General features: G+C 37.2%; 11 protein-coding genes, 4 non-coding genes and 2 pseudogenes across 20 annotated transcripts in view; 9 read left to right on the top strand and 8 right to left on the bottom strand.

The window, feature by feature from the left end:
• The window catches only part of LOC149025871 (uncharacterized), an 11466-nt gene extending 2890 nt beyond the window's left edge, over nt 1-8576 (bottom strand). The window contains exons 1-6 of the mRNA XM_089146087.1: nt 8470-8576; nt 7292-8350; nt 5264-5393; nt 3766-4256; nt 3145-3225; nt 2879-2977 (exon numbers count right to left, since the gene is read on the bottom strand). Of these exons, the coding sequence (XP_089002213.1) occupies nt 2879-2977; nt 3145-3225; nt 3766-4256; nt 5264-5393; nt 7292-7615 (1125 nt within the window). The 5' untranslated portion in view covers nt 7616-8350; nt 8470-8576. The remainder of the gene's footprint in view (nt 1-2878; nt 2978-3144; nt 3226-3765; nt 4257-5263; nt 5394-7291; nt 8351-8469) is intronic.
• A 6048-nt stretch (nt 8577-14624) lies between these two features.
• Nucleotides 14625-16536, bottom strand: LOC149025872 (cinnamoyl-CoA reductase 1-like). The gene is made up of 5 exons (XM_089143209.1): nt 16324-16536; nt 16080-16234; nt 15785-15967; nt 15088-15440; nt 14625-14982 (listed from the first exon to the last, which is right to left on the bottom strand). The coding sequence occupies exons 1-5, from the start codon at nt 16454-16456 to the stop codon at nt 14829-14831; spliced, it is 978 nt and encodes a 325-aa protein (XP_088999335.1). The 5' UTR covers nt 16457-16536; the 3' UTR covers nt 14625-14828.
• A 2163-nt stretch (nt 16537-18699) lies between these two features.
• Nucleotides 18700-22261, bottom strand: LOC149025873 (8-hydroxygeraniol dehydrogenase-like; annotated as a pseudogene).
• A 5338-nt stretch (nt 22262-27599) lies between these two features.
• LOC149025874 (putative mannitol dehydrogenase) lies at nt 27600-29145 on the bottom strand. Its single transcript, XM_089143605.1, has 5 exons — nt 29048-29145; nt 28818-28931; nt 28174-28690; nt 27929-28082; nt 27600-27832 (listed from the first exon to the last, which is right to left on the bottom strand). Exons 1-5 carry the CDS (start codon nt 29143-29145, stop codon nt 27600-27602), a joined length of 1116 nt encoding a protein of 371 aa, XP_088999731.1.
• Nucleotides 29146-32236: 3091 nt separating this feature from the next.
• Nucleotides 32237-38978, top strand: LOC149025875 (RNA methyltransferase family protein). Its single transcript, XM_089146088.1, has 4 exons — nt 32237-32389; nt 35001-35797; nt 37341-37586; nt 38047-38978. The coding sequence occupies exons 2-4, from the start codon at nt 35057-35059 to the stop codon at nt 38176-38178; spliced, it is 1119 nt and encodes a 372-aa protein (XP_089002214.1). The 5' UTR covers nt 32237-32389; nt 35001-35056; the 3' UTR covers nt 38179-38978.
• On the top strand, nt 32551-32633 carry LOC149025876 (small nucleolar RNA R11/Z151). Its single transcript, XR_016171950.1, has one exon. It is a non-coding gene; the product is annotated as a small nucleolar RNA R11/Z151 (small nucleolar RNA).
• LOC149025877 (small nucleolar RNA Z152/R70/R12) lies at nt 32819-32929 on the top strand. The gene has a single exon (XR_016171948.1). It is a non-coding gene; the product is annotated as a small nucleolar RNA Z152/R70/R12 (small nucleolar RNA).
• Nucleotides 38979-42480: 3502 nt separating the features above from the next.
• LOC149025878 (small nucleolar RNA R11/Z151) lies at nt 42481-42563 on the top strand. The gene has a single exon (XR_016171951.1). It is a non-coding gene; the product is annotated as a small nucleolar RNA R11/Z151 (small nucleolar RNA).
• A 179-nt stretch (nt 42564-42742) lies between these two features.
• On the top strand, nt 42743-42855 carry LOC149025879 (small nucleolar RNA Z152/R70/R12). The gene has a single exon (XR_016171947.1). It is a non-coding gene; the product is annotated as a small nucleolar RNA Z152/R70/R12 (small nucleolar RNA).
• A 382-nt stretch (nt 42856-43237) lies between these two features.
• LOC149025880 (gallate 1-beta-glucosyltransferase 84A24 pseudogene) lies at nt 43238-44674 on the top strand (annotated as a pseudogene).
• A 6151-nt stretch (nt 44675-50825) lies between these two features.
• On the top strand, nt 50826-56339 carry RFNR2 (root FNR 2). Its single transcript, XM_089146089.1, has 5 exons — nt 50826-51019; nt 51170-51226; nt 53458-53790; nt 54084-54303; nt 54880-56339. Exons 1-5 carry the CDS (start codon nt 50996-50998, stop codon nt 55377-55379), a joined length of 1134 nt encoding a protein of 377 aa, XP_089002215.1. The 5' UTR covers nt 50826-50995; the 3' UTR covers nt 55380-56339.
• Nucleotides 56340-56726: 387 nt separating this feature from the next.
• LOC149025882 (ADP-ribosylation factor GTPase-activating protein AGD12-like) lies at nt 56727-64794 on the top strand. Its single transcript, XM_089146090.1, has 9 exons — nt 56727-57054; nt 57479-57540; nt 58309-58393; nt 58737-58812; nt 58969-59132; nt 59934-60069; nt 61633-61749; nt 62155-62250; nt 64348-64794. The coding sequence occupies exons 2-9, from the start codon at nt 57507-57509 to the stop codon at nt 64627-64629; spliced, it is 990 nt and encodes a 329-aa protein (XP_089002216.1). The 5' UTR covers nt 56727-57054; nt 57479-57506; the 3' UTR covers nt 64630-64794.
• Nucleotides 64795-65558: 764 nt separating this feature from the next.
• Nucleotides 65559-72885, top strand: LOC149025883 (S-adenosyl-L-methionine-dependent methyltransferases superfamily protein). Of its 4 annotated transcripts, none has more exons than XM_089146093.1 (6): nt 65559-65799; nt 65997-66060; nt 66818-67010; nt 68264-68337; nt 70060-70215; nt 72621-72885. In XM_089146093.1, exons 1-6 carry the CDS (start codon nt 65571-65573, stop codon nt 72742-72744), a joined length of 840 nt encoding a protein of 279 aa, XP_089002219.1. In that variant the 5' UTR covers nt 65559-65570; the 3' UTR covers nt 72745-72885. The 4 variants fall into 4 exon arrangements, with proteins under 4 accessions (XP_089002219.1, XP_089002217.1, XP_089002220.1 ...); XM_089146091.1 differs by having other exon boundaries at nt 65559-65856; nt 72621-72882; XM_089146094.1 differs by lacking the exon at nt 72621-72885 and adding an exon at nt 71866-72173 and having other exon boundaries at nt 65559-65856.
• Nucleotides 72886-73248: 363 nt separating this feature from the next.
• Nucleotides 73249-77717, bottom strand: LOC149025884 (kxDL motif-containing protein LO9-177-like). Its single transcript, XM_089146095.1, has 3 exons — nt 77553-77717; nt 76341-76493; nt 73249-73718 (listed from the first exon to the last, which is right to left on the bottom strand). The coding sequence occupies exons 1-3, from the start codon at nt 77684-77686 to the stop codon at nt 73616-73618; spliced, it is 390 nt and encodes a 129-aa protein (XP_089002221.1). The 5' UTR covers nt 77687-77717; the 3' UTR covers nt 73249-73615.
• Nucleotides 77718-82359: 4642 nt separating this feature from the next.
• LOC149025885 (homeobox-leucine zipper protein HOX32-like) lies at nt 82360-91597 on the bottom strand. Its single transcript, XM_089146096.1, has 18 exons — nt 90727-91597; nt 88855-89014; nt 88177-88292; nt 88005-88095; nt 87790-87885; nt 87602-87715; nt 87436-87519; nt 86787-86942; nt 86621-86695; nt 86355-86461; nt 86070-86262; nt 85657-85845; nt 85369-85449; nt 84921-85055; nt 84509-84834; nt 84003-84114; nt 83451-83600; nt 82360-83225 (listed from the first exon to the last, which is right to left on the bottom strand). Exons 1-18 carry the CDS (start codon nt 90927-90929, stop codon nt 83079-83081), a joined length of 2535 nt encoding a protein of 844 aa, XP_089002222.1. The 5' UTR covers nt 90930-91597; the 3' UTR covers nt 82360-83078.
• A 10067-nt stretch (nt 91598-101664) lies between these two features.
• Nucleotides 101665-113941, bottom strand: NF-YA7 (nuclear factor Y, subunit A7). The gene is made up of 7 exons (XM_089146097.1): nt 113834-113941; nt 111067-111117; nt 110871-110980; nt 106690-106835; nt 104233-104304; nt 103945-104106; nt 101665-102589 (listed from the first exon to the last, which is right to left on the bottom strand). The coding sequence occupies exons 3-7, from the start codon at nt 110908-110910 to the stop codon at nt 102407-102409; spliced, it is 603 nt and encodes a 200-aa protein (XP_089002223.1). The 5' UTR covers nt 110911-110980; nt 111067-111117; nt 113834-113941; the 3' UTR covers nt 101665-102406.
• Nucleotides 113942-115588: 1647 nt separating this feature from the next.
• Nucleotides 115589-123614, bottom strand: DRT111 (D111/G-patch domain-containing protein). Of its 3 annotated transcripts, XM_089146099.1 has the most exons (4): nt 123534-123612; nt 123344-123435; nt 122199-123152; nt 115590-116297 (listed from the first exon to the last, which is right to left on the bottom strand). In XM_089146099.1, the coding sequence occupies exons 3-4, from the start codon at nt 123072-123074 to the stop codon at nt 116001-116003; spliced, it is 1173 nt and encodes a 390-aa protein (XP_089002225.1). In that variant the 5' UTR covers nt 123075-123152; nt 123344-123435; nt 123534-123612; the 3' UTR covers nt 115590-116000. The 3 variants fall into 3 exon arrangements, with proteins under 3 accessions (XP_089002226.1, XP_089002225.1, XP_089002224.1); XM_089146100.1 differs by having other exon boundaries at nt 115589-116297; nt 122199-123121; nt 123344-123614; XM_089146098.1 differs by having other exon boundaries at nt 123344-123613.
• Nucleotides 123615-126644: the final 3030 nt, after the last annotated feature.

Genomic DNA, 126644 nt, shown 5'->3' on the forward strand with positions numbered 1-126644 from the left:
CTTGCAAATTGTCGGTACCCTTCATATCTTTTATTTTCATAAATTTGTAAAATCAAATAGGAAAAAGGCAATTACTACCCACCATCATATTAACGGTAGACGATATTTCGGGATCTTCCCTCAAAATCGAATGGTATTTCAAGAGATTTTTCAATCTTAAAATTGTTTTCCATGTTTTGTTTTCTAATTTTTACTAATAATTGTGGTATACTTTTTTTATTTTACATCTATACGAAACAATATTATAATTTTCTTTTTCTTTTTGTTTTTCTTAAATTTGTAAAATCAAATAAAGGAGAGGATTACTAAAAGGAAAAATAGGGGAGGGAATTTTTACCAACGATCATATTATTAATTTATTAATGGTAAAAGATATTTTAGGATTTTCTCTCTAGTTTTCTTTCAAGTAATTTTAAACTCTTTTCCATGTTTTATTTTCTAATCATGGTAATAATTGTAGTACGATATTGGGATTTTAAATGGAATATTTTTCTCATTCATTTCCATGTTTTGTTTTCTAATTTTTCTCTATTAAATATATATATATAAAAAAGAGTTTTCTAATTTTGCTGATAATTGTGATAAATATAATATTATAGGATTTTAAACTTTTTTCAAGTAATTTTTTTGCTCTTAAAATTCTTTTCCGCGTCTTGTTTTCTTTCCATGGTACATTGCTTGTCTATTTTCTATTTTTATTACATAAATTGTCATTTGTACGAGTAACAATGCCTTGATTTGAAGCATTTCTTTTCTCTCTAACCAAGACAAAGGAGAACAAAGGAAGGGACGTATCACAATCTTGATTATGTTTTTGTTTACGAGCTCCTCTTCATTACTCTTGTGTAATAAGTGCAAAGCTATTCTTTTCTCACAAGTCCCCCCTTCTTTTCTTCCAAGAATTAGGGTTTTGGCCTGACTAGCTTGTGTTTTCGATTGAAGTCCTTAGAATTGTTTTCCTTCATCAATTGCTAGCGCTCTGATGTCGACTTGACTGAATTTTTTACTGGTCATCTTCTATGGATGAAGTTTATGCTGCATATGCCTTGATGCTGGCTTCTTTCTAATTGTTGTATTTAACCCTTTGTGATTTCAAGGGATAGCGAAAAAAAATGACAATAGTAGCACAACCCACATGGACACCTGCCAAAAGTGGCCATGAACAAGGAGATACTTGAATTTTTGGTACCTCTCAAAAATATTCCTCAAGAAATATTGCATCTCACACAACTCTCAAGCCCAGGTCAGTGACACTTATATGCCTTCCTGTTGATTCCTATACTGTTAGATAATTCTATATCTAGTACTTTCTTGAAATGTCTTTTTTGACTACGTACTTCAGCACATTTCTCTCATTGGATACTTTCAATGTTTATGGTTTTGTGATCACTATTCATGTTTAGTTGAAGTAAACTACTTACAGGGGTAAATTTATTATGGTAGTTGATCATATATACATGATGTAGATAACATTTGATTTGATTTTAGTTGGTTACTTATGCAATTGAAGGCTCAAGGACAAAGGAATTACAAATTCATTCTGTTCATGGTATTAGATAAAAGTAATACACAGTTTGGATTTTTTTTTTCCTCTCACAAAAAAAAAAGTTTTCTAATTTTGGTAATAATTGTGATATATATGATATTACGGTATGATGTTATCACTAAATAAAGATAGAAAACTCAGTAAACCACTTTTTTTTTTTTAAAGTAAATCACATTAGATAACTAGAAGACTTTACTTAAGATCTGTCTATTCAAATTTAAACTAATATACCAAAGACGATTTCAAAGTCCTTTTCCTTTGTCAAATGTGCAAATGCACATGTAATTTTTTCCTAGTATATATAAACGCGTGACTGTCAACAAGGTATACTGTTGCCTTGGACCCAGGAAAGAGCTTGGACGCATAGGCAATGATGGTCTTTCCTCTGAAGAACTAGTTAGACCAATCTGGACTGGCATTTTGATAAATCTGGCAATGTTGATAATGTGGATGGTGCTTTTGTCTAGCACTGTAACACATTCCATACATAAATTGAGATCAACTTACCTATTCAGTCTACCTTAATGATCACACACTATCATGCTCCATAGCCTAACGAAAGACATTAGAAGTCTACAGGCAATCTGCTGGATACATATGAGGGGGGGGGGGGGACTGCATCTTTAGTAAATTACCATCCCCCTCCACTGGGGGAGATGTCTTTCTGACACACCACAAATTAGGTGATAGATATACAAGAAACACAAGACCAACTTCACTAGCTGAACTCCCCATACCTCAGCACTTTGGTTAGCCTCTCTAAGAAAGCAACAATCCTCCTTGAAAAAAACAAACAAATGGGAATATCAAAGTTAGCTAGTTGGAGTTCCCACTCCCCCGGAAAAGCACCACACATGCCATACGGAGGATTAATTGGCAGACAAAAGAAAGTCAGACGTGTCCACTCTCCCCACCTGTGCCAAGTTTCAGTCCAAAAGGACTTTACCTAATGGAGAAAGTATTTTTGTCTTACAGCCATCCTAAGGAAGAGCTAACAAAATCCATAAACAAATAAATAATAAAAGAAAACTCATTCAACCAAAAGGACCAAGTTGACCTAGCTGCAAGCCTGCAACTGATGACATTCACATTCAAATAACACTCTCGGGACAAACAAACAGTAAATATGAGTACATGCACTTCCAAAAGCTAACGCAGAGCACAATATGACTGTAGCAATTGAAAAGAAAAATGGTAAATTACTATTTCTACTCTCACTATGGTCACTTCCAAATTTCACTAATAGAACATACTAAAATTGCAAAATTCCAATAAAAGCCTAGAATCTGGCTAATGTCTTGTGACTTATAAACAAGAGCTTATTTACAATACCTGTTGTGTGGAGCTACTGGACTTCTGAAACAGCCTTTTTGAATCCTCCTTCCTTAGTTGATCATCATACTCTTTCTTCTTCATAGAATCTGCAAGAACCTGAAGATTCATCACTGTTACAAGTTGCCAAGGCCATTACACAATTTCCATTAATAGTAACAGTTAGCTAATACCAAGCTAGACAGAATAACTAGTATGGTGTCAGCATAGACATGATGTAAAAAGGAATTAAATTTAGATTGAAGTTCTAGTAGATATGAACTTGCCTCATATGCACATTGAAGTTTTTGGAATGATTCACTTGCAAGTTGACTTCCCATATTTTTATCAGGATGCACAAGAATGGCCTGTGCAGAAAATAGAAATCAAATGCATACACAATGAATAACCATCAGCAAAATGAATAACAGAACCAAATTACTCAATCATGGTCACAAGCCCAGAATCAATCAAGGTTAAAGGAGAGGGGAAAATCACACCAATGAGGTGCTTCAACCTCCTACAATAGGGTTGCTTGAACCTGTAGCATGCAGAGTATTAAAATTAATAGAGGCATGCACATGCAATACTGATAATGTTGAGATATCCTCTTGATTGAAAGAGAGATGATTGCATAATGGATAATGGAGAGGTGTCACTGTTTGTTAATCTCAAGTCGTTATCTCAAGGGAGATATTGTGATAAAATAACAGTGATGCCATTTAGTTCCAGTATAAGATCTCAATTGGTTCTTTAGGTTGAGCCTCTTTTCCACCTCAACCCAAATCTAGAGAAAACAGGAGGAAAACAGACTACACTGGCTCATGATAATAGACGTAAATAAGAAAAGGAAAGTAGAGAATTCTCAACTGCAGCATGACAATGTGACAAGCTTAGAATAACCATACCTTTTTCCGGTACTCTCGTTTCAATGCAATCGCATCAATGCTCTTGTAAGGAGGAAGTCCGAGTGTTTCATAATGATTCCCACTATTCTTTATCCTCTTCATCTCATCAATTGAACTTGTGTCTTCCTTGACCACTCGACTCACAGAGCATTCTGTCTGATTGTTCACAAAATTCAAAGTGGAAGATGGCTGGCTGGATGATTTGAATGAATGTAACTTCTCAGCATCGCTAGTGGGAGCAGAATATTCACACTCCCCTGAGAAATCATCTTCCACAACTGTTTCTGATTCTTTTTCCTCTTCACAGTGTGTGCCTTCAGTTGCACTGTCACACCCTTGGAGCAAGAAACTGAAGAGATCATTCGAGAGGAAGGCAAGGTTTATTGAGAGGAAAACCCCAAGCCATCCAACACGAACCTTAACACTATATAAGGCATATAGGGTTGCCACCAAGACAACGACCCGTGCATGATTTAGAGAGAACAGATAACCTGTTGGTAGAATATTCGAAGATTTCAGTACGCAAAGAAATTTGACTGGAAAATAGGGATCAAGTAACACATTAGTGCACTCTTCCAAAAGAATAGTGATCAAAACAGAGACCAGTTGGTTAACAAAAAAGTTAAATATCATCCCAAACTTTTGCTTGACGTCTGGTTTAGTCATTAAAAATGTCAGATTTGAGACCGCGCCAAAGGAAGCAAAAAGATCAAAATTCCATGACCTCTGCAGCCTGTGCTCTCACAGATATCACCAAAATTGATGAGAAAGTCGACACTTAAAGACAGTTAAACACACACACACACACACACAACAAAAAGAGAAAAGAAAAGAAGAGGACGATGGGAAACTGACTTTACCAACATGACATTTACACATATACCAGCAGAAGGATCTTCGTTGCATATTGGGCAACGGGCCTAGGACTCCCTATTTGATGAATGGTAAGAAGAATCTTTTAGAAAGAAGTACTAGAAAGATAAGGAACAATTTTCCAAAAGTCCAGAGAAGAAGCTGGAGAATTGCCATGAAGGCAAGATATGGCAAAGAGCCCACAAGAAAATAATCACAACCACCCAATCAGACAGGTTTATAATCCATAGGCATCACTCAAATGGGGAATACACCAAGAGGTGGGTAACACTGCACACACACACTGCAAAACCCTTTATGCTTTGTCATAGTTTAAAATATTTTGGTCAGATCACCCAATCTGGGTCAGTATCAGAAAAGACAAATCAAATCCATTATGCCAAGACTAGTGAATCCACGGTTTTATCAGGTCTTTAAACACCCAACAAACTTGAATGCCACACAATCGCAATCACCTTGATAACTATGATCTGCACTACAATATTAATATTTCAATCTTGGTTTCTCTAATCCCCTCCAGCTAGTCCACATCATATGCCAGAACCACAACAGGGAAAAAGGATTAACTATGAACAGAAGGGGCCAAAGGTCAAAGAAATCAGCAATTAAAAAAGTAACACCTCACCTCCAACAATAAACAACGTTCCTGCAATCCAAATATTACCATACATCCACAAACTCAAAATGCCAAACAGTCCAACAATAAAAAGTCCAGGGGTATATCCCAGGTATCTAACAGCAGCCCCAGCAGCACCCTGAAAGAATAAATTGATTGTCAGTCTATCGTAATTAAACTGTCTTCACAAAGCTAAACCAATGCATCACATCAAGGTGGTCAGGATCCGTCTTGACATATTTAATTGGAATACGCAAAGACCTTTCTTCAGAAAGAAATACATAAAGAGTTGGTTCCATGTTTAGTTTTGTCTAATGTTTAGTGCATCTCTCCTACAGTTGCCTTAAATAGCAAATAGAAATCCTGAAGTGCAGAGGAACCAATTAGTATTTAAAACAGAGAGGATGAAATAAAGACAGATAGGAGCTAGTATCACTTAAGTTTTATTGCTTTAAAACAACAAAGTGGACAGTAAGGTCATACGCATATGTACAAATATTACCATACAACATGCATCATCAATCTCAGGAATAAAACCTAAATAAATCTCCAAACATGTGTCACAGCATATTGAAGAATTCTTTGAGGGCTAAAAGCCATATAACAGCAGCATCATTACACTTTCACAGGCTTCATATTCCTCCTCCTGTAGAGTGAGTGTGTGTGTGTGTGTGTGTGTATACACTCACATACATATGTATGTATTTATGTATGCATATACACACACACATACATATGTATGTATTTATGTATGCATACACATTTCACTATCTACATGAGCACCAAGAACAAATGGAGCAACTTCCAAATACACTCTTGGACTCCATAGGTGATGCTAATGATTTCTTAAAAATCTGATTCATTTCACTTGGCATCTCCCAGATTCCTTAAGAGGGGGGGAAAAAGGATCCACCATTCCACCCAACCTGAACAATTTTGGGATTACCCCAACTGATTTTCAGTCTATACCTTGATTTTTCAGCCTCTGTAGTTGCATCATGTCACTCCTAAACAGTTTGCCCACAGGCCTCCCATTCAATGCCCATACCACATCAGACAAATCTTATTTGTCTCATCTTCTATCACAGACATAATCAGATTCATTTTTCATTCCTTGTTTTGTCCTTCATAATTTTTCGACTCATCCATTTAAAATCCATATCCCAAATGCATTAATTTTGCTTATGTGTTGTCTCTTTGACACCTAAACTTCAGCTACATATAACACTGCGGACCTCATTCTGTCCTTAGAATTTTGATTTGATTTTCAGAGGTTAAGGCTATCATGTAATACTCCAGAAGCAACTCTCGCTTCACCCAACCAGCTAAAACAAACTGTCAGTTTTATGTTATCCACCTACCATTCATTTTGGTTGTAGTTATTGATTGAAAACTTTTAACTTTGAGGTATCAAGCAAACAAAAGAAGCAACCAAAAAATGGCACTGGCTTCTGATTTCTGGAAGAACTCCTCCATTAATACAAAGCATAAGTTATTAATTGAATGAAGATCAAATTGAAACAGCCCTGAAGACAAGAAAACTCCATATACAGTTACATGATACATCCTTGCTTTTGGTCGCGAGACTTAGGTTTCTTCACTGTGAGCATCATCCAAGTGGAACAATAGTTGGCTATCAAACAATTTGCTAAAATCACCATCCAGTGGATCTACAAGCTCCGAGGGTCCATAAGAGTGGATAATCCTAACAACCCTGGAGATTGAACTCTTAATAGTTTCACAAGCAATTGTTGCCTTTTGGGAATACTAGAATTTAGACAGTTTATGCCATGCAATTTCATATGTGGGGTCAGTTCCATGTGCCGTGTGTTGACAGCGATCGATTATGAAAGGCACAAGCCGGGAGATAAACAGAGCTGGTATAGTGTAAATTCAGTCTTTCCAATTAGAATTCAGCCATAAGCCGGGAGATAAACAGAATATAAGTCGTGTGATGTTATATTGACCATTAAACTTTATCAGGAAACATCTAACAAAAAAAAGAAAAAATAAAATATTCAAAGAGTGTGGACTCACCAGACTCAGGAGTACATATGCCAGGCAAGAAATAGATGTCAAACTAAGAAAGCAACTCCACATTATAACAAGCAAAGCCGCAGAACCCAGGCTGAGCAGAGACCGAAAACCCACAACGAAGCAGTCCTTCCACTTTAAGAACAATGTCAATAGACAGTTCCACATCTTTACACACCCACTGCAAACCATCGGCCAATGGCGATCGATTAAAAAGACAACCTTGTCTCTGAAACAGCTCAGTGCAGTCCTCGACCTCGAGTACATGTGCCTCTGTGTCTGCAGCCATTTCCATACTTGCTCGAACAGCCCTATGTCCTCCATCATGCGAAACCTAAGACCCCATGAACCGTCTTCTACAAAAGTTTCTTTATTCTGTTAACTATCAAGCTCAAAACGTGGGATATTCCAATAGACTATCTGAATTCCAAATAAGTCCCCAAATTGATTATCAAAATTCGTCTTCTTAGCTTCCTGTGAGAAGCAAGATCAGGAACCGAATCCATAACAAAAGCTTGACCCTGCAACTCAACTAGCAGAACTCGAGCTCTCGCCAATCACTACTCACTTCACATTCACTTTACGAGTTCCACTCCAAACCAAGGAGTAAAACAAGATCCAGAAATTCCCATTTTTGCAAAAGCATCAGCAAATTGACATAAATGAACTTCACAAAAAGGAACTCCGCTCCTAACTAACTCTCCCACCTCACCCTCCCAGAGAAACACATGAAAGTAGTAAATCGCACCAGAATCACGCAGAAAGAAGCCAATTCCCGTCAAAAGATTCAGTTCGATGCCTTGATCAATAAGTTACTACAAAAGCAAACTCCATTAAATCCCTCCTTTTTCCTTCTTTGACAAGTACAAACTTTCAAAAACTCCCGAAAATCTCACAGTAAACAGAACTATTCCCGTCCAACAGATCAGCTTCTTGACAAATTAAATCTCAAAACTAGGCATAACTTAAGCGAGAAAATTAAGATCAGTTCATTTAAGCTTTGAAATTTCATCAGAGTCCGAAGAAATCAGAGCCACAGAAGGAAACTGCCCGACAGAATTTCTGCTCCATAAAAAGAAAAGGGGAAGGGGGAAAAAATAAAATTAAAATTAAAGAAGCGAATAAAAATGTGTTTAACAGAGATTCCTACAAGGAAGTGATGAATGCTATAAACATGTAACCTTTGAAACCCTAGAAATCTCTAATGACAGCGCGTGACGACGCCATGGCTTTTCTCTTCAGGCCTTGCTTGTGCTCATCACGGTGATCGATAGGAAAGAAAGAAAGAGTCTAGAATTTACTGAGGCAAGCAAATTATACTCTCATGCTCTGTGACGCGTTTTCACTGAAGAGTAAGCGGCGAATGATCGACTGTAGCGTCATGTGAACTATGGCCCACAAATGGGTGCTTTGTAATTGGTTCAATTTATGTGGAGTAATAGACGTGGCCCGTACCATATCATAGCCTTTCTGGATTACGTGGATTATGACAGAGGGTAAATTAGGTATTTAAAGCTCTTGTCTTATTTATTGATTGTTAAGATATTTGGATTATTCAAGTAAATCAGCGATCTAATCTAAGGACTCACTCAGTCATGACTCAGAAAGAGACCCATGAGGAATCGGGACAAACCAAAGGAGAAAAAGCTGAAAGCCTGAAACGGAGAAAAGTAACAAGTTCAAATAGGGTAATTAATTGTCACGTGCTTATTAGTCAAATATGAATCATGCCGCTCGGCTGCGGTTGTCTATGCGACACGCATGTCTCTTTAATAACCCCGGTTGTCAGGTGCTGTCGTGGCATGCCATCCACGGTTGATCCGTGCAAGGTTACCATTTTTGCTGTTTCTTCTAAAAATAATTTTAGCGTTGAAATAATTTTTTATTTTATATAAAATAAATTTAAACCAAAATAGAGGAGATAAACTTTTTTTTTTTTTTTTTTAAGTAAAAGAGAGGATGCAGTAGCGGTGACCTAGCCCCCCGCTACGCAATGTTTGGACTTTTTATCGAGTGCGACCTATGCAAGCATTATCCTGTGCAAACACTGGCCTCGTCAGAAGATCCCTACCGGAGACCTAGTATAGTCTACAGAAGCCGGCAGCACTCATGCCCAGGCCAAAGAGCACACAACTGTCCAATGCAAGAAACAGAGGAGCAGAGGAGATTTGAACCTGAAACATGAAGTTTACCAAACCACTTGGGAGTTGAGTTTGAGACCACTAGACCACCACCCCCGGTGGTCAAACTGTTTTTTTTTATAGTACAGAGGAGTGGATCAAGAGGTTTATGCATATTTGATTGCTCTACTTCTTGTGATTCCTATGAAATGAAAATTTCAACAAAAACAAACTTGTCATTTAATTTGTGTGAAAAAAATTAATTACCATCCCTCGAGGTATTAGGACTGTATTACTAACATTGTTAATCTCAGCTACTTTCTTATCCATTTGTAATATTATTCCAACATCTTAAGTTTAAAACTCAAAAAAAAAAAAAAAAAATTATGAAACATATATCTCAAGTTTTGTGATAATTTTACAACTGAGGGAGAAAAAGGTCGTAAACAACAGAGAATAAGAATGAACGGGTTAAGTTTAAGTTTTTTATTCAAAGCTGGATTTTAACCGTGTTGGATTCATTTTGAAAACCTATTTTGAGAGTAGTGCAAGTTAAGTAAATCTACGTAAAATACAACACAAATCAAATAAGACTCAATGTTTTTTTATTTATATTTTAAAACAATAAAAAACCCTCAATTCCTTGACTTGCTTCTCTTACTAATGGTATAAACTTTGGATGTATTCATATGATTCTCATGCTTTTAACTTTGCTGGTACTATGGGTTTGTATAATTGATTAGAGATAAAAATCTCTAAATCATTAAAGTTAGTTTATTTTAAATGCCCTGACTACTCAACATTAAACTACTAGTCAATTTTTTTATTTTTAATTTTTATTTTCAGGCAAACCAAAATTCTATCGAAAAACAAAAGAAAAAACACAAAACATCTAATAAGAAGAAATGGGCCTAAGTGTCTTTTTCTCCAAATCAAATAAGGACCACTAAAATAAGTATAAACATAAAGGAGAGCAATCAGTGCCGCATAATTGTTAATTTACGCTTTATAACATTTAATGCTTACTATTAATAGAACCTACTAAAAGCTTGAAATAATATTATGGTAGCAATTAGGGCAATATATTAGTGTAATGTCACTAAGTTTGTGGTTTATACTTTATTCAATAATTTGATTTCAGATGGGCCTTCTTGGACTTCGAATACGTTTATAGTGATGTCATTCACAGTTTTCCTATTGGGCCTTCCAATTTTTTTTTTTTTTTTTGGCCATTTGCATGGCTTGATTATTCCGATAATTTTGCAAAATTTTTGAAAAAATTCTTTTGTTGTGCACATCTCATTGCATAGCTCATTCTTTATACCAAATAAAATACTGAGATTAAAAGCTTAATTTTAATTTTTTTTTTTTTAAAGTCTTTAAAATAACTTTCTTTAATTTGATATATATATATATATATATATATATATATATATATATATATATATATGTGCATTGTTGTGTATAGCAAAGAATAGTGCATAACAAATGATGTTTATTTGAATTTTTATCTATTTCTCTTTGGACAATAAATATATGTCCACCGGTCACATTCAAAAGTTGAGGCAAGATTTAAAAGATAGATTTTTTTTGTTTAGTTTAATCTGAATATTTGGATATGATTAATGGACATGTGTTCTTCATCCAGAGAAAAATGGATGGTCCATTTATTTGTTAAAAATGAACCTGATAAAATCTTGACATTCTGCATAGTTAAGAGGATATTGGCATCATCAATCAACAAAATTGAGTGTTTCGTAAATTGTCACGTGTGTTTTCAAACATATTGTAATATGTAACAGGAGCATGTTGGTCTTTCTACATGTGTTAGGATAGACTGTGTCTTATGGTTTTGTTTGAGGGGTAAGCGGGTAATTGCACTTGTATTTATTTCATGGTATGTATTTGGGGTTTAGGGATTTTATCCTCATTCGAATAAATCTCTCTCTCTCTCCTCTCGATCTCTTCTCTGCTACTTCTTCTTATTATGAGAGTGAAGGATTCGGTTGGCTCTGGTGTGGATCTTGGTGATGTATCTTAGTTCTCATGGTAGTCTGTAACAACATCTACTGTTGATGCGTGGAAAGGCACTGGTGCTTTGGTGTAATTGGATTCACGCAGTAAGGGAGTTGAAGTTTTGGTTGTCTACTGAATCAGGTGTGGTCAATCCTTAGTCTTTGTTGTTTTCTCCCTAGTCCATGTATAGAGTTTGTCACTGATCTTAGGGCTGTAATCCTTCTCTATTATTCTAAGATTGCACGAGCTTGGTGAATGCTCAACTCATCCTTGGACGTAGGTCTCTAACCGAACCAATTAAAACCCAGTGTATTGTCTCTTGTTTATTTCTTTTAAATTGTTCTTGGTAATTATCCGCTGCGTAAGAATTAAATTACTTAACACATACTAGATGTTTTTATTATTAGACTCTTAGCACATCTAATCTATTAAGGATCGAAGACTATTTTATATATATATACCACTGAGAGTATCGAACGAGTGACCTCTTTATTAAAATGTGTCTATTATTACTGACTGAACAACCCATCGATAGTAAATTAGTTACAATAGCACTTAACCCCACTAAACATCATTAATAAAGAATGTAAAAGAAAAATGCCTTGTATTTATTAGTAATTTGATTGAAAACTTTATTTTTCTTACATATATATATGTATAATAAATTTATAAAAAATATAATATAATAGAATAACTGGACATTTAAGTTTTAACAAACCTTTGCCTAAAACGATTGTTGCTAGCCTAGGTAGAAGATGAACTCACACACAAGCAAAATACCATATTTATAAGTTAGATCATTTAACAATTCTCTTTAATAGTACATTTGTCTTTTTTTGGTATAATAATGGTATCACCTTAAACTTAAAGTATTTGTCTTTTTTTGGTAAATTAATAATATCACCTTAAAATTAACTAAAGTCTCAACTAACCTATTATATTAAATGAATACCAAAATTCATTAAGTTGGTCACATGGAATGACACCTAAACAAAGTGGTCCAACGGCAAAGTACCATCAACTTTATTGTTGCTTTATTAAATTGGGACAATTCGATGATTACCCTTTTTATCGTCTATGTATGATAATAACAAAAGCATAATGATTGCTTTGCGTCGGTGCTGTGCATCAAATCTTATTCTTCATGTCACACTAACAGGTATATATTGTGAATAAGTCATCCTGACTCTGGTTCATACTGGTCCGATCGTATTCAACTAATGATACGAATCAATTAATGGGTCCGCCCGAAGGCTTAACAAGGATCGTGGTCATCTGATCTATATCATCCATCCGACGGTCATCAATGATGAAAGACGACAGGAAAAACCTATAATTTGGGTTGAAACACTCACGAGAGGTAAGACATTCAAATTGTCATTGAAACTCACACTCTTTCTACCTATTTTTCATTGAAGCTCTTAAAGAGCTCTAAACCCTAATTCTTGACAATCACTAACTTGATCGTCGGAGACGGAACGCTGATTCAGCTGATTGACTCTATTTCTAACAGATTCTGTTTATCTTGCAGGGGAGAATGAATTCAAACCAGATCGAACAGATCTGAATAGTTTGGTGTTAGATTTCCGGTTCACAGGCCTCGGTAAAATCTGCACCAACAATATACATAAAATCGACTAATTTCGATCAATTCAAGGGTTATGGACCCGATTCAGATACCGATTCGGTAAAATCTGCACCAACAATATACATAAAATCGACTAATTTCGATCAATTTAAGGGTTATGGACCCGATTCAGATACCGATTCTTTATCTTAAAGTTCTGAGTTGCAATTTCAATTACTCTTACTGGGTCTTACCGATCTCAGGTAATTTATTCAATCCAACTCCCAATCTAGTATTGAATGTAGCTTGATTTCAGCCCAAAATTATAAAATATTTTTTCGCTAAAAAAGACAAAGCTATATGGCACCCATCCCTTTCTTTTTCTTTTCAAGCTTTCAAAAATGGAATGTTGATTTGACTTTTGTACAGAAACTTTATAAAAGTCTGATACATATTCTTTGTACAAAATATACAAGGTTGTTACCTTTCGGTAAAATTTTACTGTTTTATCATTCTCATGCATATGGGTTAGAAAGTAAGACGAGCGCATTACGGATATTCGATACAAGGCTTGATTGAGCCTAAGGCTACGTTTGTTTGTTGGAATAAAGGTGGGGTGGAAAAAAAGATGTGGAAAAATTATTGAAAAAAACAAACATTTGATACGTTTTTTAAAAATGTATATTGTTTGGTTGTTTGGGTGTGAGAAAGTAAGAGACAAGTTTTCTTGAATTAAGGAAATTTGTCTGGTGGGATGGCAGCTCAACTTTTCCACCCCAAGACTTTTTAAAACCCTATAAATTTGGTATGATTTTATGGTAAAGTTTGGAAAGTAAAAAGTGGGACTATCACTATCACTTTTCCACAAAACCCTTTCATTCTCTTTCATCCCACTACATATGGGACCTACATTTTTTTTTCCCACCCCACCTTTGCAAACAAACGCAACCTAAAGGTTTAAGTTTTGCTCTAACAAAATCAGCATTATTTTCAATAACATTTGAGTTGAAGGACCACATCAAGGTTGAGGTCTCAGGCTAAGTTCAATTAGGCTTGATTGTATTGTACTAATCATTCCCCCCCCCCCCCCACCCCACATTCTTTGTGCTTCATCTTTATTTTTGCTTTTTGTTTTTTGTTTTTTGCTTTGTTGGTTTTTTTTTTCTTTTCGTTTTGTTCCCAAGGTTTAAAGTATCGGTATCGAGTATCGTATTGGTGAGGTGATTTTTAGAGACGTGTATCGTCTTGTGTCAAGTATTGTATCACTCTTGCTAATGTATTTTAGTATATTCAATAGAGAGACGTATCAAGATGTATCGTATCAGTTTGATCAAATATAGATACGTATCGGCTAGTATTGTATAGTATCGTGGGATACTTTAAACCTTGCTTGTTCCATCTATGCATCTCCTTTCCCTTCCCTCGTAACTAGGGCCATCAAAGGTCAGCTCAAACCTACCCCAGGGCCATAATTTCTTGGCCCAAAACATGTTTGATCACAGAGTGGATTCAACATCAGTCGGCCCATAGGCTCTGATCATGTAGGCCCATGGCTAGAAAACCAGATTTCTTTTTCCTTTTCACCATAGCAAATAACTAAACGGTAAGACAAGAGTTTTAGAGAACGTTGCAATCTTCAAGATTTTTTTTTGGGAGAATGTTGAAATAATTCCTTGAAAATTTTCTCATACATAATACATTTATAGACCTAATTTGTCCAAACTTACTTGGATCTAGTCATACATTAAATCATCATTAAGCGTGAAGTCAACTGCATGGATCATCAATTTGTTCGTCTGAACATTGACAATTGATGGTGTAAGTGTCTTTCTTGTGGCTACTGAGAAAGAGAAAGGTAACCCATCTCCTGGAAGTTCTTGACCGTGTCATAAAGACACTGTTTCACAGGTGTGAAATTAAGGCCCAGGTCCTTAAGCCTTTGGTTTGAGAACTTGTAAGGTATGGCCTTTGGGTTTGCTTCATCTGAACACCTTCATTCAATGGAAAAGGAAAGGTGTTAGAAAAATAAAACACAGGCTAAGCAATCAAAGAAAATATGTATCATTGAGCCAAAACTACACCATAAGCATACGTACTTGGTTGGTATAGGGTAATCAGGGAATAACTCAGCAAGAGACTTGGCAATGTCGCCACGGTGAACTATATTCTCGGTGCAGAGGTATCGGCCTGCCGCCGCCGGAGTTTCGTACACAAGTATGTGAGCCAAGGCCACATCCTTCACATGCACATAACCTTGTACAGTGTTCAGATATGTTTTGTGTGTTCCATTAACCATTTTGAGTATGTGAATAGCACTGGCATTGATAGTGGGTTGAAGTGATGGGCCTAAAACCACAGAGGGCATCACAACCACCAGGTCCAGACCTTTCTCCATAGCCTCCTTCCAGGCAGCCTTTTCTCCTACCGTCTTTGCATAACAGTACCAATTCTGCACTCAGGTTTATTTGAATTTTCATCATTTTAGAGCTTTGCAGGTCAATTTACTCAAAGTAATGTTTCTAATGCATTTAATGCACAGCACTGAAACTCAACTGGTGTTTTTCTTGTTCGGTGAAATCTCAAAGTGGGCTTAAAATTTTGGCTTGCCAAAATAATGATTTGTTAAAAATGGAGAAAAAACAGACAAGAATCACATAGATGATTTGGACTGCTTCTGTTCCAAAAAATGTAAAAGAACACAAGAAAGAAAAACGTTGCCAAACAACCCCTCATTAACTTGGGTAGACTGAGTTGATCTGATACTGTTTTAGAACCATGTAAATAGAAACCAACCTGAGTGCTCTTGCAAAATTCCAGGTCACTCCAACATGTCTCGTCCACAACTTCTGAGTTTCTGTTGGGGTTCATGTGTACTGCTCCAATTGAAGATGTCAAAACCAGACGGCGAACCTTGGCATCTGCTGCAGCATTCACAACATTTATTGTTCCAGTCACTGCTGGTTCAAGCACTTGCTCCTTCAATACATCAAAACATAAACACCACACATCACTAAACTTATTAGACCATGGATGTAACAAACACAGAAGTAAACAAATCAATGCTTACAATAGGGTGGTAATAACCTACTACGTTGTTAGTTAGAGGACAAGCTGTGTGGAATACACCATCACATCCCTTCATGACATTGGGAAGGCTCTTGTAATCAAGAACATCTGCCTTGTAGAGAATCAGTCGTTCTTTAGCTCCACCAAGATCCTTTAAGTAAGAGTTCTTAGCGTCTTCTGCAAGAAGAAAATATATATTGAACAGAAAGAACTCATAACAATCCCGAAAAGCTGAGGAGGAAGAGCGTAAGAGAGTTAGAACTCACCTGGGTTTCTCATCGTTCCTCTAACCGTATAACCTTTCTCCAAGAGAAGCTTGACAAGCCATGAACCGATGAAGCCTCCTGCACCAATCACACATACAGTTTGGCAGGAAACTGGTAAAACTATCTCCTCCATTTCGTAGCAGTACTCTTGCACGAAAGTCTCTTCAATCTTGTTTTTGTGACACTGAATTCTACTGTATATAACACGTAGAAATCCAGCGCAGTTCAGGTGGTCAGAAGGTGGGTGAGAATGTTCTATTTATAGGTGACAATGGGAGAAGGATCACCAGGGTTGGGTGAAGATTATGACTCAGCTTCAGAAGCTTCGATTAAAAGCTGCTAACCACCCATTAAACCAAAAACTACATTTTGACTAAATTATAAATAGAAAAAAAAAGACTACGCGGATGCTTGAAAGGTGTAAGACCATTTGGAAATTTATCCAAATAAACAAGGAAATTGATGGTCCATTTGCTTGTATATATATATGATATTTGTTTCAACATCACATCAAATGGTTGAAATTCATTTATAAGTTATATCAAAGAGTTGTGATTAAATTTAAAAAAAAAGAATAATGTGATTCGTAAATGGGCTTCAACCTTTGGATGCGATGTTAGAACACATATCACACATCTACAAGGAAATGGATGGTCCATTTTCGTGTATGAAATGGATTGGATATTGTACCTAGGACCCTTATCCCTTTTTCTCACATCCGATGCAATCACAATTGGGTTAATCCCTTAATAAGAGTTGGTCACATAGATATTAACAGGGATGTTACATATGTGGTGCATATGATGTGGTGGTGTCCATCATTGGATGCATGACATGTGGATTTTGTTCAATTCCAACAGTTCAAAACATGGTTCTATTCGCATTAAAGAAAAATCGGTTTTGGTTCGCTTAAGTTGGTTAAATGTGAACATAGTGCTTTGAACGGCTGGGATTTAATGAAATACATGTGGCGTTCATCCGACAATTGGCACAACAGGCATCACCACATTAGATATACCACTCATGCAGATCCAACAATAGAGCATGTTTAATCAAAATACTCCTTTGGATTATTCATTTCTCCTTGTCACTGTCTTGTTTTGAGAAAAAAACATGCTCTATGGTTGGACCAGTTAGTATCCACACGATGAACTATCCTTAAGTGGGTAATGAATAATAGCTGATATATTCCCTCGTGGTTGCAAAGGATGTGAATTCAGTGGGTGAACGTTTAATTTCTTATAGATAGGCCATTGTGAATCTTGTGAGTCTTGCATCCAGATCCTCTCCACCCAAGTGCATGGAGCATCAAACTTTCCCTCTCACAGACCACCTAACACAAGGGTGGCCTATGGTAAATGGATTGTGAGAGGAAAAATTGGGTGAACCATGCACCCGGGTGGAGAAAATTCAAATATGAGTCTTCAATTTATCATGATACAGAGTGGTCTCTGGGGTATGTCGTGTATCTAGATGTGGTGTGGACCTATCTCTCCTTTTCACCTTTGGAAAGAGGCAGAAGCAATTGCATTTGGGTTTTCTTTATCTTTTACCTAGACCAGTTGATGGGTTGGTTGAATGATCTAATCTAGAAAACTCCTTTAAATTAGATATTTCTTTTGGTAATCATTTAAATGTGATATGAAGTTGAGTTTTTGACAAGTTAGGACTATACATGGAAATAGCTTGCAGGTTGAAAATTTTATCTAACATAGAGTTTTCCAATTGCCATTTTTGAAAGATGTGTAATTGAGCGAATGAGTTAAAAAAAAGAGAAAAAAATAGTTGGTGAATGAGTTCTTAATAATGGAAGTCAAAAATTTCAATTCATTAAATCATTGCAAAGATGAAGTAAGAAGAAGAAAAATGTACTCGATAGTAGAAGTAAGAAAGACGAAATGAAGGAGTGACCAAGTGAGAAAAGAAGTGCTTTTGATGAGTTTCAAATTAAAAAATTATTTATTATACTATTTTATTGGGTGCAATTTATTAATAGAACGTTCTTAATTGTCATTGTTGAACTACTTTAATCTCTTCTTTTTTGTAAATTATGTGTGTTGCTTATGTGGTATTTGATAATTAGCTTGTCTTCAATTTGAATTGATTTTCACTGTTACTCACTATTACCAACCACTTAATAGTTTAATGGATGTAAGTAGGATTTTGTTCTCAATGTCTTTCAAGCCAACACGTTAATGCGTTAGGTAAACAAAATTATAGCATGGATGTGCATCTCTCGGGCATAGTTGAGGTTCCACCATCTATGAGGAGAGAGTAGAGACACAAGAAGAATCCTTCCCCCACCTAAATTAGCGCACAGGTCTTCTGTGTTTGGACAGTGCATATATCCATGTGTCTGTTCACTGAACACATTGTTCATATTACTATGCACTGATGCACTGATGCACGGCCTATTGACAATCTGCATCCACCTAAACCATAAAAACCATAAAAGAAGTGGGAAAAGAAAAAATTGTAGTCATAAGAAAGAGGAAAATGGAATGGTATCAATGGATGCAGGGCTTAGTTTGTTGTAACTTGAAGTGGGTTGGTGCTTGTGTGAATGCATGGGCTTATGGAGTCAATAGAACTGGTGTGGCTATTAATTTGTTTGTGGTTGTTGGTTAAGTAGTAGAAAGACTAAATGACCTGTTATTTAACTAAGATCTTCTCTTCGATCTTGGTGGGTGTTTACAATTTGATTGGAAATGTTTGGTTTTCAAAATCATAAAAGTGCTAATAAAGGCAGCCATGTTCACCAACCATTAGTTGACAAGGAAGCTTCTAGTATCTGATGAGTCAAAAAACGCTGTCGTCAAACATTGTATGTAAATCAGAGTGATTACTGCATTCATAGGTCAATTGATAATACTGTTTAAATTGGAAAAATGGCTCTTTTTTCTTTTTTCCACATTCGTTGAGGAAAGTAAGAGCTTGTGGTTGGGAACATCTGACCAAATAAGATTTTCAAAGATTTGGTAACCAGCCTCATGAATCATGACTTTCGATTTCCTAATAAAAAGTTTGATTCTGTTCAAATTACATCATCAATGTAGTGGGTTTTATTAGTTATGTGTGGGATTTTCTTCCATAATTACATAGCTATTGGATTAGGAAGGATGGCTTTGAGTCTTGGTCGACCTTGAATGTTGTGCAATATGTGCTACCGATGGTCAAGATTAAAATCTCGACAGGACAATGCTGTACAGCATTGAAGCTCTTGAGTCCTAACCATTTCGGTTGAGTGGTAATTGACATTGCCAAATTCTGTTGAGGGTTTCAATATTGTATGTAAACCCACTATATCCATGCATTTAGCTTAGGTATTCGGATTTGGTTGCTTAGTACTATAGACATGGCATCCAATAGTCGGATGCATGGGCACACACACAAGAGCGGAACCCGGATTCAACATTGGAAAGCCATAATGACCTTTTTCCTCAGTGCCGTTATTCATAAATTTCTTTTTTTAATATAGAGAGGGGCCAAGTATTGATATCCCAATGGGAGAAGGTCAATAAAAAAACCCCAAATAGGCTTATTTTAAAAGAATTAAAATAGGGGGTGCTCCCCAGCCCAAGAATAGCTTCACTCATGCGCACACCTACCTGGGTGAAGAGGATGTAATCATTCTTTCTTATGCTAAATTTGGAGTGATTTTTATTTTAATTTTACATGGAATTAACCAAAAAAAATAAAAACAAAGTAATCAGTAAATAGAATTTTTTTTCTATTTTAAAATTTTGAAACCGTTTATGTCGTACCAAAAGTGAAACCCACCTTGACCGAAAAAGCTTGGGTTTGCGCATTAATTGCGCAGGATCATCAAGCCGAAATTTTGACTGAAATTTCAATCCCACCACATAAAATGAATGGTTTGATGGTCTGAGCATTTATTGTGTGGGACCCAAACAAGGTACCACCCTGACTATGTCGGCTAGAGCATTTAGACCAACGGGCCCACATGGCACCGTCACTTGTTTTTCACTGATATTTACATCCTCGGTAGGGAGTCCATCTCTGCTAAAACGTGCTAAGCTCGACGACCAACTCGATGAACTCCTTTTAATTATGTTGACCAAAAAAAAAAAACTCCTTTTAATTACGAGAGAGAAAAAAAAGCCCACGAAGGCCCAAGAAAATGAAGAGGGTTCATGCAGCAAAAGCCAGTCCCGTAGGGGGTTTTGGATCACCTATTAGGAGATATATTTTTTAGGTTAGATATTAGGAGAGATATCCGCACCCCTGATGCTTTGTCAACAGGCCGGGTTGGGTTGGGGCCGTTGGGCTTAGGGTAGATTTGGGCCGGACAAGGCTAGGTCAATAGGGTTTTATTGACACCTCTAATGCTTTTTCACTGCATTGAAGGGGTGTGTTCCTTAGATTGGTAGGATCCAATGGGGTCCTTCTTCTTATTCATTTTATCAGTACTAATAAATGAGTCTTACTCTTATCATGTGGTAGAAAAAGTGTCAGATGAACACATAACTCTCCCTTAATAGAGAGATGATTCAGAACCAACGGGGGTTGGTCCAAGTGATAAACAGCTTGGTTCGCTTAAGCAAGGTTTCGGTATCGAATTCTTGTCGATGCGCTAAAAATTCCGGCTGGGAGACTCACCCACCACAGCCAGGTGTGAGACGCGGGTCAACCCAACGGTTTATAAAACCGGGTTGGCAAACCAAAAAAGAAAAAGAAAAAAGAGAGAGATGATCCAGACACGAACGGCCTTTGTTCTATGAAAAAACAGAGCGTGGATTTGGTTGGCCATTAGATATTTAGGGTTTTTCCCGTTCGTTTCAGAAATTAAATGATCCTTCGGTTAGGCCGTTACATACATTCCAAATGAAGAGCACCCACCACCACTAGCTTCCCATGAGGCTTATCAGTGGCGCCACTGGGTGAGGTGCAGAAAAGATATCAATTATTCCATCCATTGTGCTCATAGCAGCCTACACCAGTTCAAACACATGCAGGGTTAAACTCAGACACATTTAAGATCATGTCATGAATAACTTAAAAAGTGAACAGTTGAAAGCTCACCTTCATTTGTTCTGGGTTCTTGCTTTCCAAAAACGAATTGGCTCCAAGGCTTTCAATTGCATCTTGCTTCTTGCTTGGTGATGAACTGATCACACTCACACTCATGCCAAAGGCCTTAGCGAACTTCACTGCCAGATGCCCAAGTCCACCAAGTCCTACCACACCCAAATGCAATCCTGACTTGTCCAGTCCATAGTATTTCATAGTACAACCTGCACATAGCAATGGAGCTGCGGCATCTAATGGCAGATTTTCAGGGAAACGAAGAGCTAAATGCTCATTAACAACAAAGATATCTGAATATCCACCCTAGTTTTTCTTTCCAGTGCCGTCATCAAACAGTGTATGTTGCATCTATTTTGGGGTAGTATCTCTCCAAATCCTGCTTGCAATTTTCACAAGCACGGCAAGAGCCAGCCAAGCCCCCCACACCTACTCTGTCTCCAATCTTGAATTTCTCTACTTCGCATCCAACTTGTGTTACTATCCCTGAGATTTCGTTTCTGTATGTGTTCAATAAATTGAATAATAAGACGAGATCGAATAGTTTAAAGTTCTGGGCTTGGATTGAATGGTAATATACCCACATACCCAGGAACAATAGGGTAAAAACCAGCTCCAAAATCATCCCTTGTAAGGTGAAGGTCTGAATGGCAGATTCCACAGCAAAGTATTTTCAAAGTGATATCGTTGTAATCATTAATCCTGTAAAGAACACCAAAAGTACTTATTAAATCACCAGTCAAACTTTTCAATTAAATAGTGAGGGCTAAATAATATATATTCAATATTCTTACCTCCTAGTGAAGTTAAATGGGGAGAGGACTCAAAAGGAGTTTCTTGCTGCCTAACCAAAGGCCTGCTGTGTCTGTTCTTCTCCTTGATTGCTCGACATGTCACAACCAGATAAGCAATCGAAATAGGGATCTCTGAGTATCCTTGATCTTGCTGGGTTTAATTTGTGAAGATGTTGTTGTAACTTCTATGTTTTTGATACAGTTCAGAGGAGAAAATTTGGTTATGTATAATCCTTTTTATTTTCATGATGTGAATTTGATGGCTATTTTATAAGATTTACATCCTCTATAATTTCCTATAATTCTTATATAGTATTGCGACACGTGGTAGTTAGTTATCCAATGATCACGATTAGAAATCAATTAAGAATTGAATTTTAACAAATTCAAAATTTTCTCTCAATTTCGTCTCTCTCCGTTTCTTGAGACTTAATTTTAAGGATTTATTAGATTCAATTCTTAATTGGGTTTTAATCCTGACCATTGGATAACTAACCACACATGTCACAATCCTATTTAGAAATTACAGAGAATTACGGAAGAGAGAATTGTAGAGGATGTTAACCAGTCTTAGATATGGTGAACTTAGAATATTATAAATTACTAACAGTAAACCCTTTTTTGCCATTTTATCCATGGGTGAAAAAAAAATATAAGTTTTTTTATTTTACAAAACTTTACCTAATTTTTCAAATTTACAAAATAAATCTCCCTGTGGGCCTTACTCCCATAATTCGTTGTGTGGTTCAATCCCATCTAGCTTTGGAAACATACTGGAAAAGGTTTACATGGATGTTTAAGTTCAGGGAAGTAGAGAGAAGAATTCAGTCGCTTTAAGCTCTGAGTCTTTCTTCTCTTTCAATCTCAAGCTCAAACTGAAACTTTCAGTCTCTTGATCTTCACTTGTTATTGTATGGCCGCCAATTCGCAGAGCCGAGGAATCTCAAGCATAGAGAAGCAATTCATAAGCCAGATCTCAGCCGGAAGTTTTGATTCCGCTCGCGTTTCTTCCCCTTTGGCTTTTGCGTGAGGTAATAATCATTTCATACGATTTCTTTGTTTTTCCTCCTCCACATTTGATTTGCAATTTCTATGAACGGTTTTTTTTGGAAATTTTTTCCAGGAACTTGCTGCTCTGTTTCTTCAGGTCATGGTTTTCTCTCTGTTGTGACTGTTCTGTTGTTAATTTGAGAAATTATTTGGCCAAGAATATCAAATTTATGTTCACTTCTGTGTTTTTGTTGAGGGAAATCTTGATATGGCTTTGTTTTGGTGTTATTTTGACAATTCGTTTATGCTAGGTTTTGCTTTCTGTAGTTTTTTTAAGTTGTTCTTTCTAGTTTCAAGTTTCCAAGAGTTTCGGTAGCCGACCGATCATAAACTGTAGATTTCTTGGAGTTTTACGATTGCGAAGAAACTAACATTTTAAGGATTTTGTGTTCTCATAGGCAGTTTTCTCCACCTCTCATGCTCGGCAGGAAGTTTGGATTTTATGCTCTTACACAATCGGTCTTTTTCTTCTTGCCGTTCGCCTGCACATTTGCTGTATTTTGTGAAAATCTTTGATTTCTTCATTTTTCTTTGATCTTTCCCCCAAAATCTAGTTTCATGGAAATCTGAAAATTCTTTATCAATATCTTTTTACGTCACGAATTCCACAATGAGTTATTTTGTGAATTTGAAAAATGAAGTGAGTTTCTGTAAAATAATAATAATAAAAAATCATATTTCCCTTCACCCATGGGCAAAATGGTTATTTCAATATTAAAGTTAAAGAGTAATTTGTAACATTCTAAATTCACCAGATTGGGCAACCTATGATATTGACTTCTTTAACACATGCACCAAATATCTTATTTCTAACCTTGTGTCATATCATTCCCTATCCCAAAATTCCAAGCTTTGGGAAAAAATAGAAGAAGGAAAAACTGTTTCTTTGCCCCTAGGAATGCGAGTTTTTGGGCGCAAATGGTTGTGTCTTGTTAAGCACATGGCACATGGGGCTGTTGAAAGATACAAGGCAAGGTTGGTGGCCAGGTGCTTCACTTGGACTTATGGGATCAACTACCTATAAACATTTTCCCAGGTTGCTAGGATGACACTGTTCAATCGTCCTTTGATGTGCAATAATATGGGGTGGTGCCTAGAGTAGTTTGATGTGAAGAATCCTTTTCACTCTAGAGAACTTCAAGCAGAGGTGTTTTTGGATGTGTCTGTTAGGTATGCTACCATTGAGGCTCGTGGGAAAGTGTGCAGGCTGAAGAGAGCTTTGTATAGGCTAAGCAGTCGCCTATGTCTTGGTTTGGGAGATTTCATAAGGCCATGATTTCTATTGGTTACAAGCAAAGTAATGCTGATTATACCCTATTCATCAAGAGAGAAAATTCCTGTACCACGATACTCTTAGTCTAAGTGGATGACATTGTACTCACAGGGAGCAGTGAGGAGGAGATTGCAGCTTTGAAGAAATTTTTAGGTACTGAATTTAAAATCAAGGACAGGGGAAAGCTTTGTTACTTCCTAGAGCTGGAGTTGGCATTTGTGGCAAATGGTATTTCTCTCTCTCAAAGAGAGTATACTATAGACCTACTTGAGGAAGACTAGAATGTTAGGATGTACGCCAGTAGAAACTCCTATTTGCCTAACCTACAGTTGTGGGCAAAAGAAGAAGATTCAGCCAATAGTATTTCCCTCTCTTAAAGAAAGTATACTCTAGACCTACTGGTAGAGACTAGAATGTTAGGATGTAAGCCAACATAAACTCCTATTGAGCCTAACCAACACTTGAAGGCAAAAGTAGGAGAAGCAGTACAAAACAAGTTATCAAAAGTTAGTAGGGAACTTCACCTATTTATCTCATACTAGATTTGACATCACATTTGCAGTCACTTTTGTTTGCTAGTATATGGATCTCTACTCACACTTGGATGCAGCAAATCGTATCTTGTGGTATTCGAATGCTACTCGAAGAAGGAAATCTAATTTCAGCTGATGAACACTTAAAAATTGAGGCTTACACATGCAGACTAGGCAGGGTGTCTAGATAATAGGAGATCTACCTTTGGATATTGTATGTCTTGTGAGAAGAAATCTATTTGGGTGGATTTGGTTTCCTATTCTGTTCTTTCCTTATTGAGGGTAGATTGCTAGGATGTCTCTAGATATTGTTTATGTTGTAAGATTTCCACATTGGGAAGATTTCATCTGTTGTGTATTTGATAAGTTTTATGTATAAGAAAAGCTCCTTCTGTGTCCTTTGGAGTTTCAGACACAAGTTAGGATTTTCTCAAACTCTTCCAACATGGTATTAGAATCAACTCCGATTCATGACTGCGCACCATCCTCTTTCTCATCTGTGTGTCTTCTTCCTTTTCTCTGCTTCATCATAGCCTTCTTCTCCGCCCATCTCAGCAACCATCGTTTTTTCACCCATCGTCTTCTTCGTCTGCCAGGCTTTGCTGCAACCACCAGAAGCAATCTCTGTTTTTTTTTCTTTTTTTTTCTCCCTTAAAAAAAGACCCCTCAATCGAATCCTCTATACAACCTTTTGTTCTGGTTTTTCCAGCTTGCAATTCACTTAAGGATGGAAAAGAAAAAACATTGCCTCCTCTTATTCCAGAACCCACCGTCACTTTTGGTTTTTCCTCACAGCTAGAACCATCAAACTTCCACCACCTGCAGAATCGCCTCTTTTCCAGAGCTATTGCTTTTGGTTCTTCTTTACAACCAGAACCATCTAACTTCCGCCACTGCAAAATTCACGTCCTTTTCTCTATCTTCTTTTTTTTTTTGTGGCCTCTCTAAGCTTTTTTTTGGTGAAGCCTCTCTAAGCCCTTTGACCATATTTTTCTAACCTTTTTATAAGGCAATAGTTGGTTATTTTTATTATTGAGGGTGGAATTGTCTTGATAGAATCTTTTATTATTCTCTTTATAATCTTCTTACTCTGCTAGTTTTGATTTCCCCTCTATGAATCAGAGAAACTCGTAAATGTAATTTTATTGCCTGTTTGAATGACGAATTCGATAACTGTATGGATATCTTTGTAGTCTAGTATGTTACCAAGATCAGGAGACCCATTGGGCTTCACATATAGCACCCACCAACTAACATTAATGCACATTCTTGGTATGTTGTCTACTCGCTTTCTGATTTTTAAATTGGCTTGGTGTAGGATATGGAATTCATGGAGACTGAGCATGAGTGCTGTGATAAGGCTTGTGTCTAAACAATTCCTGGCTGTCTTACTTTCAATTTTTCTGTCTAATACACTGTTTGACTCTTTTTGTTCTTTGGGTAGACCAGTGGATTCTTTTTTTCTGGCATGAAGTGTATTGATTGATTAGTTGTCATCTTTGCAGTTGTTTTTCTTCATCCATGAATCAATTGCACTTGTCATGGTATTAATGAAATCTGGTCCTTGGCTCATTGGATGAAAACCTTGTTTCAAATGAACACCCATTGCCAAGTTTGGGCGACTCTTATGAGGTTGGTATAGGTAGACTGAACTATTATTTGCTGTGTCAATTCGTTGATTTGGTTTCTCATTGACCTTTCCAAATTCCAACTAATATGTCATTCGGAGATAAAATGATTAAATGAATATTGTTTGGCTAAAATTCACAATAGCATTGTGTGAGATGCACCAGAAAACAATATTAGGAAGCTTACCGTGTAAGTTAAACCATTCACAAGAACTCTGATCGAACTTTGGTCAAGAAATGCTTGTATGTAGGGGAAGCACTTACTTATGGTTTGATTGATAGATATGGCATTAGTCACTACTTAGAAATTTATGTCCTACAGACCAAAATTTCAATCAGCAGGGCTTCAACGTGTGATCTAGTGCAGGCCTGATGATACTGAACTTAGGCTGCAATTATGATGGTCAAAGTATCAGCTGTGGTGGTGTTTCAGAGTCAGAGAGCAGTGTATGTTGGTGAAGCACTTGGATGAAGATGGGATAGAGAGGTGGATCTAATGCAAGAGGTATGGTGTAGAATTCTTGAGAACCCAGGATGGGCACCAGCGCAGTCCTCTCATCTTGATAATTTAGGACTCTCACAGGTTGGTGCACCAGTGATTATTAATCTTTCTTTGTGCAAACTCTTAGGCTGCTTATTAATTAATTTTGCAAGTAGGAATTGCATCAATATGATATATGATATGATCTACAAATGTTAGAAGGAAAGGAAAAAGATAATTCACCGACAAAAAGTAGGAGTGCAAGCACAAAGTTGGTCGTGCTCAACCCAGGGCTAAACTTACCCACCCACCCCTGTTGAAAGTTTATAATCTTCTTATCTGTTCAAAATCATTTGTGTACAAAATTTATTTCTTACCATTCCTCACCAACATGCCACCCCGCACCCCCCAAAGGGGGAAGAGAAAAAGATGAATGCCTTCTCAAATAAAGGTTAGTTAAATGTGTTTTCTTTATATCAATGACATGCCAATGGGTCCGTAGCAATGTTCACATAAGGTGTTAGCAATGTCGATGACAAATCGATATCTAACATCTCCTCTTGCAAGCCTGTCCATCGCAGTATTTAAGTAATCCATAGATATGACTTCTATATCTGCTACTATGTTGTGCTCCCCTGCAAAATCTATCATTTCTTGTGTTTCTTTCATCCCTCCTATTGCGCTTCCGCCAACAAGCTTCCTCCCTTTGATCCAAAGTGAAAGCAAGCATGAATTAGATTAGATTTATGATTTTTGACTGACACTTCTAATGAGCTAGGAAGAGGTTCCCATTTACTTACCCACAAGCAATGGAAATAGTGGCAGCTCTACAGTTTTTTCAGGCGCACCCACCACAACAAGCTTACCCTGAGGCTTCAATAGATCAATCAAAGGTCCAATGGGGTGAGGAGCAGAAGCCGTATCAATAATGCCATCCATTGTGCTGATAGCAGCCTGCAACAATTCAAGCACCTGGGATTAAAACAATACCTGGTAACATATTGAATGTATGCATTGTGTACAGGGAAAAGCATTATAGGTTCACCTTCATTTGATCTGCTTGTTTACTAACCAGGAATGAATCGGCCCCTAGTCGTTCAATGGCTTCCATTTTCTTTGTTGGTGATGTACTGATTACAGTAACCTTCATGCCAAAGGCTTTAGCAAACCTGACTGCTACATGCCCAAGTCCACCGAGCCCAACGACTCCCAAATGCATTCCTGACTTATCTAGTCCGTAGTATTTCATGGGGCTGTAAATAGTGATCCCTGCACATAGTAACGGTGCTCCGGCATCCAACGGCATGTTTTCTGGAAATCGAACAGCAAAATGCTCATTCACAACAAAGATATCGGAATATCCACCATATTGTTTCTTTCCTGTACCATCATCAAACATGGTGTATGTAGATTCAAGTCTTGGGCAATAGCTCTCCAATTCCTGCTTGCAGCTTTGACAAGCACCACAGGAGCCAACCATGCACCCTACACCGACTTTATCTCCTATCTTGAATTTCTCTACGTTACGTCCCACTTGGATGACTATTCCTGCGATCTCATGTCTGTGTATTCAAGAAATTAATTCATGAAACTCAGGGATACCCAGGAAGAACATGTAAGGATTACAGATTGTCCACCAAGGAAGTAAAAATTGAACTAGGAAATGAGAAAAGGCAGAAAAATACCTACCCAGGAACAACAGGGTAAAGACCCAATCCAAATTTATCCCTAGTGATTTGAAGGTCTGCATGGCAGATTCCACAGTAACATATCTTGATGGTAATATCATCATCTCCATTACCCCTGTGAAGAAAATTTCAAATGACAAAAAAGATAAAGAGTTAGCTTTGGATCGGTAGAAGACGACCCATAAGTCATCTTTGAATCATCACAGTGTGTGCGCAGAGTATGTTAATAACCTCCTGGTGAATTGAAATGGGGAGAGAACTCCTGAGTTGTCTTTTGCTGCCCAACCAAATGCCTTCTGTGTTTGCTCTTCTCCTCGACTGGTTAACATTTTACTTCCAGATGGGTTGATGGAGAGATTCAAAACGACTGATTGTAGATTGATTCAGGCCCAGTTTCAGTTTTGAAGAGCCAATTAAAAATGACTCATGTTTATAGGAGGGAGAGTTAGTTCTGGTGTCGCCATTGATGAAGAAGGCTTGCTCTCTCTTAGTGCTAGACAACCAGGCCATTGATGGACAACAGGACAAGGCAGCTGGTTTTGGATACTTCTGGGATTCCATTCGTGAAAAACGACTCTAATATAAGCTTAGAAAAATGCCTCTTGATTTCTCTCTTGGCTAAGACATCTGGGGAAATGAGGCAAGAAACATGTTGCCCAAGACTTTTTTTTGGTCATTGGAACTATTAAAGCCGCGGAAACAAGAACTACAACGTCACTGTCCTGCTTTTCACAAATGGTTATATGCAAACATCATTACATCAATTGCCACCGAGTGGTAAGTTTTATACATTCATTAATATTTATAAAAGAAATTGTAAATTTAAATTTTAAATAAATAAAATGCAACTTGAAGAGCTATCCATTTCTGATAAGGAAAGAATAAATAAACTTAAACCAGTCCGGTTTAAACCCAGTCCGACCAGATCGGAATCAAACCAGTTCGGTTTGAGCCTAGTCCGACCATCTCGGATCACGTTAGACCGACCAAGTCAAGGTCGGTCGAATAAGTACAAAGGCTGAATAACAAGGTAAATCTGAATAAGATTCTAGCCAAAAAAACAGTATTCAGTCATGACTCAACTACTCATGTTTGAGTAGGACTCAATGACTAAGAGTCAGATCACAACCTAACTAAGGTTTGAGTCTCACTCAAACTCATACATAGAAAATCTATAAAAAGGTAAGGGAGCACAAGAGAAAGGTACGCTGAATAGAACTATCACTATTCAAATTCTTATTGTTCATTACTTTCTTGTCTTCCTTAGTCGGATTCCTAACTAGATCGTCGGAGGTGAAAACTCGACCTCCATGGTCGAGCTCACATTATTGCAGGTTGAACCGGTTGAAGGGACGAACAGGATTGTGCAGCAATAATTTCAATCAAATGTCTTTTTCAATATCGTTGAATGATTCTTTAAACTTCTAATTTACTCATGTAAGAAATCCATAAACCACTATTCATGATATCATACAGTCAGAGATTGAAAGTATACTGAATGACCATGATTATAAAATAGTTTATGTATTTTAATGTAAACTTAGTACAAATACTAAAAACATGATTTGCTACGAATTTTGAATTAATTTAACCAACAATATTAGCTGTCAATCATTATTTATTTAGTAGTTAAAGGTGCTACCTTAGAGCATGCTGGATTATACATGAATTTTTTTTTTTTTGGTAGTCGGCGAGTTTGAGTTTATATTAGGGAGATATTACTAATATAGGTTTCGCCTGATGTGTACAAACCTAGGACCTCCCATGGGAGGTTGGGTTTTTAACCTCCCCATGAGAATTATTAATAAAGAAGCATGCTCCCTGATTGTCTCTGTTATAATTTGCAGATGACCCTTCCCCATCTGAGTGTTAGGGTCATTTGTTGGGCTACAGACCTTCCGATTGGTTTTTATCTTCCCTTTGAGGTTGTGAAAGCAATGAGGGCCAGATCTTGTTTCTTGAATCGTAGAATTGCAACCTCTTTCATTAGCATCCATAACTATTTCGAAAATATAATGGGAATATCTATACTTACACTCAATACATTACATTTTCATTTTCTTGAGGGCATTTTTGTCTTAAAATTTATTAAACTAACCATATCAGTTATTGAGTTAAAGGACCATTCTATACCTAGTTAATGCTGGATACCCCCGGGCGAGCAAGCGTCAATCCTTTTTTGGATTAAATTTAACTTATATCAAATGGCAATGGTCCAACTGAAAATTATCCTACATATAAATACACAAAAGTTAAACACCCTACTTTCTTAATTAGTAAAGACAGAAAAACATCCTCTACTGTGCACTAGTATCTGTTGTTATACCAAATGATTGGCTGAGAAAACAAAGTAAATATAAGACTATTGAAGATTTCAAAAAATTAAAATTAAGTTTTTAATATTTGCCAATCATTTGGTGTAAAAATGCACTACTGTGCACAACAAATGATTTTTTCCCCCATAAAAACGACAGAAATAACTGTTTTATCCTCTCTCTCTCCTTTTATTAGAAGTTCTTGTATTAATGTATAGATTAAAACTAGGGCTGAGCTTAATTATTTTAAGCTGAAAAACATTCAGCCCAAACACGGCCTGTTAGTAAAATAATGGTTACGGGCTAGTTTTAGTTTGATGCAGTTTAGGTTTGGTTGATTAACGGTGTTACGGGCTAGTTTTAGTTTGATGCAGTTTAGGTTTGGTTGATTAACGGTTTGGGCTAATAGTTTGGACTCAGGCTGATTAATGGTTTATGGTATGTAAGAAAATAAACAAAAATATATAGTTGTGCATTGTACAATGAAAAGGAAATTTCTGGGCATGCAAAATTGGTAAAAAATTAAAGGTCATTCCATGTTATAGAAAACTTACCCACTATAAAATGGATTCACATTCTCTGTAATTCATTTCCATTAGATAAAATTCAAATTTAAGTGTGGGTTTAAATAAAATTCAAATTTAGTTTGAATTGGGTGACCGTTGGATTACTTAATGCCACATGGCACAATCCTATGAATGAATTGTAGGGAAATGAATTACATAGAATGTGAATCCCTACGAAATCCGTCTCTTCTTTCGTTTGATATGCAAAAGAAATACATATAGATTGAATTAGTACTCAATTTAAAACAAATTTAATATTTTCACATTCATACTTATATTTCAACTAATGTAAAATAATATTTAATGTAAAACTATAAAATGGTTTGTAAAACAGGTTATAACGAACTGTTGGTTCGATTTTGGGTTGGTGCGGGCCATGCCCCCTTCACCTCAAACACTGCCCATTAAGGTTTGATTCGCACTATAATGAGCCGGGGGTCGGTTTGCCAATTTGACAAAGGGCATCTTTGGAATCCCGAAATTTTGATATTAGAAACTCGAAAGGCAAACCCTAATCAGCTAAACCTAATATTCGAACTTTTCCGTCGGCGGAAACCCTAGGTTTCTTCTTGTTTTCTTTGTTGTATATGTATATATAAATCCCACTAGGTAGTCATCGACAGAGAAGCCTTTCAGATAACAAGCGGATTACTTCGTTCCATCTTTATCTGCCGAAGCGGAACCAAGAACGGGTAGTAGTTTAATGAGATTTGTGTTATTTTTCTATCTTCGTTTTTTCGATTTGTGACCAGTGGTTGCTTTTCTCTAATATTTCAGTATTGTTTTCGTTTTTCTCCGTTCTATCTGTTATTGGCTTTTGTTGTTAATCTCATAGGTAGATCAAAGAAGAAACAGGCTAATGATGATAAATCTTATCTTAGCGGATTTCAATGAGGCATCTGTCAGTGATTTGATTTGTTACACACACTGAAGCCTATTCTTATTTGAATCTCTCCTGTGCTTTTTAATTTGTATTTCGAGTTTGACGATTTCCTTTTCCGAAGTCGAGGATCTCTATATGGTTGTTTCGGTTCCATCGGATCATATGTTTTTTTGGAAGAACTGATTGAATAGGGAATTTATTCAGATTGAAATTGTAGGACTGGTAACAGAGGGAATTTGATGCAATGATGAAATTATAAATTTGGCATGGGCAGTGGACGATGCTTCTTTCTTTAGAAGCTTCGCCGTGAGCCTTCACCAAAAAACGACTTCTTCTTCCTCTGAGCTCAATTCCCATCGTCACATCTGTTGTTAGGAGATGTCATTTACTTCAGTCTAAGATAGTCTTTCCTGATTCTTTGATTTGGGCAAGCTTTCTGAACATTTGATTTGATCGTTTGTGATTAAGATCGTGCTTTCATTTGGGTGTTATTTGCTTATAGCTGCATTCCTTGATTTGATTTGATTTGATTTCTTTTTCCTTCATTTTTGTTGTTGGTTCTGAATGGGATTGACAATTTTATGAAATTTTTTTCATAATAGTGAGACCCAATTGAGTGGGAAAATTGGGAGGAAGCTTGTTTGTTCATGTATCATTTCATTTCTTTCATCCAATTTATTGGTAGTAGAAAACAACTTTTTATTTTATTTTATTAGTTAGGGTTTTAGTGCTTTCAAATTTGTATAATCAATGCCCGTTATTTGGAAACCTCGTTTTGATTCTTTGAAGCTTTTAGACTCAAAATTTCGGACCCATTTATCAAATTAACTTCCTTGAAATGATCAATGAATTTTTTTTTTGGGATAACCATCAATGAATTTTTCATTTTTTACCGAGAAAGCGAATCAAAGCAGTCAAGACCAAGTACTTTGACGATGAATGTGAAATTAAGAGCAAGTAAACTTGGGTTTCTAAACTCTCAGGGAGACCTTTCTGTATACCTAGAAACTTATTCTAGCAGAGAACTATTCATCCATTACCTTCGCAAATTCATGCTTCTTAAAGGTTTTAATTTTAGATTGTGTGAAATTAGTAGATATTGAAATATGAAAAAGGAAGTGAGATTGTTATTGTTGCCAAATTGTGTGTTGTGAAGAGATAGAGAAAAGCTGTAGGATGAAAAGAGAAAAAAGAGACGAAGTAATCTGGAAATATTGTTTAATCTGATGGACGAAAGATACAAAAACCAGAGATAAAAGAGGGTAGATTTCTCTAGAAAGGTTTGTTGTACAGCGAAGAATACTAACAAAGCGTGAATTAAACATTTACATACAGCCATTGATGAATGTTGCCATGAAATAATATTTTCAGATGATTTCTATCAACAGATTACTTCATTTCTTTTCTATTTTCCTCTAATCTTCAAAATCCGGAGATCAAAATACAACATCTCCATAAACCGTAGTCATAGGAAATTGGGTTAAGATCTGGGATGAGCCAAAGGCTGAATTTACTAATTTAAAAATTACAAAACCCAACTATAAAAATGAAATAGAGGTTGGGGTCTATTGGCGAATTATGAGAATTTGAAACCTAGTAGGCCCCATCCCTATTTCTGTGACACTGGATCATCATCCATTTGTGTTCTTACACTCCTCAGTCACAAAATCAGATGGGGCTTTGAGGCGAATTTTTTTTAGAGGGGGCAGTACTCACTAGTATGTTATGGCCCAGAAGCTTCTGAGAGCGCCAAGTGCTCCAGCTCCTTAGATGTTTTACTTGTGTCTGATCTAAAATAATTATTTTTTGTTAAAGAAACAGATAATTTTTTATATAATAGGGATGAGAGTATAATATAATATACTATCAGACAAAATTGAATCTACGATATCTTCACTAAGAGGTATTGGTCTTACCAACTAAGTAACCCTTTGATAGTAAAATTCAAAGGTTTTTCAATTGGTAATGACCAACACCTCTTAGTGAAGAGGTCATGGGTTTGACTTTGCGACATGTGTAATATTCTCATCTCTTATATATATATTAAAAAATTATCTTTATATAAATTTTTTTTCTTTTTAAGAATATAGAAAGAAGAATTAAATTTACACAAATTATCTTTATATAAATTTTTTTTTAAAAATATAGAAAGAAAAATTAAATTTATACATTTTAGATTAGACATGTGTCAAACATCCAACCATGTAGATTGAAATTTTCTCTTTCCATTGAGTGGAGGATCTTGCGGGATAAAATGACGTATTATATAAATACAGGAAAGTGTTGGGCGATGGTTTTATTTATTTATTTATAGATCCAATGGTGGGGTTATATAATATATGTGTAAATATAAATATTCAATTTTATATTTTAGGCTTTTGTTTTCGAATTTACAATTTCACTTGTGGTTTTTTTCTTAGGTCTGCAAATATTGGTGAACATAGTAGACGAAACATGTAGCAGACGGACGAAAGGGATGAATTTACGCTTATCGCGTACTGTTCTTTCCACCGGTTACCCATTTTCCCTTGCCTTCAAAAGCCAAAAGCTTCGTGTCTCTACAAAACTCAGACGACCCGTATCGTTTACTTCCTTATTGTCATCCACAGCAACTTCCCAAAACCCTCAAATTCCTCTCTTTCTCAGGCCTGCATCCTATACTGCATCTCTGTCTGACCTCCAAAAATGGCATCAATGGGCTAAAAACCTTGTCTTTTCAGCTGGGTCTAAGTTCGTGGATTCTGATAATGGACCTGATACCGATATACTGTGTAGAGAAGTGAAATGGCTATTGGAAGATGCAGTTGAGGACAAATCCATTTTGTCCCAATTGGTTTCTGCTGAAAATGTTGAATTGGTGAGGTTAAGGGTAGATTTGAATGAGCTTTACATTCTCTGGAAGCAGAGGATTGAAGACAGAAGGCCATTCCAGTATATAGTGGGATGTGAGCACTGGAAGGACTTGGTGTTGAGTGTTCAAGAAGGGGTATTAATCCCCAGACCTGAGACTGAGCAGATTGTGGATTTAGTGAACGAGTGGGTTTCGAAGAAGGGAGAGTTGAGAGAGGGTATATGGGCAGATTTGGGAACCGGGAGTGGTGCAATTGCCATTGGACTTGCTAGGATCTTGGGAGATGGAGGAAGGGTCATTGCCACGGATCTGAGCCCGGTTGCAGTTTCAGTTGCTCAATTCAATGTCAGGAGATATGATTTGCAGGTTAGTAATACAAATAGAATCTGATGTTACAATTGTTGGCTTCTGCTTAAGTAGAAGAATTTGAATGTAATTTTTATTTTTTGTACATTCTCAATTTAGGAAGTCCCGAAGATATTTGATTATTTGGAAGAAAATTGTTTAGCTCGCTATTTCATTCCCTGGAATAATTTTTAAATTTTTTTCTTTTTTACCCTCTCTGTGAGTCTGTATATGAGATATTTTTATTAGTTAGAACTTAGAACACAGAAAACCTGCAACATCCCAAATGGGATTATGGGATTATTCCAATCTGACGATACCATACTCACATTTCAGCTGAGTTTTTTGTGCTGTGTTCAATTTTGTCATTTCTTGTTCAATACAAGCTGCAGTTGCAGTATGCCTATAAAGCTATTGTATTAATGATACATGTCACAACTCTCCTCATGGTTATGAGTCCTGCAAATCAATGCAAAGGCATTGTTTTGTTTTTGGTGCTGTCATGTCGGTGCAACAAACAATAATAACAACCATTATCCCAGCCACACTTCTTTAATTTTGTGTTGCAACTTGCTTATGCCATAAGATCTGTATAAAATATACTCCATACTAAAGTCCATTTGCACATATATCAGAACTGCCGAGGCTTCAGAAAGAATAACTGAGAGGATACTTTGTCCATGATTGCTTTTGGTCTTTGTTAGCAGGATGTGAGTGCAAATTCCCAAGTCATACAGGAACACAAACTGTTTTACTCTGCAAATTCCAGAAAATATGATTAGGTGATCAGTAATCTTTCAAGTGTTTTGGGTTCTGTTTTGAGTATCTCTTGTCTCTACGTACTGTTTATACTGCCAATGTTGATGTGGAAATGTTTGTTACTTGTAAGTTGTATCAGCAAAGATGTTCTCAGATTTTGAGTGGAGCTAATTATATCCTGAATGAGTTCATACAAACTTGTTGAAGGATAGCAGTGAGGAAGCTCAACTGAATTGTATCCAGCTAAGCCTCTGCCAACTGATTTGGGTTGGTACATGGATCATGTTTACCTACTTAACTCTGTTCAAGGTCAAGCAAGTTCCCAACCCATGGCCATTCATATCTCTTCTCACCACTTCTTCTGAGGGCACTTCTCATCTACTTTTTATTTCAACTCTGGTAATTTGCATCATGTTACCTCTTATCCATGGAAAATCTCTATGCCACTTCAAATAATTGCTTTCAACTTATCTTGTGTTGTGTCTGCTCGTAGTTCACTTCAAATCTTTTTACTCATTATTTTATCTTTGTAGTTTTACCACTTAGTCACCTCAACGCCCTCATGTCAGCTAGCTTGTTCTGTGCCTTAGTCACTTAATGTGTGTGGTCTGATAAGAAATAAGTTACGAGGACAACTGAAGTTACAGATGCTTGACATTATACGCATATCTTCTCTTATGCTAGGATTGATCCTCAATTTTTGAAGTTTTCTGTTTTTTTCAGTAGATAGTCTGCAGCCATCAGTGATGTTTTTCCTTTTTGCGGGTTGGGTCAAGCTTTTCCCTTTTTTCCCTTTTTTTTCCAGAATAAAGTTGAAATAAGGCAAGGATCATGGTTTGAGCCCCTGGAGGATGTTAAAGGTCAGCTTGCGGGAGTTGTGAGTAACCCGCCGTACATACCAAGTTCCCAGGTTGCCGGGTTGCAAGCTGAAGTTGGTAGACATGAACCAAGACTTGCTTTAGATGGAGGTGAGGATGGCATGGATGATCTCCTGCAGCTTTGTGAAGCAGCTGCTTTGATGTTGAAGCCAGGTGGCTTCTTTGCTTTTGAGGTGATCAATTCCTTCTCAATACTGAAATTACTTTGCCGCGAATGAATTCTTAATTGTCTTCCTGCTCTAAAGTTTTGCTATTTATTTTAATACTGGCCCCAAAATTTTTCTTTTCTCTTGATTATTAGAGTTCTAAACCAGGTCATGGCTCAATGATTAACTTTGTTGCAAATTGAGATGTTGAACCTGGTTACTAGTGATGACTAACACCACTAAATATCTTGCCAGTATCCTGACATTGATGGCATGGTCTATTGCATCTCCATTGTCTTAGTTTTTCCTATCCCAGAAATTGCCTGGTTAGTGAAAATAGCAAAAAGTACATGGTCATGCACACAGAGAAAAACACACATTATCATTTTGATGTGTTTTACTCTTATTTTTGTTTACACTCTTGTTAAATTCCATCTGTTTGGAGATCTCAAATTCATTATTTTCTTTATTTCTTGTTTCTCTGCAGACTAATGGTGATAAGCAGTGTGAATTTCTGGTGGATTTCCTGACAAACAAGTTGGTTAATGAAGTACAGAAAGTACATGTAGTATCAGACTGTTTTGGTGTCAAACGATTTGTAACTGGATTTCATCAATGACTATTAATATACTGTTGTTGTCATTATCATTACTCTCTGGCTATTGAATGTCGAATTAATGAGGAAAAACGATTGCAACTTCTTGGAGAAGGGAATTTGATAGCGGCAGTACTTCCTGGGTCCCTCCTAAAAAGGATTTTGTCATGTTGAATTACGACGGAGCTTGGTTGGAGGATGATAGCAGAGGCGGCATTGGGATGGTTATCAGAGATGAAAAAGGAATACTTTGGCAGCATTTTCTAATGGAGGTTATTGCAGTTCTTTTCTGGTGGCCGAGGCATAAGCTCTTAGATCTGGTCTGGAGTTGGTGAGGCAAAAAGGTTTTGGTAATGTGGATCTATTGAAAATACACTTGTCTAGATCTTTTGAAAATGGTTCTCAAAGAGCCCCCTCCCACAAAAGTGAGTCCGGATCATCTCCCCCCGAGAGTGCCCTCGACGGCTATTGACCACAAATTACAGGGGGCCCACAGGATGAGATTTTTATTTTTTATTTTTTACTTGTGGACCCAAATAGTTTGTGGGAAGCACATCTCTCTATCAGGGAGATGATTCAGAAGTGCTTGTTATTTTGGAGGATTTCATGGGTCACAAAGAGTCCTTCAATCATTGTCAGTTATCATTTGTTCCAAGATCTGTTAATTCAGTTTCACATTCCGTGTGTCAAGACTATCTCTTGGTGAGTCTCCCCAATGAGTGGCTGTTGTCCAATCTATGGCTTTTCCATATTTGTAATGCAGAAGCTAATGTGTGTTTGAGCTCTCCTTTGCAATGAATATTAAAAAAAAAAAAAAAAATACTAATTAGCCTTTTTATCTGCATTTGCATTCTTCATGTTTGACTTGTTTCTCTCCTTGTATTTTGTTTGCTTCCCATTAATGTCTATGAGTCAAGGTATGAATTTAATGAAGGACAAATCAACTGACAAACTTTGAATATAGAAATGGTCCCATTGTTGAGCGTTTCAACTCAATTTACACCTCGTTTAGCTTGAAGTCGGCTCTTGTCCTGTATCACTCTCAGTTGCATTAACACTTGGCATGGGTTGTGATTATTATAAACAGTTTTTACTCTCCCACTGTCCCTGTAAAGCCCTTGCCTTAAAACCCTGAAGCTTCTTTGGTCTGAGCTCTGAATCTCGTTGCACATTTGATAGAAGATAAAGAACTGGGTAGAGGGAGGCGAAAGCATGGGCACATCGCTTCGATCGATCATGGCCTCTGAAGACATGGTCTATATTTTTATGGTCACATTCCCTGCCCAAGGACACATCAACCCAATGCTAAGGTTAGCCAAGGCCTTCGCTTCCAAGGGTCTCCTGGTCACCTTCATCACCTCCGAATTCGCCGGCCGGAAAATCCAAACTGCCACTTCCCCCACCACGACCACCACCGCTTTAGGTTTGGGTCAGCTTCGTTTGAATTCTTGCTCAGATGGCTTAGACATGGACGAGAAGATTCGTGCTGGTACGGATATTAAAGACTTGATAGCTGCCCTCGACACTGTTGGCGGAGACTCCTTCACCGGTTCACCCAACTCATCCTCAACAATGCCAAAGCGGGTCGACCCGTTTCCTGCATTGTCAATAACCCGTTTCTTTCTTGGGCTTCAGATGTTGCTAAAGAGCTTGGCATCCCTTGTGCTCTACAATGGACCCATTCTTGTGCTGTTTACTCCATCTATCACCACTACATTAATGGCTTAGCTCCGTTTCCCACGTGTCTCAACCCGATCTTACTATTCGCATACCCGGATTGCCACTTCTAAGCCCGGACGAGATACCCACATTTCTGCACCCATTATTCAGAAACCTAGATTTGAAGAAAAGCCTGTTGACCCAGATGGAAACTGTCACCAATTACTTCGGCGTATTAGTTGACTCCTTTGAGGGGCTAGAATCCAACAAAATAAACTTCTAGTCTCACAAGATCCGATCGGTTGGATCTTTATGGGGAGACGCTATAAAATGATGTCTTTCACATGTAATTCATGGTGAAAAGAATCTTCCATCTTGTATATTTATTTATAGTAAAATTTTATTTCATTAAAGGTTTTCAATGTAAATTATTGTGTTATTATTTTCTCATGTTCTATTCAGTGAGTTTTTAATAACCCGGCATCTTATTCAAATATTCAAGTGTAGCTCAATATGCGGGAGGCCGTGAATTGAGCCACTTGAGGCAGTTTCCGCAACTTCCAGTAGATCACCAGGAATCATCGCTTGTAGTTAGAACGCTTGTATTTAGAAAACTAATACATAAAATATGATATTTGATAAAAAAAAAATAATAATAATAATAAAATAAATAAAGGATAGAATGGTCACGGAAAATATTTGCCAGAAAAGCAAGGGCGGACCCACTAAGGGGCCGAGGGGGGCCGTGCCCCTCGAATTTTTAGATTTTTTTCATAATTGTCTTAATTTTCTCATTTTTATATTAATTTCCTTTATTTTTTTCTGCTTTTTCACTTCTTACATGTGAAATTTCACTATTTGGCCCCCCATATTGAGAACAAATTTAAAAGGTAAAATAATGGGTAAAAATGTTCATTCCTATCTAAAAACTAACTCCTCAATCCCTATTTATTTTCCCCTCTTCTCTCTCATATGTTTTCTTCCTATTTATTCTCTCCTCTTTCTATAAACATGGGTTAAAGGAAATTTTTGAAAAAAACTCTTATTAGATATTTAAATTGTCATTTCTAATTAGAAACTCCTCATTCCCTATTTATTCTCTCATATCTCATCTCTCATCTCTCCTCCTCTTCTTTTCTTCCTATTTATTCTCTTATGTTTCTTTTTTTTTTTCATATTTATTCTTCCCTTTCTATATACGTGGGTTAAGGAAAATTTGGAAAAAAAAAATTCTCTACAATTAGATATTCTTTATATTTCTCAATTTATCTATTGTTTCTCTCTTTCTCATATTTTTAAATATTTTTTGATTTTATATTATTTGTTTCTTTATTTCTTCTGCAATTTTGTTATTTGATTTTATATTGTGAAATAAAATGTCTATAATTAGTAAAATAACTACGTTAATTTGAATCTCTTACTTAAAACAAAATTTGGTTTGCATATGAATTTTTAGGGTTGAAATCATGGGTAATTTTTTTTTGTGCTATTCTTTAATTTACTTATATTTTGTTGAAAAAAATATCATTATCAATCATTTACCTATTTTTATCAAATATGTGTGAACCCCACAAAATATATGCGGACCGAAACTAAGGTTGAGAAAGATTGAGTCGTTTAGGTTTCCATCTAAAAGAAGCAATAAAAAATATAAATATCAAAGACTAAGATTTTTTATCATATAAAAAAATAAATATCTTGGAATTTTTATCGAGATCATGGTTTTGATTTGATTTTACATATTTAAATTAGAAGAAAAATATAAAAGGTATTAAGAAAAAAATTAATAAAAAAATAAAATGACAGAAAAATTAATATAAAAAATAAGATATTTAAACAAAAATAAAAGATATAATATTCAAGGGAAAAATTTGCGTCAAAAGAGTAGTATATGTTTTTATAAACAATATGATATATATATAATAAGATGATGCGATTCGGTCTGCCGGCAAAAACCTACCTACTCACTCTGAAATTCGTCTCTTTTTTGAATTGATATTTAATTTAATAAACAAAAAAAATACATCTAGATTTGAATAAATATTTATTCAATTTAAATAAATTTAATACATTCACATTCAAACTTAATATTTCTAATTGTCCAAATAATATTTAATATAAAATTATAAAACACTGTTTGTAAAACATGTTATTCCGGATTGCAGTTTAGTTTTGAGCTGGTGGAGTTTGTACCGTCAGCCCAAACATCGCTCATTAAAGTTTGATTCACACTATAATAAGATGATGCGATTCGGTCTGCCGGCAAAGGGCATCTTTGAAATCCCGAAATTTTAATTTAGTTAATAGTCGAAACTTGTTTAATAGCTAAACCCTAATTAGCTAAACCTAATATTCCAACTTTTCCGTCGGCGGAGACCCTAGGTTTCTACTCGTTTTATTTTGTGTTTATGTATATATAAATCCCACTTAGATAGTCATCGACAGAGAAGCCTCGCAGATAAGAAGCAGATTCCTTCCTTCTCTGCCGAAGCGGAACCAAGAACGGGTAGTAGTTTAGTGAGATTTCTGTTGTATTTCTATCTTCTTCTTTTTTTTGGATATGTGAGTGGTTTGTTTTTTTCGTTATTTCAGTAATGTTTTCGTTTTTCTCCGTTATATCTGTTTCTGGTTTTTGTTGGTCATACATAGGTAGATCAAAGAAGAAACAGGCTAATGATGATAAATCTTATCTTAGCGGATTTCAATGAGGCATCTGTCAGTGATTTGATTTGTTACACACACTGAAGCAGTTTCTTATTTGAATCTCACCTGTGCTTTTTCCTTTTTAGAAGCTCTTTAATTTGGATTTCGAGTTCTTTCTCTTTTTGTGGATATTCTTTTTCGAAGTCGAGGATCTCTATATGGTTGTTTCAGTTTTATCATGGAATAGGGTATCTAAATTGTAGGATTGGTAACAGAGGGAATTTGATGTGCAATGATGAAATTATAAATATGGCATGGGCAGTGGACGATGCTTCTTTCTTTAGAAGTTTCGCCGTGAGCCTACACCAATAAAAACGACTTCTTCTTCCTCTGAGCTCAATTCCCATCGTCACATCTGTTGTTAGGAGTTGTCATTTACTTCAGTCTCAGATAGTCTTTCCTGATTCTTGGGTTTGAATATATAAAAGGTCCCATGGTTGAGTGGAAAGTGTTTCAACTCTATTCACACCTCGTTTAGCTTGGAGTCGCCTATTGTCCTGTATCACTTTCACTTGCATTAACACCTGGCATGCATGGGTTTTTACTCTCCCACTGTCCCTGTAAAGCCCTTGCGTGCCTCTGGCACTCAAATGTCACTCTTTAAAACCCTGAAGCTTCTTTGATCTGAAGCTCTGAAGCTCTGAAGCTCATTGCACATTTGGTAGAAGACAAAGAACTGGGGAGAGGGAGGCGAAAGCATAGGCACATCGTTTGATCGATCATGGCATCTGAAGACATGGTCCATATTGTTATGGTCACATTCCCTGCCCAAGGACACATCAACCCAATGCTTAGGTTAGCCAAGGCCTTTGCTTCCAAGGGTCTCCTGGTCACCTTCATCACCTCCGAATTTGCCGGCCGGAAAATCCAAATTGCCAATTCCACCACCATGACCACCACCACTATAGGTTTGGGTCAGCTTCGTTTTGAATTTTTCTCAGATGGCTTAGACATGGACGAGAAGATTCGTGCTGGTATAGATGTTAAAGACTTGATAGCTGCTCTCAACACTGTTGGCAGGGACTCCTTCACCCAACTCATCCTCAACAATGCCAAAGCTGGTCGACCCGTTTCCTGCATTGTCAATAACCCGTTTCTTTCCTGGGCTTCAGATGTTGCCAAAGAGCTTGGCATCCCTTGTGCTCTACAATGGGTCCATTCTTGTGCTGTTTATTCCATCTATCACCACTACATTCATGGCTTAGTTCCGTTCCCCACCGTGTCTCAACCCGATCTTACTATTCATATACCCAGATTGCCACCTCTAAGCCCGGACGAGATACCCACATTTCTGCACCCATTATTTAGAAACCTTGGTTTGAAGAAAAGCATGTTAGCCCAGATGGAAACTATCTCCAATTACTTCTGCGTATTCGTTGATTCCTTTGAGGAGCTAGAATCCAACAGTATAGAGCTCTTGTCTCACACTTTACCCAAGATCCGACCAGTCGGCCCCTTATTCAAATATCCAAGTGTAGCTCAATCTGCCATCCCTGGTGATCTACTAGAACCTGCCGGAAACTGCCTCGAGTGGCTCAATTCACGGCCTCCGGCATCGGTTGTATACATCTCCTTTGGAAGCGTTGTTGTGATGAAGAAGGAGCAGATGACGGAGCTGGCTTATGGGCTCTTAAATAGTGGACTCTATTTCTTATGGGTAGTTCGACCTTCTATACTGACCAATGAACTGCCAGATGGCTTCATCGAAGAAGCACAAGGAAAAGGTTTGGTGGTTCCATGGTGCCCACAAGAGCAAGTGTTGGCGCACCCATCAGTGGCTTGCTTTGTGAGTCAGTGTGGGTGGAATTCAAGCATGGAGTGCTTGAGCTCTGGAGTTCCGGTTGTGGCGTTAGCGATATTTAGTGATCAAGTGACGAATGCTAAGTTCTTGGTGGATGTTTATGGTGTTGGGTTGAGATTAGTTCCTGAGGTGAAGAATGAGGAGATAAAACTGACGAGAGAAGATGTGGTGAGAGCACTTAAGGAAGTTACTCGAGCTGAGAAGTTGGCGGAACTGAAGAAGAATGCAATGAAGTGGAAGAAGGCAGCAGAGGCGGCGGTGGCGGAAGGTGGTTCATCTGATCAGACACTTCAGGTTGCAGTTGATGAAATCAGGAAGATGGCTATCACTAAAAATAAGGGTGTCATGAGGTCCTAGGTGATTATATGATGAGCTGACTCAATGTCCCCACGTTCCGGGGGTGGTTCACTTTAATGAAAATTTCCTTTTTGTTTGTGCGAAACGAGGTTTGCTGGAACCAGTTTACGTTGAACTTTACTCCGTTTCAGAGTGATGCTTTCAACGTATCATACTACACTGAACATTTGCCACGGAAGCTTAAACTTTGACTTCTTCTCTGAATTAATGGACCCCAAGATAACTCCCCTCTCTCTAACTGAGGGGAAAAACCCTAGGCGTCGTTTCAGGAGGCGGAGAGCCTCACTCCATCCCGTTTTCGGTCTCAGCCTCTCTCTCCGCCTTACTTCTTTTCTCCCATGCCTCTTTCCGCCTCATTTTCATCTCTCCTTCTCTTTCTGCCTCTCTTCGCCTGAGGCTATCACCCTTTCTCCGTACATTTCCGCCTCTTCCATCTCTATTTTTCTTTCTACTTTTCACTATCCGTGTTCCTCTGCATCTTCCTCACTCTTCTCTTTTCCATCTTTTTTTTTTCTTCTTCTGTTTTTGTCTCTATTTCACTGCTTGAAGCTTCCAGTTATTAAAAAAGAAAAGGAAAAAGATGATGCAAAGCTTTGGTCGTGTATTATGCAAATCTGGTGTTTATGCTTGATTTTGTTCGTCTACTGCTGCTGGTGGTATCCATGTTTGCGGTTTCAAGATGGGAGTTCAGAACAAGATCAGGCGCTTTTTGCTTCAACAACTGAGTTGGCGCCCTTGTGGCGTGTTCTGTATCAACCCTTGTAGCGTGCTTTGCTTTTGCCCTTGAGGCGTGTGGTATGTAAGCCCTTGTGGCGTGTTCTATCTTCGCCCATGAGGCGTGTTCTCTATTTGCCCTTGTGGCGTGCTCTGTTTTGGCCCTTGATGCGTGTGGTATGTAAGCTCTTGTAGCATGTTTATGTCTATGTCGGTGTTAGCCTTTGTGGTGTGTTTCCAGGCGGTGGTGGTGGATATGTATATAATACCCATTATGCTTTTCTGTGGTTCCATCCCTTAGCTTTTGTTTGGTGTTTGTGTTTGTATTTTCTTCCTCCTATGATCTCTCCCGTTTCATTGGGTCACGGAGGCCTCCCCCCTTCAAGCTTCCTTCCCCCGCCGTATGTGTTCATTACCAAATAGCGAGGGTCGGACAATAAGTAGGCGCTAATTTTTCTCGGGTGGAACTTTCCGCACTCCGTCCTAGGGGAAGGAGCGGAAGTCGAAATCCAATCTACGGTTCAATCTCAAGTTTATGAATGAAGTGTTGTACTTTTGATCCCAAAAAAAAAACTATCATGCTACTATATAAAAGTCAAACATCAATTTAGTTATCTCTCCACCATGCAACGCACCCCTGCAACCTCGTAAAAACGAACAGAGTGGCATTACACCTTACAAAGCGCATGTTCTTAAATATATGGAAATTGCACTTTTCATGGATCTAGAAAGATTTTACCCTAATGGAAATAAAAATAGATAGATACCTCTCGAGAGAACGAAAATATAGCCTCTTCGGGATCCGCAAAATGCCCGTCTCTATAAGATATGGAAGAATTTAATTCGGAGATGGAGGCTGTTGCATTTGGTGGGATCCCTCGTGCACGGCTTTGGGTTTACTGTAAGTACCAGTTTCTCCAACATCCAATTTCTTAAGATTGTCCTTCGTTGTAGGTATTGAGATTCCACTCCACAAATCAGGGCTTTCTTACTTTTCCTTTCCTTGAATTGTTTGTACCTTATCAATTTATCGAGTATCTATAATTCTCTCTAGGCCTCTCAGTTGAGAAGAGTTGCGAAATAGTGCACCTCAAGTTATTACTTATAACGAAAACAAAGAAATCACATTGACTCAAAACATCGCTTAGAAGTAGATCGATAGGATTTTTATCTTCGATGAGGTATTCCTTCAATTTTTCCGGCTTCAACTTTGTTGTCCTTTATCTTCTCCCATCATCGACATTTAATCGTCATTCATCCATATTCAAATGTTGAACTTAAAGTCCTAAACTGCTGACCAAGATATGAGTAAATATTTTTGTTTGCTTTTGACTTACGCTCCATGGTGTTCATGTGTGAAGAAATGCTACAGCTTCATCACAAGCTTGTTCTACACCCAAAGCTGGAGGATGACCTATAGGAACAAGCGATTGCTCCCATATGAAAGAAGGTCTTATAAGGTTTCATTTGCACTAACTTTGCATATCTATTGGTGTTTTATGTATTAAATAATAATTATACCAGAAAAAAGATAATTGGATTGTGGCCTTTTTCTGCAAAGCATATTTCTTAGAAGTACTCAACATAACTATTGCATAAGCATGTAATCTTTCTTAGATTTCTAACCCTAAAAATCATTAACAATGTTTAGCTTGCTTTAACTATTTTGAAATTGGAAGGAATTTAGAAGTTGTTAGTACCGGTCCAGTGAAAGAGGATGGATGGAAAAGAGAAGGAAGCTTCTGGTGTTTGTCTTGGTCTGATGAACTATGTTCTTCTATAGCCTTCTGTTAAAGAGGATTTAATTAGCAAGGATAATGGATTATGTGTATCTGAGAGACAAGGATTTAGTTGATTTATTGAGAAACAAGGCATGGAACTCTACATCAAGGATTTCCCATGTCAATTTCTTTTGATGAGTAAGCACTGTCAAACATGGTTTCAAGTGGGTTTCATTGGAAACAAAGACACTATGTTGATTTTTGTTTCTAATGGACTTGATGAGTATACGGCATTGTTTTTTTTTTGGTTGCCAACCCCGGTTTCCAAGGCTTTGCCCTGACTAATCTGGTATTTGACCTGGATCGCACATCTAGTTGTGGTGGGTGAGTCTCTAAGCTATTTTTTGCATCCACAATGTTTTGATATCGGAACTTTGCTTAAGCGGACCAAGCTGCTTACCACTTGTTAAAAGATACAAAACTAATCTTTTGTAAGAGCACGTGCACATCCATGAAAACTTAGCAAACAAAAGTCACATTGAAGTACTAAGTCTGGACATTGTCTCCCTGCTTCATCAGGTATAAAGTGATAGCAATTCTGTGTTAACTCTATGATAGCAATTCTGTGATACTTCCAGATTCTGAGCTATCAGAGGTAAGGGTTTTTTTAGAGTTGTTCAAACTGTTTCTCTTTTAAAAGTTCTATGATGTGTTATTGCAACATAATCCCTTGCGGAAGGACTTGTTAATTTGGACTAAATGTTTTTTCTGATTTTCACTAACTTCCTACATCTATGCAGTTATTAATGCATTAAGCATCCTGTCTATGGCCAAGTTTCTGCCTGAAACAAAGGGAAGAACCTTATTCAAGCTGCCAGTAATAGCTAGGGAAATGGATTAAGCTCGAATGAAAAAGAGTATGGGTTATCTTTAGGAGCTACCATTGATTTTTATTTTTTTTTTCTTCCGTTCTTGGCTTTTCTGGAGTAAGTGGACTTAATTGGAAGAGGCCCTTCATGATTTGGTTTCCAAATTCAGCTTTGATCTTGATCCTTTTTTCCCTTCATTGAGATATTGAGTTCAGTCTCTTGCTGCTGTAATACTGTGTGTCTTTCTTTTCTGCACTCTCTGTATAGGTTCTAATACATAATCATGTTGCATTCAACTTATTCATACTTGCTCAATTTATTCCAAGTCACTTGTTTACCCCATGCTTTGTCCCTGTTACATGTTCATTCCTTCCAAGGAATCAAACAACATTCTTGCTCTTTTCATTATGAAGGAACATAGCTTATACGCATTCAGCGGAGACGATACTAAGGACAAATTACAATCACTAAAAACATAAAAATGAAGAATACAATACAAGATGCTAAAGGTACATGTGTTCCATAATATTTTGATTAGTTCTGGAATAGAAAAAGAAGACGAAAACACATAAAAAAAGATTCCTCCTATGAAGAGGCTATCTCTGATCGTGAGTGTTTACATGCATGTCAATACCAAAGGTATTCTACTTTGACATCAACTCATTTGTACCCATGTTGTGCTTTCGTTTATGTAAAAATTGATGCACATTCCTGACAAAGAAATTTTCTTATTTGATTTGCTTTTATTGAACAATGGCCTCGTTTGCTTTCCTACTGAGATGGTCTGTATATATTCATTTTGGTAGAGTAGAATTGAAAAATACAAATTGTATTCACCAATAATTCAATCTCTCTTTTCTGTCTCTTTGACTCTCTCATTGCTAATCAAAGTAGAGATGGTACTGTGTGCCTTTTTGTATCTCTCGATTGCCTGACTCTCATCTTTCAAATACTATCCAAGACTTTAACATTACTTCTTTAAAAAAAGAATTAGAATATAAGATTACTTGACAATATGCTAAACTAATGATACAATTTTACATGATATATTTTGCCCGTGAGGTTGTACTAGTAGAATTTAAATGTCAAATGAGACTTGCCCCTGGTTTCGAGGAAAGAGGAAATTAGAATTCTTGATCTTGTACTAGGTTTCAAGAAAACTAAAACTCTTGACCTTATACTGTGAGCTATTGGTTTTTACCACTGAACAACTTCTCGAGATACCCTTCAACGAAATTGGTTTTCTCTTAAAAAATAAAATACAAAAGAAGAAAAATGGAGCGGAAGAAGAAACAGAGTAAAATTGATGGAACCTTAAAATCGAGTAAAGCGAAACCAATGAACTGAGGGAGTTTTAAAATTTCTATTTAAGAAATGGTGGAATTGAATTGGTTCAAGGTTTTTGATTCAACAACTGATAGTATATCTTACCATTAGCATCATTCTGAACAATGTTGGACAAGGCTGAAGGAAGAGCATAAGGATTAAAATGAATTTACTGAGTAGATTGTAAAAATCCAGCCATGAAATCCGTATACTATTTAGTTCGCATAGATGATGAAATTGCTGGCCCAAGTAATACTGTAAATGTTGCGTTTGTTTGCAAAGGTGGGGTGAAAGGGGTGGAAAAAAAAAAGTGGGCCCCATGTGTATGGGGTGAGGGAGAAAGCAAGGAAAATAAAAGGTTTTGTGAAAAAATGATAGTGATGGGTCCTACTTTTTACTTTTTCAAAATTTTCCACAACATCCCACCAAATTTGTGAGTGTTTTAAAATGACTTGGGGTGGAAAAGTTGGGCTACCACATTATCAGACAAGTTTCCTTAATTCAATGAAACTTGTCTCTCACTTTTCCACCCAAACAACAAACAATCTACAATTTTGTGATTTAAGGAAAAAATAAGAAATTTACATTTTTTTAAAGAATTTTCCCACCCCCTTTTTTTCACTCCACTTTTATTTCAGCAAACAAATGCAGCCTAAGGCTCTTTTTAAGTAAAAAGTCTTTAATTCCTCTTCTGCCATAACTTGTAATGACCACCACACAATCACAAATATATGTTGTTGAGCCTTGGATGCCAGAGATTTATGATTGCAGTAAAGCTTGTTACAGAAATTTGCATGTAATTTTTTTGTTTGGTTTGTCAAAACATGAAAACAATTATATTAAATGAAGAAGTGAATCTTTGGAGATTATACAACAGGATTGAGTCCACACGAAACGAAATAGTGTACCCCACCGAGATTTGTCTAATGAGATACAACAAGTATTTTTAGCAAGAAAGTCAGCGAATTCATTTCCAACCCTAAAAATATAACTATAAGAAACCTTGTGAAACAATGAAGAAAGTCTTAAATTATTCAATACTAAACTAGAGCTCATCTAATCTAAAGATGATTGGAGCCCTTGAAGAGCTAAAATCACTGGTAAAATCCGAATGAATATGTAAATCAAATACTCCTAGAGAAGACTCAAGGAGAATACCATCCCTAATAGCTCTAAGTTCAACAAGATTTATTATTACAGGATTAAGAATATTCCACAAGAATTATTGGTCTTGATCTACAAAATCCGGTTCATCCCGACCCGGTCGGACCCTTCCAGAATTACCAACCTGCGTAGGAATTTGTCCAGTACTCCAGTTTGGTACATCTCCGGTCTCCCTCGACGGCGACTGGCGGAAGCGGAACTGATTTGGACTCAAACTTCGGGTCGTAGTCGTAGATGGTCAACCCAGTTGTTTTTTCAGGCCGACATCCAACCACCCAGATGCGCCCATATTTTAATCCAACGGGCAGCCCGAGCCGAGTCAGCTGATGTGTGTCCCAAAAGCCAGAGTGGGAAAAAAATTGGTAAACAAAGGGAAAACCGTCCTTTGGTTTCTCCAAAGGATCATACACACATCATCGGAGCAATACTAATCAGTTCCTAATTCTATAAAACCTTGCATTTCTTGCTATTACTCTTCGTTCTCACTCGTAAAACCCTAAAGATTCTTTGATCTGAACTCTAAGTTGATGGCGCATTTGGCTGTCTGTCAGGTTCGTTGGATCTCGACATAATCCCTCCTTGACTATTGTTTTCCCACGCTTGAATGGATTTTGGTTTGGCCTTGATCGATGAGGCTAATTCTTTCAATAGTGTGAATTTCTGTGTTACATGGATTTTGACGATTGAGGAATTTGTTACAGGCACCTATTACTGTTCCGGTCGGAAATGATGCATCATTTGTGAGACTGGGATTTAAGGTACTTTGTTCGTTGCTTTGGTATGATCGAAAATTTTGGATGTTTATTTATGGTTTGTTTTCATCTGAGGCAGTTTGTTGGTTTAATTATTGACTGTTGATGAGCATCACAAAGGTTTTTTTTTTGGAGTTATTAGCAATGATATCTTCCTGTGAATCGTACAGAATGCTTATCTGTTGGCTGTCCTCTTACATTACACTGTTATAAGCCATTTGAAATTTAGATTTTCTTGAAGGAGCTTCTACTGTTTTTGATATACTTTTCTCTTATGTGACTCATGTGATTGAAAGGCTGCCTTCAATTTTATAATCTATTTACTCATCTATGTTGTCTGATCATACTTTCCTATTTTCTTCAATATTCATTCTGTAATTATGTGCTTATATTAAGTTATGATTTGCAGCAACTCAATTTCTAGTCAGATAGCTGTCTGACATGTGTAGGCATAATTCAGTTTATTTTGACTTTTTTTTTTGGTGGGGGGAGGGGAGGGTATTTTTTGTTGGTTCCCCAAATTAGCTCAACTCTTGATTTTCTTTTGTTTTCGGTGTTATTAGGATCTGGTCTGTGTTCTTTATACTTAATTGCACTTTCTCTTTAGTTCTTCCTGCAATATCTCATCTGTGTAACTTTTCATTAATTTTGCCCAGTAACTTGGAATTTCTTTCGGTTGATTACCATTACATGCTTCACTGCATGTTTGCTATTTTAGCTGATATAAAAGTTTATCAAGTACAAGTTTTGTGTGAAATGCATTCTTGAAAATTGTATAGCACTGCAAATGTAGTTCGTTTGTGAGTGATCAAGTATGGAATTGGTGCATAAGCCATATAGTGACATGCATGATGGTTATGACACTGTTTTTGGTTCCTATTTATGTGCCTTTCCATAGAAAAATGATCAGACCTACGGAAGAGTTTCCGAGGCCACAGTCGTGACCATCCAACAGTGAGTCGTGACACACTTCCTGCTGAAGATGAATAGCTGCACTCTATGATAATGGATTGATTCCCTTTCAGAACTCCAATAGATCAATCAGATATGTTTAAAACACATTTTTGCATCTCCCATAAGGATTTGTTTAATCAGAATTGTACTTTAGAAAGGCAAAACAGAGGATTAAACTTGATCAATTAAAAATCACTTCTGTCCTCTTCAATCATCTTCAGAATTTTGTCCAAACCATCTGATGTCTCCCAGCCAGAATTTTCTTTTGGTTCTTTCCTTCTGGAACCTTTACTTGCATCAATTCACTTGTTGGCCATGCCACTGTGAATCTCATTTGTATGTGGTTGAACCATGTAGTAACTTATCTGTTTGTTATCCTCTTCTGAGCATTATGCTGAAGTCCCTTGGATGAATCCATCTTTAGTGCCTTATTTTATTGTTTTCCATGACAACATCTTCACTGTACCCATTTTTTTTTAACTCTATATGTATGCAAATATTTTCTTTTGAGAAGGTTGGTTGGCATGTCTTTGCCACAGATAACTCTGGAAGCATATTGACTCCACCCTCCTTATGCATATGATGCCAACAATTGCTTTTCATATCATAGTGCATGCTTGAATGCAATACCACTTCATGACCATGCTTTTGCTACTTTGGAGAACTTCATGCTCAAATCCTCACTCTTGGTTAATGTGACTAGGACACCAATTCTGATTCAGTGTTCAACAATTATATGGATTGTCTTGCTAGCACTGTTTAAATCATGCTACCGCTAACAGTATTGGTCACTGTAGATATGGATACCGATGCCAGTGCATATCGATTGAAATGGTCCATATTGACCTGATGCCATATTGGAGATCACTTTTTTGGTTTAAAAAACAATTATGCTAATCAACTTATATTCTGATACAATATAAATATTTTTAACCATGCTTCTATGTATTGTTCTGAAAATTAGAGTGTGTCAATACTGCAGATTCTGGAAATTAAACGTTGTTAGGTAGCTCTAAATTGATACTAAGTTTATCATAATCATTGATAATGCTCTGTTCAATTTTCTTCTTATGGCTTTGCTTCCTAGATAAAATTATTCCTCTTTTCTTTGAACTTTTTGTCTATACTTTTTTGGAGAGTTCACCTTACTTATGTGCAGCGACAAAGTCTCACTTTACTTGATCAGAGTTTTAAAATTTCAGATTTACCCATCACAAATACTTGCTGTATGATTTGATTGGATTGGATAATTCCAATGACCTTTGACTTTATTTTCTTTTCAGGGAAACAATTTGAGGTTTCAGGATAGATCAGGGGTGCTAGTTTCATCTTGGAGTCTAAAAACTAAGAACCCACAATCAAGAAACCAAAATGTTATGTGCATGTTGGTGCCGCAAATCAGCACAACTAAGGTTGCAGTTTCACCTTTAAAACTTGAGGATGCTAAAGAACCTCCTCTCCATATACACAAGCCAAAGGAACCTTACACAGCAACGATTGTTTCTGTTGAGAGGATTGTAGGCGCAAAAGCACCTGGTGAGACTTGCCATATTGTAATCGATCATGGTGGCAATGTTCCCTACTGGGAAGGACAAAGTTATGGAGTAATTCCTCCGGTAAGTCATTTTATTAATGTAAAAGGTAAAAGTATAGAATTTAGGTATGCATATAAAATAAAAGAAATATAGGTGATGATAGTCAACACATCAGGCACAGTTTATATGTAATATCGTATTCTTGCTGCACCATGAAGAATTGTGGATTCTATCTCCCTGCTTAAGAGCTACTTTTGCCAGTACTCATGGAAACATAATTTGCATGTTTGTGAATAGCTCATTATGATAAGGTTGTCCCGAATTTGTGTATTTCATTTTTATAGTTTTCTTGGTTGTTCTCTACTTCCTTGCAGGGTGAAAATCCAAAGAAACCAGGGGCTCCTCATAATGTTCGTCTCTACTCAATAGCATCAACTAGATATGGGGATTCTTTTGACGGCAGAACGGCCAGTTTATGTGTCCGACGTGCTGTTTATTATGATCCTGAAACTGGAAAGGAGGATCCTTCAAAGAAGGGTATCTGCAGCAATTTTCTTTGTGACTCTAAGCCAGGAGACACGGTGCGGATCACAGGTAAACTGCTCAAGAGTTTCTCCATGGAGAATCTTTTGCACGGTAAAATTGTATATTGCATTCTTTTCAAGGGTATGCGAAGAAGGCAAAAGGAAAAATGTTCAATAATCCGTTTGTGGGATTTTTATTGGTTTGGATGGTTCAACACATCATTTATAAATCCCAACTACTAGATATTTACATCCTTTTCTATTATGCCTTTGAAAGGTTCACTACTCTCTCAAGGTTGGTTACATGGGTTAGGTCCAATACTTTGGCTACCAGGCATGGGTAAAATGAACATATTTTCTCATTGCTTTCTTCTTCTGTCTTTACTCATGAATTACACCTCGCAACCCCTTCTAGGGAAATCATGTTGATTTTAAATGTCATGTAACAAATAACAAGGTATTATTGTTCGACAATGCTCTGGGCAACATGATTGTCCACTGCTTGACTAGCTTTATAACAAATACACGGGATCATCCTGTAGGTGATAATGGTTGGTGGATATTTTAGAGGGTATCAGTGATTGTTGAATGCAGAATTGCTTTATAGCATATGATCCCTGAACCATTCTCTTGTTTTTTTTGACAGGCCCTTCTGGCAAGGTTATGCTTTTGCCTGAGGATGACCCACGGGCCACCCACATAATGATTGCTACTGGTACTGGAGTGGCTCCATATAGAGGCTATCTCCGCCGTATGTTCATGGAGTCTGTGCCAACTTTCAAGTTTGGTGGCCTTGCATGGCTTTTCCTTGGTGTGGCCAATTCTGATAGCCTTCTCTACGATGATGAATTTACCAAGTACCTTCGTGACCACCCTGACCATTTCCGATATGATAAGGCCCTCAGCAGAGAAGAGAAGAACGTGAGGGGGGGCAAGATGTATGTTCAGGACAAGATTGAGGAGTACAGCAATGAAATATTCAAATTGTTGGATGGAGGAGCACACATATACTTCTGTGGGTTGAAGGGGATGATGCCTGGGATCCAAGATACCTTGAAGAGGGTTGCAGAGCAGAGAGGAGAGAACTGGGATGCAAAGCTTTCACAACTGAAAAAGAACAAGCAATGGCATGTTGAGGTGTATTAATATGATGGACAACATTCAGGTCTGTCTACATCCGGGAAGGCACCTCATTAGGTTGAGGGGATTGACTAATAAATCTATTATCTTCCCTCATTATTTTCGGCCTATTAAACTTGTGTGTGAGCTTTAGTTTGTGCAATGCTGTTCATCTATACTCTTAATAGTTGACTAGTGTGTTAGAATAATAGTCAGCAGCTCTAAACTATTGGTGCTTGCTTTCTGTAAGATTAGTGGAATTTTTCAGTGTACCATTTCATTGACAGCTCATCGACCCTCAGATCAACCAAAGGCTTTGCTTCTTGCAGGGGGAGTAAGTTGGATTTGTTGTAGGGAGTTATCTACTAGTGTTTGATATAATAAAGTAGGAGATAATAAATCAAGTTGAATTCCAATTATTCATTTCATGAGAAAGAGGACGGCATCCTCAGAATCAGCCGTATCACACTCACACTACAGCATTTCCTTTTATAATGATATTTGTGATGCAGCATTCATCAATGCTAAAAGAGACCTCGGAAGCCCGACACATCTTTTCAAAGCTGATCTTCCTTGACTGAAGAAGGAAGAAGTGAAGGTTGAAGTCAAGATTGAAGAGTAATTCAGATCAGAAAAGAGAGGAGCAAAGAGCAGGAAAAGAACGAGCGTAGCAGTTCGGGTTGCCGGGGTTGCCTGAGAACGTGAAGAACACCTGGATGAGGTGTAGTCTGCCATGGAGAATGGGAGTGCTTACTGTTACTGTTCCTAGAGAAGCCATTGAAAGCTACAGCTAGAAAAATCCGCGTAAAATTTTCTTGAAGGAAGCATTAACGATAATATCAACTGTTTCATTGTCTTGAATCAAGCAGCAGATGTTTGAGGTTCTAAATAAATTTTGCATTTTAGCCAATGAAATTGTTTTGACTTGAGAAGTAATACTAGTTTTGCTTTGAGAATTTGTGTAACCAAAATAATTTTTCTCTACGTTATACAATAATGATTTCACTTTGATTCATTTAGGGCATGTTTTGATTCATCTAGGGCATGTTTGGTATTATGAATCTATGAATTTGAAATGAAATGAGCTTTTAAATTTATGGATTTATGGTTTAAAAAATTAAATATTTGGTTAGGATAAAATTTATCGAAGTTCAGAAAGTTTTGTCAGGTTATTTTGCATGAATGTACAAATTTCATCGTAGATTTCACATATTCATGTTTTTTTATAAAATAATAAAATTCGTAAATTTCATGAATTCAATGATGGTTTACAGCTAACTATGCCTTAAAAAATGTGCGTGGGCACGTCTCCTCTAATGTTCTTTCCCAAGAAAATTAAATTTGTTTAGTGATCATTTGATGTCCATGTCTGAATGCATGGAGCATATGATATGACTGGATTTTAAACCGGGCCGCGGTTCCTTACTTGAAAAGCAAATAAATAACACCGTTCAATTTGGATTTTGGATTTGAAGTCAGTTCGATCAGATTTCAGCGGTTGGCGATAGGGGTTGACACCGGAATCTTGTGAAAAACATCGGAATCCACACTTATCTTTTTTATTTTTTGGGTACAGGAATCCACAATAATCAAGTATGTAAAACGCATTCTGTATGATGAGACGAAAGGCAGCCTTGTTTGTAAAATCTCCGTTGCTTTGGGTATCAGAGACGGGATTTTTTTGAGATTCTTCAAGTATTTGGTAAATTGGAACGACTCTCTTGTTTCATCGTAATAGGTTTCTAATCTTTTTTGCTCTTCTCCGGTAGAGGGATTGCGGATCTATGATTGTTTTCTTTCCAAGGAACCAAATGAATGTTATTTTGCAGATTTTTTTTTCCTCTTTCTTTCTGGGTAGAATGTTATTTCGGATTCAAAATTAGTTTTAAGTAAGATCTTTGGGTTATTAAGGTTGGCTAGAATTGTCCTTCTTAATTTTGGCGGGAATAATTCAGTCAGAAACATTTGTTATGGTCGATTTGGTTTTGAGGATGACTTGCCGTCCATATGATCTTCTGATATAATCTGTTGTAATTTGGAATCTCATTAGTTCCCGATTTCATTGAATTTATTAACATCAGTTTTGCTGATTCTTTTTTCTTTTTGTTGAACTTTGTTACATTCAGATATTGTTGGTTTATAAACAGCGAGAAAATGAGTCGTCCCGTCAATATCAGGGCTTCCAATGGTACGTAGTTATTATTTGGTAGAAATAGTTATCTATCAGGGCTTCCAACATTTTGTTTTTTCCCCCTTTTTGAGTGTTGCATCTCATAGCTATTGTCTGTTGAATTGTCGTGATTTGAATAATGAACTTTTGTTTAACACATATGAACGGTGATTGGTGTGGAAGACAATCCAGGATCTACTCAGGAAGGGAGAATGATAAGGGGAATAGCAGAACCGGTCAAGTAGTGAATAAATGGCTGTCAGTAATTATTCTTGTTTTGTTTGATATATGCTATATGGATTGCTTCTCTAGTTAGAAAGAAACAATGCTTGTTCTGGAGCACTGATTTATAATTTGATAACTACTTTGTGCGTCTACTTATTAGGCAGAATGCTGTCATGGATTGTGAGTAAGAAACTGAAAGAAACCTCAGAAACAGAAGAAAACATATGTTTGACTGTTAGAGAAGTAAAGATTTGGCTGGGGGATAGGGAGAAAAATTTAGCGAGTGAAGAGGTTAAGATTTGTAGACCACAAGAAGGAAATGGACTACTTGCTATACTATTGGTTAAGATTAGATTTCTACTCTCTAGGTTTATCACAGGCAAAAGATATGAAGAAAAGGAGTACAAATGATAATTTCAAGCTGTTTAACTCAGTTGTGTAATAGTTTGTCAATTTGTATTTGTACTTTGGATAACATTTTCAAATTTAACCTTTTTTGTGTTAAAGCGTGAAAAGTGTTGTGTTTTTTTCATAATTGACATTGGTCGTTCTCCCTTTCAGGTAATATGGGAAGGCTAAAAGAACTATTGCGTAAAAGTGACAACCGTGTTTGTGCAGATTGTGGTGCTCAAGATCCAAAATGGGCGTAAGTTTTCAAATTTTGAAGCTTAGATTTCCTGAAATTTTTACGAAACTTGGTTTAGTTGTTTGAACTTATGCTTTTCCTTCACACCTATGTACTGCATTCATGATTTCAAGCTAGAGACCTCTTGTGGGTTGATATGCTACGGTATGGATCTGTAGAATTCGTCAGTACTTGTTGTTTTGAGTTTATTCTCAGTTGCATAGTTTTGTGTTTGCGAGTATCTTCTTTGTGCTCTTATCTTCTTTTGATGGCATGCCATTTTACTAGAATATAATTTCATTTTTTTTTATACTTTTCTTAACAAGAATGTCTTTTAAGACTTCTTCTACTGGTTTGTTTGCAGGTCAGCAAATATTGGAGTATTTATATGCTTAAAATGTAGTGGTGTACATAGAAGTCTTGGAACACATATTTCAAAGGTGGGATTATAGGTTTTCTCCTAAAAGAACTTAAAAAACTAATTGTTTGAATCTTGGTTAGTGAAAATATAAGTAGTTGCTCAGAGGTTCCTCTTGTGAGGTTATAAATCATTCTATACTACTCTATGGATATCCTTATTTCTACTCATGTTACAGGTTCTGTCTGTGACACTGGATGAATGGACTGATGATGAAATTGATTCTATTATTGAGGTCGGAGGGAATTCTGCTGCTAACCAAATCTACGAGGCTTTTATTCCCAATGGATACTCGAAACCCAAACCAGATTCAAGTCATGAGGAACGTATGAGTTTCATCAGGTTTGTCAATTTTGACCTACGTGTATGGTTCTTGTATGTGTGTGATTGATGTTTCATTTAGGACATAGAAAAGAAGTCTAGTTGCCGTTTAGGGGATTGAAAGTGGTAATAATTGTCAGCCACTTCACTCTTTATCCATGGTGAGTTTCACTTGGTAACACTCTATCAGATGGAAAATAAGAGAAGAACCATTTAGACTTCAATAACAAGTCTTACAAAGGGAAAGACCTATGTATGGCATTATGGTGTTGGTGGACCACATTTCTAACATGGACTTTGGAACATGAAAAAACAACTTTGAGAGTCTTCTATCCAATTATGGATTGGATGGCTCACAGCGTCATGCTTCGAGGCTGGACCACTAAAACAGAAGTGATTACAAGATGACCAAGATAGCTTGACTACATGTGTACCTATTTAGGAAAAGTACAAACCATCTTATATAACCTGATTGTGTTTGTATTGTTTTAATTTCCTCATTTTTCATTGTGTGAAAATCTATCATGAATATTTTTTATGGGAAGAGATGAGAGTTTGTTTTTAATGGCGCTATAGAGTTCATGTATCCTTCTGCATTAAGCTGGATTATTAATTTAGTACATCATCACTGAAAGGTGTTGACTAGAAAATTTTGGTAACCAGACCATTTGAGTTGCCTCAAGTTTCTTTGGGCCTTAATCTAAGAGGTATCATTGTGGTAGGCCACATTACTAGTTCAGAACAATGCATGGTTAAGCAACATAAAGTGATTGTTTAGGTGATCAATGTGTTTGCTTACATATTCAATCTGCTTTTGTGAAGGTCTAAATACGAACTTCAGGAATTTCTGAAGCCTAGTCTTCGGATTGTCTCAAGTTTTGGAAGGAGTTCTCTCAAATCTAGTAATTCAAGCCAAATGTTGGATAGCTCTCAAAGCTCAAATTCGTCAAATAAATTGGTAATTTGTTGGGTAAACTTGTGATTTTGCCCTTGTAAATTACCCAATTTTTTAACTACTAAGGCATGAGCATCAAAGCAGGTGTTTGTTCACCCTTGTATTTCTCACTATATAATGGATGTCAAGTATATAATGGATAATATTATATGAAATCTTTTCTGAAAACATTGAATTTATATCTACCCACGAAGGACCTAAAAGATAGAAGTAGGATATTGATAAAATCCTAATTTACATAATGTTGTAATTTAGCATTGATAACAATACGTCTTCAAATATGAATTAATTCGTATACTGTTTTACTGGTTTTGGATTTTTTTGGATGAATTAAATAATAATTAACCAAAAGCCCTGAACCTGGGGGGGGGAGATGACAGAGAGGAAGGAAGGGGGGCATAGCCTACCAATTGACATGAAGGAAGATCCTAAACCCCAGGCAAAAACAATAGTCATGTTCGTTGGGGTATCCGCAATGGGGGGTGGGGTGGGGGAGAGACTAAAACCTAGTCGAGACATGTTTTCAAATAGACTATCAAAAAAGATGGGGCTTGGGTTTCAATTGAACTAAAAAACAAGGGCTTCTGTCATCTATGGCTGTCAATCGGGTTTAGGGTGAAATGTGGCAGCTGGTTGCTATGATTTTGATGAGATGTGATGGGACTGATGTATGGGTACTGGAAATGTTGGTTTCAATGAAGAGATCAAGGAATTTTGGGTTGGTTGATTGAGAAGTATGAGTTGACCTGACCTGATCAAATGAGGGAAAAATCAATAATCCTCCTCGAGAAGAAGATGCAGAGAGAGAGAGAGAGAGAGACAGAGACAGAGACAGAGACAGAGAGATTTTTTGTTAAATAGAGATCACTCCTTTCTGTGACTTGGGATGTTGGGCCTTAACTATAGGTTATAAATCGTGCTTGTTGTCCACCTATAAGCATGTGAACAGAACCTAGTTAAGTTCCCACTGCCTGAATTCATTCTTATCTTATCACTACCTTGGAAATGTACACTTGCCCTATTGGGAAATTAAATTAAATGCACCAATAACTGTGATGAGTTAACTAGACAATTCTGAGGAAGAACCGAAACCCAACCAATTGAAATTTCCACATGCCTAACCACCCCATAGCTTAGTGTTCTTTGTTCATATAGTATCCTTTAATAGTTTAATGGACATCAGGACTTTCACGTCATGGTCCCCCTAGTTCAATGGTCTCTAAAAACAATCACATTAGCTGTTCCCCTGCATAGTGCACTTTGCAGGTGGTTTCAAACTTTCTTTTAGAGTTTTATCAGGTCGGGCTTGGTCTGCAATGTGTGATGGACTCCTCACAATTCATGTTTATAAGGGTGTAAATGTTGTCCTCCGCAAAATATCCAGTTATCATGGAACAATTATTCACAGTTTTCTCTTTGTTTTGTTCCACTGAGTTGTCAACGTTGGATATTCCATCTTTTTGGATACTGCCCAACAAAATCAAGTAATGCAAACATCAGTCACACTGGCTATTAACTCTTAATATCAATATCGTTAATTTCTTTTTATTTTGATATTGATTGCAGGAGGGCATGGTGGAATTTATAGGAATCCTCAAGGTTAAAGTAAAAAGAGGCACAAATTTGGCTATCAGAGATCTACGAACAAGTGATCCTTATGTTGTCCTATCTCTTGGACAGCAGGTAAGTTGCTAACATTGTTTCATTTCATGTAACCTTCTAGCAACTTTGAAGGTGCCCCAGCAATTATGTTGTCTAAACATAGAATATATCTCCATTTGTTGTTGTTGTTGTGTGTTTTTTTATTATTTATTATTATTATTATTTTTTATTAAATGGGGTTATTGTATGTATTGTGTTTATGTAATGTTCAACTGGGTGCCACTTATATGCAATGTTATATGATTGTGTTGGATGGTTGCTTGACCCTTTCAAAGTCAAGCCTATGCTATTTGTTTTGTATTAGAAACAAAAACAAAAATATAGTTTTATAATGTACCAATAAATAGTTTATATCTCATCAATCTGTAATTGTTAGGTCCTTGGCTGGTCATAACTTATGTTTTGGTACTGAATGTCATTCTGCAGAGAGTCCAGACACAAGTTAAACAGAGTGATCTGAATCCAGTGTGGAATGAGGATCTCATGCTTTCAGTTCCTCAAAACTTTGGGGCCCTAAAGTTGGTAAGTCTGTTTCTTTGCCCATGCACCATTTCAATAGGTTTGACCGGCATGAATGACCACTTCAATGTTCTCCATCGTCTTGGCTTTTTTTTTTTTTTTTTTTTTTCCTTCTGTGTAATCCTACTTCCAGCTGTTCCAAAATTTTCATCTAGTTGTGACTTTATTCATGATAAATTTTTTATGCTGCCCTTTATGCCACAGTTGTTTCATCTTGTAATAAAAAGAAATCCATCAGGACATATCTTATAATGCTGGAGTTTTGTTGATCCTGTTTGTACAGTTAAAAATGTGCCTTACTTTGTCTGGAATCCTTCAAGAATTCTTTCTTTTGAGAGGAAAAATATATTTGTATTGGCCTCCAAGAAACATAGTCCTAGTTTCACATTACCAAGTTTTAAATATGATTTAGGTAACCAAATGACATATGTCAAGGTTGCAAGGATGCAACTTTCGATGCAGTTGGATAATGTTCCAACCGAGTGTAGTTTTACCTGCCAGTGCTTGATGGTGCCTAATTTAATGGACTTATTGTCCACATCATCTGTGGGTACATTTGCAAACTGAACTTATTTCTTGACTTACTGTTTTAATTATTCTGACATGTGGTCTATCCTGGTCAGGCTGCTGCTATCCAGTAGTTAAAATTAGTAGTCCACCTGGAAAAACAAGCTACTGTAATTTGGAAACCTTCTAACTACATTTGAAAAAAATAAATGCCTTCCCACTATGCTTGGTCAGTTAACATATTTTCAAATGTTAGTGTGAGTCCCCTTTATTTCATGTTATTGCTATTCAAAATCCAAAAATACCTATTAAGGGCATACAAATCACTGCTCAGAAGTTATGACTAATCCTATAATTTCTCCCTTTTCAAGTGTATAGGGTTGGTACATTCTTTAAGAAAACTATTTCAGTTAAATTTTGCTCCAAAGCTCAAAATTTTTATATTCACAATAATAATTCACTGCCTTGTGTTGAGTGGCTTCTCTCCATGTCTGAAGATATAAGCTGTGTGACAAATCCCTTGTGCATTCAAATTCTTTGAAGATGTTGAAATCATCATACAAACTTTGGTCTAGTTTAATTTTCCCACATGGAGACAGCAGGGGGAAGTTAGTCCAAAATTCAATTTTGGAGACTTTTCAGCAAATTTTAGTTCGTTCAACCAATGGAAACTGCAAGGATGAAAAAACCTAGCCAGATCCTAGGTGGCTGAAAAAGGCCAAGCTATGTAGAGAAGCCTCTCTACATGGGTTTTTTGGGAAAAGTATACCCAATTCTAGTCAAGCTTACCAAATCTCTATCATCAAGTGTATCACTTCTCCTTACATCCCAACTTTCTCCTAACTGTTCTAATATTTCTAAAATGTCTTCCCACTCTGTTCTTAACCTTCTAGTGATGAATTATCTCTTTTCTGTCTTTCTTCTTCAATTTGCAAATTTATTAGACTGCTATTGTCCTTGTATTTAATTGTGACTTAATTACATGGGCTTTTTGTCTATTGTACTGGAAGAATTTGAAGAACTTTTTATTGAATGGTGCATATTTACGAGGATTTTCTTGTGCAATGAAATTCATTGTTGAACTTTTCACACCTAAAATTGTCTTCAGTTCCCTTTCTCACTTTGCATGTACTTTTTGTCCTCATTGCTCTATTTGGAACCTAGCATCTTGTCGTCCCTTTTCCCCTCCTCCTACCACCTGTAATGAGTTATTTTATTTATTTTCACACCCTCAACCTTGTTTAAAAGACCTGTGGACTCTTTTCTCTATATTGCTTTGACTTGGTAATATTCATTTCATTTTTCTTTGTTGTTTCTCCTCAATGTGAACACTTGAACACTAATTAGACTTGTAGAAGGAAAGGGGAGTTGAACAGATTATGGACTTCGTTATCATATTACATTGCTCATTTATGCTGTGGAGAAAAGAATTTGAAGATTTTTCATGGGAAAATTATCCACAGGGCTCATAGTTATGAAGTTGTTAACATTCCCAATTTTCTTCTGTGGTGAAGATGAAAATTTTAAAGAGAAAATTAACCACAGTTCACATTTGTGAAATTATTAACATTCCCAATTTTCTTCTTGGTGCAGCAAATATATGATCACGATGTATTTTCAGCTGATGACATAATGGGGGAAGCTGAGGTTGATCTTCTGCCACTAATCACCTCTTCAATGGCATTTGGTGATCCAACTGAGTTGCCAAACATGCAGATCGGAAAGTGGCTGAAATCAAATGACAATGCTCTTATTGATGACAGCATCATTGACATTGTGGACGGGACAGTGAAACAAGAGATGCTGTTGAAACTCCAAAATGTTGAATCTGGAGACATAGAGCTAGAACTAGAATGGATGCCTCTAGACCAATAATTTTGTCATTGGTTGAATGTGTGCTATTTAACTAACCTGCTGCCGTATTGTATAGTTCTTTTTATGAAGTTTTTTTCTTGTATTATTCTTTTAGAAAGGTTTTTTCTTCCTTATTTTTTGTACTTCAAGATGTAAAATGCTTTTTGATATGATAATTTTTTCCAATGAAGGTACTAATGTCATTTCACTCGATGATTTTTTTTTTGGGTTGTCAAACACTTTATGATGATATAATGGTACTAATGTTACTTCCAACTTAATTTTAGAACCCAAAGGTATTGAACATCTATGCATTTATAATTTTTTATGCCTTTATTTATGGTGATAATTTAATTTTCATATTTTTTTTGGTTGGTTTGGTGATGCTTGAATTTCAGTCAGGGTAAAAATGCTTGAAGACTAGCTGTTGCAGTAACTCTCTTGAGTCTGTCTTTCCTTCCCATTTAAAAGACACCTCCGTCTTAGTATTCCTGTTGCACCTCCGTTAGCGTCGGAGGTTTCTTACACATTTGAAGAAATACCTCCACCCTAATTTTGAAGGGAGATAAACTTGAGAATTTAGTCACATTTTTGACAAGTTTCTACATTTTGGTTTTTTTCTACAGCTTAGTTCCACAAGTGGGGGTTCCATTTAATGAACTCAATAAGAAAAAAGAGGGATCAAGCAACAAAGAAGTTTCATTTATGATGTTTATTTTTAAATTTTTGTGAAGATTTTTGATTGAGAGAGGAAATAGTCACGGACAATGGAGATAGACGAAAAAATAATTCGAGCACGAATTTTTCATTTAAGGTTATTCTTAATTTTGTGAAATATTTAACGTGCTTATATTAATTCTATGATTTCCTAACGGTCAGGGTGTTTTTGATATATTTTTACCTTATATGGAGTCGATTGATAAATTGAATAACGCTAGGGAAAAGAAAAAAATACATGAAGAATGTCATCCTGCGCCCACAGCTGCGCTTTCGGTTTCAGAATTTACCCTCGAACGCGCGGGATGTTTGCGTCCCTGAGATGTCAAACACTTCCGTCTCCACTAAAGCAGAGTTTTGTTGCTGCTCGTACTTTCGTTTCTCAGCGACGGAGCTTCCTTTTCTTACAATCGCATAGAAAACCTAAGCATTTTTCGTTGTGTAACAAATGTATTCATCAAATCCACTCAGATGGTACGATATCTGATGGTCTCTCACAAAGTTCAGCTCATGAGGCATCCCCTCTTTCAGGTGATTCATCATATATTCGAATTAAATGCCAATGCTTTTAGTATCTTGTTCAGGTTGCGAATGCAACTTAGTTTTGGTCTTTCTTTCTGATATCTGAATTTCAGTCTAAAAAAATGCTTATTATTTATGCCACAATTCAGGGCTTGAGGATGCTTTAATGGGATATATTTCTGGCAAGAAGAAGGCAACTGAGGTTGCTCACTCGTGGGTGCTTTTAACTTAGATCACCGATTTCTTGAATTACTTTTATGCTGTGAACATGTAGAGATGTTATCTTCATCAAATATGTGTTTCGATTTTTTCTACGTTTACTTGCCACAAGTTATACGTATTTTCTGCTTTGTACCACATTTGGAAACAAAAAGCATCAATGTCTGTAGTTGGAAGTTTGATTTGTGTAGCATATGCCTCTCATATGAAGCGTCTACTAGAAGGAGGATCCTCACACCTCAAGGAAACTATAAATAAAGTAAGTTGAAACTAGAATGGAGTCCTTCTAGGGGATCCAGTATTTTTACATGCAAAACAGAAAGTAATAAAATTAGAAACTTTTATTTCATATCTATCTTAAACTCGATAAGTTACTATTTACATGGAATTAGGGCTGTTGTGGTGAAGTTTGGGATTTTTGTAAGTTTTTAATTTATTTTTTTTGGGTTGGGGGGGGGGGGGGGGGGAGGAAAGAGGAAGACTAAGACTGCCTTAAATGCCCCTATATAGAAAAGTGATTTAATCCAGATTGAATGCATTAGAAGAGCTAGGGGCACACCTAAGATAACCTTAAGAGAAGTGGTGAGAAGGATATGCATAGCTTAGGCCTTGTATCTAAGGCAGGATTTCATGTAGCCAACACCATTTAGTTCAGACAAGGCTTCTTATTGTTGTAATACTTGTTGCTTTTTTTATTTTAAGAGTTATTGTTTTTCTACTTGTTACTTTTCTGTTTCTTTTGGTTCATTAGGATGTGGAGACACATAGTCCAAAAAGGAGACACAGTAGTTGATGCTACTTGTGGCAATGGTCATGATACCTTGGCTATGGTCAAGTTGATAGCTGATGAGTCAGGCAAGGGCTGTGTTTATGGAATGGATATCCAAAACATAGCGCTGGAAAATGCTTCCTTACTGTTAAATGGATTTCTCAATGCACATGAGGTAATTATAATGCAAGATCATTTTTCGTTTTTTGTATCCTGCTCTGCTGGCAAGTCATCCAAAAAAATATAGAAATTCATGGGATATTCCAAGGTGGAGAAACTAGTTCCCTCACAGGGACTTAGTATCATATCCGTATTTTTCAGATCTAATAGCATTTCAACTTAAGTTCAGTGATTTCAGCAGAACATAAAATATGAATGCAAAGTGTATCAAGATTATGTTTGGGTCACAAGATCTCAGCCAAGTAGCTCAACATTTCTTGTCTGCCCATAATTTATTATTATTTTCTCTTCTGTTCTTTTCTTATTGAAAAGTAATAAATACATCTTCAACACAGCAGTTCTAGTGTGGTCTGCTCTTTGGTCCAGCAGCATCAGATGTTTCTGTAAAGTGTGGCTCTGCTGTGCTGTTCCTCTTCAGTTACCCATATCTTACTTTTTTATGGGTCCCACAAGCTGAGTCTTATTCATATTTATGTAAGTCCTATATTTTGTTAGAGAGTTTGGATTTTTGTATTTCTTGTTGGGTTCTTAATTCAAAATATGGAGTTCAATTAAGGTAAGTTAATACAGAGGTAGTTTTGTTTTTCCTTTTTTAAGAGAATTCTAGTGCAATCCTGGAATGTCTCTGTGCTTATGATGAAGTTGCACCAGTAGCACATGCTACATTGCTCCTAAATTTTCTGTGTAGGTGTATTACATGCAGAGGGATTGTGACCCATCAATAGTCCCTTTTTTTTTTCTTTTAAAAAAAATAAAATAATTCAAATGACCATTTTAACATTTAACATCAGCATTTACAACTTATCTTTCAAATTTAGAAAAGTTAGGCTATGGGGATGGTCTTTACTTTCAAATTTTGAGGTCCTTGACATAATAAAATGGTTATTCCAAATGGTCGATTGCATTCTTTGATTTCCCATATTTGATTTCCCCTGAAATCCTGAATACAGTAGATCTAGAGGGAAAGATGCATTTCAAGACCTAATTTTGACTTGTTTTATGATTACCTGATTCTTAGTAATTGACATAGAGCAGCACATGGAAGCGTGTAATTTGGCATAGTTGCTTTTAATTTCAATTTCGGTCCACTTTATATTTGAAGATTCTGATTACATTCTTTGTTGTTGATGAACAATTTGTAGTCAATAACAAAGCTGAAAATTCACACGTTTATTTTGATACCAACACTACTGATACAAAGTTGAATGCTTGGCATCTGGTTTCTTATGCTTTTGAGCTTCCATGCAGAGGAAGCTTGTTAAGTTATTTCATGCCTGTCACAGTAGAATGGAGGATATTATTCCAAAAGGTTCTTCAGTGAGGTAACATTTTCAACTTCTTCATGTTTGTTGCTCCTGCCAAGTGAATGGAAATGAAGAATCATATTGATATGCTTGCAGCATTCAATAATTGGAACTATCTTATCCTCTTGTTTCTGAAACATAATTAAAAATGAGATCATCTGAAAATGTCCAGGAAGACCTTCACCAATTGCTTAATTACTGCCAACCAATCTTGTAATTATTTTATACTACTCATACCCAATATTTTGGCTTACATGGTTTCCCTATAGTCCCTATAGGAACAAGACATAAAGGCTTAATTTCTCATAAAATTTACTACATCACTGTGATACAATTGTTTGCTGTACACCTTCAACCCTATTGCAATTTTTGCAATTTTAATTCAGATAAATCTCAACATTGTACAATTTGATTTGTTGTCTGTTGGCTGAACTTCCTGTACTGTGAACATTACTACATGCATAAATCAATGTGAGACCATAAACCAACTGGGATTGGATGGAGAAGAAATTTCAACCAAGGAAAAAAATTCAGTTGAAACAAGCATTTCGACCTTGAAAAAGGCCGAAATTTCCAAATTTCAGTCGGTCAAAATTTGTGGTTTTTTTGCTGATAATTTGAACTTCAATTTCGGGCCTCATATGGACTCAAAATGATTTGGATTCTTGCATACTACCTATTTCAAGCATAATAAACACTATGAAACTATTAGTTTACAAAAAAAGCCATTGAAAAGATAACATTCAAGTATATAGTATATAAGAAGAAGTGAGAATGTTACCAATTAAAAGTCTACTATATTCCATGTCTCCCTCTTCCATCTGCACCCCATACAAATGACAATACAAGTCCCATGATGTTTGCCCCATATAGTTGTTGACGTAGTGGGCAACTGCAACTCTGTACGTGGCCTCATCTACATGACTAAGATTTCCTGATTGTGAGAAGTTGTGAATCTCAGGATAAAGAACTGGCTCAACTGCATATGGAAAGGTTGGTGGTTATGGTATAGAGTGGAAGATCTGCTCAACAAATGAAGGACCACCTTAGTTGTCAGCAGGGACAGGGACACCATAAGGTCTATACTGATAATAAGGTTCTAGTGGCTGACTCTAATAGGTGGTAGTGGGAGGTACACCATGAGCTCTATAAGCTCCATAACCATAAGGCTCCACTAGTGGCTGACCTTGAGTTTGATAGCTAGAAGGGACATCATAAGGTCCATAACCATAAGCTCCATAAGTCGACCCAGTAGAACCAGCTCCTCTAGAGTTGGAGTCTCTGAAATCATTTATGCTCATCGATCTCATAGATCGCACCAATTTCTCTACATCAGTCGGACAGTAAGACCCATATGATGGCATGTCCTTTGTGCCATAGCCATGTTGTCTCCCCTTCCCCTTCCTCGAATATGTAGATGAAACATTTTTGCCTCAAGATGTAGCCCTAGTATGGTCTGAATCTTGTGTCGCATGGTGAACTGACTCTCGTCTATGAATCTCAATGGTCGTCCTCCCCCTTGAAATGGGTGGTATGCAAGAATCCATATCATTTTGAGTCCATATGAGTCCCGAAACTTCAGTAAAAAAAATCACAAGCTTCGACCGAAATTTCAGCCTTTTCTTGGGTAGAAATTCTAGTTTTGACCCGAAATTTCTTCCTTATTTGGACCATTAATAGAAATTATCATTTTTTGGAAAGAGAAACAAAACTGTGCTAAACTGATTCGCTTTTATTTAGGCTTGTGGCATTCAACTTGGGCTACCTTCCAGGAGGTGACAAGGTTGTAATGACTTCGTCAGAAACAACATTACCAGCGTTGGAGGCTGCAAGTAGGATATTGGCACCAAGAGGAATCATCAGCATAATTGCTTATGTGGGGCATCCTGGTGGCAGGTAGTACTCCCCTTTAAGTGGATTTTTTGCACTATTATTTGGCATATCTTTCTGCTTGAAATATTATTTCCAAAACCAGGATCACTGGAAGAGTTTGACCCTAAACTTCAGTTGGACCAAGTTATGCTCTGAAAACTGCTTCAGTATTAGGATGTTATTAGGATGTAATGCTTCAGTAGGTTTTGGATGTACTCCTCTATGCTTGGCATTTTTTTCCTTCTTCTGATTTCAGTTTTTGCACATGCCCGGTGTTATTTGGATTCTTCAATCCTTTATTTTCAATTATTGAAAGCCCACTACCTTCCATCCCTTACCCACCCCACCAATTAACAAGAGGAAAAAAAGGAGAATAAAAGAGAAACCTAAAAGGTCATTGCCATTTGGAGTAAATTTAGGAGAGTTAGCAGCAGCAGCCACTAATTAGCTTGGCTTACAGATTTATTTGAGTCATTGAATCAGAAAGAAAGTACCTAGTGAAGGTTTGAGAAACGATACAATACTATGGACAAAGATTAGGAAGGTATGCAAATTTAAATTGAGCTGTGGAATTTTAGAAAATGGGCATCCTCTTCATACATGTTTGAAACAAAGTGAAAATTTTCTTATTAACAGAAGGTTACCGATGTCTGAAGATTCTTGATAATGTAGTGGATTATTTTGCATGTGGAGGCCTGAATTTAAAACCCTTTAGTTTCATCTCAAGCGTATCATTTTTTGTTTGGTCATGACTAGGTAGAGTACTGGTTCAAATGCCTTTTTCTTGAACAAGATTAGTCAATGGCTGTAACATATACTGCCTTTTCAACGTGTTTACATTTTCCCAATTTCTAGGTCTGAGTAATGCCTCTCTACTTGAATTCTCTTTTTCTGAACTCAATATTTTGAGTATTGCTAGTAATGGTGGTTTGCTTAGAAACCCTGCTCTGGATAAAGCCATATATGCAAGATAGCATAGCTTAGCATCCATTATAGGTTGTATGGAATACATTTAGGCCAAGAATCACGAAAAGTAAAAAATTCAGAGCCACACTCTTTGATTATGATGTCACATATTGCTTTGCCTGATAATTTGCATTTACATGATATCATAACATAAAATCAAAGCAAACTGGTTATTACATATTTTCATTTTCCTTTACAAAACAAATTAATGTAACATGTTTGGTGACTTCTGAACTCTGTAGAGTTTACCAATTGCCATGCAACTGGAAATGGTCGATGTTTGCATGCCGCAGTGTCCATGCCAAAGAGTATTCTGCATCCATATCGGCAGTCAAAATTCTGTCCTGTTAAGCATTTAATAGGGGTAAAAGTCTGTTCGATGGCTATTCTGGATTGCAAGAATGCACTAAATTTCCATATCTAATAATAGTGCTCATTGCTTACAATGGTGTGTTTGGGTTGAGCTGGTGGCCTGACCAGAAACAAGCAGTGGTACTTGTTGGCATTTCTCTATATCTTTCTATCTCCCTCTTCCTGGTTTTGCCTGGATTACTCCTCTTAATAGTAGAAAGAAAAGGACACGCCCCGCCCGCCCCGGGGGGAGCGCAATCCAATTTCTTTCTCTGTTTTCCCTGCAGCCTCATTTTCTGGTGAAGGTTGATGGCATTTCAATAACTTTGGATTCCCATCCATTGTGTCCTTGTTTAGGTTGAAATTTGACCAATGAGATGGATGATGGATCCTTTAAAACTTGAAAGGACGTATCTCTGCATGGGGATCCCACCAATGCAGGGTCTGGGAAGGATTCTCCATACCCACAGAAAAATGTTTCCCTATTTTCTGTCAAGTGGCAACTCTTGAACTAACAGGATTGGCATATTTTTAAGATTCATTATTGCTACACATTATGCACATTTATAGAAATTCAGAATATGAAAAGTTATTCTTGCAAAAATTATATGTTGCTGTGGAAGGAAATATAGAATTAAGTTGACTATTAATTTAGATATTTGATTGACGACAATTCATTAAAGTATCATTGACATCATTTTTGCTGAGAGTTTTCCAACAATACTAGTTTTGCTTCAGACCAATACCTGGATCAATGGCTATAAACTCAGAAATTCCTAAACTGACGTACAGTTTAATCTAGAATCTATCACAGTTTTTCTATTTTCTCGTTGATTATGAACTTATGCTTGTGTCCAATACCATTGCCTGTTCTCTTAAGGACTATGGTTTTGTATTTAATCAGGAAGATCTTTTAGATGGTGTGGCATTATAATTGAGTAGGATGTCTACATCCTATTCCTCTATTCTGATATAAAAAACTCCCTTTTTAATTATTTGATGTTGCTAATCTGCAGACTAACTTTTTGCCTTTAATATTCTTGTGAACTTGAGGACAATTTTGATTTCTTCTATTCAGATCATTTAGACTGGAATTTGTTTTATGCCAGCAGGGAGGAGTATGAAATGGTCCAAGCTTTTGCCTCGGGATTACCAGTGGATGATTGGGTTTGTTCTAAATTTGAAATGGTAAACCGGCATATTTCCCCTGTTCTTCTTATCTTATTCAAGAAATGAATCACTGCCCCTATCACTTAAGACTTTTCTACTTCCGCAAATTGTTCTTTTGGTAAAATAGTTAATACACTTTTTTCCTGTGAGAGAGGTCTGAGGTTCATTTGGGCCAGTTTACGCACACCTCGACTATATCCTCATGGGAGTTTTATACAATTAATATAGGTGAGATTTTACCCCGACTCCAAGGGGATTTTGAATTTTGACCTCCTCTGTGAAAATGTTGGTCTTTTGCCAACTAAATCACTCATCCATGTTCTTTTTAGGTTGTTGGTACGTTGTTTTTTAAGAAGCAATTTATTGGTTAGGTTTAGTATGGTCTCTTGGGCTTTCTTATGTGTCCCTAGACATTAGGTCAAAGTATAGGAATGCGCCCGTGTTGTTCGGGATTAAAATAACATTTTCAACTCAATAAAGGATCAAATCTCTATGTTAAGGATTGCTAACAAAAAAAAAAGGGGGAAAAATCTTTATGTTAGGGATATTCTTTTTACTAACCATTGCAGGGTTAGCAGGGTTGGCAGGGTTGCTCTGTGAATAAGACAAACACTAAAGTGAAAATTGATTTCTATGTTTAATCGAGGGTTTAATTCAAATGGAAAGCACGAGATGCACAAGATATTGAAGGGGTTATCTTATAATCGGGGGGTATTCTCTGGATAAAGGTCGTCAAGAATACCTCACGAAATGGTTGACTTGGTTCCCCCTTCTATATATACAAGGTAGACATCAAACACATGTAATGTACAACCCATATTTGCAAATTTTTGTTTTGGGTAAAGACATCACAAGTATAAAAGGAAAACTACATATACAAAATCACTGAATTCTAACAGCCTGCATGCGTATCCTTCATTGAGATAAAGATGATTTTTTACTGAAGCCTTTCAAGGTCAGGTCTTTGGTCAAGCAGTTGCATTATTGAAGGATCAGGAAATGCATCTGGATATGTAGCCATAATCTTGGCCTTCATGCTTCTGCAAGAAAACAAATCATCATGCATCTATAAGATAAAATCAAAATTGAAGTAAATGCATTACCGTGAATGAAAAATAACAAGCACAACAGATCAAATAGAATAGAGTGTGGATCACCTCCCATGATGGGAAGCACCCGACAGCATTACAACCACAAATTATGTGGGGTCCATAAGTAAAAATTAATAAAACATTCATTAAAAAAAAAAATAAACCCCATCATTTTAACCCTATGGGCCCCTTATAATTTGTAGTCAACAGCCATCGGGGGAGACGATTTTGACTAGTAGAATATGGAGTGGCCAAAAAAACCAAAGAGAAAGTTTATAGGTGTTACACAATCTGGCGTTTTTTCACCCAAAAACACACTCTGGCATTTGACTAACTAATTGAAAATAACCAACCAATCAACCCTACGAACAATAATGGAATGAAAGCCAACCCCCCCCCCCCCCCTTTTTTTTTTCAAGGGGAATAGGGAAGGGATTTAGCTAGAGAGTTTAGATTAATGACTGAAACGGGGATTAAACTCTTCAGCTATATACAGAACCGAAGAACACACATAATGCTTTGTCCAAGATCCCATAATTCAATAGATGATGATCTTCAAGGAAGTCGTTTTTTCCTTTGTATAATGTGCATATATAAAAATCAGCTACAAGTCTAGTTATGGAGTAGAACTCCCATAAATAAATTAATAATAATAATCACTAACCCGAAATAGTTCAGGCACTAATAAATAAATGTAAATGAATTATCCTCCATTAGAAATATTTATATATGTTTTGATTATTTTCTCTTCTATAATACATGCAACACCATAACAAGACATAACAAATGTAGTACCAGGAAAAGGAATTATTTACAGAAACTGATACAGGTTCCAGAACCCTAGCATGTACAAGAGAAAAACTAGAGATAGGATAAGTAAAGAGTGAAGTTGGGCACTTCTAGGCATGTTACAAAGTTGCTTTGAGACATAATTCACCTCCACCACTGGATGCAACAGGTTTATGGCAAGCCATCTCCTAAGATATAAAGAAGAACTTAAGGCCTGCTACACACAGTTGTTCTGAGATATTTGGTAACCTATTATGGGAACAGGAGGTTATCATTCAACCAATGTTGAGACACTTGTAAAACTCAGTCATGACTCTGTACGTACAGGTTTGTAGAGGTAGCACTACCCACGATGCAAATGTGCAGAGTACTAAGTATGTGTGCTAAAAGCACTAAATAACCCACAACCCACACTGTGCATGCGTGTGCATACTCAAACAACAGACCATCCTCGCACATGCACCATGGTGTGTCCATTGATCACCTTTAATTTAAGACTTAATAAGAGGCACCTATTAATACACTTAAATTCCAACTCCTTGGTATCCAATGTGGGACTAAAGAGAATTTTCTTTCCAAAATAAAAATAAAGGAAAGACACTTCATTGATCCAAGAAAATATAAACCATCACTTCCGTTAAGATAATACAACAGACTGTAAGAAGATCAGGCCCTCAAAAGTGAATGTGAAAATGAAATTCGTGGAAACTTAAACTATCATGTCACAGTAATAGCTAGGTGCCCTCAATAATCTGACTTCTAGTATAAAAACTTAACTTAAACATGGTTGTCAATTCCTAGGAAGAAAGTTTCGTTACTCCTCTATGTCAACAGGTCACACAAGCAAGGAAAGCACTGATGATTGCCTTCTACTGATCTCCTGCTGAAAACCATATAATTGAAGGTAACCTTGGGAAGAATGATGATGTATTTTCCACAAACCTAATGAAGACCAGGCACATGCAATAATGAATCCGCAAGGATTATAAAGTTCAATTCCAGCAACAGCAAATACTTCAATAAGTACTTGGATTTGCAGGAGATTACAGAAAAATAAGACAAGATCAAGAAATCAGAGACTGTCACATACTCAGATCTCTCACCATATTTTGGTCCGTCACCAATTGCATCTCATTATACTCTTTTGCAGAGCAAAGCACAAAGCCCTTGATCTCATTAATCAAATTGGTATACAAAGCTAAAGCCCTTTAAAAACTTGTATAAAAGACATGTAGCATACTCAAAACACTAAAAAGGAAAGACCTAATTCAACTGTTGACTAATTTAATGAAAGAAACTATCTCAAAACCTGGCTCTATCTAAACTAATAAAGTAGATCACATTCCTCAAACTTCTACCCATATATTTTATTTTTCTATATGACCTCTGTATCTAGACTAATCCACAAATTAATCTTTGACAGTGCCACCAGTCCAAAGAGTACAGTGATTGGAAGACAAATCACTTATTTTCCCATACGGAAGACCTCAATAGAAGGGATCAGTAAGACTGATAAGAAAGAATGGTGAGAACATGACACTGTCTTATAAATATTTACTAATTTTTTTTTTTTTTCCTTTTTTTTGTTGTTTGCAAGTGAAATACATACACAGACGGATTAAAATTGAGGTAACCACATTCCCAACAGGAAAAAAAGATTCCTGGATCAAGTAACATTTGAAAAACAGGGTATGCATTAGTGTCCCTCAGGAACTCTACAAACATAATATTGTCATAGAATGAAAAGTAGACTGCTTAATCAGATGAAATCTCAGTACTTACCTCAGCTTCTGAAATATGTAATCAAGGTCTGTCTTCATGGACCTTAGGAGACGTGCGTTCTTATATAGCTCACCAGAAATCTCTTGAAAGCATTGCTCCGAAAAGTTGTTAAAATGGGATAAGACAGCATTGCTATCCTGTAACCTTCCCAAACTGCAACAAAGACGTTTACACCATATCAACATGGACAGAGTCCCAAATAACAAATTGTGGTTCGTAAACAAGAGTCAATGACAGTATGACACTACTACAAATAATCATTGTAAGCCGAGAATGCTTCTACAATCTACAGGAAGCCATCATGTTATTTGAAATAAAAAAACACAAATTTCATATTAACAACTCAGTAGGATTGAAGCAAGAATCACAAAATTATGCCAATTACAGAAATTTAAAAGAAAAGGAAAAACTGAAGAAAGCAATACATAAATTTAAATCCTTGGTGTAATCAATCCAGTCCTAAAAAGATGCCCATCCATCTTTCTTTTTTGTACTAAATGCATATAGCTATGCAAAAAAACAACAACTTGCAGTAACAATTAACAAGCAAATACTATCCAACTAAAGGGACCATCTATTTTCTGTGGATAAAGGCATAAACTTCCAGTCGTGTGCTTATAGTCAAAGAAGCATTAGAGGACTGTTTTCTTCGTTCCTCGGTGGGGATAGCTATCAGGTCCAGTTGTACAGAGAGGATGAAAGGCAGTTGCGCAATTATGCTTATCATTAATCATTCTGGATTTTTTTTATTATTTTTTTTTTCCTTTTTGTTTGTTAAAAGCACTTAATCAAAGTAATCAAATGCACTTGCAGTTCCTACTGAAAAGTTGAACAAACCAGTAAAACCAAATGAGCATATGTGCTTCAGATAATAGTAATCGAAACAGGAAATGTTACAGTTTCAAGTAAACCAACCAAACAAAACTCATTAACTCCATGAATGTAACGAAATTACACAAAAGGCTAGTCTCAAGTGCATCAAAAACAAGAAATTGAACACAACGTCACATATTGATTATCGTTCAGATATCCAAAACCTTACTGTGGCTAGTTTATCAACTCAAAATCCAGAGTCGCATCTACAATTCAATTATTGCCATAACACTGATATAAAAAATGGAGAAGAAACCCTAGTTGGAACCCGCAAAACGCAGTTTCAGTTTTGACATTTTTATCAAAACAGAGGTAAGAGAGGCGGAAATGATAGATTACATTAGGTGTTGAAATTGTTGGAGCGTTTCCAGATCGTTAGCATTAATCAGTGTCTTGAACTGCCGAGAAACCTCTTCAGAAGCATCTTTGATCCCTTCCCTCTCCGACTGCCCCATCTCCACGGCTGGCTCCATTCCGATGGTCTAACGAAAAACACAAATGCTGGAAGAAGCTTTCAGACATCAGACATTGAAGCCAATTTTATCTATCTAGTGATCTTCTGAGCTGGGCTGGGCTGGACAAAGCCCAACCAAGCCCAGTCTATGTATAATGTGGGCCTCAAACTTCAAGCCCAGTCCATCTATTTTTAAACGCGTCCTATGTGGTTGGTTGGGCTGACCCAGTTGCTATTCATGCATAGTTTGGATATGTCTTCTCCAACTGGGCCCCCATTCCTCAATTCCTCTTCTTCAAACAGTTTGCTTTCCTTTACTTTACCTTTCCAGCACATTGTAAAATATTCTATTGGTCATGTTGGATAAAGACTCAAAAATGTCAACAAAAACGACCAACACAAGGTAATGATAACAAATGATGTTTCTGCAAGACCTAAAGAAGGTTGATTTGAATCTGAGATCCTAAATTCCTAATGTTTCCACCTTTAAAGCGTGTTATAACACCAAAGTCAAAATTCTTTTGACTCAATACCTTCATGTATGGGATATGTGTGCCGCCCACAAAATCTAACACAAGGTCACAATCCACTTTACTTTGGACAATTTGGAATCTAGATCTCTTCCATCCGAGATCCAAGTTAGTCTACCTATCAAATACATGACGCGTGAACGGAGAGGACGGCAACCGTTGGATGTAAAGGTTGAAACAAAATAAGTCTATTTTTAAGATGTGTGATTCTTCGTTCATTTTACGGTTGCAATCCTTTTCGATCCTTGCATGGTCCATCTAACGATCTGATGGACTAGACGAATAAGAGGCTTGAAGGGCTGCAACTGGCTGGGCTTTTGCAATCTCAAGCCTAGCTCTATATATTCTAATCTAAGTCTATTTATGCTCTAATCCTAATTCAGGGCCAATAATTATTGTCATTAAACCTAAGCCCTATAGGGCGAAGTCAAGCATATTCCCACTTCGATTGGCCCTACCCTTAGCCTTGATTGGCCTTGTCCCTAACCGGCTTGTCAATGCCCTTGATTGGCCTTGTCCCTAGCCTGGTCGTAGCCTTGATTAACCCTATACTTGGCCCTGGCCCTAATTGATCATATCCTTGTCCCAGATTCTAATTTCATTGAGATCAAGCATCATGCTCTACCAAAAATAAAGAATCAGGGTTAAGGTTAGAGTCAGGGTCAAAAATCAAGAATGGGTCAGGACAAGCCCTACAAGTTAAAGAGTAATACTATGTCCACCATTGTCCCTAGTCAGGACCAGAATATTTTGACCTTAACCAATCCTCAAACCCAAAATCTTGGGCCTAAGCCCTATTCATGACTCAGAGCATATCAGGACCAAACTTGCACCCTAATATGAGTTTTAGAATTTGATGATTTGTAAGGTTGTTAGAAGTTGCAAGCGTATCCCCACAACAAAATTCAAATAATTTTTTTATATTTTAGTTAGAAATATTTGAGCATTGCATACTTGTTTGATCTGATCCAACTGCTTGGGTTGAACAAAGGCCCACACACATCCTGAATCCAATCTGTTTGTGCTGGCCTCAAACCCACCCAACCCAATAAAAGGCCCCACTTCTCCGGCTCACCTGGCCATGGATTTATAGTCATCAGTATTCATTGATTTCCATGGAAACAAACGGCTGATTTCTCGGTCCTCAATTTCTCATCATTGAACTAAACCCAAATTTCAACAAAACCCTAAACCCTGTACAGTCTTCTTCCCAGCAGTTTCCCTCTACAATGAATTCAACTCAGTTCAGCTCCATAGGGTATAAAATCATGATGTTCAAGCATAAAAAAATGGCTCACGTCTTTAATTCTTTCACCAAATGGGAAATACGATCATATGCCCATTGCCACTAAACATTTTAAAAAGGATACCCAGAAGAACGCTGCACCTTGTTCTCCAAGCACCACCAAAAAAACCATAATTAAGTTTCCGTATCTCTGTTAAGTCTAATCTACTCTTCCCAAACTCCAAGAACTATTTAAATTTCTCGAGTCCTTAAAAAAAAAAATCCTTTTCGATAGGGTTTCAAATCACGCGATTTTCTGAAATCTTGACCCTGATACTGGTTGGTAGAGAGGACACAGTGAGAGAGGAGACAGCAGGAGAGGGAGAAAAAGGAAAAAAGAAATCTTCTTTCCACAATTCCACTTCGTTTTGAGAAAGATTGATTAAATTTTTCTCAGGAAAAGTAGAAAGAAAAATCACCACGCGGAACAGTGAACAGATCCTACCCATTACGATCTCTGCAAGGCTCGAAGTCCAGCGCCTTTTCGTACTCAGCTTTAAATCGCCTCGTAAGTACAAACACAAATAAAGAAAAACCACAAACCCTAAGAACAACCCAGCAATGGGATGAACCCATTTTCTTTCTAATCTATATCTCTTGTCTTCTCCCCCGTCAAGTCGATGCTCGGCTAGCATGCATGGAGGAGCTCATATATCATCCATACATTACATATGCATATTCGCATCATCATCACATTGCATGCGGACATGACATGCCAACATTGTGTTAATATTACAAAAATGCCACACTGGCATTGCAGAGGCAGACACTGCCTTTGCTTTACGTGTCTGTTATTGGTCGGAAAGTGCCTCAGCTTTTCCGACAACAGTACCACCGAAATGACCCTTCCCCTTACCTCGAGACTGTGGGCCCCCACCAATCGACAGAATATACCCTAATTCTTTTCTGATTTTTGCATTTTTCAACGGCGGGTAATCATGCAAAGGGCGATTTCGTCTTTGTCTTTGACTTTTGTCCTACAAGCTACTGCCATGATAAGAAGGTTGTTTTGGTAATACTGAGAAAATTAAAGGAGGTTTCTGTAGTTTAGCGCAGTGATGAAGGATCAAGGACAACAGTGAATGATCTCATCCTAAAACCCTAGCCCTATAGGTTATAGGTCCTGCAGGGATAGATCTCGAAATAGTAATGAAGTACAGGGATATTTTGGGAAACGGAAAAGCAGGTTTTGGCTCACGCCTGCGAAGACGTAGCGGTACGGAAGGGATATTAGGGCACGCCTTTTTGGGCAGTGGATGCCCTGGAGGGGAATAAGGAAGCGAGTGGTCACGCTTTGGCCCAATAATAAAAAGCCACGTGTTCAACGCCGAGTAAGGGATACCTCTGACCTGGCATTGTTCTAGTTGTAAAGGATAATGTCGTCATTACAAGGAAGATTGATATTAATTATTCAGATTTCAGAGAGAGAAACTTTCTAGGCGATTGAAAGGAGCGAAAATTAATAAAAGAAAGAAGGGATCACGAGAACCATAATCCAACCATGTCATCAGAGTGGGTCCCGCTTTTAGACATTAAAACAACAAAGCTGCAAGGCTGATAGAGCATTGAAACGAGGGAGAGGGTTTATTGAGTAAGCAACGTCACATCTGATTGATGGTTGAGAGGAAGGGAAGGGGGAAGGGATAAAGTAGGCAATATAGTAGGGTTGCTGTGTTGTCGGCTTTTGTAACATTAATTACAGAATTTAATGTTAATTTAAAGAAATACGCAAAACAATAAAAAGAAAAAGACAAAAAACCTGAATATCCTTCGGTTTTTATTTCTGATGTCTCGTCAACTGAAGACAAATTTCTTTCTTTAATTGCATCAAATCACATCGGCACATCACATCTCGCGTCATATCAGATCAAAATCTCAAAACTTCTGAAATTATATTTTTGCCAAAAATTAAAAATTGGAATTTAACACATTTTGTCATTATCAGCATGTACAAATCGGGTTAAAAAACCGGGTTCAGTTTTGAAGTGACCCGATTAGTTATCCATGTCCTCTTACCTGTTTGAGTTTGAAGGTGACAGCAAGTTATGATATCTTCCACCTGTCATTTTCATCATGTATAAACACATTCTTATTGTTATGGATATTTTATAATAGATCTGTCTTGGGTCTCCCAAAGAAGAACTGGGCTGATCAAACCTTGACCGGACCATGAATAAAACGAAGGTACTAAACAAAGTATACAATTTGAATTATATCCAACCTCCTTAAAGATAGGGATAAGGATTCCAATCAAGTTGGGTTACTTTTAAAATCCAGATCGAACTCTACAACTACAATCCAAATAATACTATCTTGACAAATGAGATTCCTCTCCTCAGGAAGCTAGCAACAATGACAATTCTATTCAAATTCCATTACTGCATAGTTAAGGTAGCCTCTCCTAAAGATCTATAAATACCCACATACTCATCATTATCAAGTATGCACTCTTAAGTTATTGAATACATTGAGAGATTGAACTAGCTTCCTTGGTTTGTTTGAACTAACTTGTTCGTCGGAGATGAAACTCGACCACACCGGTCGAGCACGTTTTTGCAGATTCGAGTGTTTGATCAGGAGGGACCGAATTCTGCATCAACACCTAACTTCAGCATTCACTGGCATCCATTACAAGCACCATCAACACCTAACTTCAGCATTCACTGGCATCCATTACAAGCACGTTCGTTCACAGAGAAAACTTCTGTAGTCGATACCATTGCAAAGCATGTCGCTCTTTTCCAAAACACAGAAGAAATACTGGTCTCCTGAAGAACACTTGAAAGAGTTTCTGAGCTTTACCCAAAAAACGTAAGCATTCTTGGCAAAACCTCATTAATTGTATGTTCTCTAAGACTTTTTGGTACATCACCATCCTTCCGACACTTGCACTGAGACCCGGATTCCCATCAAGGGTTCTGTTGTCTCAACTCATGAAAAGATTAACAGATTTTCAGAAAAATACTTGTTTGTGCTTTGTGCAAAGCACTCTTAAGTCTTAACAAGTCTTAAACGTTTAGTCTTATGAATCAAGTTTTCTTTACACAACACGAGAGCTGCATTTTACAAATCAGGATCTCAATGCCTGGATGGACACCTTCACAAAGAAACAAGATTTGCACCATAATGGAATGACACTTGTTAAACAAGCATTTATTGATAAGAAATTAATCAGGATAAGATTAAATATAGCAACCAGCTACATCCCACATTCCCATACACTTACTGTTAGTGATTTGATCATTACCCAGAAAACGACATCAATGACAACAACAAGAATTAACTCATTACTGACAAGGCCAACAACCCCACTAATGGTGGGTCAGCAGACGCCATCAGAGCGACTAAACCACACCAGAAGGACAAATTCACTTTATCTAACTTTTTAATTTTCTGGATAGACTGAAGTGGACAAATTATAACCATAAAGCATAACTTAATAAATATATGAAAATGTTGATGCTTAAGGATCAATAGGCACCACATATACTACCATCATTTCATGTTATAACATGTTTTCTGAAGCAAAATAAGTACAACTAAAAGGAGTTTAATAAGTTCACTCAAACTAAGTAAACTACTACTGGTTTGATTCTTCAGACGAAAGACCAGTTCATGAACATGAAAGCTAGGCAATGATGTGAATCCTCCTCATTCAAAACCATCCAAGCAATTGCCTGCTCATAAGAAACCGGCCTTCCCATGCTAGACACACAGATCCCTGCTGGCAGATATGCGAAGCCCTGCAATAGAGCACATGAAGAAAACCCCAGATGTAAGTATCAGGTGACGAGATAAACCAGAGACTTTAGACAAACAGAATTACATTAGTTGATTATTTGAAGAAACTATAATTTTCTTGTGTACTGGATCTCATTGCTACTGCTTTCAGACATTTCTCGGTTGATAATTCAATCACTAAAGATTGACAGTTAAATTACACCATACATAAAGAATGTTTGGATTACCTGTTGCATGATCTTGGAGAACTCCGAGCACAACATCTTCCGACCAGCTTCGTTAAGAATCTTGTCAAGCATTATGTCTTGAAGGGCCACAAGTGTTGTCTCAAGCATGTCAAGCCCTGCCTGGTTTGCAAAAGTGAAAACTGGGGATGCCTGTTTTGCCCGCTAAATCATATTAGTTACACCAGATAAACAAAAGCTGTATCTTTTTGAAGCCCAGTCATTCACACACATAACAAGAGGAAAAGCAAGGGGCTTGCAGGTAAACAGTTCACTAGAACCACAGAGAGGAAATCAAAGGCAAACTGATAGATTGAAAGATGAATATGATGTCAGATACATGTAACGGTCCACAGAGCAGTCCCAGTGCCATGCTAGTCCCCCCATCATCCGAAACTCTATAGCAAGGCTTACTAAATGCAATGGATTTTGTTTGAATCCACCAAAACTTTTTAAATAACTAATTCATAAAGTGAGATACTGAGAAGCCCCCCCCCCACAAGGTTCATATGCAAAAACTCAAAATTTAAAAGGGAATGAAGAAAAGATGATTACATTTGTTTTCAAAGAACAGCACATGATTGCATCAGAATGGTGCCACAGTAGTTTCAAGACAGCATCACCAGCTTGGGAGTCAACCTGAAGAAGATCTACTCCAGTGTGGAACCTGAAAAAGATGGCCAAAACTTGATGACAAACTAAACAAGGAAGATGCACCAGAATTTAAACGAGAGGAGCTTGCTCCTTCAGGTTAAGCTAAAGAACTCTCGTGACATTTGCAAATTTAATTTAGCATTAATAAAAGTCACTCATTATGTGAGCTGGCACATTAATAAAAGTCACTCATTGTGTGAGCTGGCAAGTAATTTTGCACTACCTAGCAAACGGTGACCGGAAACCAGGAAGGCAACAACTTGCTCTACCTACTTAAAAAATTTAAGTCACACCACTGGAACCTCGGGACTATGCCTTCCAGTTGGGGAAATTTTAAAAAGAATAAAGGATATTATTATTTACTATAAAAAACTATACTATCTCAGTAAAAGATTAACACTACACACCTATAGCTCCTGCAAATCCATCTGGCTAATGTAAGAGCCTCAGGAGACCCAGGAGGAGCTTTTGCTCCAATGAGGGAGCCAGGACGAGACGGCGCAATAGCCATGGCAACCCTTTGAACAGATCCAACAACACTCCGTACGTATTGACGAGCCATAGCAGCCACATTTTCTCGAAAATGGTTTTCAAATGTGAATTGGAACGCAATAGTTAATACTGATCTCAGGTTATAGCTGTTTGATGCAGCTTCACCGGAAGAGCGGGTTCCACCAGGTCCGACTTCCAGTGCAGAGGCCAAGTCAAGTGTTCTAGTTGCTGCAGGACTATCCTGCAAAACCAACGGATAAATAATATCAACAAGAAGAAACATAAGTAATGCAAACAATCTATCTAAGTTCAGAGTTGTAACCCAACTGTTTTAGGATCCAATGGTATCACTCGAAAACCTGATGGCAGCAAAGGAGCATCATCTCCGAAGGATTCATCAATGGGTGCAAAGACAAGCTGAGCACAGGCACCAGCTGCATTTTCATCAACCCCACTACAGAGCTGCCATACAAATAAGAAACAGAAATTAAAAAAATACTGATTTTACATGTCAACTTCAAGGGTAAGTAATTACCAGCAAACCTCACGAACTAAATGAAAAATCAGGTATATTTCAAGATTGATTTAACACATTTGAATATTCATCCAGGTCAATGCGGGAAACAACCAAGAGAAATACATTCAACGGGGATCCTACCCCAAATTCAATTCCACTGCCCCGTTTATAAGCTGCACTTAGGGGCAAGCTGAATCTAGATTGGCAAAATTCCAATCCACACCAGAAGACACCCTATACAGTAATAATAAGTCTCACCTGCAATAGAAACATATCCCGTGATAAAACAGCATCTTCCTGGGAAAATCCATGTCCTTCCAATCGAATCACCTCCAAGAACTACATCAGAAAATTGCCAGTCAGCTCATAACAATATTAATATCTATGATTTTGAAGAATACAGTTTGGGGACTCCTGAAAGAAATTAGATTTAAATAGAGATGATTGAATACATAAATAGAAAGAACCCAATGCATACACATCATATATCAAGAAATTAAAAAGAGATGATGGTTGTGGAATTCTGAGTGAAACAAAATGTAGTACCTCCTCGTGTTCCACTGTATGGGCCAAAGGCAATATCACCTGACTACTGGGGAAGCCACCAGGTCTTGCCCCGAACATTGAATAAGGGCTAGCTTTAAGAGATGCAGCAGAATAAGCATCAACTCCACAATCAGCCCATTCAGAACGATGCTCCCTCAGAAAACGAACAAGCAATGCAGGGGGAACATTCTATATGACAAGAAAAGAAATCTTAGTCTACATCAGGAATAACATAAAAGAACTTCAAGAAGGACGATAACAGAAAACCAACAGTAAATCTTTGGGTGGGGGGGGGGGGGGAGAGAGAAAGGAGTGGGGAACCAGAGAGCTAGGGAATCCCATTAACAAGAAAACAAAAAAGAAAGAGCACTAGTTGAAAGAAAAGTAATGCCGCCAATAAAAAACCCATCTACCTGCAACAGCATTGATGCTTTCGCACATAGCACCCCACCTCCTAAAGTTGAGAACATTGCTGAAGCATTGACATGGTTGCCCAAAAGTTTGTTAGGAGATGAGTTTATCATAATGGTAACGTCCTCCACACCATCGCTACTTAACAATGACCAACCATCGTCGGCAAACCCATTAATAGCATCATTGAATCCCCTGAGATCCAGTTTTAAAAGATATCAAGTTACTTCAAGAGAAATGTGTTTGTGAATATATACATAGTTCCACAACATTAGCTGACAGCTCACCGGCACAATCTCTGACTAAAGGACCGTAATACAGCAGGTTGGCGGCCCCCACCATACTGCACTTCACCACTCGACTCCTGTGCAATCTGTCGAATGTGCCGCAATGCCTGCATACATAAGCAAAACAAATAACAGTGTAAATTTTATCTCCAAGATATAAGCAAATTCACTCTTTTCTCAGCATATGCTGTTAATTTTTGCTATCACAACTTGACCTTTAAATAACTGACAACGGTTAATACAAGTAAAAGCCAACAAGTACTTACAGCAATTGTAATTTTCTGTGCAATAATTTTGGATGATTCATATAACGGACGGAGAACTTCAGGCACACTCCATGCCTAATTCACAAACAAGAAACCCCAATTTAAATGCAAGGCATTGTATATCACTATTAGAATGCTGAAGCTTAAGTTTGGTCATTGGCCTCACATCCAAATCAACATGATCAACAATATGAATTATAGAGCCACCACCCTCACAAGGTCGGATGAGGTAGCCACTGGGGAGCATATCTCCTCTGACAAAGTTTGAAGAAGATGGTCCTGTTGGGCCACCAGTAGAAGGCGTCAACGATCTCTCACATACCTAAAAAAGCACACATTGCATCAGAACAAGAAAGTCAATAATAATTTCTGAGCTACGTGAAAAGAAAGATTCTCTTTTTTTTTCTTTTTTTTTTTTTTAGGGGGGGGGGAGGGGCGCGAGATTTAAGGTTTCATATACCCTACAAATTACATATGGCCACTTCTCGGTAAAGTATCATGAAACTCATGATTGATGTAAGCTGGGTCAAGACTTCTATGTTGGAGGCAAGGTGTAGAGGGTTTTATAGCTTCTTCATAAGAAAAGCAGAACTGGTTTTATTTCTGTCATAGATGTAGCCTATCTTGAGTTAACCGTGAATTGTTGCTCTCTGTGCACGACTCTCTTTCATTTCTCTTATGACATGTTTGCTGTGCTTTTATAATGCACAACCGGGATAAATTGGACACCCACCATGCTTAGCAAACCACATTAGCTGCTGTCACAAAGAAAGAAAAGCGGGAGAAAGACTGCCAAAAAGAGTTCAAGAAGTTACCACAAGACTTCCATCTTCCAAACCCGTCGTATATCTCAGCGTCCAAAAGTCACGTGGTGCTGCCAACGTCGTGGGTGCATATGTCTACAAAATTAAAGGTTAAAAATTAAGTATATCCCAAAACCCATTCCAAATGCTGCCAAGTAAATGGACAAGAACAACAAACCTGCATGTATATAAGCTCCAAAGTCCCTCCATTTCCAGCAGGGATTGTAGACAAGACATCAAGGCAGCGACAATCACGAAACCAAGATGTACGATCTTTGAGAATCTCAGCAACCTGCAGATTGTTGTAATATATTTTACACCAAATATATCAAGAAAACAGATCAAAAAATATCTGAAGAAAATTACCTTTGTGGGCTCTAAACTCACAAGACCGCAAGCTCGTGCTGCAACCCCACTACAGTTGTGGGAAACAGCAATGATTCCTATAGAATCCGGACCAGGCTGTGCAAAAATAAGTCAAAACAAAACGCAAAAGAAATATGACTTTGAACCTTCAGAAATAGTCAAATATAATTAACATTCGAGCACTGGACTAGGCTGTGTAAAGTCACTTCTTTTACCTTCATCCCAAGCATCTGGACCCAGTCGACAGCAGTTCCAGTAGCCTTGGATAGGAACTCTGCCAGGGTCTCCTCTGCTATAGCGAGAAGACTGAAACAAAGACAACATCTGTAAGTACCAGCATAAACAAGTAGAACCAAGGAGTAATTTTTATATTTTTTGTCAACTTACCTCGCTGGGCTGTTAGCATCTCTTTGTGGATGCTGAGTTGTTGGGTTTTGCTGCTGTTGGTGCTGACCACTTGTGACCACAGACTCACAGCTCGTGTCTGTGGTCGCTACAGGTGCCTGAAAACAATTGAAATGCTAACTTTACTTCTTGAACAGGAACATGTTAACCTAAGCTGCTGCTAGTGAAACTCAATGCATGGTCCAAATGAAAAAGGCTCCTAAAGCAGAAGTGTTAGGATCACCAAGAAACATTATCATTATCCTCCTAACAGACTAGTACTTGACCCTAAAGTAAGTAGAGCATGTGTGCTTGTCATGCTAATGAAATCCAAGGTGTTACAAGAGGTACTTCTAAAATACTAAAAAAAAAATGCAGCCCAAAATTCAAGAGAAAGCTAAATAATATACAAAAAGAAAACCCCAGGATGTCCAAGGATGCATCTAATTGCAATAAATGCATTCTTCCTTCCAGTCAGAAATTGTTACCTTTGCTCTAATCATAAAATACAGTACACCGGCTATAATATACTGATAATACAAAAGAGAATGATCTTCATGGATTTTGACACAAATACTATAAATGCATATAACTCATTTATTACATAACTCCATTCTGAATGATAACAATCAGATGACCATATCTCTAAATGTCTGATCAAAACAAATAAGTGGAACTTACGGTATGCAGTTGCTGCCGCATGAAACCATTTTCATACACCAAGTGGGAGACCTGCTTCTGAAGTCGGTCATTCTCCTCCATCAGCAGCTTGTTCATGGCAGTCAGCTTCCTATTCACCGTTTGGAGACGAGATGCTTCCTTCCGTTGCTTTTCACGGCATCTGTCCAAGGATATAAAATGGGAAGTTTAGCGGAGTGCAGTACAACCTCATTTACCCAGAACCTAAACTCCAACATATCGACAGTCCAGCTGGCATCCATAAAATCAGGAATCTTTAATTAGGAATATTAAAAGAAATTAAGTTCAACCCCTCCTTTGTCTTCCCATTGTGCAATTCAAACAATAGACAGACAAATTTTACTACTAAAAATCAGACACAAGAATAGTAGCCAAAGTTTGCCTTTTGAGACAAGTGAAACATGAAAATTAAGACGAAATAAGTTCCAAATCTCCAGTTTCTTCCCATTCTGAATGATTACAGACCTAAACAACTTCATTTGAGAGAGAAGAAAGCTTCAAAATCTGAAACTAAGGCCTTATGCATCACTAGAAATATGAATAAATAGAGGTGAGAGAATCAAATAGAAGTTGAGACATAGAACAAGTTAGGAGCAAAGAGCAGTCATCCAAAAGAGGAAGAATGTGAATCTAAGCAACAAAGCTACAGAGAGGAAGGGACCTGGAAAGCTTTAAAATATAATAGAGAGATCTATTTTTTATACATACCCATTGCGATATTAAAAAAAATAGAACCGGAAATCAGACTATAACATGAAAAAAAAAAAAGGGGCCTATTAAGGAATGCACGTCTAGACAAGGCTCTTTATTTAGATTTTAACACTGCAAAACAGCTTACTACAAAAGACAAGTAGAACCGAAAATCACACTACAGCATGAAAAGAAATGGAGCCTATTAATGAATGCGCGTCTAGACAAGGCTCTTTTTTTAGATTTTAACACTGCAAACAACTTACCACTATGTCACTGCAAAACAGCTTACTACTAAAGAAGTAGAAAGATTCTACGCTCCCTTTCATTTTATCCCATCGAAACCCAAAAGTAAGTCTTTATTTCCCAAAATACATACACCAGGGTAGCAGAATATGTTCATATCCTTCACAAGTAAATTAACAACTTCAAGCCAAACCTCTTTATTATTACAATCTAACACATGAACGAAAAAAATAAAATAAAATAAACCCCCACGAGAAAGAAAAAAAACATCAAGTCCATACTCAAATACCCTCTTAACTTCAAACCCAGAAAAAACCTAAACTACAGCTAAATTCAAAACAAAACAATTTTTTTAATTTCTTAAGACGCCAACATTTAAGAGAATAGAAGATAACTCACAATCCATAAATAGCAGGGGAAAATAAACATTTTTAAACAATGTATCATCAGGACAAGTAGATCAGAACAACTTCTTAATCCCCCACCCCCATTCTCCTCTTTTCTTTTTGGAGTCAGCCAGAATAATGGATTACTATTATGAACACAAGTTCACCTATTAAATGAAGTAGAGATAACATCTCAAAACCCACTCTGGTTTTTAAAGAAACAGAAGTCCATAACGAAGCCACCGACCAACACATTCCAACAACAATCAAATATTTTCTCCTTTCGGTCCACTCCAAATTCGTAACAAACACTAGTAAATGAAAAAATCAGCTAACAACCCCGAACCCACCAGACGAGAACACATTTTGACACCAACAGGAAAGAAATTAAAAGGAGAATGCACAAAACCCACCTTCCCAGATCAAACTTTGATAACATCCAGAACCCCAAAAATTAATCAAGGGTGAAATAAAAGGAAGAGAACAAATATAACTGCATCTGTCAGATTGCCACTGCATTTCTGCATCATACCTCCTGTTCTGGAACCAAACTTTGATCTGTTTAGGCTCAATGTTAGAGAGTATGGGACACTCCCTGATCAGCTGCTGCCTCCTCATGGAACTTGGCTTGGGGCATTCAGCGTAAACTCTCTCCAAAGCCTCAACCTGCTCAGGCGTATACCTGACATACTTGCTGGAATCCATCTGCTTAGACTCCTTAATCGACAGAGCCATATATATACACCCAACCCACAAAGAAACCCAAACCAAAGAGGAGAAATAAAAGATAGAGAGAAAATTAGAGACAAAGAAAGCAAAGCAGAGCAGAGCAAAGGAAGATTGGAACAGCACAAGGGGCAATATCTAAAGCCTTGGGCACTCTCTATGTGCACTGAAACGACGCTTCCAGGTCTTCTCAGGCAGGCTCTCTTCTCCAAGAGAGCCTCCTCTCACCCACATCAGAAGCTCCCTCTAACCCAGAAAAGCTCAGTTGAGAAGGAGAAACATCAGATAGCTAGGGGTCTTATCTTGGACACCCATCTCGAGACAATACCTGAAGGGGTGTGTGAAGCGGTGAGGATAAGCGAAAAAACAGATGTGACCCAAATAAACCAACCCTCACAGTGGAAAAGATAGTTGGAAGAGAAGAGAACTTAAAAACAAATAAAACAGAGATGGGCAAATAAAGACCAGGTATGACCAGTGAGTCTTTAGCTTTTTCTGAGTTTTTCTGAAAAATAAACCTCTTTCCTCTCTCTCTCCCTATCAGAGATTGCTCTCTTCTTTTAACCTCCTATATACGTTTTTGACAAATAAATGGATAGCTGTTTCGCTGTTCCTCTCCCAGAGAAAGCAAAAAAGTACAACTTCTAGCAGCAAAAGCCACCCCTTCTCTCTCTGCGTCTCTGTTTCTCTCTCTACATGTCTTGAGATTCATGGTGTCTCATGCATATGCATGCATACATGTATGCATGTTTATGTATGGAATAATTGGTTTATGAAATGCGGCAATTTGAGCGGCATGTAGGAGACATGAGGCGGCAATTACTGCGCTGTCCTATGAAAAACAAAATATTTTATCTGATGCCCTTCTTTTTCTCTTATTTAGCGGCCACGCCCAAGATAGCGTGGAACTATTCGGACCGTTACCTAACTTTTGAATTTTTTAGGACGGAAACCGTCACCGTTCCGAATTCAGACGTCGGACCTGAGGGAATCTGTGAGCAAGGGTATTTTGGTAAAAAAATCTCCTTTTAAGGCGCAGCTTTTATCTGGTGGAGCACAAACTTTTCAAGAAAAGTTAGATCAGATTGAGATTCACTTGTTTCCGATCAAACCCTACCCAAGTTTTGGCCAAAAAAAAAACCCTACCCAAGTAATAATTTACAATTTTTTATTACCTAAACCAAGAAGCACGGGTACGCTACCCGTGCTGCATAGGGGCCATCTTCGGATCCAAATCCTCTGCCCAGCTGCCCGTCCTCTCATCCCGCACTTTCGCACACGAGTCTCTACCCGTGCCCGTGTACCACAGTAAGCTTGTGTCGAGCAAACTGTAAAGATAGAAGGATGGAAGAATAGCCCATTTGGGTCGCAAAGATCCTTACTTGGTTTTTCTTCTATTTCTCAAATCAAATGAAAATAATAAAAACAAAATTGTCCTGACACTCAAAAATGAATGCTTTAAAACACTAAAACCCTACTTTTTGTTTGAAAAATATAAAAGTCCTATGTTAGAATGGTTAGTTATGTTATCATAAAAATTATTATACTTTTCTAATAAATCTTATGCTCATTTACTTTTCTTAAAAGACATTTTTCTACCTATAAATGTTATTTAATAAAGATATTGTTCTTGGATTTATTTATTTCGATACAAATATTTTTGTGACTGATTTTTTCATAAAGGATAACAAGAATTCTAATGTGTTTTTTTTTTAAGTAAATTATTGAATTAGTAGTTGTAGCATAGCAAAGCCCGATTAAGTATGGCCCAATCGGTCCCCTTTCTAGCCCATCATAGGTCATTGTTTGGCTCTTGATACAAGATCGCTAGTAAAAAGTTATAAAGAGCTTTGCCCAAGAGTGTAAATCATATATCTTAGAATGAACATTAAAAAGTTATAAACACAAATATAAATAGATCATATGAATGGAATAATTTAACATGGCTTACATACCAATGTTGTGTACTACACGTATAGGCGAAGAAGAAGTTTTATTATGTAACAAAAAACTACATTAAAAATCTCTCAATCATTATAACAACGTCGCAAAAATTCTCATATAAATCCCGACTTGAAAATCTCAAATCTCACCATGAATCTAGACAAGAACACAAACTACATGCATATACACTTTAATAGGATAAATTATCAACTCAGCTTTCATTTAAAAAGCTAAAATATCATATCATTCGAGTTGTCCATCAAAACATACTTGACACTTTGATACCCCTAATGTGTAATATCAATATTATCCACGCCAATAGCTGAAACCATAGCTTCCAGTTATCTAAGACCGAAAGTCAGCCTTTATGGTGTTTTTTGTCTCCGTCCTTATAGCGTGTTTTATCTTCTCCCTTGTGGCGTGTATCTTTGGTTTAATTGTTGCTGTCTTTGGTACAGCTTTCGTTCTAAGGGTTTATTGGACTTGATCCATCCCTTAGTCTGAATGACCCTGTCTATTGCATGTACGACAGTTTGGTCAATTTCCGCTCCTTAATTCGATATGAACCTTGTGTTGTCATGCATCTATTGTATTTTATTTTCTTTGTGTGTCTCTACTTTTCTTAATTTCTAAATGGAGTGTTTCTCTTCTTACCAAAAAAAATTTTTTTATCTAAGACCAGCATCAGAAAACCTTGACCTTGCTGCACTGATGACAATTATCTCCCAAGGGGAAGAGACAAATCCAAAGGAGAGCCCTAGTTAGGGTAAATACAGAGACCATAGTCATGATCATTTGTAACAATTAAATGGTGAGTGAAGAGATGAGAGATCACTACTCCAGAATCCTTACAAGTACACAGAGAAAGAGAGCAGGGGGGTCTGGTCAATTTATCGGTAAATGTGAATTGTATTCCACATTTTAAAATCCAAATCTTCTCCGGCAAGTGCAACCAAATCTTTTTACCTTCTCTTTTTGAACCATGGATTTAACTTTCACTGCTCCCCCTACTGCCTTTAAATTTAATGCCTTCAGATCCTCTCTTAAGCTTACTTTTGTCAATATTTAAGCAGAGCCAGAAAGCCCAGAACCCCCTTCTCTCTCTCTCTCTCTTTCTTTCTGTCTTTTTTTTTCAAATCCTGCAGTTGCAGAGCTTTTCGTCTCTCCTCTTCACTCTTCTCTTAATGGCAATTTCAAACCCAGTTACCCAGCAGTCCAGCACCATCAACAAGTGGAGATCAGAGTCTGAATGGGACATTTAATAAACCTTTCGAGTAACTTTGTCTAACTAGCTCTCTCTCTAGCTATGTATAGACAGAATCATGGACTATTTTCAATTCCTGGATTTGAACTCCAGAGATTCCTGCATCATCATTTATAATACCTCACAAGCCTACAGTAATTAACCATCCCAAACAACAGCACATTTTCTTGCTGTTTTCCATGAGAAAACATCCAAAAATTACTTTCTTTCATAGAATATTTCATGTCTGCTATAATATGTCCAGAAAGACGAAAAATTTATAGAATTCTACTAAGTCAACAAAAATTTCATGTCCAAATCTTTTAAATAACATGGATTAGACCATCAAACAAACAGATAAAACTACCCCACTTCTTGTCTTGTCCTATATGACACTTGAAGAACTTTATTTTCTTCTTGTTTCCAACTGAGTTGAGCGTTTGATCCTTGGCAAATCTGGTAGAGGGTCAGAATCAAGTTGGCTTGACCCTATGAGTAAATACCCAATTCAAGTCAACAACTCCATTGATTAAATTTGAACTTCAAACATAGGTAGTAATCAGCAAAAAAGGATTTATTGTTGGAAAAATTAAAAGAATCACATTCAAAACTTATTGCTTATCAAATCAAAATGTCCGATGAAATGCCAATATATCGGTTGGATTGTTTAAATCATCACATACTTAGTCTAAATGATTCTATGAACTTATCATGTTTCTGATACATTAGCATAGATATTTTATCTGCTTGACATAGTAGTGAAAAAGAAAGCTCATCTCTGCCATTACTGAAATCTGTTTACAACGATAGTCAACACCAAGGCATCCATAGCCATGGCAAACAGTGAAACTCACTAGAACTGATCAATAATAAGCACAGGACTTCATGATCATCATCATCATATTCAAAAACAATAGAAGCAGTTGTCATGTATGGGATGCAGAGAATCACAGTAAAAATTTTACTGTCATATGGTATGATCATAGGAAATCTTTGTAAGGTTGGTGAGGGGCAATTTAGTCATTTAATAAATTTATTACACCAAATAAATAGAAGGGGAAGATTTTCCATGCATCCATTGCAAGGGTAATCTTTCATGTCAAACAAATGATATCAAGGGAAATGGTATCATTCACATAGGCCCATGTAATTGGTTAATTTCTAGGAGAGTAGCTTCTTTACTGGTGCTCCACTGACCATTCTCTCTCCTCTTGAAAAGACCTTTCTACCCTTAGGTTGGACAAGATGGTAATTTATTTACCCATGCATGATCAAATTTGGGTGTAAAATTAATATTTCCATAAGATTACAAAGACAGACAAATGGGGCCCACTTAATTAGCTTTTGGTCATTGTTGGTGGAGTTTATAGGCGTGCATAAAGTGCCCAAAGATTCCTTGTGTTTCACGCTAGATGTATTAGAAATGTTTCTCTACACTTTATGTCAGATTCCAGAAAAACCCTTATCTTTCTCGAATTTACTAAATAGCCCCAAACTTTATAAACTATGGAATTAGATTTCCTAATGTCAAAAACGAATAGTACTCATTCTCCACTCCTTTGTCCTTAATAAAAATAGAATAAATTTTAAGGTACTTAGCCAAATAATTAGCCTAATTATAATGTAAGGATCTATCTTTTTATACATTTTATTTTAAGTTTCATTAAATTATGAAATCTAATGTACTTTCACTTACATGTTTGGTTAAAGGAGAAATGCTTTCTTACCAAAAAAAAAGAAAAAAGGAGAAATGCTTTAATAATCAGAGTCGTACCTATCGAATCGGGATCAGCAGAACTACGTAGAAGTAGATATTAATCATATTAATTCTTGTTCAAACACTAATGCATTGCAATGGAAAGATGAAGAATACGAACTATCCCTACCTGCTACGCTTGAGGAAGCAATGAATATGATGAGAGTTCTAGCTAGCCTGCTCTCAAGTTTTGCTTTAAATTGTGTAACAAGTATTTATTGCAGTAGAAATCTTTATTAATTATAATTTATGTTTGGAAAATTTTAAATAAAAATAAAAAAAATTTTTATCTAACGGTTTTTGGCAAATTTGTATATTTCTAGAAGTCAAAAAAACGCCAAAACTATTTTTAGATGCATTATTGAACAGGTTCTAAATCATCATTACATGTTCCTCAGACATAAGTGAACATGTAAGTCTAAGACAAGCCCACCTACATCAAACCAAACGAAGCCTGTTGAGCCCAGTTGAACCTAAGCCCAGTCCAAAGCCAGAACTGACTCAGTTACTTTAAGAGTAATTATATGTTAAATTTCCTAAAATTGTGGATTATGATTCTTAAAGTCATTGCAAATGCAGAATCATCCTCTTCTTTTTTTTTTTCTTTCTTCTGTTTTAATGGCCTGTATAGGTGTAATAGGGGGATTGAATTGAATAGTTTCAGATCTTAAGGGTGACATCTGTAAATATGTGGATTCATAAAGCCCTCAGTTGGATTTAAATCTGACAGCAACAAAAGAGAATAGAGATTCTTGGCAACACCTTCCTGGGTTCTGTTTATCCTTTTACATCATCTACCCTTTCTGTAAAGGCTGCCTCTGCAAATATAAGTGGATGAGACTGTAGGGAAGATCCAATCTGACAACTGAAATCCTTGACAGCAACTGATCAATTTCATCCTTTTGAAATCAACTAATCCCTATTCAACAATTGAGATTAAGAGAGAGAATGTGTTTATATTTCTGTTGACCCTAATAGGAGAGGTTATTTTTGTTGGACAAGTGTCTTAAAGAGTTCCTCAACAACATGGAGATGATCAAGGGTAAAATGATAATTTCATGTGACCGACGCAATTGGGTCCCGAGAGGAGTACAAGAGATTGGAGGATTGAAGAAAGCAGAAAGGGTTTTCTCCGTGGTTGAGGATTGGTGATATAAATACGGAGAATGTGTATAATTGTCAAATATAATTGATTAGCAATGCATATAATACTAGGATCTTTTTAAAGGAGAGCCTAATTAAGCCAAAATCTGCTAAGATGCAATCAAGAGATGTTGAGAAAAAGGTGGACCCCAAACCGAATGCTATGTCGATCGTACTTATTTATAAAAAAATAATAATAAAAACCAACCTCGTAAAAATAACTCATAATTAACTTATATGTATAAACATTATGGTAGACATGATCATTAAGAAGCAACCTCATCAATCAAGTCATTGTATTAAAGCAATGATACCATCATAAGATCAATAGTAAGGGTTTAACACTAAAAGCTTAAGCCCTCAAGGTGTTCCAGCTAATGCCTTTCTATTAGATCAACATGGTTAGAGATAACAAAGCCACATGAGTAGAGATTCAAAATTTTGAAAACTAGATCTAATATAAGAGATTAAAACACTCAAGCCCACTTTACAACATTTTTTCCCAAAATCAAGTGTCACTTTTTGGTGACAATTGAGAGGGTTGGGCTACACAGTCCCTTCCATGGCAAGGATCCAAGGAAGATGGTGGGGGAAAGGGAAGAGAAATGTGACAAAAAGTAGTGTGAAAAAACAATCTTATTGACTTTTAAGATCTCTAAGGTTGACACTTGATCAAAAGCTTTTTTTCTTTTTTTTCACCCTGAACAAAGGCATCACTAAGAACAAAATACTAAAACCCTCTGTTTTTCTCAATTTCTCTCTCAATACAATTAATGGCTTATGATGGGCTCAGGCAGAGTCAATGGTTACACAGACTCACTTGGTGTCTGCTTGTCTCCTTGGTGGCATGATGAAGCTCTTGTTGCTTTCCCTTTGGCTTTAACCCATTAGCCATTTTTCCTCAAGGGTGCATGAAATAAGAGGTTGGAGCCCACCATGGGGCAGGTGCACTAAGGCATGCCTTATACCACCTTGCGTGATTTTGCAAAATTAAGAAAGGTGGAAGTCTCTTTCCAGCCCTAGAGATGGGTCCCAGGCTTGGGTGGAGAGGGTGGACCCACTTGTCATGCACCACAAGAGGAGACCCAAGAGAGCCCACTTAGGTGCACAAGCATGTTTGTCTAGAAATGTGTGCCTTTGCGTGTATTTTACACCTCAGCACCCATCTCTCTCTCTCTCTCTCTACCTCTCCTTCTCTCTGTGATGGGAGGTGTTTGAGGTCCACACATGATGAAGGGTCTAAAGGTTTGCATTGATTAAGGGAAATGGGGACCAAGAAGATATATAGAAGAAGAAGATGCTCATATAGCTACCCAAGCCTGATGGGATGCTCATGTGAGAGCAGATCTTGATATCTTTATCACCAATTATGATAGATTTTTGATAACATTGGCTATGATTAGCAGTGGCTGGCATTAATTAAGTTATATATATATGAATTTAAATGTCAAAACCTAAGAAAAGGATGGGAAAGATTCCATGGCTTAGACAAGACATCTATGTCATTGTTCATTGTCAACACCTCATGAATTCATGAATGCATGGATGCATTTCCTTTGCATTTCCTTTTTTTCATATCATTCATTCATCTTACACAAAGTCCACCCAAAAACTATAGTTTCTCAAGCATTTACTTTTCTCATTTCTTAATTCTTCCATCATTCATCTTCTAGTCTCTCTCTCTCTCTCTCATGTCTTATAAAGTCTCCCCATCTTGGGTCTAACCCCACTCACAAGTGTGTAAATTTTGACCACCATATGAGAAAAAGAAAATAAAGCCACCTTTTCTGAATATATTGGAGACCAAATAAATAAGACTTCAAAATTGATACTCTGGTGGAAGAAAAATTAAGTGTAAGGCATGGTTCTCATATAAGCAATTTATCTGTGAATAAAATATAATTTACCACATACATGTATAATAACCTTCAACATATTCACTGCTAAATCTAATAGATTATATCAATCACAACCATCCATATATATGGATGAATAGAGAGATACAGATACAGCCACTTACCTAAGTTTTTTCTGCACTTTGGTCTTCACAATACAAGGGTCAGTCAAAGTCCATATAGGACTTTATATTCCATGAGGGAATCATATAGGTTGTGGAAAAAAGATAACCCTTGGAGATACCTAAATATGCCTACCAGAATCGATATGATTTCAAGATTGAAACTTGGTTTATAAATAGAAAAACAGAACCCTCTTGCGTCTTTGGATTTTTGTGAAAGTCATTGATGCAGAGATAATTGGGATACCCCAGATTTGAAGTCAACAGAAGATTAACAGGTCCAATGGTCAATTTTTCTTTGAAATAATAGTACCCAAGGCCCCAGATTTGAAACCCCATCTGCTGATATTGATGAATGATTTGCAAGGGAGGATTTCCAGTTTCTAGATTCATTAGTAACTTTTCCCTGGATGGTGATGGTTGTTGCTGCATGGTTATACCAACCACTTGTTAAACGAACTTCATGGTTGGTTGGTGAATGACATGGTGGTGACCAGTTTTAACTTGGGCCTGCATCATGGATCTTCTGGGTTTCAAATCAAGATTTATTAGATGGGTTCTAGTTTCCACCGGCTTCAGATAATGAAATTACTTCTGGGTCTCATGATCCTCAAGTAGCAAGGTGTTTTTTTTTGAGTATGTTCAAAACTTATTCCCAGTAATGAAACCCCATTTATTGTATGCTTACATCAGTGTACGCCTCATCTACCTGAACTCAAAATGCATTGTTTTAGTTACTAGGAGACATAACCCAATTATTTGCTTGCCACACAAAGCAGACAATCAAGCAAAGTTTAGATAATTGTAACTTTCTACGTACAGTTCTCAGGAAATCTAAAAACAAACAACGAAGTCTATTATACCCAAAGAAATGGGACTGGCAAGTTCCCCTTGGGTCAGAAGTATGGCCCATGAGATCTACATTTATTTGTTTACCCCGAAAAAAAGGATGGAAAAAAAATAATCTACATTTCTTTTGGTCTTTGGTAGAATTGCATCAACGAAATAGTCGCCAGAAACTCAAAAAGGATTGGTTTAGGAAAGGTACATCCATTCTTTGCTCGCAAAATAACATAGGAACAAGTATTTGGAGGAGAAGATGTTAATTTGGCTCTGCCATTCAAACAAGGGTGGCGCCTTCTTTGTGAGCCCTATAGCCTTTGGCCTATGACTCAAAAGGCCAAATACTTTCAAACTTCCATTTTTTATCCTAAAGTGTAAATGAAGAATGGTTCTTGGCTCTGGAAGAGTATTTGCAGTATAATCCCTAAGCTTGAGGGAATGATAACAAAGATGATTAGTAATGAAATTAAAATCTCTTTTTGGTTCAGGCCCTGGCTCCCTAACGAGACTTCAGTTGTCAAGAGATTCCAAGGTGTCCCAGTGGGTCCACTAGAAATTCCAAGATGTCCCAATGTAGGCATGACAACAATTACTCAAATGATAAAAACTCTATTCTTTCCTACATTTATCTAACCTCCTCTAATGATAGGTGGGTGCCCTCAAAAGTCTCTTTCAATGGCGAGTTCTCTACTAAATTGGCGTGTTGAGCATTGCGGAGACAAACATATCCAACGATTTGCAATCTCTTCAAACATTGGTGGACATTCTTCTGAAAATTATCCGTCCACCCAAAATTTAATCTTACTTTGGTATCTATTGAATGCAGGATTGCTAGTTAAGTTAATTCTATCTCGATGGTTGAAAATGAACATTGTTTGTGAATTATGCGGAGATAAAGCAGGGACTATATGACATGTTTTCTTGTCATGCAAATGGAGAGAATTTGGGCGGCAGAACCTTCGGGACTCAAAGCTCAACACCTAACTAAAGAATCCCTTATCCACTTATGTGTCTCCCTGTTAGTTGAGAAACAACTTGACAAAGAAGCAACTTGGTGGTTGTTTCTTTCTGGTTTTATTATCCCTTGTTACTTTTTAGGGACAGAAAGGGATCATGTGGTTTTTACTCAACATAGACCTAATCCATATAGAGCTTTGAATAATATTTGTTGATGGATAAATGATCTTAGGTGAGAATTATCAACCCCAAGTTGCCTTTGAAAACCCTCAGCCGCTACCCAAACATCAAGGGTATCTAATGAATTACTAAAGCAAGTAGCTTGGAGTGCAGGAATTTATGCAAATGCCGAGCTCGTTATTGTAAAGACAGTGTGCTTGGGCAACAATGATTTAATGAGAGCCATCGTTTTTGCGATCAATGAAGGGTTGAAAATAGCAAATAAGACAAACATCCCTATTTCACAAGAAAATAGCAAATAAGGCAAACATCTCTATTTCACCAATATGGTGCAATGATAAAAGGATTAATACCTTACTTCCAAAGTTTCCAAGGACATCTTAGCCTAGGCAACATTTGACACTCCTTTTGACTATAGCAACAAAGCTTAAAAAACACTACCCCCACCCTTCTAAACTTTTTTTTGTCAACATGGCAACTTTTAATGTACAAAATGATGTTAGGACTAAAATCTAATTCTAGGCCCTTGTTTAGATAAGGAACCTTAGTACAAACTTCCTTCATGTGGATTGTATTTCTTTTGAGAACATCTAAATTTAACTTTTTTCTTCCATTTCTTCCATTCAAAAAAAAAAAGAAAAAAGAAAAAGATAAAAGGGTACAACTGCCGCACACACCTGTAGACTTTGAATGGATTACAAAAATTAGGACACCCTCATCTCCAGGCAATTAAGCTGATTAACTTGGACTCAGTTACAAGTACTCGAAAATCAAGTCCTACTTTCTGCAGATCTCACACTAAAAGGCAGTGGATCTTATCAGAAGAACCATGATCGTAAATGAGACAGTTTGGAATCTCCAATACCTTGGCCGTGGCTAATTAATGGTTCAATGACCCAAAAACCATAACTAGGCACACCACAGTAAACGAGCTGGTTTCCTATTAAATGGGTGAAAGCGACACACTTCTCTCCCAGTTGCTACTCCATATTACAAGACAGACGTATAACATCAGGCACAAGCACATATACAGATGCATTACAAGGAACTGCTAAAACCCTCCTACAAGAAATTTTATGATCTCTTTCCCCAGAAACAAATATAAAATGACTTAGGGAAAATCCATTCCATCTGCACAAACACACCACGACCCCAGCTCCTAAGTTAATTGCTTGAGTCAATTCTGCAACCTCCCTACAACTTACCTATCAAAAGGGCTATACATACTTCAGACCTGAACTACTCCTATCAACTCGAACATGACTTGTACTGAACCAGAAACACCAAGACCATAGTCGATCTGCCAGGAACCAAGTTCCTAAATATTGTTCCATGTGAGATGATCTTGCTATGCCCATCATTTGCTTCTGTTTGTTGCAGTATTGCCACAGAATGCAGGTATCCTAAGATGCCCTCTCCGAGGAAGGTCCTTGATTGTCATGGTTGAGACTGTTAGACTGTGATTCATCGCATTGTTTTCCTTCAAGCTGCATCCCCTGATCGTTAGTCTTCGAATTGAGAAACCGACCACCACACCCTCTGGCTCTTCTCATAGCATGCAAGTGTCGAGATTCATGCAGGTAGGGCTGCAATATCATTTGGAAGGGGGAAAAAATTAAATACCATTAGAAGCATTAAAGAAGAGACCGCCATGTCTAGTTGTTAAGGGAAACTATACACCCAAGAGAGAGTAATTCCTAGTGCTGGAGCAGTAGTACTTGACTTTTTAGTTGTCCATAGTGTCTTAAGACGAGTTTTCAATTGTTCAATGATGGTTTTTTCAACAATGCAACTCAAGGATCAACTCAATGATGAGGAACAAGATCCATGGACTATAAATTTTATATTATGTACTTCTGTTATTCAATCTAGGGTTACTCTTTACGCATCCTTAGTAATTCTGATCCAGCCTTCTGATTTATGTCTGGATGGCCTGCAGGAAAATTTATAATTTCATTATGTTCAGAATGTTTCAGAATCATGCATTAATTTCTTGATATGTTTAAACATGGGATCCTTGTTTTTGAGCGACAGTTTCAATTATTTGAGCAGTTCCAATCTAGATTTAAGGAAAAATCAGATCAACATTCTGTTCTCTAAACTCAAAAAAATGAAAAGAAAATTTTCAGACTGGTGCTCATAATAAAAAATAACTCAGGAGAACAATCATCTTTTGTTTTCAGTCTTTTCACTTTCACCTTAAAATGTAGCTGTTATCAAGTGGGACAGGGGCCCACCTGCAAGATGCAATGCGCCACATAAAACAAAATTCCAACCAGTCAACTTATTTCCCTCAGTAATTTCTATAATCCACCTGAAGGACAGCTGGAAAACCACTTGGTTATATGACTCTCCATCAAGCATCATGCTCTTAAAGGCTTAGTTAGCCGATTCCTATCATAGGCTTCCCCAGGTCCAACAGAGTGATAAGTCGGTCAAAGATTTGCTTAGTCAGCCATCTACCCACTACACAGTCTAAATTTTGGTTCCAGTTCCAAACCAATAATCTGGAAGGCTTTATAGCTTATTCATATGCTCTCAGCTGAAACTTCATTTAAAAGAACCAAGAAGAAAGGAACCACACAACCATTTCCTCTGAACTAGTCAATCAAATAGATATTTACAAATAAACATGAGAGCAATAAGATTAAGTTGCATACTCTAGCAAACCTAACAGGATTATACAACAGAAGTTCCATCAAGTCTTGCACCATTTGAATGTTATTACAAAAGAATAATTGGGTTAAAAGCCAACAGTTAAACATTGAAATCAGCATATTGGATGAGACACTTGTAACATCATCCATGCACTGAACCTCAAGAAATGAAGGGTTATTGCTTTCCAGTATCCCATGAGTATTGAGCATAGTATCTACTTAAGAAATCAATTAGAGAAGTTGTGGAATTTTAAAGAGCAATAAAACTAGACTATCTCAACTACCTTTCTGGACTTGATCAATTTGTTTTCTGACTCAGCTTTGGCACGGGATTGTCGGCGACGCAAAATTCCATGATATTGCTTAGCATTCACATAGACAGGCTCTTCAACTGCATCTGATGGCAATGGAACACCAGGTTGAACTGCTACCAAAGCAGGTTGAATCTGAAACCAGTGACAATCAAGAGTGCAGAGTAGATTCATATCTGTTAATGAAACATAATCCTAGTGCCTTAAGCAATTAATGGAGAAACTGAGAAATACAAAGGATAGCAGCAGAAAAGGTCATACCATAGGTTGTGCACCATATGTAGCAAATATGCTTCTATAGTAAGGATCTGGATATGGGTAAGCAGCTTGAGCCTGTAACAATTTAAGCTCCAATTAGTTTACTAAGGCTTCACACACTTAGATTTACAAAATTAACAAGCCTAAACACAAGTCGAACTATCATAAAGCAGCATGCCGGATTCAAGAACTTGTAAACATAGTTAAGTCAATGTAACAGTTGTTAAATGACAAAAAGAGTTGGAGAGCACAGGAACTTTAAGGCTTCATATCTTTTTAAACAGATGGAAAATATAAGCTACTGTAAAGTATGCATGTAATTTCACTAAAAATGAAACACACCCAAAGAGATTTTCAACAGTAAGAATGTTACTATGGCCAATTTGTATCACTTATTATTTTTAATTGTTTGTTAAGAGTGTTGTAAAATTGGCTTAAAATTACCAGGGATGCCAATAAATCCCTTCCTCTTGGCAAAGCTCCAAATGTATAAAGGTGGTGTGCTCTCCCTTATTTTATAACATGAAACCTGCCATTGTTCCCTTATTTATAACTCTGTACAATCTCTCTCTAAGGATCTAATGCAGCAGTGCGACGGGTGCTGAACCCCACGATTGCTATCTCAACATGACTACTTTGAAGAAACCAGTTAAATTTTATCCGAAATACTAGAATGTGTCGACAAAAAATGTGAAAACTCTCCTATAATTCCCTCATAATGCGGTTGCTTTTGACACTAATCCTGTATATTCATCTTTGTCCAATCTTAGGTTTAGGAGAACCATTAGTGCAGATGGTAGTCCAGTAGGCTGAAATTACCTCTGAGGATATATGACTTGTATTATAGGTTGGGTCATTTAATTCTTAGGGATTTCATTATAATGGTCCTAGTTTAAAAGTCTATTTAAAATGGGGATTATGTTAGTATGCAGGATTAGTAGGTAAAGCATTTCAGTTAGATTAGGATACTCAATACTAGGATAGCATTCTTTTTGAGGGCACTTACTATAATAAATGATGATTTGAGTAAACGATGACGCATTTTCATAGAGAGTTTTGTCGTTATTTAACAGTATACATGGGATTGGTATCTTAACCTGTTTTGTTGTTAGTTAACAGTATACATAGGATTGGGGGATTGGTATCTTAACCTGATTTCTTCTATTTTCTTAATCTTTCTTCGTTCTCATAAGAAGATCAATCTCATTTCTTTACCCTCCCTTACCAGGGATCTTGTTTTTTTCCCTTAGAAGAAGAATTAGGGATGGGCATGATTCAACTTGCAGTTTAGTGACGAACAACAAGTTGAATGATAGAAGAAGACTTGATATTGGAAGAAATTAAGTAACGATGAAGAAGAAATTGCATACTAAAGAAAATGGGAGGGTCAGGGGGTTGTTTAAAAAGATGGTCACACAACCATGGCATGTCATTGTGCCTCACTAATAGTGATAAACAAAACTCATAATTCAGTTCATCAATTGATGGGCTCAGCTGAGCGATTACTTACATATTTATAACCAATTTGCTGACATAAAACTTAAACTAAATCTAAGACTAGAATAGAAGCCAGGCTCAAATTAGAACTAATTGTTCATGGTAATTATTTACAAGAACAGTAACTTCAGAATCCCCATTGAAAAGACAACTCTAAAATAAGACTTAAATAAAAGGCTTGCACAAAAATTAATTCGAACTATTAACCCTGTGAACTAACATTGCCCCATAAATACGAACTACACCACTAAACCCAAAATAACTCAAATAAGAAGCCCGTATATGGAACCCCACCCACGGGCCAAAATGAAGTATCTATGGCCAGATTGACCAATTTGGACTACCCTAAATGCATCATCTTTCTATTCATAGATTTTCATCATCCTTCCCTTCCTTTGCAAAGTGATTTTTTACTATTCCACTGTCTCAATTCTTTTTCCCAGGGATTCTTTGGTTAAACTTGGCTAAATGTTCAACTTGTTCCTCTGGTTCCTTCTTTTATTCCTCCCCCACCCCACCCCACCCCACCCCACCCCTCTTTCCATTCTACAAATAGAAGTAAAATCAATATTAGTCCACGTTTTCATAAACATTAAAAACCTTTGGATAATACATCCTTATATGACTGCACATATCCCCACACTAAACGTACTAAAAAGTTCCACTGGAGGGAGCTTATATGGGAGCTTCACTGTCATTGAGGGTCATTACAATACAGGTGAATTTTGATATTCTTCACATTTGGTTATCTGCATCACAGGACCAACAGGTTTTACAAACAATGGACTTTTACTGTTCAGGAAAATATAGCTTAACAGCTTAACTGGTAGGACATACAGGTAAAACCGTAAAAGTTCCAGACAAGATGTAAGTTCTAAATTTAAGGACTCTTCTATGTTGTTGACATTTCAGGTAATGAAATACCTAAATACTGAACCAAAATGTTGTTTGAGAAAACAGTACCATAGCATGTCCAACTTCAACATGTGGAGGTGCCGTAAACTCAGTAGGTGGGGATGTCATGCCTGCATTGATAACTCCATTTGCAGCAGTCTGCAATTCAATTTGTGGTTCTGATTGCTTTTGCTGCTCCTCTGCTATATCTCTATCTGGTCAACAGCAATTGTAAAACTGAGAAAGTGAACATTAAGTGTTTCACTGCTTCATGAAGTTCTCATTACCAAAAAGGTTGCATTAGGGAGACATCTTCTTCATTAAGCAACATTCCCAGTGCAAGAGAGAGAGAGAGAGAGAGAGAGAGAAAACAATGGTAGCAAACCAGTAAGGAAAATAAATAAATAAAATCATTTCAAACAAGATTTCCATCTGCATCACACTCGGTAGAAAAAAAAAGAAGCAAAGTACAGAAAGGGTAGCAAAATTCTGATCATTACTGAGAGAACTGTACTGTTACAATTGGTAACTACAATATACAAGACCCAAGCGTGTCCACAATAAAACAGACCACCCAAGTAAAAAAATCAAAAACTAAACTTTTAAACTGGATCCCAAATCAGCCAACTGAATGAAGATGATCAATGCCACCTAGAGTGCATAGGAAGTGTTATGCACAGTGGGCCTTCCAGGTTGACTGCCTTCTTCCGTTCTCCTTTTTTTAAGGGTTTATTCAAAAAATTCATCAAATTTTTTTCTGCATCAACTTTTAGGATCTTAGCTCCTCTTTTGTAACTTTTTTTTTTTTCACTTAACCAGGGTAGGAGGATCACGGAGTTTGAGACGATACAATGAGAAATGGATTCCCCAGCAAAAATTACAATTGAAATAGATGTATAAAGTTAAAAACACAATGTGTGAACCTTCAAAAGATGAGAACTATGATGAATTATTAAAAAAAAAAAAAGAGGATGAACCCAAATCGATGTTGCTCAGCACCAACCTTTGACAAGGGTTCTAACAGCAGAGAAATGAAGGTTACAAACACAAAGATTTTTATACAGCATTGATGGTTTCAATCAGAAGGATATGGTCTACAGATCAGTAAACCAATATCCAAGTGATGATTCAATCCTTAGCTAATAATAGGACTGATGAGGTCCTATGAACAATTACCAATCCAATGTCAGACATAATGTTATTAAAATTTCTATACAGTACGGATGGATTTGATCAAAAGGATATGGTCTACAGATCAGCAAACCAGTATCCAAGTGATGGCTCAATCTTGAGCTAATAATAGGATGGACGAGGTCCTATGAGAAAATCCCCATCAAATGTCAGACATAATAAATTCTTCAAGACAACCTGAATTTGTATGTCTGATGCAGATCCTGAACTGAATTGAGCTACTTTTCTTTGGGAAGGGCTGATATGTATATGGGTTTGGGCCTTCATTCTATGAGTTCAAATTGTAATCTGTCAACTGACTAGTTCTAAAGGGGTACATCATTTAAAGCACAAATTCCAGTCTACTTGTTAGCTATATAATTTTGGATTATTTTAGGAGTCAAGTGACAACTATAAATTCGCATGACTTAATTAGCTTCTCTTTGTGATTAGAGTTCTTTTTCGTTTGAGTTAGTGAGCTTTCTAAAAGTTATGGCTTTGTGTTGATCAGATGATTGGTTAGCTAGTGGTTAGGAGTTCCATTCCAACAAGGAACTGAGTTGTTTGGTTCACACTAGAAGTTCTGTTTCGGAAAGTAATTAAGTTTCTAAGTTTTAACATTGATAAGCTCCTACAAATAAACCCATTGTGGGAGATGAATACGGGCTTGAATTATTTAAGTGCTTGTATAGCCACTGCCTTCTTCCTCTTGGTGAGACTGGGTGTTGGAGTTAGGAACTCCATTGTTCAAAGGTTTGGAATGCTACACCTGATTTGTTGTGGGACAGCTACCACTGCTAGTTCGCCAAGCAGGTTGCTGAATTAGGAAGCCAGCTTTTGAGGCAGGGAATCAAACCCTTGTTTGGAGTTGAGAACTTCAATTGTTAGTTCTTGTGTTTGGAACACTTAAACCTCATCTTGATTGTAGGACAATCTTCTACAAGCATCTTCCATATAAGTAACGCTTGCGAACACTTAATGTTCCTCTCTTCTTCCCCTTACCTTTTTTTGCTTTTCACCCCTATTTCTCACTAAATGTTCCATAGGTTTCCACCCCTATTTCACCATTGGAATTCATCCAAAATCTGCCCATAGCCAAAATACTTCATCCTTTTCATACGTTCCTAGCTGCTGCAGAGGATTCCATTGATCAAATCTTCCTCTAACCCTAAGGAGAGCTAGATTCAAGACCTATTCTGCCAGCAGATTGCCCGAAGGTACCCTTTTTAACCTTCAGTCCTTTTACTGCTACCAATCCTCCACAATTCCAGATTTAACAACCTTTGTAACTTCCAGCACATATTCTGCCCTACATCAACTTGGCATAACTCCAACAATCAACCCTGACCCAAGGTTTGAAATGTCGGCCAAAACTCGCATGTCGGTGTCTAGCAACAGCACCGGCACGGCGACATTTTGCCAATATTTCAGCTACTTTTGGGGGTGGACCTCCATAAAATCACCGGGAATCTCGCTGCTAGCCTGCTGCTTCACCTGAAACGAGAGAGAGAGTTTGTGGCAGTGGAACTCCATAAAATTGCCGGAAATCTGCTGCTAGCCCGCTGCTTCACCTGAAACTAGAGAAAGAGAGAGAGAAATTGGCGGCGGAACTCCATAAAATCGCCAGGAATCTTGCTGATAGCCTGCTGCTTCGCCTGAAACTAGAGAGAGATAGAGAGAGAGAGACCCAAGAAGACTCGTGACAGAGATCGCAGAGACAGCAAAGTGAGAGAGAGATACCGGAAAAAAGAGGTTGCAGATGTACTTGTGGACCTGCAGTGCTGGAGAAGAGCTGCAGCGGTGAGGGCTGTGAGGTTTTTCCATCGTCGGAGTCAGAGAAGGTGAAGAACCGGCAGCAGAAGTTTCGGCGATTTTTTATTGTTGTCGTTTTGATGCTTGGTTTTGTGTCGCCCTTGAGCGACATGCCAATTTTTCACTGAAATGTCGTGATATTTCGGCCACATAATGTACCTCTGCCCTGACCCTAATCTCAAGTGGGCCTCACATCTCAGTTTTGACCTAATTGATTTGGCTGATTCTCCTGAGATCTTGGTTAACTAGCCCCTTATTTGAGTCCTTTCAATGATGGGGGTATATCAATGTCTCACACAATTAACAAGTAGTCATTTACTGCTTTTACTACTATTCATGAAACCCAAAATCAAACTGAGTACATCTCATATCAATGCTTCCAGCACCAAATTGTTCTACAAAAAAGCAAATACCATAATATGAAATGCATGGATGAGTCTAAATATCATGATTTCCAAACCACCAAGATAGGCACCCTCTTTTAATGTTTGACAACCATAGAAGCACGCAAGTCAGTGCCCTTCATATGAGGAGGAACTGGGTCCCAGTAAATTGGTGTCTCCTTCTTTTGTAGGTTCAAAATTTTTCCATATATCGTGTACCAATCCCACATTATTATGATGTTCTCTACATACCAATCAACAACACTCATTTTGAGGCAAAAGCAATAGAAACACAAACTAGGGAGGAAAGCTCCCATGGAGCCTATATTTGCGCGGAGGCGAAGGCTTTATAAATCATGGGTGCAACATAATTTTCCACAACGAACATCTATGAATTACATTGCAGAAATCTCATTCACAGACCCCTCTCAAGATGTCTAGCTGCCAAAAATGCTGCCTGTAAGCATGCAGCAGCAGTTACTGAGGGGAATTGCTGGGGCAACAACTCCCATTAGCAACCTATCTAAACAGAAGTTGCTTTCACATTAACATACAGTTAGGGCCCTTGTTAATGTTGTTCAAAACATGGCTTGTGCAAGTTCTATGAGCAGCCAATTTTCACAAAAAGTTGCTTAATATTTTCAAGTCTTCACTTTGCACTGTCACCCGATATCTGTGCACTTTGAAGACTAATTTTTGCAACCACACAAAAGTACCACCACATAGCAACTCCACAATGGGATCAAAATTTATGGCCTTTTTTTAAAAAAAACTTAATTATGGAACATATCTCATAAACCTAAATTTGTGGCTTAGTGTTCAAGTGGGGTTGAACAGCAGATATTTGAAATAAGACAAACAAGAACAAGCTTTTGAGAAAAATACCAGAATTAGATGACTGTTCATGCATGGAAGATGTCATCATGCGAAATTTCCAACAAAGCCCTGTTCCTTGTCAAAATTTGAAAGATAAGAAACAGTGGTCTGGCGTCAATCTGATAACAAAACATCAGTTTAGCCAAGTCCCATGTTACACAATTAGTAAGTTAATAACACATTCATTCCGAACAACTGCACTGACCTTCAATATGTAGACCCTCCATTACTGCTTTGAGACTGGAACCATTGAAAACTGAAAAGATGACATTTGTTAGCCTAAATGTCAGTTCCCAAAATGGTAATAGGTAGAAACAGCCTATAACCTAAAAGATAAAGAATACAATTACAGGCATGCTAATCCACTGAAAGGAACAAAATATATATTGCACTTGATGGCATAAGAAATATACTAATAGGAAAAAAGAAAGAAGAAGAAGAAGAAAGGGAAAAAGAAAGAGAAAAAAAAGAAGAAAAAGATCAGAACAACATAAAGAAACTTTAATGCTATTAAGTGCAAAAAGAATTAAGAAGATGCTATATATGATTAAAGTTTACCAGGGAATTTTTTTTTGCTAGATTGACTTTCATCTAGCTCCTTTCCATTAGTGTTGATCACACAAAAGTTGTTTCCCATTAGCAATGGGTAAGTTCTTAGCTACAGAAAAGTAACCCACCCATTGTTCTATTTCTATTGTCTCCTCACAAGAAGTGACAAAATTGATAAGTTCATTTTACATACCTACCCTTTTGCATATTTTAAGAATTGGATTCTGTTGGCAGTTGAATTTGTATTAAAAACTAGGAAATTTTTTCAGGGAAACCCCAATATATATGTATAGTAAAAAGCAAAGACACCCCACAAGTATGTAAAATTGGCAAACGTCCCTTTTCTATTAGGACCATTAAGTCTTAATATAACAATACATTCCTATCCTTATATTTTCTTTATTTTACTTATTCCCTTTTTCAAATCACATTTAAGCATTTTTTTTTAAATCGTCTCAACCATCTTAGAGAATATGAAGGGTAATTTTTTACATCACTAATGGAGCTGGAAGGAATTTATTGTCTCAAAAAACTATTGTGAGATAGGGGTGGAGAAATCAAAGGAGACAATGGAGGGGATATGAAAAGATCTCACAAACACCTTTACTTTTAAGGCTTGTAGAAACCTAGATTTGATAATTTAATCAGCAACTTCCAAAGGTTCCACCTGTTCCAAAGAAACTTCATTTCTACACAGAGATTCAACAGGAGGAGAAAGAACGGGAGAGAGCATAGTAGCATTTAGGGCTTGTAGAGACCAAGATCTGGGATGGTAATCGGCAGCTACAAACATTGAAATATTCTATTAAACCCATTAGCAAAGATGGTAGTGACGATCTTGATACCTAAAACCTTCCTAATTGCAAGGAGAAAGTATCAGCAAGGAATGGAAGTGACGATCATGATGCCTAAAACATTCCCAATTTCAAGGAAAAGATATAGTCATATGTGAAAGTTTCTTTACTAGGGTTGAGAAGGTAAACTCACAAAAAAATAATGAAAATTTTGGAATTATGAAATTATCTAATCACGGCTTAACATAATATGCTAATGGAATGTATTATTGTACAATTTTACATGCCATATGGGGTATCTATGTCAATTTGATATATTTTTGCGGTGTCCGGTGTCCGCACTTTTTGCCATATATCTTGGGGTGTCTCATAAATTTTCCCTAAAGACAATTGCACTCATGTTTAAAAGTTTGTTCTGAAAAGTTGAACACCACCATAAAGTTTGACTAAAAACATGTCAAGTGTGACACTTCATTTCATTTTGGGAACTGTAGAAATTTAAACCCAAATTGACTCCGCTCAATAACAAAATATATGTGTGTTCCAGAAATGCATTCTCTAGAATCTGAAGCTCAGTGTAGACAGCATCCCTCAACAAATTTATAGAGCTGAAACTTTTTCGGAGCAAATCGTATGGATGGACTTACAGTAAAACCTTGGAATACATACTGTATCAGGGAGCTGGAAATTTCGATAAAGGTATAGAAGCATCCATGGCATTGGAAATAAAGACAAACTGTTCAATACATAACAAAATGAAGATACAACATGCTCATCAATATCCACACACTTTTGCCATGGCTAAATATTTGTGGAGTAGAACTCAATACAGTATCAGATACAACACATTCACTTTCTTTTTTTATCTTGAGGGTGGGAGAGTTCGTCTGGGTGCAGAGTGGAGTGGCCGCGGAATCCGTATATAAACATAATCAAGGCAAGAAGGCTACATTTAACCGGCTGCTCAAACTCACTTTCAGTAACAACACTATTTCTAAAACCCAGCACAGATTATCTAAATCTATTACCTTTTTAACGTTCACAGATACAGAGACGAAAACTTGTGCTTCTTCATTCAGGTTTAATTAAATAGACAATAAACTCCTTATATACATAAAAGAACTTCCAGCCTTTCTACCAATCGCCATTAGACATTTATTAAGCACCACTAATAGCACAAAACAAAAGAGAAGCCAGATGTATCCAATTACACTGTTCTCGTCACATTCCTCCAACAATTCATCAAAGGCATGCAGAAACCAAATCAGACCTCATTCGTCAATAAGATACCAAAACAAAAGAGGAAAAACAAATCTCAGCGACAAATGACAAGAAGACGAAATTAACAACTAATCAGATTATCAAACAACAAACAGCAACAAATTGTCATGAACAAGAGGTTAATTGAACTACACACTTGCATGCGACCGCCAGTTCATTAAAAGGCTTAAGATTCAATGTAATTAAACCCACAGCGGCCAACTGATCACAGAAATAACGACATGCAAACGGATTTCGTTGCTCGAAACAAGAAGAAATCGAAGATCAGATTAAGAAATCAAACAAAAGAGGAAAATTGAAAGCTACAGAGAGAGAAAGATTAGGGTTTCATGCTCTCCAAAGTCACACCTCACAGGATCGCTGCACACGGCTTCTTCGCTCCACTCCAAACTGCTCCCTCGGGAGAGAACTTCGAAACGGATTTCTTCGACTTCAACAGCGTACTTTGATAGCATCTATCCGATACCTTTGCAATTAAAAAAACAGTTTATATATTAATACATGTTATTATTTTAACGTTATTGAGATTCTGAATAATTAATATCCGTTCGATCTTGATGTTCGTATAATAAACCGTTAGATGAAATGACACGTTTATCGCCATGGGAAAGAGAGTTAGGGTTTACGGGTAGTTTGCGACCTTGGGGCAGTAGGGAAATAGAGTCTTTTATCCACATATGGAGATGTGGGGCAGGTGGGCCCACAGAACGACTGGGTGGGATCTCATGTGTCGGCTGACCGGTGGTCAGAACGAGCTCTACAGAATTAGCTGCCCGGATTGATGACATACGATATATATATTTTTATTTATTTATTTATTTATTTGATTTCATTTGAAATGCTTTATTTTTAGTTTTGGGGGCTATGTAGTTCATAGGTTTTATTTTTCTGCTTTTCTAATTATTCTTTGCTTTGACTTTGTGGTTGACGGTAGTTCGTGCAAAGTACACGTGGCGTGTAGGTAGTGATAGGAATAGCATCTGAGTACCTAAATTATGAAGGATCTTCTTCTGAGAGAACTGGGAATGCTGTGTACACCACATGTTGGGTATAAGTGAGGACGATTGCTCGTTGCCACTACTTTTTATCAGCCAAAAGGTGACCCAAAGGGTTTTGTCTTTTCTTCTGGTGGATGGAAAATGGTCCTTTCTCTCCTCATTGTAAAAATGGGATTCCCATTTTCGTGGAAAGAGAGAGAACCACCCAGTGGCCAGTGCCGTGAGAAAAATATCCCCATGAACCATAAGCGTACGAGTTATGACATTGAAAACCCTATTTAACTTAAAAGACCGTTTATTTATTTGATCAGGTCACATCGGAGTCTTCTTTCCTCTTGGGTGTTCAATCTTCCAATTTCTTTACCCAATTTCCTTTTTTTCTACTGGGCTCTTGGGCTCTTCGACAAGTAGATTTGAAGGATTTTTGTTTGTCTCCGAAAGATTAAGTCTAAGTGATTGGCTTAGTTCTTGATTCATAGATAGTATTCATGGAACTCATGGCTTGGTATGTCAAATTATCCTTTTGAATGGAATCAAAAGAAAAGGCTCGACTTAATTACGTAGCACTCTGCTACTAATTGTCGAGATCAAAATTTTGATCTTCACCAACCATTTCTCAAAACTACTGATACTACGCAATTACGCACCCAGACAATTTCCCAAAAGAAAGCAATAATTGTTCTCCTCAAGAGTACACTTTTACTTAGGAAATTTTTTAACCTTCGTTGCAATAAGACAAACTCTCCGCTGGTTTTTCTTTCAGCACTCAATTAGAGTGGTTTTTTTTTTTTTTCCCTTGTATGGATTATGGATGTGACTTTTTTATTTGTCTTTTTATGGTCATGTTGATTTTATGGCCTCCTTGAGTGGTTAATGAATGTCTCCCCTATCATACCAGAGGTGGTAGTCTTAGGTTGGCTCTTCAAGTGGCTAATGTTTCATGGGATTTTTTCCTTCCTTGACCCGCTTTCTAACACTAATTACTAAAGTTGATTTTTCTGGTAAGTTAACCAATTTATTCAAGAAAGCTGAGTCAAGGAAACAGAGCTACAAAAAACGAAAAATTTTACAACCAATGAATAGATATGAGTCATGCTTACTATCAACTTGATCCTCCTTGCCAGCTATAAAGTTGATCTCCCTAAAAATATATAGTTGAAATTTGAAATGGCATTCTTCATAATTGCTAGCCGATTTTAGCTCCAATCATCATGAGTTTTTTGTATTAGACCACGAGTTCATGTGTTTTGGTTGGTGCAATTGAAAATTTATACTAACTGGGGACATCAGTTAGGAGGGAATGCCCTCCAGGATTGGAACCTCCTTCCAAACATTTGGGAGTTTCGACCTGTTACTTACCAACCAACAAGAAAAAGTGTTTTCAACTTGTTCCTACAAAAATACAGTCCGGCTAGCTCTCCATATACTAGTGAAGCCAAAACCAATAACAGTTTCCCTACCTCTATGCGAGGCATGATGACTTACACAACACATCTTCTAATTTATATAGCCATCAATCAAGGATAACCCGGGATCTCCCCCGGCATTGGAGCCAACTCGTTTCTTCCAAACCTTTCTTCATTGTAAAATGAGGCTCTGACCACCCTGCCTCCGAAGAACCGACCATCAAGATCAACAAGTGCTTTAGTCGTCTCCTCTGCTCTCTCAAATTGCACGAACATCCTGACTGCCTCCTCCACTGGGAAATCAGGCTCTGTGATCTCAAATATGAGGCACTTGGTAACTGTTCCATACTTTGCACATTCTGATGCTACCTCGTCTTCTAGTTCATCATCTACCTCTCCAGGTCCCACCTTTAAATAAAACACAGAGGAAAGTCAGCCACTTCCATCTAGAATTATTGACAGTAAAATGCATATAACAATTTGAATTGCAGTCAGAGAGAAAACAAAAGGAAACACGCACGTTTGGTGCTAAATACAGCATCTCATAATACAACATGATATGTAGTAAACATCCCAGATGGCAAACTAGTGAAGAGCCCCATCAGAGTAGCAGGCAACCATTGGATCAACAACAAACAGACAACAAGGGATCAGCACCTACAGGGTGTCCATGTCAGCAACTCCAATTGTAAAAGGAATGTGAAATCTGCTGAAAACTGGAGTTCGAAGGAAACTGCCAATCATCGAAGGATTGTGAAGTTTTTTCCTATGCTCAGAGAAACTATCATCAATCCACAGTTGGCAAGTAACTTAATTTAGATGGTGTAGGCTACCAACAGAACAATAAACCCAACTGAAAACCCATCATAATTTGGAAACTACAAAATTAATCACCAGCCGTACACACCCAGTTAATAATAACATGAGAGTTCACCCTCAATTCCTAAAACCGCGGTACTGTGCCAAAAGTTTTCAACCTGGCTGAGATACTACTTCCTAGAGACAAGGAAAAGGATAATAGTTGGACTCATTCAATTGCAGACTCACCAGCAGAAAAATGATAATAAATTTATGTTGGAGGAGGCACCAATGTTTCAAATGTTTTTGAAGGGGAACCAGCAGCAAGATGCATGACATTGTTCCTTGGCTCTAAGTGTTTCCGCAGAAAATGGGTGAAAAATGAAAATTTTACTGTGGATCAAAATCTGAAATATTTGTGTTGACATTCACTAAATTTTCACTGGATAAATACAAGATACATCATGTCTTCTGGAAAAGAACTGATAGATTTACTATTACCCTCACAAAATGTCATGAGAACATGCTTCCCACCCCAAAAAAAAAGAGCACATCCTCAACACTTTCTGGTATAGACCCCAAATAGGATGACGTCCAGTATCCAGGATCTAATATGGAACCAGCAGAAAATTAGGGTTTCTAAACCGTACAGCTAGGGTTTCCCTAGGGTTTAAAGGGATGGTAGGTTGAGAGGGTAGATAAACAAGGTTCGGCTCAAAGGATAATGAGTTGGGATGCCGGAAACTTAAATCCGATTCTGGTTATTTCAGTTTCAGATTCAAATTCCTAAAGTTAGGGTTTTGGGAAATATAGGGTTTTTGGGGAATGATCAGGGCTGCTTCTAGGAATTGAGTGTGAGGAAAGTGGAGGGGTGATGATTCGAAAGGGGGTGGGATTTGGGGAAGAAGAGGGAATGCCACAGGCTAGCAGATGGGAACAAAACTAGGGTCGCGAAGGGATTGGAGGTGGGGTAGGGGTAGGGGGGAGTACTTACCTCCGTTGGGAGGTTGAGAATGGAGAATTTCAGAAGGAAAACACCAAAACCTAGCGGCCACAGGACCTTCCTGCGCTGAAGGATGCCAGAAACACTGTGTGAACCTTCAGTCCTCTGTTGTACCTCCTCTGCAACAATTTTTTTTCACGAAAACTGATTTGGTTACAAGCATAGGCCATGTGTTTATAGCCATTATTAGACAACTCCTACTAGTATTCAACTTTGAAGTAAAAACAGAAAAGGACTTCTCTTTTCAATAGGACTCCTATTCCAGCTAGCATTCATACTTATCTCAACCTCGACAGACTAAAAAAACAAAATAAAAGTAGGACTAGACTCCTAATACAATTCTGAATTTAACTGGGCCTAACTGCGCTTGACTAGGACAGCCCCAAATTACCAACTTTCCCTTCATGCTGGACTGAAATTTTCTATGTGGCAGGGCCGCTCTGTGCTTGGCTGCAACTCTAGGCCTTCCTAGGGTCTTTCTGGGGTGGCCACCGGGTCCTAGATCACTTTATCTCAATCCCTTATATTCTCTCTCCCCCTTACCGTTGCCCCAACCCCTGCAACTGTCTACAACTCCTTACCCCCTCTAATCACGAAAGGATCTTCTCCCGTTGCCCTTAAACTTCCGTGTAACTGGTCTTCAAGTCCTCAATGTATCTCAGAACCTTATCAAGTGGCATCTCTGCTGATTTAATGGCCAGCCTACATCCACTGACCTTCGGAAAACTTCTCCAGCTCCAACATCTGATGCATTATCATTTAAGTAATTGCACCAGCTTGAAAGGCTTAAAAGACCCAAATCCAGGTAGAATGGGTCCAACCCCAAACTCTGCCTGGGCAGAAGCCTTCAGCACCGGGTTCACCCTTTTTATTAATTTAGTAGTCATCTATCTTAAGTCCTTGATTTGTTTTTAGGTTGAATGTGTAGGAATTAAAATTTGAATCTCAAGCTGTTAAATTTAGTTTCAAAATTAGGATTGGAGTCTTTACTGTTTTCTTCTTTATCTATGTATAGACCCAACAATGCAAAGCATGATTTGAATAGAAGTTTACCGTAATTAATATGCATGGTGTGCATGTGCAAGTCCCCCTTCCCCCTACAAGCCTGTGATTCTTCTCAGATTCTCTCTTCCCTACCCAGCCCCCACCAAAATCTGTGCGTTTACTAATATCTATTGGAGGGAACTCTATTCTCAGCACTTGCCAACTGTTCTACTCTCAGGCATTTGACTGCTAAGGGCAATGCGCTTCAAGATCTGATCTCAGCCACCATTCAGGCTCTTCCAAGATTCCCAAGGGTTTGTCTCTCACACAATAACCTCTCTGGTGCAGTTCCCTTTTCCAAGTCTTATTCACAATTTACAGTGTCTTACAGATATTAGATATTTAGTTGATTCAGACACATAGCCCTCAGTTAACAAATGCCAGTCACGTTTGATTTTCCAGGAAACTCATCCTCAGGCACATTCCAGAATCTCTACAGCAAGTGACCATTGAGCTTTAGGCCACCTAATCAGCAAATAAATTGCTCTAGAAGACAACACACTATCAAGGAATTTTGACGAAGGTTTCAACAGCTTATTGAGTTAGAGATTTGTGAATCTGGCACCCAATGCCTTCTCTGAAGATATTCCATCAACCTGTGGTTTATCAGCCGTTCTCTCGCTGTCCAATAACCACCTAAACGGATCAATTCAATAGGATCTTGGCAATTATACTGATCTTGATGCCCTTCAGGCTTCAGCTCCACTCAAATAGTTTGATTAAGCAGACTCCAGCCTATATCTTCCGTATCTCGAATTTGAAGCTGCTCTACTTGTGTTATGATAGTTTGATGAACTAAATACAAGTGGTTTTGATGGTCCTTATTGATGGTCCTTATATTGGATCACTTGGCAAAGTATAAGAACCTATTGGAATATATCCAAGTGATAATGGATCGCCATGAGGAGAGCCATTGACAGGATTGGCAGTCGACCACATGGACAACCGGTTGTGTATTGGAGAATGACCAGTTTGGAACACATTGTTCAACTAGGACAAGATCCACTGATTTCTGAGAGTACCTTTATGCTAATGTATGATGATGCAGCTGATCAGACCATCAACTGGAGGAAGCCAAAGAGGTGTTCTTCACACGTCTACTTGGCAGCGCTAATTATGAAGAGGCAATATCACAGCCCACAAGGCAGCAGTCAACCAGAGTTCAAAAATCTGGGTCGTTTAAAAATAAAACAGCTAGACTCTTGACTGTTCAAATGTGCTTATAGATAGGACTAATGCCTAAGTTTTGAGGCTAATGATCTTCAAAGAACTAATGACAACTCTGTCAAGCCATCATAAATCTATCTCATATCAAGCAATTTATCAACCACCCATCGGACGGGACAAAGTATCCTTCATACCGTATATATCCTTAATTCCTCATATCTCCCAATTCCCATCAAACAAACCAAACCCATCCAGAGAACTAGAGCACATATATTAGGAACAAGTTAAACAACAACCACCCATGTACCCTAACCCCAAATTTTAAGGAACTCTTTCTTGGTCCCATATGAGTTAGTTCTACTAAAAAAAGATCTTTGATAAAGTAGCCATCATTGAATTGGGGCTGCATCAATTTTGGAACTATTCATGGAAAAACTATGTTGTATCTATCTCTCTCCTTTCATCTCATCTCTTTCCCAGCCCACCAAATTCATCACATTAAAAAGTACATATTCCATCATTTCCTTCCCTTTCCTTTTCTTGTCAACCCAACCTACAACATGTGGACCCACCCTCACAGGTTTCCAAGCCCCTTTCTATCTGTTACATAAAACAAAGCCCTGCCATATAAAGGAGAGTGCCTGTTTATCGATTTATACTACCATGTAAATTGGAGTGAGTACTTATAATCCTCTGCAAGAAAAGCAAGTAAGGTGAAGATCCCTCCTTTAAGTGGCTTGTGATATCAGACTATCAGAGTGATCTGAATGTGGACATTTCTCCTACCCAACAAGGAGAGTGACAGCGGGATTCAAAGCCATTGCAGTCTTCAGGAGGGAACATAGGACGGTCTTTAGCTGGCCTGAATCATTATAAATGGGCACTTTTCCCTTCTCCATTTCTTTTCAATCCTTTATTTGACTGTGTTTGCTAATGATTGCTTGACATTGGGAGAAAGGTTTTGTGAAGATAGTGTGAGGGAAATTTAGATCAGTAAGATTCCAAATGAGCCAAATTCACACCCTCCCTTCTTGGGTTGGATACAAAGTCTCACAATGTATTGAACATCCTTCTCACCACACAATTTACCATAAGAGTGACTGCAGGTGCATTTGCGAAGATGGTGCAAGGAAAATTTGGATCAGTAAGATTCCAAATGAACCAATTCACACCCTCCCTTCTTGGGTTGCATACAAAGTCTCACAAGGTACTGAACATCCTTCTCACAACACAATTTACAACAAAGGTGACTCCAGGTGCATCACTTCTTCTGTTGCAAAGAATGTCAAGAAGTAAATAATGCAATAGGAGCACTTACCTTACTGTTGGTTTATCAGTTCAATCAAATAATGCAATAGATGCACTTCACTTACTGTTGGTTTATCAGTTCAATTAGATAATGCCATAGATGCTAGATGCACTTCCCTTACTGTTGGCTTATCAGTTTAAGATTCTATAAGAATGGGAAGGAGTCTCGTGCTCTAATTGATAACTCATTGAGAGGGTGTATAGCTTCTGATTTACGCCCTGAGGAATGAGGATGACTCAAAGTGGAATTGCATAGCACTAGCATCTTTTGCATTTCCTTTTTCCACCCTAACAAACAGCATTTAATTTGGCATCTATATCTTCAGAGCAAAATTTTCTGCATCACTTCCAAATTGCTTTTACTTGCTATTAACTCCTATTTTCTCGAACTTACATTCTCTGCAGTTCCAAATCTGCACATTCCATGTTGAGTTGGATATTTTCTTTAATTCACTTCAACGTAATAAGTACATTTAAAAAGCAAATGCAAACTAAAATTTGACTTCTGTAATCAGAGTACTGTCTATCATGATCACTAGCAAGTCCCAATGTTCTCTTCAGTATATAGATTTACAGCCAAGTGCATTAGATACTCAATAAAAACGTCGAAAATAAAATATGGAAGGGCAGTTGAGAGAACATTTGAACAGGGTAAATGACAAGAAAGCCCTAAATTGAACTTTCTTGGGTTTGAATCTTTACTTGACTCCTTCCATGTATTCAGCCAAGCAAACATGAACAGGCATTATAAAGGGGTATCTGCAGCAAGAACACCTCATACCAATTCATGTGTCACTACACAAAGCTACAGCCTGAGAAATAACCACCACTGGTGAACTGGGCGTCTTGAGAGTTGAGACATATATATAACATATCTTACTACATGAAAAATCTACAAACTAAAAGGACTTAAACATAAAGCTAGCCACAAGCATCTACCACAAAATATATATGTATGTATGTGTATGTGTGTATTACATTATGCTTACCATGTTCCGGAGCAGCAGAACACGAGTTGGTGTACCGTTGAAGTTCACACTCTTCACTTTCTTCTCTGATTTAGATTCACTTGCATTGACTATCACCCCAGCCCGTCTATCTGTCTTTTTGGCCATCAAAGGAGTAGTAATCCCCTGTTCCTGCTTCCCCAGTCCCTGCCCTTCCTTCCAGCCCATCTTAGCCATCATTCTTTGTGCTGCAGTCATCTGCCCACCAGCACCAACTCCTAGCCCCGCTCCCGACTTCCCAATGCTAAAACCATCTACGTTTGGTGGAGGAGAGGGGGATCTTGGGGCATGGCCACTCAATGCTGCCCGCCGTTTCCATGCTTCTTCTCCAGAAATATTCAACGATGAAGCTCTTGAGTCATTGTAATCCGTATCCCTATCTCTTTCTAATGCTTCTCGTTCTCTCTGTTCTCGCTCCCGTTCTCTCTCTTCCTCTTCTTTCCGCCTTCTTTCGAGCTCCCTCTTCATCTCAGCCTCGACGGCACGCCTCTTCTTCTCCCTTCTGTATTCCTCATAATCATTTGGCCTTGCAGGATCGTATTCTTCAACGACTGTGGATGTAACTCCAACAAGGGCAGGTTGAAACGACGAGCTTTTGACCCCATCAGCAGACGAAACCGTCAAATTGGTAGAGGAATACACGTTTCTTGTATTAGATGGATTTGCTGCTTTAGGTTTGTTCTGTGAATTCTGGTTTTTCAGGACAGAATGAGGAGGAGTGAATATCGACGGCTTGCGCAGTGTCGGCGGTGCCATTTTATTGCTGCTTGACCATACAGCGGAGTTGCTGTTTTTCTCCTCATCCGCCGAGGGTGCCGACGAAGGAGGAGGAAGGTCCCCATACAGCCCACCAAGCATTTTCTTCTCTTTCAAGTTTCAAAGTATGTAAAATTCAAATTTTTCTCCTGAACCCATGCATAGATATCAAAGTCCACACTATAAGTGCCACAGAACACATTGAAACAGACCACGAAAAGAAGAATCTTTCAGACAATGGGAACCAAAACAAAACTCAGAAAATAAATATATATACATGGGGAAAATAATAAAGAAATATAAATCTATATAGCTTGCAGATGCGAAATCATTAGAGTTAAATTCAGATATCCTTCCGATCAGCGACTTACAAAGTTGAACTATTTCTGAGGTTAGGTTTTAGAGCAAAACCACCGACGGGGGAGAAAGCATCTGAAGCAAAACTGATCTGATCATCTCGAATCTGAGAATTTTGATCGATATGCATATACCAAAGTTACACCAATTACCAATTTACATAGCATTTGAGAATTGACAAAGGAAGCTCGAAAAAAAGGGTACCAAATGTCTCCATCGAAAGCTCGAAGCGACGAGCGAAACACCGAAACTGGATTGATGCCGTTGCCCGTTGGGTAATTTGGGTTCTTATGAATGATTTTCGTAGTTCTACGGTTCTACCCAAAAAAGTGTACGCTTTTCCGTATGGATTTATGTATTACATACACGATAGGGTTTGATACTAATAGAGTAATAGACTAATAGCTCACGTTATATCAAATACCCAAATTATCCCTTGGTAGCTCTTTTGTTTTTCGTTCTTCTTCTTTTCTTTTTTTTCCTTTTTTTCTTTTTTTTTCCCCTTCCCATTTTCTTTTGCCTTTTTTTTTTTTCCATTTTCTTTTGCCCCCCCTTTTTTTTTTTTTTTGGCTATCATTACTTTATATGAATATTGATATGCAATTTCATTTGTTTTATTTTTATTGAGAATCATCTTATATTCTCATATCTTGAGAGAAAATGTCATCATGTTGACATAATGTTGATTTTTGTGCGGACTCATTTCTCACTCATGAACCCTATCATTTATCACTCATGGACCCTCGTACTTTTTTTCCCATTAAACCCATTTCCTTAGTGGATGATGTTGCTTCCCTCATTGATTCTTCTTACATTTTATTGTGAGCTTATAGCAAGCTACAGTCTTGATTTATTAGTCGTGTTCAATCTTCAATAACTGATTTTCAACTATTATGAGTATTTTACATCGAGGTAATGATGATACCGGTTAGTTAAATCTTTAGATATTTTGATAGTCCATAGATTAATAATGCACTTATCTTAAATCACACTTTTATGTGTAGATTATGATGCATCTAATGCCAAGATTTTGCCCATCTCATCTTGATTACAAAATGGGGAGGGAAAACAAAATACGTTTTTGATGAAATAAAAAATGCACGTTAGTGTTATTTGGGAGTGGGATCTCGTAGATTTAAAAAATATAGAGATTTCAAATCTATAAACTTCAAATATCTGGAGTCATGGTTCATAAAATTAATTGTTTGGTTAGTCTAAATCTTTGGAATGAAATTTGTAGAATTATCTTGAAAAAAACATTTGTTGAGCTATGGTTCAAACGTTTAATGCTTTTTTAGTATGTGTAAATTCTCTAGATTTCATCCCATACCCATAAATTTAGAGCCTGTTTGGTTACATGAATCCAAAGATTTCAAATCTCTGGATTCATGAATCCGATAATTATACCCATTTGGTTGTAAAATTTTATAGATTCATGAAATATAGATATTCACCTTTTTACACTAAAAACGTGAATATGTAGATTTATAGGTAAGGGGTGAAATATAGATATTTCAAAAAAGCTATACATTTGCACATTGACAAAAATCATTTGGATCAAATAGTTTTTTAGGATGAATCCACATATTTCATTCCACAACTAAACATCTAATTTTATAAATTATAACTCCATATATTTAAAATCTCTAAATATTTGAAATCTCCATGCCCATATAACTAAACAAGCACTTACAGATTAATGTGTTTAATGTAAAAAGGTGAATCTTTAGATTTAATAAATTCAGAAATCCACACAATCAAACGGATAAAAATCTCTGGATTCACGTAACCAAATAGGTCCTTACACAAAATGAAGATATTTCGTATTTATTAACATTGGATGAAGCTCTATGATTGGTGTTGGACTTCATATATAACTTAGACAATGAAAACGATGGGTCGGGCTCTTTCTTGTTGTTGTCTCAAATTTTAAATGACTACAAATGTAATGTTTGTTGAGTGTGCACCCAAGCTCTATTAATTGTAGTTGGTGCTTTGCTAGTATATCAAGAAAAACAAATTTGCATTTGATATTTGTACGATGTACAGCCCAAGCGAAAAAAGACATGATAGTCACGCCCCACAAAATAATTAGGCAGCATTTGTTTGCAAATGTGGGGTGAAAAAAAAAAAAAAAGATGGAAAAAATAAATATATGGGCTCTATATGTAATGGGGGTGAGAGAGAAAGAAATTAAATTAAGGAATTTAATGGAAAAAATTTAAACATAAGCTCCACTTTGTTGTTATTCACACCTGATTTCATAGATTCTTTTTTCTTTCCCACCGTACATTTGTTCCAGCAAATAAATGGGGCCTTATGGATTAGGTTTATTAGACACCGTTTTTATGGTTTATTATTATTTTTTTTTTAGCATGCAAATTAGGGGGGAAAAAAACGTTTTAGGTTAAAAACATGTGTTTTAGGACAATTACATTTTAATCGCACACTCAAATGATTGAAATAATATTTATACAAATATTTATAGCATATGACGTAAAAGAACAACTCAAGTTAGATTTAGGACATAAAAAACAAAGTTAATATGAAGATCAATATTTCAATATTTAGGTTAAACTAGTGATTAAAATTATGGAGATCTGGCCAATGCCAAAATCACAAAATTAGTGATGAATAGAACCAGACAAATGCTCAACCCCAAACCCTCCCTTAGACAGTTAGACCTGGTTTAGGGCCAAAATAATTTGTCTTTATCCATTTTCGAAAACTTAGGGTAGGTTAAGGCCACAAAGATTGAACTTGCAATTCTAACAATTGTTAGGTGCGTGCCTATACAACTTTAGCAAGAATCCATCCATCAAATTAAAATAAAAAATAAATAAAAAATAAGTATTTTGTTGAGTGTCTTCGTTTGGGCAAGAAGAAAATATAAGAAAGTTGACACTGATAAAGAATATAACACAAATGAAAATCCACTAGAACTGGTAACATGATTATTCAAAATCTTGTTCGGTAGTGCAAGTAAACAGTTTGTAAAAAACGTGTTCAACCAAGTTGGTAGATAAATGTCTTCGACGATTAAGTAAGTGGAAGTGCATCGCTTTAAATGAAGGAAACAACTCGTAGAGCTCTCAATAGAGAGAGTAACCCAGTAGTGCTTTATGGAGTTCGAATGGAACTTTGTAATTATTGTTAATTTTCAAGGGAGATAAATCTTATTTGCCAAAAGAGTATTACTTGGATTGTAGTTGTGGAGTTTGACATGAATTTTAAGAGCAATTCAAAATACCGAACTTGATCAGAATCATTATTTTTATATTCAAGGAGGTTGGATACGATTCAAATTGTAAATGC

The sequence above is a fragment of the Hakea prostrata genome, chromosome 2, assembly GCF_041222555.1.
Source record: "Hakea prostrata isolate BN-2017 chromosome 2, UWA_Hpros_2, whole genome shotgun sequence".
Classification (NCBI taxonomy): Eukaryota; Viridiplantae; Streptophyta; class Magnoliopsida; order Proteales; family Proteaceae; genus Hakea; species Hakea prostrata.

What these genes read in the sequence shown, in the direction of transcription:
- LOC149025875 (XM_089146088.1), top strand. Translation starts at nt 35,057, where the DNA reads ATGAATTTACGCTTATCGCGTACTGTTCTTTCCACCGGTTACCCATTT. An exon ending in TCAGGAGATATGATTTGCAG is followed by an intron (nt 35,798 to 37,340) that starts GTTAGTAATACA and finishes TTTTTTTTCCAG; the next exon opens with AATAAAGTTGAAATAAGGCA. An exon ending in GTGGCTTCTTTGCTTTTGAG is followed by an intron (nt 37,587 to 38,046) that starts GTGATCAATTCC and finishes GTTTCTCTGCAG; the next exon opens with ACTAATGGTGATAAGCAGTG.
- DRT111 (XM_089146100.1), bottom strand. Translation starts at nt 123,074, where the DNA reads ATGCTTGGTGGGCTGTATGGGGACCTTCCTCCTCCTTCGTCGGCACCC. An exon ending in TTCTGCTGCTCCGGAACATG is followed by an intron (nt 116,298 to 122,198) that starts GTAAGCATAATG and finishes TTTTATTTAAAG; the next exon opens with GTGGGACCTGGAGAGGTAGA.
- RFNR2 (XM_089146089.1), top strand. Translation starts at nt 50,996, where the DNA reads ATGGCGCATTTGGCTGTCTGTCAG. An exon ending in CGCATTTGGCTGTCTGTCAG is followed by an intron (nt 51,020 to 51,169) that starts GTTCGTTGGATC and finishes AATTTGTTACAG; the next exon opens with GCACCTATTACTGTTCCGGT. An exon ending in AGACACGGTGCGGATCACAG is followed by an intron (nt 54,304 to 54,879) that starts GTAAACTGCTCA and finishes TTTTTTTGACAG; the next exon opens with GCCCTTCTGGCAAGGTTATG.
- LOC149025872 (XM_089143209.1), bottom strand. Translation starts at nt 16,456, where the DNA reads ATGGAGGAGATAGTTTTACCAGTTTCCTGCCAAACTGTATGTGTGATT. An exon ending in AGGAACGATGAGAAACCCAG is followed by an intron (nt 16,235 to 16,323) that starts GTGAGTTCTAAC and finishes TTCTTCTTGCAG; the next exon opens with AAGACGCTAAGAACTCTTAC. An exon ending in AATTTTGCAAGAGCACTCAG is followed by an intron (nt 15,441 to 15,784) that starts GTTGGTTTCTAT and finishes ACCTGAGTGCAG; the next exon opens with AATTGGTACTGTTATGCAAA.
- LOC149025884 (XM_089146095.1), bottom strand. Translation starts at nt 77,686, where the DNA reads ATGGAGCCAGCCGTGGAGATGGGGCAGTCGGAGAGGGAAGGGATCAAA. An exon ending in CAACAATTTCAACACCTAAT is followed by an intron (nt 76,494 to 77,552) that starts GTAATCTATCAT and finishes TCTTTGTTGCAG; the next exon opens with TTTGGGAAGGTTACAGGATA. An exon ending in TACATATTTCAGAAGCTGAG is followed by an intron (nt 73,719 to 76,340) that starts GTAAGTACTGAG and finishes GTTTTCTTGCAG; the next exon opens with AAGCATGAAGGCCAAGATTA.
- LOC149025882 (XM_089146090.1), top strand. Translation starts at nt 57,507, where the DNA reads ATGAGTCGTCCCGTCAATATCAGGGCTTCCAATG. An exon ending in CAAATTCGTCAAATAAATTG is followed by an intron (nt 60,070 to 61,632) that starts GTAATTTGTTGG and finishes TATTGATTGCAG; the next exon opens with GAGGGCATGGTGGAATTTAT. An exon ending in TCCTATCTCTTGGACAGCAG is followed by an intron (nt 61,750 to 62,154) that starts GTAAGTTGCTAA and finishes GTCATTCTGCAG; the next exon opens with AGAGTCCAGACACAAGTTAA.
- LOC149025885 (XM_089146096.1), bottom strand. Translation starts at nt 90,929, where the DNA reads ATGGCTCTGTCGATTAAGGAGTCTAAGCAGATGGATTCCAGCAAGTAT. An exon ending in TGGAGCTTATATACATGCAG is followed by an intron (nt 87,520 to 87,601) that starts GTTTGTTGTTCT and finishes TTAATTTTGTAG; the next exon opens with ACATATGCACCCACGACGTT. An exon ending in TGGAAGATGGAAGTCTTGTG is followed by an intron (nt 86,943 to 87,435) that starts GTAACTTCTTGA and finishes GTGCTTTTTTAG; the next exon opens with GTATGTGAGAGATCGTTGAC.
- NF-YA7 (XM_089146097.1), bottom strand. Translation starts at nt 110,910, where the DNA reads ATGATGACATCTTCCATGCATGAACAGTCATCTAATTCTG. An exon ending in TGAACAGTCATCTAATTCTG is followed by an intron (nt 106,836 to 110,870) that starts GTATTTTTCTCA and finishes GCTGTTGACCAG; the next exon opens with ATAGAGATATAGCAGAGGAG. An exon ending in CATATGGTGCACAACCTATG is followed by an intron (nt 104,107 to 104,232) that starts GTATGACCTTTT and finishes CACTGGTTTCAG; the next exon opens with ATTCAACCTGCTTTGGTAGC.
- LOC149025883 (XM_089146091.1), top strand. Translation starts at nt 65,571, where the DNA reads ATGTCATCCTGCGCCCACAGCTGCGCTTTCGGTTTCAGAATTTACCCT. An exon ending in CCAAAAGGTTCTTCAGTGAG is followed by an intron (nt 68,338 to 70,059) that starts GTAACATTTTCA and finishes GCTTTTATTTAG; the next exon opens with GCTTGTGGCATTCAACTTGG. An exon ending in GTGGGGCATCCTGGTGGCAG is followed by an intron (nt 70,216 to 72,620) that starts GTAGTACTCCCC and finishes TTATGCCAGCAG; the next exon opens with GGAGGAGTATGAAATGGTCC.
- LOC149025874 (XM_089143605.1), bottom strand. Translation starts at nt 29,145, where the DNA reads ATGTTAACCAGTCGAGGAGAAGAGCAAACACAGAAGGCATTTGGTTGG. An exon ending in CTTTACCCTGTTGTTCCTGG is followed by an intron (nt 28,691 to 28,817) that starts GTAGGTATTTTT and finishes TTGAATACACAG; the next exon opens with ACATGAGATCGCAGGAATAG. An exon ending in AACAAGCAGATCAAATGAAG is followed by an intron (nt 28,083 to 28,173) that starts GTGAACCTATAA and finishes GAATTGTTGCAG; the next exon opens with GCTGCTATCAGCACAATGGA.